Source organism: Cyprinodon tularosa, unplaced genomic scaffold, assembly GCF_016077235.1.
Source record: "Cyprinodon tularosa strain WSP-4 unplaced genomic scaffold, ASM1607723v1 ctg117, whole genome shotgun sequence".
In the NCBI taxonomy this organism is placed as follows: domain Eukaryota; kingdom Metazoa; phylum Chordata; class Actinopteri; order Cyprinodontiformes; family Cyprinodontidae; genus Cyprinodon; species Cyprinodon tularosa.
Genome location: NW_024037970.1, coordinates 2,560,775 through 2,704,953, shown reverse-complemented (window position 1 = coordinate 2,704,953; position 144,179 = coordinate 2,560,775). Strand labels below are relative to the sequence as shown.

Here is a 144,179-nt window from a genome sequence, read left to right as displayed (position 1 = left end):
AGCCATACATCACCAAGTGCAATGCAAAGCGTCGGATGCGGTGGTGTAAAGCACGCCGCCACTGGACTCTAGAGCAGTGGAGACGCGTTCTCTGGAGTGACGAATCGCGCTTCTCCATCTGGCAATCTGATGGACGGGTCTGGGTTTGGCGGTTGCCAGGAGAACGGTACTTGTCTGACTGCATTGTGCCAAGTGTAAAGTTTGGTGGAGGGGGGATTATGGTGTGGGGTTGTTTTTCAGGAGCTGGGCTTGGCCCCTTAGTTCCAGTGAAAGGAACTCTGAATGCTTCAGCATACCAAGACATTTTGGACAATTCCATGCTCCCAACTTTGTGGGAACAGTTTGGAGCTGGCCCCTTCCTCTTCCAACATGACTGTGCACCAGTGCACAAAGCAAGGTCCATAAAGACATGGATGACAGAGTCTGGTGTGGATGAACTTGACTGGCCTGCACAGAGTCCTGACCTCAACCCGATAGAACACCTTTGGGATGAATTAGAGCGGAGACTGAGAGCCAGGCCTTCTCGTCCAACATCAGTGTGCGACCTCACAAATGCGCTTCTGGAAGAATGGTCAAAAATTCCCATAAACACACTCCTAAACCTTGTGGACAGCCTTCCCAGAAGAGTTGAAGCTGTTCTAGCTGCAAAGGGTGGACCGACGTCATATTGAACCCTATGGATTAGGAACGGGATGTCACTTAAGCTCATATGTGAGTCAAGGCAGGTGAGCAAATACTTTTGGCAATATAGTGTACATGCTACATAATGATGTTAGAACAGAATGAGAGGCTGAAAAGACAGAGGGAGGGAGATACATACTCTAATTTGTATATCATCACTTGTCATTAGAGATGTGTATTTCTGTGTGCCAGCAAAAATTCATTCAAAAGACATAGAAAATATGTCATGTTTTTGACCAAACAATGTTGGTTGAAAAATAAAAAAGCCTGAATTTGATTCTTGAAAATACATTTAAAATCCAAATTTCCGGCAACTATTATTAGACTAATTTTAAGCCACATTGGATGGTGTAAACACAACCCTGTTTTCAACAACTATTTCTGAACTAAATCAAGGCTATGAAGGACCAACCAAATTTAGTTCAAAAAACGTCTGAATAACATTTTGTGTTTGGGGCGTGTCCATAATCTCTTCTGCTTTAAAAAGAAAAGTTAAGGTACATTTTAGCAGATTGTTCAATTTGGGGCTTAATGAAAAAAAACCCATCAATGAATCTTGAAAGAATCTAAAAAAAAAAAAAAGAAAAAAGAAAGAAAAAAAAGACCCCCAAAAGTAACTTAAAACGATTGCAGACAGAACTGATAATACCTGCAATTTAGATCATTGTTTTTTTTTAGGTCTAGGTGTTAGTAACACACCTTTGGCATGCTTGTACTGCATCTGCAATCATAACACATCCAAAGAGAGTGGTTTATATGCACATTTTTAAAATAAAAGTGCTTCTATATATAGTTATTATGTGTGTGACCTTTTGGCAGAATTCTGACTTTGTGCAAGAACACAGGCAACATCTAGAGCGGGACAAAAGAGAACTTCAGGAGCTTGAGGTACAGAGAACCCCAGGAGTAGGAACATGAAGGACTTTAAAAGCAAGATCACAAACAACCTCTTGGGCAAGATCCACACCCCTTTTTTGGGGTCTGCATCTGTCTTCTGAGCCTGGTTCTGCTAGAGGTTTCTTCTTGTTCAAAATTAGTTTTTTCTCTCCACTGCTACTGCATGCATGCTCATTGTAAGGGATTGAGAGTCAAGGAGACAATGCAAGAGAAAAACCTATTGACACTGCATGGTCATCCAGCAAGAAGAACTCCTCAAAGTCAATGACTAGATGTAATCAGCTTGGTTTCCAATGGGATAAAAAATATTTTTTTTTTCTCCCTGAACAATGCATATAAATAAGTGCCCAATAAATGTTTAAGCCCCCAAATAATCCCCAACAAACTGCAACCTTTATAAAAGTTATGTATCACTTTACACCCAAAATTTATCAGTTTTCTGAGACAAGTGTATCCTCAATCCATCCATTTTCTGACACGCTTATCTCAAACGGGGTCGCGAGGACTGCTGGTGCCTATCTCCAGCTGTCAATGGGCGAGAGGCGGGGTACACTCTGGACAGGTTGCCAGTCCATCGCAGGGCAACACAGAGACAAACAACCATGCACTCACACACTCACACCTAAGGAGAAATTAGAGAAGCCAATTAACCTAACAGTATGTTTTTGGACTGTGGGAGGAAGCCAGAGTACCCAGAGAGAACCCACACATGCTCTGGGAGAACATGCAAACTCCATGCAGAAAGACCCCAGGCTGGGAATCAAACTTGGAATCTTCTTACGGCAAGGCAAGAAGAATTTGAGCAACCTTACAAGTGTATCCTGACTAATTAAATAATGTTCATTTGTGTAGGAGAAAACTTTTCAGATATGTTTTTGGACAATGATTAAAGGAAATATACAGCTGGAGGACTGTTTGTGACAGTAATTTCAACATATTAAAACTTAAGTTTTAATATGTTTAACACACCCACCAAGTTTGATGCTAATACTAAGATAAATGGCTCAACATAACCTATTTGGTATTCATTAGAATGTCCTGATAAAGCCTCCCTTGACTTAGCAGCATGCTTAATTTATTTGTAATAACTTTAATTGGTTGGAATGAAGTGCTCAGTCACATTTGTATAGTGGCCACATTACCTTGACTTAAAGCTACAGTGTGGAACTTTTAGCGACATCTAGCGGTCAGACTGCAGACTGCAGCAACATGAACATCTCCCCCCACCGCTTCTTCCCCCCAACAGTACGGCGAGCGTTACGGGACAAAATGTCTTCCAACACGTCCGCATCACCTACCTTCTCAAGTGATGAGGTTTGTTTACATAGATAATTTTACAGATAGTATTTTATTAGTCTGTGTAGGGTATAGATTTCATGTAGACTTAAGATAATAAATATACCCGTTATTTTTTCTACATTGTTGTGACGTTTTGGCGATCTCACAATCGCTAGTTTGTTGGCTCTGCGCTGCCGTAGCGCAAAGATGTCTGCCTCCATGGCTGCGAGACCCGCTCCTATGTAATTATAAATAACGAATTCTAAGGCAACGCAAATATTTAGGTTAAGAGGCTGAGCTCGTAGATGATGATACATAACATAGTTATGTATAATATATTACATTTCTGACTGTATATCCCTGTAATTATTACACACTGTAGCTTTAATTGTAGAAACCTACTGGATAAGGTTGTGGGGAAAAAAACGCATGTGGATTTCAGAGTGCGTTTGGAAAAACACTCCAGGGAAACTTCTGAATTCAACCACAGAATCAAATAGGATGCCCTGACCTTCTCTGACATTTGAGGAATAGTAAAGAGGTGTCACTCAGCTCAGCATCTGTTTACAGGGCTGTGAATCGATGTCAGACCAGCAGGTGGCAGGAGCGCACTAATCTGACTACAGCAGACTATGCAGGGATGTTAAGGGCTAAGCTTGGCTGGAAGCTAAGGTATGATCTCACCCCAGTTTGGTTCCATTACAAAGACAGAAGGAAAGAAAGGCTCACAGAGCTCTTGGAGAGAGACTGGTCTACTTTAAAACTTCACTTAGAGGCTGATTACTGATCAGAGGTGTGTTTAGACAAGGTCAGTTTAAAAATAGGTGGGGCTGGGTTCTTTGTTGCATTACCTCAGTAATCATTGTCAAAGAAGTGCTCTGGCTACTGTTGTTCAGTCCATCAGCCTTTCATACCGGATGTTTTCCTTCAGATTTTTTTTTCTAATATTAAATGTCAGAGAAAACAGTCAGGCATTCTTCTCTGTGTGGAGATTTGGATACCAAATGAGGGCGCCAAGGACAGCTGGAGCTGCAGCCAGCCAGTGTGCTCCTGCACATCTGCAGATCTTATGGTTGTCAACAGGAGATAAGAGGAGCTGACTGTGTTTGACATCTTATGGTTAAACAAACCCTCTGAGTCTCCTTGTTTTCTCCTTGTTTCTATGTTTTTCTTACCAAGTTAACCTGACCCAGGCTCAGACTGGTAATCTGTGATACCGGGCATTTGCCCAGTGGGCCGGTCCTAGTTTCAGCATGCAACCTTATATCATACTGGCCCCATCAACTACCCTCTGGCCGAAGCACCTACCTGTGACAGTAAATAACTCAAGGAGCTCAAGAAGTAATACAGTGTTAACAACCTAAATGATGCATGCGGTATTTATAGCCCTTCCCTGTCATGCACATCCTTGTGACGGTTGGCATATGGTGTAATTTTCTATTCCTTAAAACTGTAAAATCCTTGCAACAAACTAAATTATAATAAAACTACACTGCTTTCTTTAAACCAAACTACGATGTTCCTCTTGTATTGGGCAAATTTATGTTAAAATATTTTACAAAAATATGTTGCGTTGCATGATGGGGTTTTGCATCTAAAGGCTTATGATTCTAATGTGAATGAGCAATGCAAACATAATCCATTTCTTGCTTACAGTGTATGTTAAACTCTCTGGATTAGAGTGGAATCTGAAATAAATTGCAACTTGTAAAAAGTCCCAAGATCAAGACAGTGTCAAGGTAGGCCGTTTGGTTTTTAATTTTGCCCAACATGACATATTGACTGGGGCTCACAGGTTTGCTTAATTAGCTTCACTGATGTAGGTTCACCTAATTTGCGCTAAAAGGTAGCCTCGTGAGACCATCCTGATCTCGCAAGCTTTCAAGGTTTCACTCGCAGATCAGTCTGGAGACTCTCCGTTAAAGAAAATTTGGAGCCGTTCACCAAACGAACGTCCAATCAGTGTTGGCTTTGAGGCGGGTTGAGGTGTGATGCAACGAGAAGCGCGACAGTTCAGTCCAAAGAACATGGCGGCTTCAGCCGATGAAACTAGCGTTAGCGTGGCTGTCGAGCAAGTTTTATCAGAATGACGGAGTATTTCTTCACTGAAAGAAGAGCAAAACACTGCTCTGGAGGCTTTTCTTGGAGGAAAAGATGTTTTTGCTCTTCTCCCGACTGGTTTCGGCAAGAGTTTGATCTATCAATTGGCTCCTCTTCGTCGTCACTCTGTTATGTCATATGCTTTGTTGATCTGATTGGTTTATTTGGCCCGTCTATCACCAACATAGGCCAATCAACTAACCAGTATTTTCGCCCCTTCCCAAAATTACTTCAACGGAAGGTCTCCGCCAGATGGATATGCGGAGCAAATCCATCTGGCGGAGTCAGGTTAGCTAAAAAGTGGGTTTCATTCTGCTATGTTGACAGACTTTTATAGTTATATTCCTCTAAAAAACGGTATACTAGTTGGAAAAATGCCAGGGCCAAAAATCGCTCCCAGTCCGAGCCTGCCTGTCCCTTATGCTTGTCTTCAAGGTAACCTCTGTGTGATCCTCCCCCCTGTGCTTACCTGTCTTCCCTTGTCCAATTTCCCTGGGTTCTCTTCATGTCTTGTACTGTAGCTTCCCCTAATCACCAGGGTCCCTCTTTAAGCCCTTACGTGCCCAGTCCCTAACGTTCTCTGCCTCTTCCATGTCTCCTGTCCTCCTGCTCTTAATCTTCATGAATCTCTGGATCGACTACCAACAGCTCTCTATCTCCCTGTGCCTCCCTATCATCCTTCTCCTTCAACTTAATCAGTAAGAGGAATCTTCATCTCCTCAATTATTCAGCCAGTATTCCTTTACTCACCTCCTCAGTCTTACAGTCTCCTCATCTCCAAAACCTTGAACCAGCAACCATCCATATTTCCTTCTATTAACCCTTTACAGGGCAAGTTACCCTTTCTGATCACTTGCATACCCCTTACAAATGTAGTCCCCCTGTCCCTCAGTGAGGTCTAGAAGCACAAGATTATACTACATGGCTGTACATCTTATTTTGGCATTTGACCAATTAGATGATCCCTTGAATGGTATATTACCTGCTGCAAATTAAGTTGAATAAAGAAGACAACCTTAGTTAACAGTTATATTAAGGTTTATAAACTAAAAAAATTAAGTGCCAGTATCAGCAAAAATGCCTGTAAGGTTACATTGTACCAGAAAAACAAATGTGTGTGTGTTTTTTTTTTTTTTATGAATTTCTTATAGAAGCACTTTTGTTATTTTTCTTAATATATTCGGGCAAGTTGGTGTTTCTTGTTATTACATTGACATTCATTTTTGCCATCAAAATATCCACATTTTTTTAATGTTACAAATGTAATAAGGTCTGTAATAAGGTTCCTGGATTCCAATAACACAATTGGCTTGAAATTTTGATTTTCAAAGTATTTCACTGAGTGCTCTATAAAGGGTTGATAAATATTTGCATGTGGATGACAAAGCTACCTTATGACATATTTGATATTCATCTCTATTTACAATGAAGGCCTGCATCTCCTCTTAAGTAACAGCAAGACTGAAGTCTCAATTGAAGCCTCTCTTCAAAAATATCAATAGTACTTGTCTCTCCAGAGTACAGCAGTGAGGAAAAAAAGAAAGATGGCTGGCAAGAGATCAACAGAAACTTATAGGAGCTGTACGACTTTCTGTAAAACCCAGTGAGCATGATTTATACCCATCTAGTGGTGTTCTTAATGAACAGCAAACAACCAAGAACCGTGCACTGGTGCTTTGCTGTTAAACATTTCACGGCTACTACGGAAGAGTGATATAAATGTGAAAATGTCAGCACTCTGTACAAGTTCAAGTGTCCAATCAGGTGATGGGGTACAGAACAACACACTTTTTTTTATTTTGTTGTAGTGTAGGAAAACTTTTGGGTTTAGTGATTAAATCATGATGAGAAACTGATATTTCTATACTTTGGTCCCTTCTTTCTGAACAGAGGGAAGACATCAAACTCCATGACCCTTCAGCTCTAGTGATTAAGTCACTTTGACAAGTGTTTTTCTCTGGTCCATTATTTCTGAGTGGAGGAAAGACAATGACCCCTATATTTCTTGAGAAATCAGCTAAAATAAATGATGAAACACATGGAAAATCTCTTGGAAAATATGGCTGAAAGAAGCATACAGTCGCCTGCTGGTATGACTTCTGTGAAGATTAATAGCAAATGGTAACTATTGCAACAGAGATTGTCCAGTTTAGGCAAACAAAAAACTAGCTGTCTTTGCCAGGAGGACTTCTCTGTTATGAGTTGCCTTCCACTGGTAAAAGATACGCCAATACAGACTCTTGTTTTCTCCCTTTTGTTAAACCTTTTTTTTTTTCTTGGGTACTTTTCTCTTCCCTTTTGTTGGGCAAAGAGTGATGCTGGTCCTCTGTTAAAAAATACATTGGCAAGTCACATGATCTATGGTCATCTCTTCTTGTATACCCTTCCTCTACTGACAACACGTCTTCATATGCAGGGAAAAGTTAGTTCATTTTTACCATAATCAAAGGTGATGATAGAAGCTAGCATTTTTTTATTTGGTGCACCGCCAACAATGTTTTTATACTCATTCTAAGCCATACGGGTTCCTTTATTTTTGATGTGACTTTGGCTAAATATTTACTCATGAATGAACTGGCTTGTTACACACTGCTTGCTTAAGTACTGGCTGTGTAGTACATCTGACAGCAATCCCTTTATTCTTCTAAAGTCAGGGCCGTGGGGTAGTGTGGCAAGACAAGCCTCTACAAAACATCCAATATTTTTAAAAAGCACTTTTAAACTTAAAACATTTGGGAAATTTGTGCATAGTTTAGTTAAACCAAGGCTTTACCTTTTTGGGTATTATTTTAAAATGCATTATTGTCGAAAAACAATGTCAATCACCAAAAGTACCGCATTTCCACAGCGACACATATTGGGCGCTTCTTGATCAATACTCAATACATGCAACAGATTTGTTTGGTTTTTTTTGTCTGTTTTTCAAACTGAAAGTGTAAGTTTTTTCTAAGTTGGTGGGAATTATGAATAGCTCCATATATCAGTGAATGTTTGCACAAAATCCTTAGGATTCTGCTGGAAAGCTGAACATGAAAAAGGATTACATACCTGATACCCTGATATTGATCCGTCAGAATAATTCATGAATGTTTTACACAGGAAAAAAAGTACATTTCAGTAGAAACTTGGGATATTTCTTTTTCAGCAATTGTTGCATTGTAAAAGGGATGTGTGGACTGAAAATGCGTTATCAGTAATCCTCCCTCTAAAATTTACAGCCGAGTGTGAAGCAAAAAACCTCCAAAGCCCTCCAAACCAATAAGACAATAAAAAGCCTTTTGAGCAGTTTCTATCCAGTTCTATAAAAAGACCTCTCATTGTAGCCAACCCTGAAGTTTAATGTGGTCTCATGGGAAAATGTGAATTAGGCAGAAAGGCATCCAGCATGACCTACAAAGTAATGTGGTCAAGTTAGAAATTACTTTAGGGCCAGCTCTACATTTGTGTGGTTTGCAGACGGAGCAGGACTCGTGGCCTGGTAAACCAGTAAATAACAGCTTTGATAGATGTTGAGGAGTTGGAAGTGGGTCAGGTAGTCTGAGGGGTCAGAGATGGGCACCAGCTGCTCCACATCCAAAATAGATGGATGAGAATAATTAATATGATTTCATACCCGGTCCGCCCCGACACCCCCCACCTACCCACACAGACATTCCACAGCCTGTTGCAGCTTTGGCATAGCATTTCTAAAATGTGTGAAATGATAGAGTGGTCTGTAGAGTAGAGGTAAATGAGGTACATACTGTATGTTGTCTGCATGTCCTTCTGCTGCAAAATTCCTTTAGATAATTTCCCCCAGCAAATAATTTATTTTTACAGCAGTAAATCAAATCCAAAATTACTTTCCTCAACCATCCATCATTATAAACCAGCATATATTAGCAGCTTTTCACACTCTTCCTGCAGCTTATATAAAGTGCAGCCTAATAAGAGGTTTCTGGTGCAGAAAACTGACTTTTAGAACCAATTTACTACCTGGCAATCAGAGGAGGGAGTGGGTGGGTGAGTGGGTGGGTGACAGGTCTAATGGCACTGCATTGCATTTAAAGATAAAATAATAAAATAGAAAAGGAGAAAGAACCAAGCAAGGAAAGGAGGATAAAAACAAAGCACATTCTGTGCATGTAAGAGGAAGGTCACTAAAGGCCTCCCATCCTTGAGACAGCTGTGGCAAGAATGCACAATATTATTTGAAACAGATACCATGAGTGGAGTTTTGCTATTCTTGATTCATTTCCCTGTGTCAGGTCCTACATTAATCGCCAGTATTCGTGGATCTTTTACAAGCCAGCATTTAAGCAGCTGCTCCGAAAGACAGAGCCCTGTCAGATCCACAATGTGTGCATGGATGGCTTCCACGCAAGCCTCTAAATCACTGATCCTCTTCAAAACTATGAAAACAGCAGAGATGCAGGGAATCTGAGTTTTGGATTTTACGTAATGGCAAAGGTTTAACAATATGGGCTAATTTAGCTGTGTATGTGAGAGACCATCAGGTTTGAATGTCCAAGCTCTCAAAGTGCTGCAGTCCCTGACTGAAATATCACCCATGACTCACTGCCTCCTATTCCATTTTCTCAGAATAATATTTAAGTGACATCAGAAGGTCGGTTTCAAGATTTCTTCCTGTAGTAATTTCAGTGCCATCAGAGGACTGTGATATATTTTTCTAGGTTTCACCCGTTTACTGTGGAACCATAATGGATGTTGTCATTGGAACTGAGCACCATTCGTATATTGAAGTGAATATTGAACAGGAATGATGGATGACTCAAGTGAAAGCTGGAAAATAATCTATCAAAGTATTTCTTTAAACACCAATTCAGTTAGTGATGAGACCATGTTTGTATCAATTAAGACAGAGCTTGTTTTTGGCAGCGGCCACATAAAAAATTACTAAAGGGTGCCAACAGCTAGAGGGACTGCTGCTGCAACAGAACAAAACTTTAAAATTATATATATATATATATATATATATACATACATGAAAAAAACAATTTGTAGCCTTTATTGACTCTTTATTGAAAGTAAAATTGTAATTGTAGAAAACCATAAAACACCCTTGATTATTTTTCTGATCAACGTCCATCAAATGCAAACAGACCTACTGACATGTAGCAATCCATTGTCCAACAAAAATATGAAGATACACATTTAGAACAACAGTAAAAAACTATAGAATACTCATCTTTGTACAACATTCCTTTAGTTACAGTTAAGCTACAGTACATAACAGAAAAGATTAACTGATGTTAAAACATTCCTAGAGGACTTTACCTAGTTAACAGTTGTGTCAGGCACAGAACAAAAGGACCCAGTTTGAGGCGAAGAGACAGGTTTAACAAAATAGGTATTTAAGAAGGAACTTTAGCGAACAGTATGGGCGTCTAAGGCAGGAACCTCTGCAGGGGGAGAACACAGATTAGTGACCACGTTCATCTGAAGGAGGATTATGATGAACATGTGAACGGGAATCAGAGCTTGGGTATCAAAGATGCAAAGAGGAATCCAGGACGCTGTCGGAAATCAGTTCAAGGTTTGTTACACAGGCAGAAATCCAGCAGGAGTCCGAGGACAGGTCAGGCAAACAGATTAGAATAGGAAGAGGCAGGCTCACAGGTCCAGAGGCAGAAGGGGTCAGGATTAGGCAATCAGAAACACTCAGGTACGTTAAAGAACTCTCACCAAGGGCTTGAATAATCTGGCACTGATGACTGGTCTGAAGGCTGGTTAAATAGAGGTTGAAGCAGGTAGATCAGATAAACTGTATTGAGAACTGGGCGGAGCGAGACATGTGAATGAAATGAGTAATCAGACCTTGTTCAACAATCCATACCGATAGGTGGTTGTAATGCACTTTCAAATTGTTTGCCAACCTTCATTAGACTTCAAAGAAAAAGCAGAAGAGTAATCAGAACATCATCAGCACCAAGATCATGACAGGTTGTTGGATTGCAGTTTAAGTTTTCTGTCATTTAGTTTCAGTTATGTGTTACATAGAAAACAAGGGCTACAGAAATAAGGCATGTAACACTTTATCTCTTTTTTTAAATTATTAGAAAGAGTAGATTCTACAGATGAATCAGTTAAACATATGCCTAATCTGTTTTTATTGTAAGGTTGTATTTCGCTGCGATGGACTGGTGACCTGTCCAAGGTGTATTCCCCCCCCCATAGACTTCTGGAAATAGGCACCAGCACCCATGAGGCGTGGCTGAAAATAGATGGATGGATGTATTAACTCCTCTTTTATATGCCTCCATTTAAATATCCTAGAAAAAACTTGTCAGATTAGTAATTATTTCATGTACAGTACTTAATGTTACAGCTCTGCTATTTCCTGTTAAGGTCTGCTCTGCTCAGATTGGCTTTGAGAAGCACCGTTTAGTTCTTGAACTTAATATGGAAAGCTCTAAAGGCGTTGAAACCCTCAGCTAGTTTGAATTAAGTAAAAAAATGTATTTGCTTACAGAGACCTTTAAATGTGCCATCTAAACATTAATCAAGTTTAAAGTCTAACTTTTATTTGATTCTCTTAATCATTTTATCTTCTTTACTTTTTTAATCTACCTTTTTTATATATATAATCCTTTTTACTTAATATAACCATTTATTTTGCAATGTATTTTTTTTGTTTTTCATGTAGAGAACTTTGAATTGTTTTGTCACTAAATAATAGTAAAAAATAAATAAACTTGCCTTGCCTTTATTGTTTAAAGATAAACAAAGTTGCCTTTCATTGCTACTGTAGACACTGTACCTGTTACAATATGTGTAATACATCCCTTGTCATCATAAAAATCCAAAATTTTATCCAACTTATATGTGTGGAAAACACCACAGAATCTGCTGCCGTGCCGGTTTTACTTCTACTGTTCAGCAGCAGCTTAATCTGATCTACACCTGTCCTAAATAAACCCAGCTAAGGATATTTTTACATCTTTTCTCCCAAGGAGGCTCTAAAAGCCTATTTGTACTGAGAAAATACAAAGGGTGGATCATGGAACCTCTGTGAATCACCATAGAGACAGAAAACAACGTTAACTGAAGCTTCCAAATGAATTCCAATTTTCTTTTTAATATTGTTTTGCCATTTATCAACCTTCTCAAAAGGAAAACAAACAGTAGGCTATCTATTATCAAAAACAATCTTCCTCTTCTATTGTTCTAAATATAGTTAATACAAGAGATACCTATGATTAACATAGAAAACAGCAAACTGCAACCATAAATTATTATTTAGATAATTATTTAGTTGGAGCAAGATCTGGATTAGGATTATGACCATGCAGATACAATTGTGAGTATAGATTTACATGTATGAAAAGACAAATGAATTTTTTTTCTCTCACTTTTGACACTAAATATGGGTTCCTGATTAAGCTCAGTTAATAGTCAGAATAATCTTTGTTTCTTTGGGTTGTAAATAACACCATAGTGAGAGTTTTAAGTTAATTTGTTGCCTTTGAATCAGTTCCTATTCATTGTGTTGAAAAGTGTGTTATATATTTCATTCTACAAACCTTGAATTATGGCTTTATCCGTCTGACATAACAGGAGAAACTGACAGGATTGTTCAAAAACATGCATTAAAAGGTGAAAAAAATCAAAATGGCAAAGACATTATAAGTCTCTCAGAACCAAAAAAGAAATTACGGGCTATTTCTTAAATATCTATGTTTAATCTGAGAGGATTCAACACCAGAATCCCCACAGCAAAAATTGAATAGAGACCTATTTCAAACCCTCATCGCTCTTCTAGTGCTGTCTACATGTCCACAGCATTATTTTGACAGTTAACAGTTGTTGCAGTGCTATTGTGTGTCTAATACTATCCATTTAGGGCCCTCCCCAGGTTTAACAGGCACAGCATCTGATTTTGAATCAGTATAGGTATTGGTTGAAAAGGGATTTTGACCTCACCCAGAAGGATTTCAATCAGGAACTTAGGCTGGAAGCCATTTCGTCTTAGCATGGCTCGGTAGAAAGTTAGGGAGAATCTAGAAACAAACCACCGTTTAATCTACATATAACCTAAACTACTAAGACAGAAACTGAGGATGTTCAGATGCCTTGAAAGGCTTAGCCACACTGCTGTCCTTAGACATCTTTAGATCCAGTGGCTAGAAGTGGTCTTAGGTCTGCTGGTCTCCATCATTACCTCATCCATACTGAAAGCATGATCCGTACTGAAAGCACAACCCGTACCAAAAGCATGATCCGTACTGAAAGCATGATCCGTACCGTTCCATTAGCGCATGTGTATTTGGGCACACTTAACCAGATATATATTAGTAAAAAATACCTAAATTACATTTTTCCCTCCTTAAAAATAGCAACCGCACTAAACTATAATGTGTTAAACGTTAAAAATGTATTTCCTGAGAAAATAAATTCATTAAAATCCTTTCTGTTTTATCACTTGTCTGTTCCGGGAAATGGAATCCTATGCTACTTCCGGGAGCTATCTTCTTCGGCTTTGGATTTAAACATAAATATACATTTTTTTTTGTCCTTTCATGTTAACCTTATGGTATAAAGGGCTTAATCTAAAGAAAAATATAACATATAAAAAAAAGATAAACATGGCTTAATCATATTTTGCCAGACTACTCTGAGCATATCTGATGATGATGTCAGACAAGCAGTTTAACACAGAAAATGTAAAAAGCAAAGAATTGTCTTACAAAAGTCATAAAAAAATAACAAAAAATGGCAAGGTAAAAAAAAATATAAACAATAAAGCAGAGATTGATCGATATAAAAAATTAAATCCATTATCTAAGGAAATCCTGACAAAAGAACTTTAAATATTTTGGATCTAATCAAATCCAAATCATTTAATAGATCCAATAGAGGAATGGTCAGATTGAATTTATCTAGGAAATTTCTCATACAATGCTTAAAAAAGTATTGTTATTTATTTCACTTTGTTCTTTTTCACAAAACGCACACTTCCATCATTTGTCAAGCCTTATTGATTTTACATCCGTTTGCAACCAGCTTAGGATGATGTCTGAAGGGACAAGAAGCGTCACCAACGATCTTTTGACCTCTTTGTGTGGAGGAGAGGTGTCGACCTGTCACTTTGCACCAAGTGCTTGTCATTATGCCTGAGTGGGGAACCGGCACACGTCTGCTGGTCTGACCAGCTCTGCTGAGCTTGAAAGGATTCGGAGAGTAAGTCATTTCAGTCCTCCAAATGGATTTCTATAATCGAAATTTCAAGGACAGTTGGATAGAGAGTAAAGCTGAATGAGTGTTTGATGCTTCCAACTTACAAAAACACAAAACTTCTGAGAGTACTAAAATAGGCTTTGCCTTAAAATATAGATCATAAGATATATGCTCTGTGAATATTAAGCAAGTGAGGGACATTGATTTATGTGCCAATAGAAAAGAGAAGAGGAACAAAACACAGTTGGCTTCTACTTACAGAATACATCCATAGGTTATAAAAATAGAATACATTCAAGTGAGCTTTACTTACACAATATTGTCAATAATTCAATTAAATTAAATTCAGTTCATTTATACAGCACCATATCAATACACATGTCATATCTGTTAGGACTCCAGTCTGTGTTGTCTGTCTTTTTTGTGTGTTTGTCTTCCTTACTCCACCAGGCGGCGCCTGGTTCTGATTCTCACACACCTGCAAGGGGTTACCTCGTTAACGGGGTGTTCTTAAGCTGCTGACTGCCACTATCTCGACGCCAGAGTGTTTGCCAGTTTTGGGTACTCTAGCCAAGCTGAGTTTTGCTGAGTCAAACTGAGTTTTTGTCAACCTGAGTCTTTACAAAAAATTATCCTGCAAACTGGATTTTTCGGACCTTCTCTCCCTGAAAGGATCAACTGAGCTTCAAACTGAGCTGAGGAAACAAACCGGAGGTTTGGATCCACTTTTCCCCGAGGAAACGTTTGAGCTTCACACTGAGCAAGGGATTCATCTGCACAACAGTCTGTTCATGTACAGCAGGAAATCTGAGTGGCAGTCAGTCTTTCTCCGTTCATCTACACCCAACCGCATTCTGGGTAACGCTGTCTGCCCTCCTCCATATTAGACAAACACCGGAACACACATTCCTCACCTACTGGAGTCTAAGAGTCAACCTAATCTCTGAAAATGTGAGTCAGCCAACCTTTTTTCCTCTTAAAGTTCGAGAATCAATTCTCCCACTGAACCTGAACTAACCGCAGTGTCTTCCCCTCACCTTTCAGTTCCGGTTGAGCAGTGTTCAGAGCAACACTGGAATCTCCACAAAACTTCTCAATAAACCTGTTAAACTTTTTCCCTTGTCTCTCTGGTCTGGTTTATCTGAATGTGGGTCCGAGCTCTTGATAAAATCATGACAATATCAAGGCACTTTACAGTTCACTGGATCATACAGTCAAATTGATTCAAAGTTTTCTATCAGTTGATTGCATCGACTCATTGACTGAAATGCAATCCCTCACACTAAACATGCTTGTAGCGACAGTGGAGAGGAAAAACTCCCTTTTAACAGGAGAAAACCCTTAGCAGAATACGGCTCTGTGAGCGGCCATCTGCGGAGGCCGCCTGAGGTTCAAGGTGACAGAAGCAGAGATACAAAAAGCAGCTGCAAAAGGCGGCCCCGTCCAGGAAACACACAGCCAGGCAGAAGAGCTCTGAGCCAGATCCCATGTCAGAGGATAAAGAGAGCACATCCAGTCAGTCACAGTCAGAGAAACAGGACTACACTGAAAAACAGGCCGATCTCCAACATCTAGAAACAAAGGTGTTGATGGCAGCAGCACAGCTGATATTTCTCTCCAGGATGGTGTCACAGCCAAACAGGAACAGACGAGGTGAAGCTACTATGAGAAAAGCAGAGAGAATATAACGTTAGCGATTGAACTAACAGATTCTGCGAATTGGGAGAATAGAGATAGAATGAAGCACAATGATGAAAAAGTGGTCCCTATGTCATTCAGAAGTCTAAGCCTATAGCAGCATAACTATAGAGATAGCTCAGGATAACCTGAGCCACTCTAACTATAAGCTTTATCATATCCTTAAAGGTAGACAGGGTGTCTGCCTCATGGACTAATAATAAACATTAATAAAAAAACTTTAAGAGACATAAAACACTTTACCTCCCTAGACAGAAAATACAAAAAAGAGATTTGATGATGATAAAAAAAAGTTATATGTACATCAAGAGTATCAGTTCAGATAGTCCTTTCTGAGCCCAAATAGAATTCCAGCACTGGGCACAATGAGCAGACATATACAGACTTTGCCCCATCTGCTAGCAATAGCGCATAACTAGATTGATGACAATACGCAGCTACATACAAGAGCTCGAACATCCTGTAATGCTCGAGTAAAGGTGACAGTCCAGCTTGGTCAAAAATATTAATTTAATAAACCAATCTACAGCAACTATATAGTCACCCCTTCACAGAACCTCCTATCAGAATATCAAGGAAGAAGAAATCCTTTTTCTATTAGAAATAAACAAGGAAACTGCATCTAGATTTAAGCAGCTGTGACAGAAAGCATATTCCTTCCTTATTTATCCATTGCATACAAGCATTGTAGATTGTAAATATACAAGAAGGGCTTTATTTACTTAAAAATTGAGCAAAAAAAAAGGCATAAAACACCAAAAAAAAAATAATGCATTAAAAATACATGATACAGATTGATTAAGAAATGTCAATCTAAATGACTATGCTTCTGTAAAAACTAGATATAAACCATCTTAGAATACCAACTTTAATTGTATTTTATTTTAATTAAACAGTTTTACTTCAGTTATCAACCAAATTTTCAACCGTTATGTTTTAGTGTATTGCTTTTAAATTTGTAAAGCTTTTTGATAAAATGAAGAGGAAATTAATAGAAACACTCAAAACCCAAATTTATATCTATTTGTAAATTTTTTAAAGATACTTTTTAAGCCCCATTTACATTGTTTCTGGTTGACTCCTTTAAAATATGCCAAATTACAGTAGTACCACTGATAAACTTGAAGAAACTTTTCTTTTTTTATATGACCCATTGTCGGATAATATTTACCTAAGTAGGCTTGCAGTACATCTAGAGAAGGTAATGGCTTTAAATCATTGGTTGAAATGGGATGCAGTCAATTCAAATGTCCCATTCCAGATCTTAATTTGTTTTAAACAAATCTTTGTTTTCTCATAAATAATCATAATAAAAAACCAGGTGGTTAAAAGTGTTTTTAATATTTTAATTCATCACATGATATCCAAGCTTAATCAAAATCCATTCTAACAGAGCCTATGTGAAAATACTATAAATAGAGATTTTAATCTCTATTAATCCCACAATCAATAAATGTGTTTGTATCGTCTTGTGAAAATTCATTTTAAAGCTGAAGGCTGCTCCCTGTCTCAGGATATAATCTGTCTTCTGAAATCAAACTCCTTTTAATTACCTTAATGTACATCCGGGCAGAAGACAATGCCTCGCTTTGCATTCTCTCCTGGTGTATTTCTGAGTGTAAGACTGTACCAAATGCTGTTATGCAATATGTGTATTGGGCTGTAAGGTTGGACAAGAATGTAGCAATTCATCAGCAATATAAATAAATATTTAGTTTCCAGTTATACCAGTTATAATTAATTGTTTTTCTAATTGGTTTTGCTAAACAATGGACACCTGAGGCATATTTGTAATTAATGTAAACAAAATTCCTTTACTTATGTTTCCTTCAAAACAAAATGACATGGCCAAGTCTGACATTAATCTTAGTAATGCTTTGAAAAGGCGACACTATTCTTGATGGATCTTCAGTGTTGGCTTGAATCATTTCCCTCTCACGCCATTTACTGCTGTTTTCAAATCTGCCCTCCATCTCAGCGCTTGCTAAAGTCTGCTCCATCCTCTCAGGAACAGCACTATTTTTTACCTCTGAGGAATGATGGCAGCGCTCCAGCTTGTGTCAGCTGGAGTTAGGCCTCTGCTGTTGCTGCAGCACCGATGTCTGTTTGGGTTAGCTTTGTCAGTGGACAGGAGCAGAGGACTTGTCTTGCCCCATATATGGTAATGTAAGGTGAATAAGATAAATTGTAAGCTGTTTAACCTTCTGACTGCATGGGTTATCTGACAGTGTTGAGAAACTTTAGTTCTGATGTCTGCCCACCAGGTAGAGACCAGTATGATATACTCACCATGAGAGTATTTTGGGTACTTCTAAGAAGCTAGTCGACAAGTTGGCTTGTTAAACAGTTATGCCCTTCTTTATTTTCTTTCCGAGACAGAGCCACCTAATGAGTTAGATTACCGTTACCTTTTCTAACAGAGAATATATTTACGGATTAGTGCTTTTATTTAACTTTTGTGTGTCTGTTTTTCTTTCCCTGGAACCCCCAGTCTACGTTAGCAGAAGGTCACTTACATTGAGCCTAGTTCTGCTGGAGGTTTCTTCTTGTTTAAAGGGATTTATTCATCTCCACTGTAGCTGCAAGCATGCTTGGTGCCTTGAATTGCTGCAGAGTCAATGACAAAGTGCAAGCCAATGGGTATCACAGACAAATGCTCATCCAGGAGGTTAAAATCCTGCAAAGTCAATGAATGGATGCATCGGGCTGGCCTTTTCATAGAAAGACATTTTTTAACTAATGTGTCTGTATGATTGTCTCTGTAAAGTACCATGAGATGATGTGTTGTGGACAGGCACTATATACATTGAAATCAATTTGATCAAACGTATTGACAGGTATCACTATTAAAACAGTCCCTTAATTGCAGTGACTATTAGTGTTTTCTCTCCTAAACATCCGGATGTGTCCCCAAACCATTCAATGAAGCACTTTCTAGATTTAAACCAGAAGTTCAAAATAATATATATAAAATAATTTGACCTGATTTTGGTTGATTTATGCTCAGTTAGTAGGGTAAAAACATGGTGTAAATAATATGAAATGGTTCATCAGACTTGCTTGAGTCCAATGGCAAATATATAGTATATATTTCTGCTATACTTTAGTCACCCTACAGTGAAGTCAAACTCCAATCCTGGAGCTTTTAGATGTGCCGCTAGCGCTACACACCTGAGTCAAATGGCTAAACTACCTCTGTAGCTCTGCTAATGAGCTCATTTTGGAGTCATGTATGTTGAAGCAAAGCTGCATTTAAAAGTTGCAGGATACTGGCCCTTGAGGACTAGAGTTTGAGACCGTTGCCTTAGTAGCAGTTGAATATTGCCAAAGCCTAGTATTGTTGATCCACTTCATCCATGTTAAGATGCCTACTCCCTATAGAATAATTTACCAAATCATGCTGGTGTCTTGAACATGATTACCAGTTCACTTTATCTCATTAGTGTCCCCAGTCACCAGATTTTTAAACTTATAAAGGAATGTGGACAATAGGGGAACTTTGTTCTCTTATATTCTTAATATAAGCCAACATTTCTGAGGAGTGTAGCCCACACCTTCTTTAATTTATTAGAGTAGAGAATTAAGACAGCTCTCATAGGAACAGCTGGTCATGCCTACTGGCAAGGTTTACCTGACCTAACAAGGTGGCTGACCTATCTACTAAAATTGCATGTCCATCACTATTTCAGCACTTGAGTTAGAAATTAGTTAGGGTATCTCTGTTGGAATTAAACTTTTATGGGTTGAGTAAAGCCAAGTTTGTGCACATCCTATTCAGCGTTTGTATCTTGCGGCCACTGAACTAAAACAGAAAGTGAAAATACAGGAGGGTAAACAGTCTGTTTTAGCCTCAACTCGTGAAATGGACTTCCATTATTAATGGGGAGGTAATTCCTGCTATTATAGTTCAGCAAAACTATAAATCTTAATGACTTTCCTGGCAGTAATGGGCAGCTCCTTCTTGTTATTTTTTATGTGCTCCCTTAAACCAAATATGTCAATGAGGTGTATTAGTATGCTTAGTTAGACGGGCTGCAAGAGTTCAAAGACAAAAGACGCTCAATCCTTCAGCATGCATTTTGCCTGCAGAGGACGTCCAACTCAGCTGGGGATTGTTGATGAATGTTTTATATCACTTTGTAATACAATGAATATTTTGTCCTGTGTGGTCAGGAGAAATGCTGTCACACTGTGGGACTGTGTCTGAGCTGGAATTTAAATGATGAAGTGTTTTCCACCATCTAAAAACATTCATTTTAACATTAGTTGCAACAAGTAAAGACAGGTTTAAAAGTCCCGAGCAGAAGACATGTTTTTTTTAACATTTAACTGGCCTGTTGTTGGTACTGTGTTGTACTGAACTCTCCACTGTCATACGACTTCAACTCAGATGAAAACCATGTCTAATGCAGCTTATTAGGAATAATCCAGTTTAGTTCTTGAGTGTTGCTTTCTGAGGGCTGTTGCTCTTCTCTCTGTTGAAAGGCTCCCTTTGTTACATGGAAGGTTTGGCTCTTTGTGTGATTGTGCCAAACATGGTCCACTCCTACACTTCTCTGCATGCTGACAGAGAATCAAGATGTAATTACACATAAAATATCCGTCATAATTGCTTCCCACAACTTTTATGCACATCCTCTTGAGCTGAATATCCCTGTATTTTAAAGAGAGCTCTGCCTTTGTTGAAGAGCGCTATGCCAGTGTGTGGGATTGGACCGTTGCCATGTGGTAATGGAAAAGGAGAGCCAAAGACCATTCTGGACGTCTGCAAGGTCTTTGTTTCTGCTATTGTCAGCAAATGCCAGTTGATGATGCGGGGGCTGCATGCAGCGCTTGTTTCTATCTCTTAAGGGCATGACATTGCGGTGGGTTCTTTGAATGATGAGAGGTTTGTTTTCATTTTTGTTTTTTTCTTCTACTGGAGTTTTTGCTCTCTCATGTGGAGCTTTGAATATGTGACATAAAAGCCTGGTTTACCTGACTAAAATATGTTGTGTCCAGCTTCAAAAGACTGCTGTGCTATTCAACTTCCTTTTTCCTATTTGATTTTTCCTGTTTGTTCTTACCATTCTGACTTTTATTCCTCGTTTGAAACTAAAGGTAGCAAATTATTCTTTGTCCTTGTGTTTTTATTTTTTGTATTTTTCATTTTTTTTTACAACTGTCCTTAAAACAAACTTTCTTTAAACTTAGCTGTGCCAAACAAATTGGCTCCTTTTAAAAATACAAACTGAGAACATTACATTTTGCTGCAGGTTTCTTAAAAAGGTGATTATTTTTACTCACTTATTTCATTAACCTTGAGCTATATATACTAAATTAGTCTTTTATTTTATTTCAATTTGTAATTTTAATGTAATGTAATTTTAAATGCCAATACTTTCAATGAATTTCTAGCCTTTATTGTACTTGTTTTGTTAAAGTAATGTAAATCACATTTTGTGAACAATTCAAAATGTGATTAATTAATCAACTGAGAGAACCCATGCTTGCACTAGGAGAACATGCAAAATCTATCAATAGTCTAGTTATAGATATTCTAGTTTTCTGCCTATCTCTGGCAGTGTATGGGCGAGAGAGGCAGGATACACACCAGACAGGTCACCATTCTGTTGCACACAAAGGCATACAACCATGCGCACACATACTCACACTATAGGCAATTTATAAAAGCCAAATGACAGTCATGTTTTCTGCCTGTGTTCTTCTGCTTTATCCGGGGCCAGGTCACAAAAGCAACAGTCTATGCAGCGATGCCCAGACTTTCCACACCTCCTCTAGCTGCTCTGTGGGGATCCGGAGGGGAGATTAGGCCATAGTTCCTCCAGCGTGTCCTCGGCCTTCCAAGAGGCCTCCTCCCAAAAGGACTTGCCTGGAATGTCTCCCGATGGAGAGGCACCCGGAACAGATGCCTGAGCCACCTCAGCTGGCTCCTTTAAACATGGAGGAGCAACGACTCTACTCAGAGAAGAGTCCTGCAACGGGTCGAGTACCCGCGGGTCCCCGATGGGTCACCCGCTAAAATGCTCTTTTGCGGATAATTTTTTAGTGCGGGCGGGTAGTTGGTGATTTTTTTTTTATGCGTGTGTGTTGTTATGGACATCAGAAATGTTATATTAATCAGGCACTGGGGTCACCCTTGTAGCAATTAAATATCCTTTGATTAAACCATCTATGTGAACCTTCAGTCCTTGAATGGCTGGTGTAATTTCAAAGTTAAGATGTGTCACTCCTTTAACACATCCGAATCAAATACTTAGGTCATTTATAGGACTCTGAAGAACTTAATCCATGCTAATGCAGGAATATTAACCATTTGAATTTGGGTTGTTGGATATGTAAATATTCCAGGACACTCGAAGGTCCTCGAAGATCAAACTTTGATTCTGTCATGATCGATGAGATCTGACCCACATGCAGAGAACCACTCAGAGAACCAGGGGAAAAGTTTAACAGGTTTATTGAGGAGACTGTACAGGAGTTGAATCAGGAACCTAGAGAACTGGTGAATCGGAACTGGAAAGTCTGGAGAGGAGATCACAGTGAACAATTCATGGGCCGTAGGAAAAACTGATTGAGTCTTTAGCAAAGAGGAAGTGGGACTCACGTTTGAGGGGGTTCTTTTCTTTTCTTGATCCAGTTGGTGTGGGTTTATCCAGAGAAAAGGGAACTCGTTGGAGAGCGGACAGGTAGACAGTCATTGGACCCTGAGGAGCAATGGAGCGGACTTTCACTTGGATTTGTGATGGGGACTTGAAGGACAAGTACGGAAGTTTTCCCCTACTCAGTGTGAACTCAGTTAATCCTTCCAGGGGGAGAAGGCCAGGAATCCAGTTACACAGGAAGACTTCCTGCCATAAAGGCTAAGACAAAAACAAAGTTAGACTCCGAGAAACAAAGGCTCAGATTAGATTCAGCTAAACTCAGCTCGGCTAGAGTACCCAAAACTGGCAAACACTCTGGCGTCGAGGTAGTGACAGTCCACTGCTCAAATACTCTTCAGTGATGAACCAACGAGCCGCAGGTGCGCACGCCAACGAGAACAGGGCACCACCTGGTGGTGGAGAGAGAGAAAAACACACAAGCAACACACACAAACTGGGTTCCTAACAGATTCTCTAAACCCTTTCATTGTAGCTCTGGCTGCACTTTTTTAAATTTTTATTTCATTATCTCAGGTATTTTGCAGCTTTATCAAAAGTATTTTTCCAGGCCTGCATTTTGCTCATTCAACTTTCCAATCATCTTAGAATTAGCATTTTCCTGCCAAATAACAGTATTCCCACAGCATAGTGCTCCCAACATCACTATTTAGCCTCTTTCCCACTGAAAATACCGGGGTTATGCAGGTTTTTCAAACATGAGTCGACACGCTAACAATCTTTATTTGGCTTCCTTCCCACTGATAGAAAAAGCTGGGTCTTAAAGGGCCTGGTTATAATCCCGCAGCATTGTGTCGCAGTAAACTAGTCGCAGGTATGACGCACATATTATTCATTTATGCCCAATTTTGAAGCGTGGTCTGCGCTATGTTATTCCATGCCACACTGCACAAGGGACAATCACAAACTAGCCGTGGGTCTAGACACGGTTGAGGTGGTGAGGAAGTAGAAAAAACCCAAGGGGCAAGTTTGTACAACAATGGAAGGACACAAGGGCGAAAAAGAGCAGGGATCCAGGTGGAAAAAAGGGTTCCAGCGTTCTCGTGCACCTCGCTCTTCTAGCTGCTCCATCTTCACGAGTCGTTTTCCACAACGGGGGTCATACAAACAAAACAAGCTGGTAAGGTACCAAACAGGAAATACACACGGATGTAGATTTAAACAATCAGATGCCTCCTGTCTGCGGCAGCAAATATAGCACAAGAGTGTCTGCAGAAGGGGCGGGGGCGTATTTGCGACGTACACGCAGCCGACCTGACAAGCTGCATTGCCTCTATCCCCCAGTGTCTGTAATGGTGTCACATAATTTAGCGGGTAGTCCCGGCTCTGGTGTTCCCACAGCATACGAGACGGTTTTATTGCAGGTCGCCTGCCGAGACATTTGACCCAGGTAGAAACTCGTCAGTGAGCTGTTCCCACTGCAACTAAACACTGGTTGTCCCCAGGTTTAAACGAGTTTTTCGGCCAGTAGGAAAGAGGTATCTGTTGCTTTACAATGGTGTCTATCTGGCCAGTGTCAAAGATCTTTAAATACTCTAGGTGTGATCACCGATGTTTAAGGTTGAAAAGGGACAAATTTAACTATATGTTAAAATTAGAGATGAATCAGAGAAGCTTCATTCTTTCACTTTTTCTTTAAGTCACTGCAGATATGTAAATCCGGTTGTGAGAGTCTGTTTTATTTGTAGCATCCAAAAGATTAGAACAATTAGTGTTTTATGAAGGTTCGTCAAATGATAAGAAATTAATCTGAAAATGCTTTTATCTAAACCAAGTGGTAAACATACAAATGGTAAAACTAAAGACATTCTGGAAGCCAAGAGAACTATTAGCCAAAATATCTTTTAAAAGGTTACAAGAAAGTCTGTTTGTAATAATAAATAAAGGAAAAAAAGACATTTTACCATACAGTAAATCATTCAATATTTCAAATACACACAGCATTATGGCAGATATAGAAAAGTGATGTAAACAGATATGCATCTTGTGCATCACCTGGTCGTTCTTGGACTATATCAAATGTAGATATCTAGATTTAAGGTTCCCCTACTGCAAACACTGTAAAATCAAATAGAGAAGAGACAAGAAATATCTTTATTGTTCTGTTGTGCGGAAATTGTAAACCAAGTAGAGGCACAAAATAAGGCTGTTTCACAGGACTAATTTAAATAAAATATAAATATATAATTTAAAAGGTTACAGTAAAAGAGATACTAAACTCACAGAGGAAACAATACTGTGCCGTTATTAAAAATAATATATTAAGGTAAAGAATCAAAAACCTTCTAATTAAAAATAAAAAAGAAGATTTTCATATTCCAGACAGAAAAAGTGCACAACATCTGCGCTTCAGGAAAAATGCTACAAGAATCCTGGAAACAAACATTTCCAGAGCAGATAAAAAAAATGGTAAGGCCTTAACATCTATTGTCATTCACATCTGAGCTCTTTAACATCCGTAACACTGAGTAGATTAGAAACAGGGCAAATAATTCTTTAGCAGATCATGATGCTGGGCTCACGCTGACTGCAATGAGGCTGAAGTCCTCATGATGACTTGCAGCAAACGGGAACAGAATTTCACAACTGCTCAATTTATCTGGCTTGTTGGGAGCAGCAAAGATTCTAAAATTGAACTGCAGCTGGTGGAAAGGATCTACAAAACCGTTCCTTTGTGCATCTAGGATCCAATGTTCTGTCGCTGACAGAGTTCTCCAGCTCTGCAGCAGCTTCGTGCCTGAGGTGGAAGACATTGTTCTAGTTATTTCAGCGGTTCTATCTTCCACCACATGTATTGCATCTACAGGTCATTCTGGGACGGGGCTGACCTTCCTAGAGCTTTTCCAACTGATTCTTCTCAGCTTCAGACAAGCTGCTGCTCCGACAATCCAAAAACAGGCCCAGATTTGTTGTTGTATTTTGATCAACTTTAAAGTCGTAGGGAAACGGCTGTTCTAACCGTTGCATTTCCGAATTCCTCTGAGTGGTCCACGACTTTAGACAAGTGAATAAAGTAAATGTGATTGGTTGTTTATCAATCAAGTTTTTCACAAGTTTGATGGCCTGTGTCGCGGAAACATCTTGCTAACCAGTTAGCAACTTAGAGCTAGTAGGTTCCCAAGGGGAACATTGGGATATACATTAGGACCAAGTAGCATTAAATTGGTGACTTAGAAATTACACTGTCAATGAACGCTATGGACAGCAGAAACATGCAAGAGGAGGAGAGTTTTGTGTCAGAGGTCATGGATGAGTCTCCTCCATCATACATTTTTTATTTAGAGGAGGAAAGCGGGGATGAAGATGTTGTGGAAGAGGACGCCAGGGCGGCAGAAGCTTGGTTTGGTGTAGAAGGCTTACAGCCGTACATGTTTGAGCCCTTGCCTCGCAACGCTGCCAGTTCTGTTAGCTCTACGCCTGCTGAAGACACAGACGTCCATCCCTGAGAACACTGGGATGGAACTCAATTGGAAAGTAAATGATTCTGATTCAACCGTTGCGTATATTAGCTGCAACCTATGAATCAAGGTGCTATGACCAAATAAATTTGATTGACAGATGACCATGATATATGATTGGCCGAATTTAGGTGTACAAGCTGACCTATAACTAACTTGCCTGCATAAGAAAACAAAGAAAACACAGATTTTAAGAAAGGATTTTTTTTAAATATAAATTTTCAAAATTTTGGAACAATAGTCTGATAAAGAGTACATTTATATACATGTTTAAGCTAGAATGATTTTACATTTAAATATCACTTCCTTACAACTTTAAACTTACATCTTATGTAGCTAATTCTCTGTTCAAATGCAGAATTTAAATAGGGCTAACAGGCTTTTTTTTAGCAGTGGTCTTTATCTTATAAAGATGTTGTCAGTCACGCTGGACCATATGATATGAATGGCAGATTCATTTATGGAAACATTTGTTCCTTTTTTTTTGTTTGGACAAAAAAGCCAAATTTGCTGCATAAAGTGACAAACTTCTCTTTGGTTATAGCACTTTACCACATTACATGAATGCTTATATGGACATCTTCAGGCTACATACTGTTTAATTAACTTCTCATTCTCAAAGCACAAAGAAATGTATTGATATCAAAGGGCTCATAAAATATTAATTAGCTGCTAATCCTTTTATAATGCAAATGCAAGTCAATGCAATAGGACGCAATCATAACAGTCAAGGTAAAGTTTGGGGGGAAAAAACAAGACACAAAACAATTATTTCTACATTTTGGCAGATCTTTTGAAAATAGACAGTTGATTTATAAAAGATAGCTGGACCGAGACAAATAAGGCGAAACCTGTTTCAGTCAGCACCAAAACCTGTATGCAGGTTTATCTACTAGAATAAACATATAGGCTTAGATAGGAGTGGAGTGGTTAATTAAAATAATATCCATGTTCTAGAATGGCCTAGTCAAAGTTCAAATCTAAATTTATTAGATAAACTGTGGGTAAGTAAAAAATGTATGTTTACAAACCATTGAAATGCAAAGGAAGCAAAATTAAGACTCCAGACTTTAAAGATGAAGCTATAAAACAGATAGACTTCCATCTGCAATCAAATTGAAAACTAGTTTTGCAAGGTACAGACTCAAAACAGTTAAATACACATTTTTAAAAAGCTTTTCCAAGTTTGAATTTGTTAAAAAAAATAAATAAAAATGTTTGTTTTTATTTTCATTATATAAAACATTATGATGGTTTATCTCATATAATTCCAGGCAGTTTGTTGCTCTTACATGAAAAGTGTGGACAAAAAGGTGATAGTATTTAAGGAGTGTTTGTCCTCAGAAGTTGAAGAGGTTAAAATACACAAAGCTGGCAAGAAATGTGGTAAATTTCCTTAGTTTGTTCATTACTGACCAACCTGAGCCAGTAGGAAAGGTAGGAGCCAAAAGCCAGAAAAAAAAACAAAACAAAATCAACATCACCCCAGATTTAATTAGAGGACCTTTTGGCATTTTTCCAAGATGAAACGACAGGGAAACAGGAAACCCATTTACATTTAGAAATGTGTTCCAGCAGGTTCCCAGTCTTCTGTAATGAACAGTTCTGGTTGCCCAAGGCACTGAAGCTGGCTTTTTTTTTTCACAAAAGGTGTGAAGTGAAATCTCTGTGCTGTGAGAGCGAGACAGCAGTGCTCCCCAGGCTTCACAAGAGGAAAATAAACAGTGAAACATCATGCTATCAGTGACAAACCTCACCATCTGCGCCTGCGGCGTGCAGAAGAGGCTGACCACAGATGCATCCAACATTGCTGGGGATCAGCCTTTCTGTTAATATGCCTTTAATTATTGTAAATGTATAATTAGGAAGGCGATGAGAGATATTATCAGCCAATCATGGGGGGGAGGCAGCTTAGACAAAAAAATCACTGTCAGGTCATAGAAAGATCCTTAATAACCTGCTGTGTACATAGTATAACAGTCTCTTATCGTTAAACCACATGTTGCATACTGGGATAATGAGCATCTGCCATTCAGGGGACTTCAATACAAATGTCATAGTGATGAATGAAGGGGACTGGGAGATCATACTGATGCTAATGGGACCTTTTTAACTACAAGTGCTTGTCATTGTTGACTTTTCTGTACAATTAACATACAGCATCGACGGATAAGGCCTTGCATACTAAACAACTAAAACTGTATTAAGAATTGAAACACATATATGTTAAATTAAACTTTTACAGCGTTAGATTATCAGATGTATTTAAGATAAAAAGTTAAATTTAGACACATTACCATGTTATGATTACCATGGCCATCTCAAACTTGTCCTTACTTTGTAAAGTGCAATTCAGGTTGGTGATGTTTTATAATGAGAACAAACACCAAACAAGTGATGCTAATACTTAGTGATATACAGAAACCTTTACAAATTAAATGCATTCAACATAAAGATTAACACGATAAAGAAAAAGGGTGTAACCCCCTTAGAGCAGTGTCTGGCTATACACCCATGCTCCTTGATCTAATCATCAAGAGATTTGTGGTCTGATGGTTATAGACTTGGGCATTTATTTTCAAGAGATCTTTGGTGCATGATCTTGTTCAATCCTTAGACTGTCAACCATAGGTGTGGGAAAAAAAACTATTTGCCGATATATCATGAGTTTTCAGCTGCCCAGTATGATATCGATCTTTTAGTTTCTAATGATATAGTAAAAGACGTGGACTGACATCAAACCCCAAACAACATGGATGTGAAAAAAACTAAGCGATCAACATATAAAGCAATATCTTTTTTACCTATTCAATTATTTTGATAGTTGGGGAAAATATCGCAATATACAGTATAGTGATTGTTGTCATGATCTGGCCTGTTTGCTCCTCCTTAATTAGTAATTCCCTTCACCTGTTGTTTTCCCTCCCTGCCTCAATTTTAATTTATTCCTCTCACCTGTTTCCTCTGGTTTATATTCAGTTCAGCCTGAGCATTCAGTGCCAGATCATTACTTGTCTTTCTGTTAGTCTATCTGTTCAGTTTTTTATTTCATGGTTCATGTCCTGGATCCTAGCAGTCAGCAGAAAGAGGGTTTTGTGTTTGTCTCGTCTCCTGATCTTCCACTGTTCCTCCCCGCGGAGTCCTCTGGGTTTTTGGCTCATTATGGGGGGAGGTTTAGTTTTTATCCAAGTAAGCCTGGCTCCAGGGAGGAGACCAGTTTAAAGTCCTGCTTCAAGTTCTGGTTCCACCTGGACCATAAAATGAGTTCTGCTGCTACATTTGGGTAATATCATTACAATAATGGGTCTAAAATTCAGAAAATATTTTGGTCTCCAAATTAAATACATGATTTCTCTTTTTAATTATAATTGCTTATTCGCCCTATGCTTTCATTTTAGGGTTCAGTGAGACGTTGAGCCAACATTTTCTATTTATTACTTAGAACAAAATCAATATTATATAGTTGAAGGACGGTTCGTTGTGGCAAGTTATGGTTCGATCTGTGTTTAAAATCTGTCCAATTTTGTTTTATCAAATTTATGTTAAATGACTCAAATGAGAATAAGAATTGTTTCTGTTACCTGTTGCACCATAAAGCAGCATAACCCAAATATGCTTGAGCTTAACATTGTAAATCAAAGCCAGGAATTCTCCATCAGGATCTTCAGTTTATTTATCAATTTGTTTGCTTTTACTACTCATGAATGGTCCTACAACAGAGGCCATTTTTTGAGTCCCATGCGTTTTTGGTTCTTGGGGATGATTTAATCCATTTCTACATAATGGATCTCATTGTAGTCTAAAAAAAGAAAAACCTTACTGTAAATAGGCTTTTTTTTTTAGCTCTCTCTACAGGGATTTGTTTTTCTCCCATACACTTCTTTAGCATTTGACATGATTGTGCAATAGCATTTAACATGTTCTGATCTTTTATACAGACAACAATCATGTGTTGGTGAGGCTGGGGAAAATGAAAAAAGAAATGATGGTTGATGACAGCTATTTCATGTTTCAATAAGGCAAATCATATCTTAAGAAAAGGCCAGGGCTGGTTTTAAGCATTTTCTTTAATACGTTCAGTTAATCATTTGAAATCTGCATGTTTAGTAACTTTTCTTTGTCTTACATAAATACAATATTTGCCCATTACTGCAGGAACCTGCTAGAGGTTCAAATTGTTTTTCCCAACATAAATGGTACTGTTAGGACTAAGGTTATGAAGTGTAGCCAGGCTTTTCATATTTTCAGTTTGATTCGAGTTATAAATCAGCCTTATGCATGTAGCCCAGAGAGAAAAAAAAAAAAAACCCTTTCAATAGATACCTCTCCAGTGATTATGGGACCTTTAGTTGTTCATCATTAAAGTGAACCAGGGCCATCCAGATTGGTTCCTCTACAATATGGATGCATCAAAGACATTAAAGGTGTCATCAAATCTAACTTTTTTATGTTATAATGTGTATTTTGGTTTTGTGCCTCAGTTAAAACAGATAACTTGGAGTGTGAACGGTGCTTATTTTATGTGGGCTGTTGGTGCAAAACAGAAAAACACAAGGGCACAGAGTGTGATTTTGGTCTTCCTCCTTAATTTATACAACCCGTTGAAAGGTGCTAATAGGAGCCATTTTTACCATGACCATGCCCATTTCAATTCCAGCAAAAAGGCAGATTCTAACAATCAAGGACTCTCCTGCAGGCACACAGTAAGTCTTTAAGTTTTTATCTATTGTCTAATTCCAAACCATGGTAAAACTGCTAATTTTGCTAATGCTATATGGACATAACCCTGCAAACACACGTCACATTCTAAGGTCCACCATGGTGAAAAAAGGGTCAGAATGAGCTCTATATGATTGTTATTTTCCCCATAAAATGATTAAACATACTCAAATAAAAACTGAAAGGTAGTTGTTATGTCCTCAGTGAATATGTTGCTTACTGAGTTACTTTGTTTAACTGGATGGACATGTGGGCCATAACAGTAGTTCTTTGCTTTATATTGCTCTTTGGAGTGCATGGTTCACTCTGTTTTTAAAATTTTTTTCAGTTTCATGTACCTGTATGCCTAATCTTTATAGCACAAATCTAAAGAAAATGGTTGGAGAGACCTGAGAAACCTGGAGCTTCAGGATGAACTGTAACTTCGCTGCAACAGTTTGTTACAGTGTCTTGCATCAACCAACCCATGTCATTTTCCATCATACATTCACTCGCCAAAAAACAAAACAAACCGCGGATACTTTAGAGTGGCTTCAGATTCACCCCAACCCAGATGGTGGGATATTGTTGTCACAAACTTATACTACCATGAGCATCCTATGATGGTTTAATTTCCTCTGAAAAGTTCATGGTTTTACCCCTTTTATCATAATGCAGTTTTTCCTTTTTCTGGTTCAAACCCATGTCCCAAAATGTTGTCACTTGATTCCCTGTTTTTACAATTTCCTTCTCTTTTCATTACTTTAAAATATGTGGAAATACTTAATCTGTTCAAACTCTCATTTTAAAAGCTCTGGTTATTTTATGTAGATGTGATATAGTGATGTTTCCGCAGGATAAAGCATTGCAATCACTCATGACGTGCAAAAACTCCACTTTCCAGTGCTGGGGCCAGAGGAAAGACCTTTAATACTTTCCAAATGAGTGGAACTTTGTGTGAGGAGGGCAGCAGCTTACAAGGTTGATTCACAGCCTGTGATAAATGTAATCACTGCGCGGATGGATTTACAGGTTACCCAGAGGTCATGGTGCCTCTCTTGCTTTGTTTGACGCAAAAAAAAGGAAAACATCTGGAACAGCCTTCATTGAAACCCCAGTTTCAAACAAGGAACCGTAGGTCATTAAATGAGTCTATCAGGCTTCTGAACAGGGAGTTTGATCAAAGGCGTGTGCAGTCAACTGTCTGGTTTCTTTCCCTGTAGGCTTTTCATCAAATCACAAGGACAAGGAGAAGCCTTGGATGGGTAAGAACCCGACTCAGGTTGATTAAAGCAACAAAGCCACAACACTCCAAGATAGGAAATAGAAAGTGTCTCTAGCACCCTGAAAAATATTCACACCTCTTCAAATTTCTCAGGTTTTTTCATCACATAACCCCAAACAGTGTTTTAAAACAATTATGGTGTTTAGTTGTGAGTACTGAGTAAGAATTTAGCAACTTCAGGTGTAAGGCCTTTGGGCTATGTTAAAGTACAGACTTAAATATTTGTCTATTCTTCTATGCAAATTACCTCAATCTCAACAAGTTTATTGGTCTTGACTAAGTCATGTAAGCTCAGATTCTTTCTCTTGATGTTTCTGATACAGTGCTGTATTTTGTGAGCTGTGTTTTTTTGAATGATGGAAAGACAACCAGATCTTAGTATGTCAGCTAGAAAATGGTGCCAATGATGGGCTGACAGCATTTAAAGGTGTCACTAAGACATATCTGTGACAGCGTAAGTGAAAATTTTTACTCTGTCGGGAAAATTTATTAATTTTATCTTTTTTGGCAGTAGGAGCCTAAATAAGATAAAAATGTCAAATTCCAAGTTGGTTAAGATTGCAATGGATGCCATGATCAGCAGCTGGAGCCAAACCAGCACAGAGCCTCCACCTGCTCAGCGTCAGATTGTTGTCTAAGCCCAGTGGTACCCCTTTCAGGCCATTTCTGTCTGTTAACGTCTAGTTTTGACTAAGCCAAGTTTGACCCTGTTCTAACCTGTCTGTTCTGCTTCTGAATCTCTTCCATCGCCTGCAGCCTTGGGCTCCCCGGTTACGACCTCCTGCCTGCCTGACACCTGATTACGAGGAAAGGCCCTAAACACAGTCTGGTGCCATGGACCTGACCACCACCTGCCTGACTGAGAATAAACTCCATCTAACAGTGCCAACCGCTCAGTCTAGTATAGACAAAAAAATTGTATTAATACAAAACATGCATGCAAGACTGATGTGCTTAATTTGGTAGATTGCCATGATATTGATAAGGGTTTCAAATATAAATGGTCTTATGAGAGCTTAAGACAGTTGAAGGATAAGAAAAAAATGTATATTTTCCTATATGTCGCCATAAAAGCAGAGTTTCAACAGGTAAATAAGCTGTGGCGCCGCCAGACTTGGTGGTTGACCTTCCTTGGCTTTCCGATGCAATTTAATTTTTTAAGCAAGCTTGGAACTTATTTTCTGTTGTTTTAAGTTTTTGCAGCACTTTTTTAATTGCCTCTGTCTTTTTTTCTGACTGCAGCAATTTAAGTTGCTTTTATTTGTATGTTTTGGAGATTTTACACCATTTATATGTTTCCAGACCCTTTAATTTCTTGCTTAGCTGTTTGCAGTATATTACACCTGTCAGCCTATGTACCAGATATTTCACAAGGCAGGTTTAACAAACTCAGACTGAAATCCTCAACAAGAATTTATCTAGCCTAAGGTTGGAAACTTTTATTTTTCTGCTTCATAAAAGCTGTTGTGAATTAGTTTAATCAACTCTGAGTTGAACATGTGAGTGACAAGTATGAAAAGCCATTATCAGTGGAGCCCTGATCCGACTGGTTACCAGATTTTAATGCAGAAATGAAAAAACTAATTGGATAAAGTATTTTAAAGAAAAACATTGTTGCAGTTTCAAAGGAGCAGAAGATGGACAAGATTGCTGTTGGATTTAATGCGTAAGTTGTCTGATATGGCAGACCGTTTTACAATTATTGAAAGCCCTCTCCTCTCTCTTGTTCCATTTGTAAATCTCTAAAATAGGATTCTTCTTGGTCAAAATCACATTTCTGGTCAGAACTGAAATAAAAGATTTTCTAAATCACATCTTTTAAAGCAGAAACTGAATTTCAGTAAGTAAAAAACTAAATTATTATAGTAAGAATTAAGTTTTATATACATAGAGATGTTTACACATTTTAAGGGGTCATTTTGATATTGATCAGCTTGACTAAATATGTGATATCTGAATTACATTTCTTCAGAGTCAAAGTAATGCAAATGACGACCAGTAACAAGAGGAATATGGAGATCTCAAATTAATTTCTAGACATGCAGAATGTTTATTCCTGATGTGAAGATTTCGGAAAAAATGTTTTCTCAGATATCCAAAATATATATTTTATCAAACTAATACATATCAAAACAGCTTGCCGTCTATTGTTACCACAATAACATTATGGGGAAAACAGTTCATTTCTTGAATGCTAGTGAATTAATGTATTTATTAAGGTGAAATTGTGTGGCAGCAGCAGAAAATTAAGTCCAAAAACAAGTTGGACTTGTTCATCATCTCATGGAGTTCCTCCTCTTTTCTTTGTGAAAATGAAAACTCAGGGTTACCCTGATTTCTGCATTAGAAAACTTAATTTTCAGTAAACCTGCTTTGTGAAATGAACCTCTGATGTACACAAAGACAATTTCTCACAGACAAATTAAAGCTAGGAAGAGAAAAAAGAAGTTATAAATGTGACAGAAAAACATTATACACAGTTTAAATTGCTTTGAAATGAAATTTGTAAATTGGCCTTTCACATGGCAGCAATGTATTCAAGGTTCTAGTTTGGTACAGAAAGTTTGCTCTAGTTCAAACAAAGTTCTAGACTACAGCTTTAAGGTGGAGCTATAACAGAAAACAAACTATGCAAAAAGTGATTATGGGCCGGATTTATCAAGATCCAATTTTGCGTGCAGTAATTTGCGCTCGCAAACTGGAATTTTGCGCGAGAGGCTGAACCATGGTTTGCGGGTGATTTAACAAGAGCGATTGCGTAACTGGTGGCAGGTGCAAAACTGTTGGAGACGCCCTATTTAAAGGATTTTGCGCGTTTTGTGGTTTGCGGCAAAGTAGTTTGTAATTTCTACAAACTAGTGCATTAAGAAATTTAAATCTTACAGTGATATATAAAGAAAAAACTTTGGCAACCTTTATTCCCTAAGGTGGTATGTGGCTGAATTTCTACTTCACTGCAGTAAAAAAAAAAAAACAAAAAAAAAAAAAACAGGTGTTTTGTATTGGCCTGTAGAAAAATGCACATACCAAATGGCTCACAAGAAATGACTGTGGATGAGATTACGCATCCCCGCAGCATTGGCATGTTGCTCCACAGGCGCAGGGGGAGAACCCCGACCCCGTCGGACAGCACTTCGGACAGCACTTCTGAAAAACGAGATTGGGAGATCCCAGCTCTCGCTGCAACCGTACGCTGGAATGACCCAGATGCAAAAAAGTGCAATGTTGCAAGGAGTTTTGTGATATCTGGTATTGCGTGGGTCCTCCTTGTGGCTGGCTCCAAATCCATTCGGAGTTCCCCAACCAGCTCCAAAATGGCAATGCTGGATAAACAACATGTTTTGATGATCGTTTATTCGTTGATTCCAAAAATATTCACACGGAGTGGAAAAATGCGTTCTCTGCGTCTCTTTGCTTCATTTCGATGTCTCCTTCTTGCGACAATAACCGCTGCCATGTGTGCGCAATTACGCATACAGACCATTTGCACCTTCTTTTGAAACGTGTTAAATATAGAGTCAGATACCGTTAGCAAAATTGCTTTCAGGTTTGATAAATCACTTTGCGAGTGCTAAATTAATATATTTACATGTTCTCCTCCCACAAGACGCACTTTTGCGTGTAAACGCCCCATATTGCATATTCATTGCAGAAAAAGTACTAAATGGATAAGAGGCGCTATTTAGCACGTTTTAAAGACCAAATCCTTTTAGCACGCTGTTGATAGATCAGTTTGTACATTTTTTAGCGTGCGCAGTGAAATAGCTCAGGTTTTTATACACGCAAACCTTTGATAGATCCGGCCCTATGTGCATTAAACATTAAAATTAATGTTTTTCCTCCATAGAATAGAATGCCCTTTATTATACTATGGTGGGGAAATTCAGGTGTGACATTGGTACAATCACACAAATAAAGGGAAAAATAATAACAACATACTACAAAATTCTTAAATTAAGTTGTATAACTAAATAGAAAAAAATCCTTACAATGAAATATCAGTTTCTAGATGAAAATATTAAGATTTGACATCTCTTATAATCAAAGACATTTATAGAAGCTCTACATTCCTGCATACATGTAGCATAGTGGGTCCTTAGGACACACTTACACTCTTCCCTATAGTTTCCTACCTCCACTGTCTGTTCAGCCTTTTGACAGATGTGGCATTTTGGCAATCACTTCTGGGCTTGTCACCTTGTTTATCTGCAGCCAATGCACTTCAAAGTAGTGCTGATAGCAATACACAGAGCACTCACCTGCAGCTTTGTCTTCAATTTTCTTTATCATCTTCTGTCTTTCAGCTACACAGACAATGAGCATGCTCATCATTTTGGTATTTATTCATTAATACGACTGTAGACATAAAGTGAAAACAATTAATAGGAAAAAACAGGCTTTTTAAACTCCTCCCTAAACATCATTAAAATACGCTTAACCATGCATAAAGATAAATATCTCTCTTCCATGTCTTTTTTTCCCTATTTCCATCTGCCTCTTCACAAGGCCGCTTTAGGTCTTTAGATTGCAGCTTCACTTTAGTGAGACAAGAGGGCTTGAATGCATCACAAGTCAGTCCTCAGTTCTGGCTGGAGGGCTGCCCAAGGGATACCATGGTCCTTGAACAGGAAGACAATGGACTGTGGAGCCTCTTGAGTGTGCCCTGAGGAGACAAGCGGTAAATTATTTAATAGGGAAAGCTTTATTAGTTCTCTTTGTGTGATTTCTGTCTTAAAGACACCTTTAACAAAGCAATAAAGCAATAAAATGAAAGATTTTTAAAGCGATACAATAAGAAAGATTTCACTTAACATTATGCAAATTCTTAGATCAAGAATTCATGGTTAAGTTCTTAAAGCTACAGTGTGTAATAATTACAGGGATATAAAGTCAGAAATGTAATATATTATACATAACTATGTTATTTATCATCACCTATGAACTCAGCCTTTTAACCATAATATTTGCGTTGCCTTAGAATTCGTTATTTATAATTACATAGGAGCGGGTCTCGCAGCCATGGAGGCAGACATCTTTGCACTACGGCAAGCGCAGAGGCAACAAACTAGCGATTGCGAGATCTCCCATTACGCTCGAAAATAACTACGGCAAGTTGAGAGAGATGAACTGAGACAGTACTGAACAGTAGATGGCAGTATTATGCCTGAGAAGCATTTAGTCTGCCTGAAACCAAAGAAGAAGAAGAAGCAGGTATACTGCGCCTCAGTAACAAGAAAGGTGAACAAGGCGGCAGGCGTGAGTGACTTTGCAAACTGTTTGGCACTGTGTGGCCAAACATCAGACGAATGGAGGATCATGCCTACTCTGTATCACAACGAAAAGCGGCGGACACCGAACCCCCGTCATCTAAGAAGCGGAAACACGACGAGAATAAACGCAAGCGTGACAAGAAACGACAAAAAACACGGATCAACATTGGCACGGCATTTACACGATGGAAGTCACTGATGGAGGAAAAAGGTTTTCAAAGTGACGCTCAAGTTGCCAGTTTTCTGTTGGACAGGTAATTAATCCTACACACACAATTGTCTAATATCACTGCAGTTTTTGGAGTACAGGATGCTCAGACCTGTCTAAAACAATAACATGCTGCGTGATGATGCTGTTACTCTCCAGTATACTTATTCAGCAACGTCCCTGACGTTTCACAGGTAATGATTCAGTAATTTTCTGTAAAATAATTTTCTGGATATATACCTCGGTTACTTCTCTCCGGCTCCTTTGGAGATCTTCAAGCCTTTCCTCCTCTGCTCTAGTCACCCCGCTGGCTCCCCTCTTTCGCCTGGCCCTAGCTGCATGCCCTCGCCCTCTTCCTCTCCCTCTTCCTCGCCTTGTAACCCCCGTGTCACAAACAAGACTTGGACTCTGTAAACGGGGAATATATATTCTTCCTGCGAACACAATCTCGCTGTTAAACTAATGACTACAATTACTTCGTTTGTTTATATCACCATGCAAAGCAGCTCACCAAAACGTCACAACGACGTAGCAAAATTAACGGGTATATTTATTATCTTAAGTCTACATGAAATCTATACCCTACACAGACTAATGAAATACTATCTGTAAAATTATCTATGTAAACAAACCTCATCACTTGAGAGGGTAGGTGATTCCGACGTCGTGGAAGACATTTTGTCCCGTAACGCTCGCTGTACTGTTGGGGGGGTGAAGCGGTGGGGGGGGAGACGTTCATGTTGCTGCAGTCTGCAGTCTGGACGTTAGATGTCGCTGAAAATTACACACTGTAGCTTTAAAGCCTCAGTTCAACTCCTCCAGATATACTTCCTGTCAGTGTTTTTAGATATTCATCCTCATTTTATCTGACAATAAAATATTTCTCCAAAGACCTAAAACTTCTGTTGATGATGTCTGGGCTGATTACTCGTTTCACTGACCTACTTATCTCTGCCCAGTTCTCATTGCCAGTCATCTGATCCACCTGATTCAGTCTCTATTTAACCAGTCTTCAGACCAGTCATCAGTGCCAGATCATTTCAAACCTGTGATGAGATTTCTCTAACGTACCTATATTTCTGACTGCCTGATCCTGACCCTTTCTGCCTCTAGACCTCCTGTCCCCATTCCGATCTATACCCCGTGACCTGTCTTCTAACTCCTGCCACATCTCTTCCTGTCTGTGCACTGAACTTGGAGCCAATTCAACTCTGTTCTGGATTCTCCCTTGGCACCTCTTTGGATTTATGATCTCCTGGCTCTAACTACTAAGAGCATTTTCGACATTTTCTACCTTTGTCTCCTCGGTTTTGATCTCCCTCCTTTCCTCCAACCACCGATACATCTTGTATGCGACTCTCTGGACTCTGGTTGGAGCCAACCTCATTCTCTAAGCTCATACTAAACTATAAGATCAGGCTAGTGACTCACACATTCATTATTATCCAACTCCATATAGACGTGGTCACTAACCTGTTGTCTCCTCCTGCAGAGGTTCCTGCCTTATATGCAGATGCTGTTAGCTGCAGTTCCATTTACTATAAACATTCTGAGAAATCTAACCTTGAATACTGTCTGAGTCTTGAGAGCTTTGCAGTTGGGCTGCACAAATATTAGCACCATTACCCTGCAGCAGGAAGGTTAGCACCAGAAAGGGTTTAAATCACATTCTAAGCTCTTCTTCAAGGAGCGTGCATGTGTAATGCTACAGCACTGATATTAATTTTGAATATTGGTGGAACAGGATGCAGAGTTTTCAGGAGAAAACCACATTGGTGAGATATCTTATGCAGGTTGGAGACTACACCCTTTAGGCTGTTCACGTTAAATAGACCTGCAAGCAAAGTACAGGACTGGATTGCTGCAAAAAAGACCTTCTGCAATATTCTGTCTGAGTTTACAAGAATAACTTGGAGCCAAAGGTATCTGAGACTGGAGAACCACAAGAGCTAACAAAGCACACGTCTTGCCATCTGGCAAGGCCATCCACTTACAACGGACACAGCCTGGATGTGCTAAGCTTTCTTGAACACTGGAGAATAAGCTTTTCAAAACAGAGATAAACAGAGCCATCAGATCTGACAAAAAGCAGGGGAAAAACTTCCAGCTAATTTTTTTAAATTATTTTTTTAATTATTATATAATTATTTAAAGTGTTTTATTGTGTTTCAAATGCAATCTAGAAGAAGCTATTGGATTTTAGCTAACCAGATGCTAATATGTTCTTTATAAGGTATAACAACCTTTATTTCAATAAAGTTTAAACACTAAAGGGTTCTTATTCAATTTTATTCCATCAGAAACAATCGCAGAAGAAAAAGATTATTAAAAGATTATGTACAAGAATATCAGTTAAACAAATCATTTAATAAAATATATTTAAACCAAACTGTTTTATTTGCCTCGTGGAATTTGAAATTTGAATTGGTTTTTGCAGATCTTATTTACTCTACATGTGTTAAAAGTTGACTTTTTCATGATAAACTTGCATAATTGAAATGAAAAGCTGCATTGTTTTATTAATGGTGGTTTTAAACCACTTTAATTTATTTTTCTGTGTGTATAGTAGCTCAGTTTAGTTAAGTGTAATGTGCTTAACAAAGAGTGTTTAAGTGAAATATGTTTGACTTGGAGTTGAATGCTTTTCATTAACACACTGCCAAAATGATTTAGAAACAAGTAAAAAAAAATCTTAAATTAAGTGTTTTTACCCCTAATTTGAGTAGTTAAATAAGATGATTTGCCAATATAATGAGTATTTTTACTCTTAAAATAAGATAATCAGATAATATGCACTTGAAAAAAAACAATGCAATTCTTTCCCCCCCTTTTTCCACTGGCAAAGTGTCTCATTTACCTTCTCAAATCAAGAGGAAAGGGCACTAAACAAAGACTTAATTTAGATTTCGATTTTTGCAGTGTAATTTCTTTGACCCTAATTTGAGCTGGAGACATACGGTACTTTCATCGCTTGTCTTTGTGTTAACAGTGACAGTCTGAAGGTTATTTGATCAAATTCTGAATAACGAAAGTCAAAGTACATGCTTGCTGTTGCTTCCATCCAAATTCCAGATGCAACTCTGGGTCACACATGGGAGGGAGCATGTGTGGTTTGTGTTGCCCTGTATGTCTCTGTGTTGGACTGGCAACTTTCCCTGGGTGTACTTCCCCTCCTGTTCAATGAATGCAACGCAGGGCATTGTAATCAACCCCAACCATCCTGTTAAAACTACCCGCATTAATCCTGGCAAGAAAAGTGGTAAGAATGATGATGATTGTTATATTCTTGGATCTCTGTCAAATGTTTAAATGTGTTTGATAAGCTGAAACATTTCAAAGAGACTAAAAGAGTTAAATTAAGGGAATCAACATGTATGTGTACTTGGACCAACAGGCCTCATAATATGGCGGACCCCCTTTTTAACATCAGAAAGTCAGTTTAATGGTGTGTTATGAATTAACTTTAGGTTAGTATCCTGTTAGGGTTAGAAATATACTGGTACTATGGTTAAGGTAAATGTCAGGGTTAGTAACTGCAGAATCTGAAATGAATGTTAGTCAATTTAAATTTGTAATATGGATAGAAATAATAATAAAAAATATATATATTTAAAAACAATCCACTTGATTTTGTTTCCCAGTTTGGATAGAAATCAAGATGTCTGTGTCTCTTTGGGGGTCTTTTTCACCTTGCTGTAAATTTGATGAGGAGTGAAAACGATCTTGGTGATCTCTGGATGTTTTTATGAGAAAAAAAAAAAAAAAAAAAAGAAAATTTACCCCACGTTTGCAAGTGTTTGCTAGAAGGTTGCTCTGCTGTTCCTTACAACGAAATGCAAATTTTTGCAATTCCCCTCTGGCAGTGTTTCCATTTTTGCAGTCGAGACTTGAATAAAGGTGTATTTGCATGAATAATTAAATTGGTATTGTTTTCCCATTGTATGGGAGAACTGTTTGTTTTTCTTCGTCAGGCACATGCTGCTAATACGTTTTTGCAGGAAGTATCATGTTAATGATGGACAATCCTTTTAAAAGCCCCCCCCCAGTAAATTTAAACTCTACACTGCAAACATATCTATGTTGCATTGCTCAACACACCGACTTCCAGTGAATGCCTCATTGTTTGCCTTCTCAATATGTTATCTAGTCTTGTTAAATTTGGTGGATTTATTACTGGGTTCTGCTTTAGCCAAACAAGAAATGGCGACGACTAGAGCTGGTTCTGAGACATATGCATCTGCAAAACAGACACACAGGCCAATGTACACCTCACTTGTGTTAATCAGCCCATGCAGAATGCTATGTCTAACAGCTGCTGGTGTGTTTATTTTTTGTCTATGTGAGGACTAGTACCGTCTTTTCCCACGAAGCCTTGGCAGCATTCAGCCAGGTGTCATTATTACTGTAACACTTCATTCTCACATACTTATACAATCAGTTAATGGATGAACAGATTCACAATTAAAAGGTATCAATTGCAGATGAAAACAGCTTCATAAATAGACTGGAGACCATGATCCACCAGGAAAGAATCAACAGCTAGGCTCTGGAATTTCTGGCATCCTAATGTCCCGTGTGGAAGTATTTATACTCCCTAAACCTTAAAAAAGTAGGCTTTTCCACATGTTTTCAAATAAAATCTAGAAATTGATCCCAGCCCTTAAAAAAATACAATACTTAGAACCAGCTGTCCCTGAAAGTACAACTGCAAGCCTTTTAGTGTATTTACAAGCCTTGCACATCATGAGAGTTATATTCTAAGGGCCTGGTCTTCAAAGATTCAAACCAGGGGAGCTAAATTGCATATACAATATTTTTTCTAGGATGTACAACAAATGGGTAATTGCAGAGGATTTACAAGGATTGCAGTGAAAGAGGTCACAACATGCAACCTGCTTTGGTTTAGTCCATTAAAATGAGCAGATCGACTGATCTGTACAATCTGGCAACATTTTAAATATTGCCAAAGTTACACAGAGAGCCTCACAATCATCTGGCATGTTATCTTGTCTTTCCTTTTTTGCATAACGACTGCCCTACCAGGTTTTGGGTACAGCGGTTCTGTATTTTCAGGTTTTTGCTTACTGACTGATCTCATAGCAACATAACATAGGTAATGGGCAACAAAAAAGTGTAAACACTGGATGAAAAATAAATTCAGAATAACAATGGGAATATGGCATACCAGCAGGTAGTTAGTAAAGGTCAAAAAAGACACAAAGGCATGTTGGAGGAGAAGAGTCTTTTGTCTCCTTTGTCATTCCTCCATCATGTTGGCCTTTCCTTTGTAGCTGCCACCATTGATGATGCCGTAAACAGCTTCATTATGGCTGGAGTGCTCTGTTGCTGCTGTAACACGGAGGCCTGCTTTTTATGGCTGAGTGTAAAACACTCTAATGAGCCTATCTGTGCATCCAAGCTGTTCAAAGTGTAATTTGAAATTTCATCACTGTCCTAAATTAAACTAATGAAAGAGAATTCTTCAGAACAGTTTCCTCCTAGAAAACATTTGGAAGTTTTTTGACCCCAAAGACCTACTGTAATCACCTAGTTTGCATTTAAGTTTGCGTAGGAACAAACCAGAGGAACAAACATTTGGCTGTAGTTAGCATTACTAAAATACTCTTCTGTATTGTTTCAATCTTACCTTCTTATTTCACAGTTTAGTTTTGTAGTTCCTGTTCTCAAGAAAATTGCTCAGCGCTCTTTCAACCTTAATGTATGTTCAAATGAACGTGAAACTAGTGAGAGAATTTGCAGGGTCCTATTGTTTGCCTGAAATTTTGCCAGATATTCGCTTAGTGAATGAAAGCCTTAATCACTGCGAGGGGAAAGGCTCCTATACATCATTGAGTGTGCTGGTTGGTTCTTCAACTCAACAAGGCGGACCTTGATTTTCTGAAATAATTGGCAGTGATTTATTGACTAAAGTAAGGGAAACGAAGCTGCCACATCTCTGGGTCCCAAATTCTAACGAAATGGTGCCATTTTGGAGACTCCAAGAGCTATGGTTGAATCCTGGTCCATTCCATGGAGCTTCTCTGTCTTGCTTTTGGGACAGATCGCTCTGACATTAGAGGTAAGATGAGATGGCCTTCTGAAGCTCAGACTGGAGGAGCAGGAATTAAGAGCAAGAACAACGACAAAGAGAGCTCTTGGAATAGCACCAGAAAGAGCGGCTGGCGTAGCATCCTTCAGAAACAACAGCATGATTGGAGACAGCTGGGAGAGGCGACGGCTGGCCGTGGTCTGCCACCCACAAACCCCTTAAGAGCATTTCTTGTTTCATCCTTTGTCATCATTATTTATTCTCTCTTTCGTTTTGTTTCTTTATCTACACAGTGCTCCCTCCTCTTACATCACAGCCACATCTTGTTCCCGATTGGCTGTTACAAAAACACAAACAATTCCGATCCTTTAACTCCTGTAACTTTGATTTGCTTTTATCAAGCTTTTATTTGCTTTGAGTCTGCTTTTAGTTTTTCTTCTGTTTAACTATTTTATTCATGTAAAGCACTTTGAGTAGTTCTTGTATGGAATTGTGCTATAAAAATAAAATGGCCTTGCCTTTAATAACTCTTCAAAGATAACAGTGTTGCTACACAGATATACCTCCTACTTTTCAAAAATTATCTGTTGAATAGCAGAAATGGCAGCAGATATTAAACATTTGCTTTTTAATCTGAGTTTTGCCTTAAAGAAAATCTTACAATACCCTCCTAGAGAGATAGCAATCTATTGGCATCACTGACTGGTTTTCATTATCTCTCTCTGACTGTAACCAGTTTGTATAGTTAAAACACATGAAGACTAGTTTAATCACTTGTCAGAGGTGTTCTACAAGCTTCTGTCTTTGTCCCCATCTATTTACTACCTGTATTTAGGAAACATTTTAGGCAGATGTGGTAGTCTTCTGCCAATGACATACAGCTTTACATACTATATCTGCAAAATGTATTTCTACTCTCCAACTCTTTGGAATGAAATCATAATTGCTTCCATTTCCTGTCTTACTCTATTAGGGGACAGTTTAAAACAATTTACATTAATTGGGTACTTATATACTTAGTTATTTCTGTTACCACCTCCTATTTAAAAAAGAGATGTTCCTACTACCAATTAGACAACATAAGTAGATCTCACCCATGTTGTTATTTTTTATTTATTCTTTCTATGTTATGTCATTATATTTCGTGTTTTATTTACAAATACTGTATGCACTGGTTGCATACAGTCATGTTGCATTGACTGCTGGAAATGTGTCCTCTATGGGAGTAGTTCCTAACCCTGCCCTGCATGTTTAAGATGGTTCTCTGATTCAAACGATTGCTCCTCTTCTGCAGGCCATCAAGTGCTGTAGAAGCCTGTTAATCATCGGTTCATTTAGGTCAGGTGTGTGGCAGCAAGGAGACGTATAAAACATGCAGGAAGGAGTTCTTAAAGAGCAGAGTTAGGAACCACTGCTCTATGGTTTACCACTTGAGATTTTGCACAGACTTCTGCTGGTATAAAACACAGCTAACATTTGTAAATGTACCCTTGAGGCATTTTGCCCTGGCTGCGAAAGCACCAACTGGGCCTGGGGTCACAATGGGCTTCTTGTATGGGACATACTTGGGTTATTAACCAGCTATGACCCATTTCAGTGAAAAACAATCAGGCTCTCTCTTTGGGGCCTCAGATTGGTATGATGAAAATTTTTTAATGTTTTGTAAAACATTTGGGAGTCTTATGGTTTCCACCTTTTCATCAAGAGTTGACATGGATCAAACCTTTATGAGCAATTAGCTATTGACAAAATATTACCTCTGCACAGTAACCTGTGGGCCCCATAATTACAGAACATTTCTGACTAATATTGGCTCTTTATGTGGGTGGTAGCTTCTTCTCTTCAGTATATTTCTCCAGTCTTCTGATATATTCATTGGAGAACTGAATCCCAATCTTACGGAAGAGGATTAGGGCCACTGAAAAAAATAAAAAATAAAATTAACTGATTTTAAAATTTAATCTCAGAATTCTGACTTTAATCTCAGAATTCTGACTTTTATCTCAGAATTCTAACTGTTCTATGAATTTTGACTTTAATCTCAGAATTCTGACTTTAATCTCAGAATTCTGACTTTAATCTCACAATTCTGACTTTTATCTCAGAATTCCGACTATTCTCAGAATTCTGACTTTAATCTCAGAACTCTGACTTTAATCTCAGTATTTTGGATCTAAATGTAGATGGGCACCATGAAGGAAGATATGTGGGAGCACTCAGCTTCACTGACAAAGATGTGAGTTATTTGAGAGGGCCAGTAACACATTGGTGGAAAATGATGGAATTAGGCGAATTTTACGTGCCTGAGGGGTCCCCGGTGATGCTTTTTGATTAATGGAAGAGCAGAAGCCCATACCTATGTCTGTCTCTAAAACAGACATAGGTATGGCTTGATGTTAACATGTTTGTTAGCTGTCAGAATTCAGTCAGAATTCTGAGATAAAAGACAGAATTCTGACTTTAATCTCAGAATTCTGAGAAAAAAGTCAGAATTCTGACTTTTTTCTCATGTTAAACTGAAATAAAATGTAAGAATCAGTTAACTTTTTTTTTTCCCCCAGTGGCCCTAATCCTCTTCCGTAGAATCTTTCTCCCCAACAGCAGCCAAGTGGTGAGAATAAGGAAACTCACACTGATCCTCAAAGCTGACACTCAACCCTCTTCACAAGTTACTGCAATGTAATTTATAAAACAAACATGGTTGTTAAGTTTCTCTACTCAGTTGCTCATGAACTTTTACAGGGCAACGAATTAAATTATCCCGTAGCCCAGCGTGACAGTGTGGTATGGGAACTGTGGTGAGGACTGCACAAAGAATTGTGGGATACCTGGGTGCTGTCTCAACAAAACTGCATGATCAAAAATTATTCTCGGTTCTGATTGACTTACTGTAAAATTCCGAATTGATTGTGATGTTTTTCTTCTAATGTTCAAGTCCCCTTTACTTCTATATCTCTGTGATCTTATGCACACTATCCCCAGCTAAAGGTCCACTTCCTCTTCTAACTGTTGCTTCTGCTTACATGCAGCTACCATGCAGGGGTTCTAGAGATTTCAGCACCTTTTTCTTGCAACCCTCCTTTTACATCTCATTCATAGCAATACTTCTCTCTCCACGGTGTGCATCCTTTTCCCATATATTCTGAAGATGTACTCTAATATATAAAACTTTTAATTAGTTTTCTTAAAGAAAAGGGGAATTTGAATAAATGCCACTTCACTGGTGAATTTCTCTTCTACAATAATCAGTTACTTTCAGGAAGCATCAAACCAGTGTTTGGTTTGTTTTGCTTGATAATTCATTTCACAGCAGCAAATGTAAATCTGTGTTGGAAAAAAAATTAAATTCTTTTCTCTCTCAAAAATCTTACTTAGAACTGTTCCTTTAACATCAAAGAAAAGGAGAAGTTTTAAAGTTCAATGCACCCTCTTTAGACCCATTCAACTGCACCTCGTCTGAACGCTAAAGGCCCAACATTTCAAGTTTAAGAATTAACAAATTCTTGCATCAAACTTTCTTATCGGGAACAGATAAAGGATTTAGGGAGGAGGATTTAAGAAGTCTCCTTACAGGTTGAGAAAATACTTTGATCTGTTTGATCAGGACACATTCAGAGCTTAGCTTTTAAGCTGAGAGATTTTTTTTTTTTACTAATGCCTCAGTTTGAAATCTGCAACAAGATAAAACGTTTCAAATGCAGGCTTCAAGCGTTGCCAATTATCTTCTCTGCAATGACGGCTTCTCTCTGTGTCCTTGTGTCTAGGACTGCCATCTGTGCTTCTATTTATCTATTCTCTGCTGTGTAACAAAATCAGAGGAACATTCAGATGTGAAATGGAACCCAATCTAATTAAGTTAGTGCAGATGCTTAATTAAAAAAACAAAACTTTAAAGAGAAACAAATTTAAAATCGATTCTGACAGGCAACAATGGTTGTTTATTATAAACGTAATGAGAATATAAAGCAAACAGCTTCGGGCCAACACCTTTTCAACACTTACTTATAACCATTAGTGCACATTCCCTGCACCCTCAAACCAAACTTACACAAGATGATTTATGTTTATATTTGACAAATTTATAGGAAACAATATAATGGAAAATAGTAACTGGGAAAGAGCTAAACATGGTTAAAATAATATATAAATAATAGATTGACATATAGATTTCTTCTTTAATATTAAGTTCCTTTTATGTATCTTTATGTATCTTTATGTATCTTTTATCAAAACTCACATATTTGAAGCCCCTTGTTCAATACAAATGGATGTTATTTCACAACAAATGGCATTTTTAAGTCTCTTTGCGAGACAAACTGGTCAAATTATTTCTTATTCTGTCATTTGATCCAGTTTAGTTAAAACAAAGTTCAGATAAATCAAATCCTTCTATCTCTTATTAGATTTATGTAAAATGACCTAGTTTAAATAAACATAATGTAATACTGTTAGAACTCTTTCATCATCTATCATCAGTTTGTCTAGTGCTATATGTTATGGAAGCCAAGCTTCATGCGCTGAGTTTTGGGATTATTATTATTATTTTTTTTTACAGTCATCCTGCAAACCAGGGCAAGTGTGCATTTTCATCAGAAACATGGTCTGAAGAGGACAAGAATGAGACATTAACAGTTACTATTTTTCCATATAGCTCCAAAGTCGCAGATAGGAACATCAGGAGGTCTCAATGCTAAATGAACTATTGAAAACAAGCATCCTACTTTCTTTTCAAACCTTTCTTACTGCAACCCTGATTCAGATTGCACTTATCATGGTGACCGCTGCAGCTTTGGCATAAAAGTTCTTTCTGATCTGCAGTATTTGGATGGACTTATCCATTTTATTAAGTCAGATATGGTCAGAGGTGTGAAATAACTGGTAAATATTTTAAGTTACTGTACTTAGGTAGCTTTTTTAGTGTCTGTACTCAATTTTATTATTTATTTCTCTGAGGAGATTTTACTTTTACCTTTACTCACTAAACCAAACCTTGTCATGTATGAGTGCTACGAGAACAAGCAGAAAAGTGTTGCAGTTCTGTATTGTGGGCACAGGGTATCATTAGAAAACTCTGCAATGTCCATATAAGCTCTAATGCTTCCTGCATGGATTATAATAAAGCTATTTACATGCATAAATCAAGCGGAGCACTATGGCAATAGCCGTACTGCTCCACTTGTGAAAGTAAAATTTGTTGGGCTCTTTTTGGCATCAAGACAATTATTCTTATTGCCACATTGCCAGACAGGACACTGTTAAAAAAAAAAAAATCATTGTAAATCTATTTATCAAATACATCAGATATAGCCAGTTTGCTTTAAGGACATGCTTTTTCTTGTATCTCATGTAATTAAAATCAGTTGAACTCCAGAGATGTCGTAGTGCATTTACTTTCCTTTTGAAAAGCAGATAATCACGTTCTGTTTTCTTTATAAAAACAAAGAAACTCTTTCGTGTATTTTAAGGAAAAAGCAATGCAACAACTTACATTCATACAGGTATGCTTAGGCTTTTCTATACCTTCTAAAACCCGCAGATGTGGTGACTCAAAACCTAATCAGGAACCCAAAAAAAAAACAGCCCCCATCACTGAAGCACCACACCCTCCTGCTCTGACCGATGCAGGCTGCTAACAAGTCATACATCCCTTTCATCTTCAGGCCCTGGGCTGTGGGGATGGGGAAAGCTTTTGGATTTTGGGAGGAAAACACCTTCTGTGTGTGTCAGTGTGTGTGTATGGATCGTCGGAGGCTCAGGCACATTGACTTTCCTCTGCTGACAGTCATGAAATATGTATAGACACCATGACTCCTGCACCCATAATTGATCAGGGTTAGCGTTAACCATCCCAGTTCGGCTGCACCTGCGAACCCTATCCCCACCCCCATTCACCATCCCAGCCCCCACCTTTAACGAGCTGTAACGATCACACAGACAGAGAAAGGGGGAAGGAGATGAAGGGGGGCAGACACACCCAACAGTTCAGTGACAGCCACAGTAATTATTTTCCTGTCAGCTGTACACTTCTGTCATTAGCATACGGTTTGGGCTGATTTTCTAGCAGCCTGAATGCACAAGTAAATATTAAGTACGCTATTAACTTCATGACAGCATCGATGATGCTAAAAATAAATGAATGTTGGTTTATTTCTGCAGCTGTACTATTCTTCAGCTCAGGTTTTTGTTTAGGAGCTTTGAGGCAAACAGTGAGAACTGACACAAAAATTTTTTTAATTCTGGATAAATGTTAATCACCTTACAGTTTTTACTCTTGACTGATTTTAAATTAAACAGAGATTAATCCAGAAAAGCATAGAATATTTACAGCCACATAAAAGAGGGTAAGGAAAAAAAAAAAAAACGCAATATAAAGCAACAAACCCCAACTCCTATTGTGCTTCTTAAAGTGAGTCAAACAATGACAGATTTTTTTAATTTAAATGTTAACTTGAAGAATCTCTGACTGTAGTTCAGATAAATTTCCCTGTACAGAAACCAAGCAGTTTTGCACACCAAGAAAGATTCTGCAAAAGAAAAATAAATGATCAGTGAAGTTCGCATATCAGTAATTTCTCTTTGACTTAACCTGCATGCTCATCAAATGTGTGTGCAGGAACGGTTAGTGCGGGCTGCACACTGTCGGGATCAGGTGGGGGTTGCGGTTGTCCAAACAGGAGGATCCAGTCCGGTTTTTCCATAAATTTTTAAACCGACTTTTCATATTTGCAGCAGAAGCAAAATAAGTATTTAACGTGTCTTATGTGTAGGATGTGAAACAAAAGGTAATGAATTGAGTTGCCTTTAATGTTCAAAAAACATCATGGCTAGAGAGCTAGAAAATATTCAGAAGTCCAATCGAATCGTGATCTGTTTATTCTGTAAATAAGCAATTCCTCATGTTTGTGGAGTGTGTATTCATTTATATTCAGCTGAATCAGGGAGTTGCCTCTAATGTAGCAGTGTGTGGAGAGGTGTAGGGATAGGGCAGCGGGGGATGGTATCAAAAGCTTTGAGTGCAACACGTTTGGACAGCTGCTGAAAGAACATTGATTAAGGGAGGAATTATTAAACCCAAAAGAGTCAGAAAAATCGGTTTGTCTCAATTTTTAAAGCTTTTATTAGGTTTTAACAATTATAACTGTATTGAAACAGTGGAAAGCCGTACCTGTCAACATTAAATACATTTTCATTTCAATAAATTATTAATGAATATTTCTTCATAAAATAAATGCTCTCCATGAGCCCAAACACTGACATAGGAATAAAATAACTGAAATATAATGCACTAATTCCTCCACAAAGTACTTTTTTGTGGCTACAAATAGTCATGATGGACGACCGACCCCAAAAATAATCTTTCCAAATAGGTCACCTTGTCACACAGTTAAAGCAACAGAGAAATGATGAGCTGCAACTAAAGTAAGACAACCCTGGCATTGCAAGGAATTCCCATGTAAATAGAAAGGATTTTAAATTGAATAAAGAGAAAAACGCAGAGTGACAAGATGTTAGTGCAAGACTGTGGTAGATTTTTCACTTCCAGCCCAGTGTGCCTCAAATACATAAAACAAAAGTATCCCAAATATCCCCAGCTGCAGGCATGCTCGAACTGAGGGCTTGCTGTAGAGCCAATTAAAAATTAGCGGGGACCGAATAAAGAAAATCGACAACCAGTAAAGGTCCGGAGACACTTTTAAATATAATCTGTTTCTTTAAACAGAATTTAACACTGAAATAAAATGAGGTGTTTATGCATCCATGTTATACATTGTATATATATATATATATATATATATATATATATATAAATAAAAAGTTTTTCCATTTTAAAATCTAAAGTGTTTTTTGAAGTAGAGAACAACAATCATTCAGTTTGGTACATAGACAATTTCCTGATTCACATATTTTATCTGATAGTTTTTTTTTTCTTCTATTCTCTGGCTTAATGACTGCAACACTTTAAACCTGGGTTTGAATGGAGACAAAGCCATTCTCATGCAATGAGTGCAGGTGCTCATTGGTGAGCCTGGGTTGATATTTTTTTTTGATTATGGTCATGGTGGAGAATCCCACTTCACAGCAGGAGGTTGAGCCAAAATGTGCAGGGTCATCTTTGAGCACGCCATTGCACATTTCTGTCACCAGTTCACCACAGCTCTTCCAGCAGTCCACACTTTTTTTCACGTTTTCTCACCATCGTTACCCACCACCCAGCTAGCGGCAACAGCCCTGACTGACACAACGCAGTGGCTAATATGCATCACTTGTAGCCTGGTCCCGGAGGGCTTTACTGTACAAACAGGAGAAGCAGCGCAAGTGAAATTAGACACTGCTGTCGGACAACATGAGGTAATTTATAAATGTTTTAAATCAGGTTGGGTCTGGTTTAGCCAGCAGGTGGGTCCAGATCCGGACCACTGTCCACTAATCCATGACCTCTAATATAGAGTCATCGACACAATGCAAACGGATACTTTCTCCACATGCTCATCCAGGAGGAGTGATTCCTGAAAAGTCAATGAGTTTTTGCAATCAGTTGATTTTTTATAAATGCAGTTTTGAACCACTGGATGATCTGACTGAACTGATTCTGTAAAGTGCATTGGGGGAAAACAAGTGTGTTGTTAAATCGCATTGTATAGATAAACTGGTTCTAAATGAAATTATATTTAAATATGTAAAGTTTCAAAATTAGAGTCAGTTTTGGAAGCAGATGATACATTTTTTTTCTGCACAGGATGTGCTTTTTAAAATAATATCACTCCAGAAATGATAAAACTAAAACAACTGTTTTGACAAAAAAAAAAGGTCATTGAATCCGGAGAAAACTTAGCTCATGTTATTTGAAAAACGATGAAGGCAGTATAGAAATGAAAGTCAAAATAAATGGGGTAGATGTGGAACGAGTAAATGAGGTGTGATTATTGATTAGGAGATCTGCTGGAAGCCTCACATCAGACGTGTTTAGCCTAAACTATCTGGAATCATGGCAATGCTTAGTAAAACAAAACCATTTCTGATATTCTAAAGTTTTACAAATTCTCTGCTGTTTGCTGATTTTAAACTTTCCTTACCTGTTGCATATAAATCTGGAGGAATACCTACAGGAAATTACGACCAATGAGGATCATTCATAAGACTGGCTATTATCACCAAACTAAGTTAATATTATTTCATTATTGCTTGCTTAAAACCTAGTAAAGATTAAAACCTTACGATTAATAAATTGTATAATAAATAAACAGCTAATAAAAGGCATTCAACATTTTGTTTTCTTGCTGACAGAGAGAGAGGGTATAATTACAGAGATAATCAAAATGTCAAAATCTTTTGCATCCGAACATGAAAAGAATGTGCATTTCAATAAGTGGTTTGAAAGTATGAAACAATTGTTGAACTAAATCAATGGCCAAGCATGAGGCGCTTTAGGAAAAAAGCTCAAACTGTCAAGCTCAGAACTGTAGGATCCAGTATTCAAAGCAGACAGATAGATTTCTCAAAACGTTTATTAGAAACAGAACTGCAGTGAGCAGCGTTGACGTCTAAGGCAGGAACTTCTGCAGGAGGAGACGACAGATTAGTGACCAAATCTTTCTGGATGTGGATGATAATGAACGTGCGAGTCACTAACCTGGTCTTATAGTTCAGTCCGAGCCCAGAAGGTGAGGTTGGTTCCAGCCGGTTGGGGGCCAACACAACACAGCGGGGGCCGCCCAGAGAGTCCCAGATGCTGATGTTTTGTGGTCAGAGGACAGACAGGTCAGAGGACAGACAGGACTCCCAAGAATGTCTTAGACATTCTTGGGAGTCAGAGCCAGGAGATCAGACGTCTGAAGAGGTGTTGAGGGGGAATCCAAAACGGAGTCAGGAAACAGTTCTAGGTTCTGTACACAGACAGGCAGAGATTCAACAGGAGTCAGAGGAGAGGTCAGGCAAACAGATCAGAACAAGGACAGGCAGGCTCAAAGGTCCAGAGGCAGAAGGGGCCAGTTTCAGGCATTCAGAAACACAGGAATGCTCCAAAACTTCTCACCACTGGCTTGAAATATTCTGGCCCTGATGACTGGTCTGAGAGGGCTGGTTAAATAGAGACTGAAGCAGGTGGATCACATGAGTGGTAATGAGAATTGGGAGCTAAACAGGTGTGTGAAGTGAGTAATCCGACCAGACATCAGTACGAAGACACATCGCTTGGGAAGGGAGGCTAGGGCACACCCAGAGGACATCTTAACCAGGGGAAACACTTCAGGAATCACAATAAAACAAATTAAAATAAACCTGTATAAGCAGTGAATAATGGATAGATAAACAAAAGTAGATGAAATCTAACCATTAAGCTATCAAATTTGACCCAATATGTGGTACCAAATCAACATTTATCGAGTCAGGAAAAACTTTAGAAAAGCATTAGAGGTCCAAAGGTTTCGCCAAAGACCAGTCACTGTGAAACCTCTTGCTCTTCATAATGGTAAATGGCAGTTATCTGTAGAGCCCTTTAAAACAACATCAATCAGTTTTCAGCCCCAATACAAGTCTCCTCTGGCACTGAACCATCTGCTCTCTGACAATGCAGCACTCGGTTGTGTGTTTAGCAAAGTAATCTACTGAGTGAGTCTTTCAGATGTTGTGCTGCACTTCAGTGCTGTCTGATTGCAAACTGATTACTTGCTCAGTTTTTCCGACTCCTTTTGTTTATTAGTATTCCAGAGATTAGAGGCCATCTCCATGTGCATCCAGTCTTCTCATTTGAGCACTTCAGCCGTGAAATAGAAATTATTAAAAGACTGATGGCTGCATACAAATTGCGGGCTTTTTGATGACAAATGGGGTAAAGCTATTAGAGATAAGTTCAGTTTTATCCTCATGAAGAAGGTGATGCTGAAAATAATTAGGTGGCAAAATATGAGCAGCAGATAAATTGAATTTAAAATGGCGGTGTCCCTTTCCTTTTTGTGTGTAGGTGCAAAACCATGCAGGAAAGGCACGTAGACTTCCAGTGGCAGAGAAGTGACGAAAATACTGGGTAACTGGAGGCTAGATATGCTTAAGTCTGCCAATATAGTGATGAAATAATAAAAAACAACAACAAAAACACTTCTATAATGATAAAGGATGCATCCCGAACTGGAGTAGCACACAGTTTTCACGGCCTAATCACCAGCAGTAAGAGATGCAGCACATTACAAACTTTAGATTTCTCGAACTGCACACCTCAGAGGACCTGGACTGGACTGTAAACATCACTGAAATTATACAAAGAAAAAATGCCCACCAGCATTTTTTCTTCCTGAAAAACTGAGGAGAAAAAAATCTCAAACACCTCTGCTGAAAATATTTGCCTTGGCAAAATAGAGCAAAATAGAGACTATCCGGGCCTATCCATCAAAAAGCATCTGCATTGGGTCATCAGGATTGCTCATTGGCTCCCAACTACCAAGCCTAGAGGGGATCTACTGTGGGCATTGGTATTAAAGAGTCACTAAGACCCAATGGCGTAACGACACAACTATAGGCCCGTAAGCAACATTATCTGGGTGGGCCCACACCCGGAAAAATAGTGACCGATAACCTTGAATGGAACCATTGGTGACAGCGCACCACCACATGTGACAGACATCCCTAGTGCTCATCTCCAGGTCACAGTCTTTCCTCACTGTAGCAGCAACGTCCTCCTCTCCCTCTTCGGTTCTTTGAAAGAACGTGTTTATTTTGGGATGTTTTTTTCTGTTCTTCCTGCAGCTCTTCTTTCTTTTTTCTTTTCTGGAATCCGCCTAAGTACCTCTTTTTGGTATCCATCTTTACTTACACATACTGTAGTACGTAACGGTTATGGTTTTAATCTACGCAGTGGATTACCCATAATTCCAAGTCATAGTGTAAAAAACAAAATAATCAAATACATCGTTCTTTAAAGATCTTTATTGCACTTTGAAACATATGAGTGTATTTTTTACCAACCGTCTAATGAACTATACACAGTTATTAACGTATTAAAAGTACCACCGTCTGCTTTTCTATTGTGTCATGTTTAAACGGCTCACCATCATGTTGAAATCTGCCATGTGTTGAGATACAAATACGGTCAGTGCAGTCAGTCTCTTCAGTATCAGGTGGGTTTAAGAGGAATTTTTCGTACCATTACGTCTGCAAAGAGACGTCCTAGTAGACAATTGCATAGGGGGCCAACCAGATGTCAGTGATGGGGCCCCTAAGAGATTGTTGGCCCGTAAGCAATTGCTGTCTCTACTTACCGATATTTACACCATTGCTAAGATCCAGGATGACTCAGAACCAACCAGGACTCTTTTCATCAGCCTCCCTTCTGGCAGTCTTAGCATCTCTAAAACCACACCACCCGGCTGTACTGTACTCATATTAAACAAATTAATTATTTCACAGTTAATTTAGTGAACAGTTATTTTTAACTCTACCTAACTGGCATTTGGCGTTTGAAAGGAGATGGTGAAAAAAAAATGTCATTGTATTCTTTATTTGAATGAAAATCCTCTGAGTTGGTCCGTGTTAACATTGTAACAGTAAAAATAAACAAGCAGAATGGGAATATAGGCAGAAGCAGAAACTCTTTATATCTGATATTGATTTCTGGAACTTTGCCATGAACTGCAGTGCTTAGTTTTAAACAAAATTAAAGCAAAATCAAAACTTCAGAGATATAAAGGCCCTAAATGACAGGTCATTGTTTTGCATTAATTAAACAATAAAACAGAGAGAGAATATATGCAGAATAAAAGCTAGAAAAAAAAAACAAGATAAAAGCATGTAAAACAGTTGGATCACAACCTTAAACTAATAACACCTCAGTGAAGAGTTTAACTCCAACAGTCAGAGGCAGCTCTAAACAAACAAGATTTAAACTTTAACTTCAAAGAGATAAGTAAATATGTTTACAACTTTAATACCGTCTTACATTTAAGCTTTGATAGAGCTCACTTTTATCTCTCTATGTTTTTGTTTTACAGGTACTTTTTAGGCAACTTTAATTCCTCATCAGAGTTTTTCCAAATGCTTCTTTGTTTGTTTATTCTTCTTGACCATTTCTTTTTTCTGCTGTGTAACAATTTTTAAATCTCTTCTATCTACTTGTCAGTACTGATTTTCCCCATTCTGGGACAATAGATTGATTTTCTTATCTTCTTTAAACAAACTATTTATTTATATTTAGTAAACATGTAGCGCAGTACTGAGTTTCATTGAATTGCAAAACATTTGGAAGTTCAATTTTATTTGTATTTCATAAATTGGACCATGGGTTTCTGAAACCCTTTACAATTCTTCAGATGTCTGGTTTGCATATAAACCATATTAGTTGCGTGTTACGCAAAACTTAATCAGCTATCACGGCACCTTGGCAAAACGAAAAAATAAACCCAGAGAAGTTCTTGAGTGGGAGGTTTCCTAAGCACTAAACATAAAAATGCACTTGTAGATTTTAAACAACTTTCAATCAAATAATTTAACTTTAGTTAAAGAAACATTGTGTAACATTTTATCCAAATATTAGCTCATTTTAAAGGATTTTTTCAGGTCAATTTCCAGCACTTAATGTCTATTGATGCTCCATGCGGACTACCCTTCTCAAAAACTCACCTAAGTAACTGAAAAGGGTTCGAGAAATCATAATAGACCCAAAGCGGCGCTTTATGGCAGTCTGAGCCCAACTTTAAACACAACAGATAACTAAACTAAAAGATGTTGTTGGTAACAAAACAGATATGAAACATACCTGATAAGATTTTTTTGGTGGTTCTCTGATGTAAGATATGATCTTGAGAGATGAATGTTTCCTGGCCTTTGTCAGTATCTCCATGATGTTTCAGTCTGCTGGTGCAAAGTGGTGTGATATCAGGTTCCAAAACACAGGGTAAATGCAGCGTTGCTAGATGCTTTAAGGGTGCCTAAATCTGAAACTTAAAGGTCTAACATTCCTGCATATATGAATTAGCATTGCCAAAATAAAAATGAAAACATCTCCTCCCGGTTGATTTCTAACAGATTTCATATACAAATGTTGTCTAGTCGAAAACCATGTTCACTCCTTCAACACAAAGCACTTATATATAACCCAGCTCTATCCATCGATCTATTTCCCAGCTGTCAATGGGCGAGAATCGGGGTACACCCTGAACAGGTGACCAGTCTGTCACAGGGCAATAACTGGGCTCCCTCTTCTTTTATTCATAATAGGTTGCTGGTCTGATGAGGAGGGTCTTAAGCCAAAAATCATATCAGCACATCATCCAAGGTTATTACCATTACTTGATATCCATAATATACTAGTTGCAAATAATTGAGCTGTAAAATAAAAAAAATCTGCTGTCTCCAACAACATCATAATAACTCATTTATAACACTGTAGGCAGCAACATCTTAATGTATAAAGTCTTTTATTAGAGAATTTCTTTGATTTTATATAGTATTTGAAATGTTTTGTTTGATTTTTTTTGTAATATATCATTAGTTTTTTGTCTAAGTAAACATTATTTATGTTAAGACTGACCATATCTTTTATTGGCCTAATTTCTAAGAACTTTTAGCCACTAGGGGCGCTACATCTGTAATGTTCACGTCTAGCGCCCGTACTGTAGTAGCTTTACTTGTAGTCGTCTAGCTTTCTCTGTCTCAATGTTTCTACTAAACATTGAAAATAATAAAGATGTATGACTGTATACTAGGAGCAAAGTGTTAACTTGCCAGTCTGATAATAAAGTTGAGAAAAGAGAATCAGTTTTACATCCAGCTTCTTCTTTCAGCCTGCAAACTCCTTTCCAAGATCGATTCTTGTTTTTCCTCAGGCACATCTCTTTCTCGTTTTCTCTTTTTAGCCTCCTCAGAAGATTTAAACATTATCCTTTTCTTAGCCATGACCAGTAGTCGAACAGGCAGAAAAATAGTAGAGCAAAAGCCTTAGCAGCATGCTTATATAAGAGCCTGTGGCCATAAAGTGATACGTTCTTTCAGGTCATATGACCTGGCCAATGACGGTGCATCATTTCCCAACTGACATAGGTGGTATTTCAGGAGGGGAGTCCTGCTCTTAGCATTGATAGTGTCAAGGGCTGTATATTGGCCTTTAAAATAACTCATATGCATCAACTCTTTAGGTCACAAAGTGTAGGTTTAAAACATGCTTTTTATTTTAATTTTCTCACACAATTTCTGTACATACCATTTCCCAAAATGAGATGAACAAACTACCCAAAACAACAGATTCTGGAACAAATTTGAAGTGGGAATGTCTCTTGATGAATCTTTTCAGGATGTCTGAACCGACTGAGCTCTTTAAAAAATGGCTGAATGTTATTTTGTTACAAATGATTGACCAGTTTTGCTTTGTCAATACTGGCTTTTTTATGCCTTGAAGAACCTGCTGTTGGGGAAAAAGGAGTATTTGAGCCACCTTATCTTGTAAGTTTGCTTAAATAAACCAAACCTCAACTTGTTGATATTAAAAACTTAATGTTGAAATATTGTATGAAGCTTGTTGGTCCTTGACAGAAAACATCCACCCTCTATGGTTTCAACACTCATCCATTAAGGAGTAAAAAAAAAGAAGAAAATACATTAGAAAAGTGAGAGATCACCGCAAAACTACATGGAAGGATCACCTTGATGTGTTATGCATTAAGTCTACAGCCAACTTAAACTTAGTACACTGGACCAGATTTAAACCTAACTAAACCCTGGTATAAAAAAAGACAAATACACACAATGATCGCATTGACCTCAAGAACAACATCCGCACGATCAAGCATAGGGGTGGAAGCATTATGCTGTGGGGGTTTATATTTGTTCATTATTCTGTAAAAGGGTTTCAAGTTGGCTGAGGCCAAATTCTGCAAAAGCACATGTTATTGATAAAGACTTTGTCTGTTTGTTGCCACATTAATAACCATTGAGCAATACTTCCTTCTCAGTTCTAAACATTTTCATTAGCATCAAAGTTAGAGTTTATTTTCATCCTATGATATCTGTCAATATTCCCTGCTAGTTACTGATGCAGAAGAAAAACCTTCCCTCCTTGTTGCAAAATCTTATAAGACTGTTGTCCCCCTGCCAGGTGTCCAACTGAGCAGCCTGCTTGGACGGCACACTGATAAGACTTTTTTCTATGGTACCCTGTTGTAAATTCAACTCAGAGAGCCTCTGGATGAGGTTCTCCTTTCTTCTTTGTCTGTGGAAAACAGCAATTAGCAGGTGGATTAACATGCCACCGCTCTTTTAAAATGTAATGTCACTTGACAGGAAAAAGGCACAGACGCTTGCGGCCATCAGTGCATAAACACACAGACAGGCCCATTGTGTTCCATAATGACTTGGTGTCCCACAGCAACACCAGCTGAATGTCATTGTCTCAAGATGTCGGGCAAACCTGCTCATCAATGCATTGTGTGAAAGACGTACAGTAAGGCTGCTGGAAAGATCGCTGCCGTAAAACCAAAGAACCACAGAAATGAGTGGTTCTGGTCAGGTGGGAATTATGAAAGTGATGAAATGATTGTGGGAATATTCAGTAAGTTATCAACAAATGAAAGGATCAACAAATATTGAATATTAAAGTAAACCTGTTGAAAGGAAATGAATCCAAATCCAGAAAGCTTGTTTTCCCTAAATCCCAGCTATATTCCTTTGTCATCATTGTCCAGGTTTAACATTACATTGACCCGTGTCTCATTAACAACTCGCTGTCTTTCACCATTTTTCCTCCTACCATGGAGGCTGAGCAGCGAATTTGCCACAGGGGCGTTGAAGAGTCGGCGTGTCTTAATGGGGGACGTGAGTGGGTGGTCTGCACTCTGAGAGCCTTCTGCAGCCGCTTACCTTTCTGTAATGAGTCACTCAGCTCAGCTCAGTGATTTTTCTGCTCTTTGGTGGATTTTAAGGCCTAAAAGTGAACAATGGTGGAGAAAAAGGCAGAATGGGGCTTTTAGCTTACTCTCTTTATATTTCATATTTAAAACTTCTGTATTGAACATGAACCAGTATTCTTCTCTGTGGAAATGTTCTAATAGCTTTCAATAGCTAAATCTTTTAAAAGAAGGAAATAATTTTTTATGTTTATAATGAGAGCTTCTGAATTAAGTCAGAATAGGAGAAACAGGTATTTCTGTACCTTAGAGGTATAGAGGAAATTTTTTGAAGGAAATGTATGTAAGAATCAACCAAGTCACTTTTTGAATAGTTACAAATATACAAGAGAATCCTAAGGGGGGGGGGGGGGGGGGGGGGGGGGGGCACCTATCAAATGTGTGTTAGCGAGCGTGCAAAACCCCTGATTGACTGTTCCTTAAAGACAGTGACGTAGCAAAAATAAGATATTTGGTTTACACGCCATGTCAGATTAACTTCTAGTAAGACTTTACTAAAGTTCTCTGGCCACATAATTACTATACGTATGAAAATGTTGAAAGAAGGAACTAGTAAGGAACAAGGATAAAAAATCTCATTAACTGAGCATGTTACTAAGATTGTAAATAGGAACATTAATAGATAAGCCCATCTGATCAGTACTCTGGAGGCTCATCCACTGTACCTTTAAACAACTTTAATTATATATATATATGTTTGGAAACATCAATATTTACATAAAATAATGATAAAAAAAATCAAATGATCAAAACAATCAAATGATAATGATTCAAATATATAATTTGATAACAAAACCATTCAGTATCGAGTAAGGCTGTGAAATCAAATTGATTTAGGACCAAATTCTGTCTGACTCTCTAAATATTGTTATCAATAGCAAAATATTTTCTGTGTAAATAAAATCCTTTATTCACACAGCTACCAGAGGATGTGTAGGTGGGTGCAAGCTGCTGGCATGCATCAAGTAATGGCATAAATAGGGCAGTTAACAGGATCCACATTTCTGAAGTGGAACCAGTTGTCAATAGGTTTTCACAATTATTTCCAAGAAGCCATTATGTAACCACATATACTGTAAGAAGATGACACTTCAATTTAGTTTACTTATAAGGCGCTAATTCCCAACACGTCCTCTTAAGTCACTTTACAGACACAATACAGTTAGATTGGTTAAAAGTTTCCAGCAAGTAAAACCAGTTGATTGCATCTAGTCATCGACCTGCAAGACATGCTGCATCTGAATGAACCTTTGGCAACTGTTTTGCATTTGGATTTTGTTGTTGACTCCTCAGCAATCTGTCACATCAAGCATGCTTGTAGCGACAGTGGAGAAGAAAACTCCTTTTTAACAGGAAGAAACCTCCAGCAGAACCAGGCTTAATGTTAGCGGCCATATGCCGAAGCTGACTGGGGTTCAAGGAGACAGAAGCAGAGATACAAAAGGCAACTGTCAACCAGCTCCACAGGCGGCCCTGTCCAGGAAACACAGAGCCAGGCAGATGAGCTCTGAGCCAGCTCCCATGTCAGAGGATGAAAGAGAGCACATAGAGTTATTCACATTCAGAGAAACAGGACTACACTGAAAAGCATGCAGAGCTTTTTACTCTTTTTTACTCTTTTCCCCCAACCCCTATTTTTAACAGATTAAACAAACAAAACAAAAAAAATCAATAATAATTTATATCAACCTATATGTAAGACTTAATTAATCCAGCAAATGTATTCCTCAGCTGTAGAAATTAACTGCTTGCTTGAAAAGAGCTCCTGGATTAAAAGTGACTTTTCCTATAGAAAACAGTTTTTAGCAGGATCCTCTATATTCTGAATTTGTGATGTAAGCAGAACAAACTAGTTTGTCCAATTCAGTTCAATTTAGCTTATTTATATAGCACAAATCATGTCATCTCAAAGGCATTTACAGAAACAGTTCAATCACATCATACAGTCAGATTGGTTCAATGTTTTCTAAGGAAAACCAGTCGATTGCATCGACTCATTCACCCAACAGCAATCCCTCACACTAAGCATGCATGCAGCAGAAATTCAATGTTGTAATTGAAGTAAAAACTCAGCCTATCTTTTTCTTATTGTTTTTTCTAGGTAACTCTACAAGGACGGCTAAAGATATTGATAGTATTGGTAGTTTATACCTATTATAAGTTCAAATTGGATAACATTAGCACAGAGAAATTCATATCCTGTAGAGTTTTTTTTCTATTTCCATCCATTTTCTCTAGTATATAATTATCATGGCTGTGATTGGGTCTGGAGAGAACCTAGGTGGTTCAAGATTTGTTGAAAGAGGTATCAACAGAACAAGCTTTTTGTCATTTTGGCTCAACTGTTTAAAATAATAATTTTCAAAGAAATTATGACATTAGGATGAAAAAATGATGTACTTTATAATTTTGCAACCAACCTGCAGTGCATTTATTCCACTGGTTGGTCCAGAAAGCTAAAGGACGAAAGGGCATGCTAAAAAATCAGTGTGGGTGGGTTATATTAATTTGGATGAGTGAGGTTTATTTTCTCCATAGTGATATTAAAGACTCTTTAACAGTTATCAGAAAATGCACAACCAGTTATCAGGTTTAGTGGTTAGTTCGTTTTAAAATAGAGCCAGGTGTGTTGGAATAGTTTTGTAAGGGGTTTCCAATAAGAAATTACACCATAATTTCAAAAATGCCTTTTGTATTTAATCAGGTTATATTTTTACTGGCATTAAAATGTGTTTGACCAAAATAAGTGTTAAAAGTAGAAACAAATAAAATGTGTTGTTTTTCACTGGACTATTTTTTAATTAATGTGGCGATGATAGAGAATTATCCGTCACAGACCCTGTGTTTTACTTAATACATAACACATCCCTTTTATTCTCTATGAATGTGTTAAACACTGTTTACTTCCACAAGTGTGCTGATGAAAATAGCAACAGCTCATTTCAAGCTAACATGCAATTATGCAGCGATTTGGTTGGATAAGCTGGTTGTTTACTGCACTCCGTAGGGTTCAGGAAGGCTGCAGAGAGAAGTGGCCTCATATAAAAGTTTGGTTTTAATTTAAAACAGCTACTTTTGAGGCAAAGAGATTGCACTTTATTTGCATAAGAAAGCCACATACAACACAGCTGAAATCTAATAAACTGCTGCTGATACTGTCTAATATTTCAGTTAGGGTCTTTTTATAAGAACTAATAATGCATGTCAGATACCCTCTAATACAAGATTAGTTATTTTAAGGCTTTTTATTTCTGGTATTTTTATATCTTTTATGGAAAACTTAAAGTTTGAACCATTTCGGAAACCTTTTATCTCATCCTACAGCCTCTTCTGGTTCAGATCAACGACATGAGCGTGCTGGAAACGAGGTACGGGTTGTTTCTGTAGTTCCATTTATATGGTAATCTGTCGGTAGACCTTGGCTTTGGATTTGAGTAATTCCAGCATAAGGTTTGGTGATGTATTCTGCTCGACATTTCCCGACAGCACTTGAAAAGCCTATACATCCTCCTGGTGTCAAAGCAATCCATCATTTGCGAGGTTTGGCACCATGTCGGGCCTCTTGAATCCATACCTGTTCTATTTAGTTCAAAGTCTAACAGTGAAATATCGGTTGAATGCAGAGCAGCCAGGCACCTGAGGTACCTTTCATCATAAATCCTGAGGACAAAGTAGGAATCTGACTTTGTATGACCGACACTGCTTTTATTCCATGACTGCTCGCAAAAAAAAAAAAAAAAAAAAAAAATGGTGGTAAATGTTCAGAGAAGACGAAACAAGAGATTTTTCATAGTTGGATGATGAACCTGCAAGTCTCTTAAAACTAACAGGGGGACTGATTATTGGATGAAAGCTAATGTCCTTGTTTTTGCAAAATTAAATAAATAAAAAAGGTTTCTATTAGACAACAGCTAAGATTGGTATAATCAAGGGCTTCATAAAAACCTTAATAACAAATTGTCTTAAAAACTATGCGATTTTGCCATTTAAAATCACTGCGTAGACCAATTCAAAGTATCACTAGATAATAAAGGAAAGACAACAATATCTGGCTGTCATCTCTTTTATTTTGAAGCCTTCAAGCTGCCGTGTATCCAAACTAGGTCGGACAGCTGCATGCTTGATGGTCTGAATCAGAAGTACATGTATCTTGGGTGTAACGTACGGACAGAAGAGTAGCAAACAAACCCTCCAAGTCTGTAAGGAGATCCAACATGGATGAAAAAACTGTGTAAAAACTCTTTGTGCAGGGTGGGTCCTTTTTGTGCCTTTCACATTTAGAAGAGTCCTTTTAAAAAAAATGTCATGCACTGATTGTGCTGAATAGAAGTTACTTTCAAGGTCTTGTGTCACACACAAAGGCTTGGCCTCTGCTGTGAATGGCGTTAAGTTTAAGTCCAGAGCCAGGAGCCTTGCAGACACTTGCTATTACTGTAGCAGCTGGGAGGCAGCTTAGAGGCATACACATTTGTCTCCAGAGCAACAAAAATGTTTTTCTTACAAGGGCGTAGGTTTGATTTGAACTTTGGTGGGGACACTATTGGTCGGGTGTCATTGGTGCTGCAATATGCGTGCCCTTTTTTATGCTCGATGTGGGCATCCGTACTGATAAGACGAATTCATTGTTAAAAGAGAAAAGTATAATTTTGCTACATTAATAAAAATTTTATAAGCACTACACTCATTAGATGCTGTTTATCAATGTTTGAAGTATCACTGGCTCTGATGAATGTGGAATTAGGACTGTTTTCCACTTTGTAAATGGTTTCATTTGCATGACTAATAGAGAAGGTAAATACAATATTTTCTTTTGAAGATATACAATTGTGCAGAGTTAAACCCCACTCTTATATTTTACCTACTATGCTCTCTCTGTATCCAGCAAAATAATACATTCATTAAAATATTAACTTCACTATAAAAGTTGAACATCTGGGCTGTAGTTACTCTGTATAGCCCATTTCATGTATTTTATCTAGGGCTGAAAAAATGAATCGTATTAATTGATTATTTCAATAATCGTCAACTAATTTAGTATGTGATTAATCATTAACTGGTGAATGGAGACTATAAAACATAATATAAATGTAAAATAAATGTCCCTTTCCCCTATAGAGCAATCAACTTAGATCAGTAATTATACCAAAATTGTAAAAATACTATATATATATATATATATATATATATATATATATATATATATATATATATATATATATATATATATATATATATATATATAATATATAAGATAAAAAAAAAAATTTGTCTGTCAATATTCTCCATCCAGAACTCCTCATGTGGAAATACTTTAATTTCAGTTTATTTAGACATCACCTGAAGCACTGAAGGGCAGCTGCTTCACCTACAAGCTGCCCTGCATCATTATTACTGGATATCTGTGTTTCCTACAATCATTTAATGTATAAGTGCAATTTTAATAGTAAAGGATTAAATGTAACACAACCTTTTATCATTGTCCTATATTGCTTACTGTCTGACTGTTTAAATAGCTTCTTACTGTATGTCTATTTTCTTTTTTAGTGGAATCATCTACAAACACAACACTAAGAATGAGCCTAATTGTACCGTATTCAACTATAAAATAATTTTTAACAATTATAAAAGACAATATAACACTATCTTATCTGTAATTTAACATTATCCAAAATAAACAGCCAAATTCAAGCATTTTTACCAGACATTAATGTTTGTACTAATTTACTTATAGACTGTGTGGAAATCTATGTAAGATAAAATCAATGTTTATATTCTTCCTTTGTTTGTTATTGTCTTTATCCTATTTCTAGAAGTATAAATAGTCAATAAAATAGAACTATTATTATGTGGAACCCTAATTATGCTTTTTAAATGAAAAACAGCAGATGTTTAGGCCCCATTTCTTGTTGTTGTACTCTATAAGAGAAATAACACCTGCTAATAATTATACCTTATAACTTTCTCAAAGAGTCATAAAAAAATGAAAACAGTAATAGCAACTAAATATTGGTAAAAAGGAAACCCTCACATTTTCTTTTTTAGTTGGCTGTGGATAAGAATCAGAAATGTTGATGGCTTACAGCCTTTATTTGCCCATTTTCTGTCTTCAGAACTCCTGGCTGACTCAGAATATTTCGCTTTATAAAAGAAAAAAAAAGGTTTTTGTTTTTTAGTGTACATGATATTCATTTTTTTTTAATTGGGACTAGTTTTGTAGCCTAATATTTATTGTAGTAACCGCAGCATTCTAGTGTGAATAAATTTTCAATTTTGTGCTCCAAGCACGCCAGGACTAGAAAACAGCCAATCAGAGAGAGAGAAGGCGGAACTTAAGGCAGAACAACCAATGAGAGTGGAGTTAAACAGCGCAGCACAGTTCCATGCGCTGCTAGGTGAAAGGGACAGGAGAGACCAGGCAGAGGAGCTGCGAGAGGAAAAGAAGCCACTGCTGCAACAACTACTGCTGTAAATTATAAACATGTTGCTCACATCCAATTATTGGTCGGGACAATTAGGTCGGTTCAAAATTTTGGTAGGGACATGTCCCTATGGTCCCTATGCAAACCTACGCCCATGTTTTCTTACATGAACCAAAACCATGCAGCAGATGCTGAACTTTAGAAATGTTCCTTGGAAACACTGCAGACCTTCTTTCCACCTGAAATGTCTAAAATCGTTTGCTGCTCTTGATCACATGGCATTTTGAAGCCGGTTGCAGCGACATCTGTCAGTTTTTCTTCCTCTTTCACTAAGGATGTTATAAAAGAGCTCAGCGTGTTCATGAGGATATTTTGAATCTGCAGGTAAAAATAGTTTTTGGTTTTCATCTGTAGCCAAAGTAAAGATGACAATTTGTCTTTTATAAAGTCTGAGTAAGCAAATTAATCAAATTTATAACAGCCCACACATTTGGTTGGGTCACCAGTGAAGTTGGTACAAGTGTCTATTGCTCTATGTCAATTAGGGATTTCTCCAACAGAGTACATAATCCACCCTATGCTCACTGACTGCGGTCGTTATGTTAATTAGCACTTGTCTGTCTCTCCTCCTGTCTGTCATTCTGTCTGTTGTATCTCTTTTTCTCCTTTTTTTATCTCCCTCTCTTTGCTTGTCTGAATTTCGAAATGTGAAAAGTTTAAGGATTACACAATGGCAAGTCAATGCAGATCCATCTATTGTAAGTTATGTTTTTTATATGTTGTTCAGTCCCCCACCCCAAAAAAATCACATGATTAATTATAAAAAAAGTTGTGATACCGATGAACAAATCATCAACAAAAGGGATGTCATTCATTTGGCTCAATTTGCTGCTGCAGCCAATTTTAGTAGTTAAATTTCAGCAATCCTATGGAGATTATTTGTTTATTAAACTAGATCATCACCAAATTTAGTGTTTAGTTTAAATATATATAAAACACAACCTTTAAAAGAAAACACCCTGGGTTTAGTCAGTGCTGTTTTGGCTGTTGATGAAATAGTATTAGCTAGGATCTTTTTCAATTCTCAGTTTTGTTTTATTCCCTTTAAACTTTCTGAATCAAGACCAGCTGTTAAAATGTAAAAAAAAAAAAGCCTAAATGTAAGCTGATGCCTGATGAGGTGTCACACTTAGAAGCACCAGAGCCACATAGCATTAAACTTTGAGAAAGGTTTGATTCATGTTGTCAAGGCTCAGAACAGAGGACCCAGTATTCAAAGCAGACAGTTTTCTCAAAACGCTTATTCAAAATGTACCAGAGTAAGCAGCATTGGCGTCTCGGGCAGTAACTTTTGCGGGTGGAAACAACAGGTTAGTGAACATGTCTTTCCGGAAGTGGATGATAATGAACGCGTGAGTCACTAACCTGATCTTATAGTTTGGTCTCGAGCCCAGAGGGAGAGGTTGGTTCCAGCCGTTTGGTTACTTAGAGATTAACTTCCATACAGAAAGCCTACAGTATATTCTCATCTTCAGCTACCCCAGAATACATGTCAGGTTAAATAATACTATTTATACTTCAGCGATAGTATCAAGGTGTTAGTTTATTGTATATATTATACTATATCCGTTGGTTGTGCTGTTCTTTTTACATCTCTTTGCAGGTGAGGAAGCAGACTGAAGATGTTTTATCGTTATTTCCCTTTTATCTACTCTTTCTTTCATATTTTTTTCTTTTTCCAGTTTTTTCTTTTCATTGCAGTGTCCATATAATCTGTAATACTCCCTGCATAATTATGATAAAGCTATTTACATGCATAAGTCAAGCAGAACACTATGGCAATAGCCGTACTACTCCACTTGTGAAAGCAAAACCTGTTGGGCTCTTTTTGGCATCAAGACAATTATTCTTATTGCCACATTGCCAGACAGGACACTGTTAAAAAAAAAAAAGCAGAGGTTCGTTCCAGCTGGTTGGTTGCCAACTTGGCTGAGTGTCCCAGGAGCTGATGAATTGGTGGCTGGAGGACAGGCAGGAGATCAGAACCAAGCAGAAGAGTATAGGCAGGATAATCCAGAGGGTGAAGCCAAAGCCGATGTCGGTAACGTGCTTGGTAGTCAGAGATCCAGTGAGGTGCCGACCCAGAATCCAGGATGGAGTCGGATCACAGTTCCAGGTATGGTACACAAACAGGCAGATATCCGGCAGGAGTCAGGGTCAGGTAATCAGAATACAGGAATGCTAGAATAGTTCTCACCAACGGCTTAAAAATAATCTGGCACTGATGACTGGTATGAAGGCTGGTTAAATACAGACTAATTCAGTCGGATCAGATGAGCAGGTAATGAGAACTGGGTGGCCCTAAACGGTTTCATGAAATGAGTAATCAGACCACACATCAGTGCCAAGAACACAACGGTGTTTCATGTGTCAAATTCACAAGTGAAAACTCTCCTGTTGTGCATTTAAATGAATAAATAGTTTCCCTATTAATCCTGTTGTACTGTAAGACAAACTCATATGTTGTTCTAAAATATAATTTCCTCAATCAGACAACAACCACAGTTTGTATAGTTAATTTGTAATGTAATGTGACTGTTCGCGTCCCGCTCTGGTGACCTATGCCGCATGCCTTCCCCCTCTGTCTAAACCTACTAAAGAATAGCAACAAAAATAAAGGCCATTGGTGCTTAAAAATAATCTTGTAATGGATGTGATTTAGCAACTGTGAGGCAAACTGAGCGAGTCAATGAATGAGCTGTGTTGTAGATAAAGAGGCTGATGCCTAGCAGACATGACGGAACACATTTCAAATGACTATTGGTTCATTTAGAATTAATTGTAATCTGGGGACAATAAAATAAATATTAACAGTATTAGTTTTCAGATTTTTATTGAAATACATGTTGTCATATTTTTATAAATAGTGTATTTATAAATGTTGGCATCCAGTTCAAGAACGCTTGCATGGACCACATTAAGTGAACCGCAGGATGAAGAGACTTTGCCTCTGCGGACAAGTTTTATATGGAGGGTTTCCTAGGAGGCTCCTCAGCTACCAAGTCTGAATCACAAAATTTACCGGTCTAACAATCTTGTACAGTCCATCAAATAGGTGTGAGGAGCAAGAGTTTCTACATAAATAGCAATAGAAAAGAGCAAAGATATTGCATCTATTTGTTCTGTCAACAGGAGAATAAGCTACTGTTCTTATCCACGTGAGAAACATGTGACTATGGCGTTTATAACACTGGTGGGGAAAACTGGGCTGCAGCTTCTCCGAAACTCCTAGACGTCCAATTTTGTGGAATTCCCAAAATACTTGATACAAAGAAAAAAACAATTCTGAAAACACTGAGTGGCTTCTGGTCTAATTTCCTTTTAAAAATGTGCTGGGGGGGAAAATTCAGCTGTAACACCTGCTGAAAGTGCTTGCATATTCTTTCAAAGAGCATCCATTAATAAATGCATAATGTATCATGCTGTGTAATGTAGCTTCAAGGTGTAAACACAGAGCTTTCTTTTACAATAGTTCACACATTTTCACAGATGTTTGTTAAGTTTTATGGAGAAAAAGAGATACTGGAAGAGGTCATTATTTTGATTAACTGAAGAAGCAAAAAAAAAGCACAAAGATTTAGCAAGAGAATGTTAATTAGCTTTCTGATAGAGAGTTTAAAATAAATAAACAAATATATAATATTTTAGAATATAGAGGATCCTGCTAAAAGCTCTATTTTGTGTAAGAAAATTCATTTCAAGGAAGTTTTTTTCAAGGAAGCAGTTATATTTCAACAGCTGAGGAATGAATTTATTGGTTTAATTGCATCACGATAAAAGTCGTACATATCAGTCTATATCAGTAATTATTGTCATGATGGGTTCATCAAGAATGCAGAACACCACTGACGGACACAAGGATGAAAGTTTAACAGTTTTATTTATGTACAAGCACACTGAATATACTGGTTCAGGTTCGGGGCCTGGGTTCTGGTTCACCGGAGTCTTGAGGGTTCTTGAGGTTAGCTTTGGGAGAGTCACTGTTGGTTCTGGAGAAGAGTTCATCAGCAGAGTCCGTTAGCTGCTTCAGCGTCTCACGTCTAATTAGAACAGACCTTGGCTTTGGGTTTCCCAGCTCAAGTCCAGAGCTGCTTGAGGGTTCTCTGTGAATCTTCAGGTTTGGCTCTGAGGGTCGGCTCGGCAGGTTAGCTCTTCCAGAGCTTTCACAGAGGAGGCACAGGTTTCCTGGAAAACAGACACAGGGGTTAGAATCCAAGCTGGATTCAAAAGTCATCAAATTACTCTGAGGATCTAGGCTTAAGCGCTGACCAACTGGAACAACACTGCGGCGTTGAGGCAAGGTCTGAAGACAGCTTAAGTAGTGGATCCTCTGATGATCTGATGAGCTGCAGCTGTGCAGGAGGCTCCCTCAGAGGATCCACGGCGGACTCTGCTGGAGAAAGGTGGGATTTCTCCAGCTACCAACAGTACCCCCCCCTCAACGACCGCCCCTTGGCGGTCCGGAAGAGGTAGATGGGCAGGAACGCTCGTACTCCTCGATAAGGGCTGGATCGAGGATGTACGAGCCTGGAACCCACTGGCGATCCTCCGGTCCGTAGCCCTCCCAGTCGACGAGGTACTGCCATCCGCGACCTCGTCGACGGGAGTCCACGATGCGGCGAACCGTGAAGGCCGGATGTCCATCGACCTCCAGGGCGGGTGGTGGGGAGTCGGACGGTGGGCACAGAGGGCTCGAGGAGACAGGCTTGATCTGAGACACGTGGAAGGTGGGGTGGATCCGGAGGGACTGAGGTAATTGGAGACGGACGGCTGAAGGGTTGATGACTCGAGTGATCCTGTAGGGTCCGATGAATCTAGGGGAGAGTTTTCGAGACATCCCCTTGAGGGGGATGTCTCGAGTGGACAGCCATACTTCCTGGTCTTCGGTGTACTCGGGGGCGGGACGTCTCCTGGCGTCGGCGAAGCGCTTTGTAGATTCTAGTGACTGGTTGAGAGAGGCGATGGTTTCCCTCCAGATCCTTTGGCAACGGCGGATGTGATGGTTGACGGACTGCACCGAAATCTCTCTCTCGTCTGCGGGAAAAAGAGGTGGTTGATAGCCGAGACTGACCTGAAATGGGGATTGTCCAGTGGATGCAGATCTGAGGGAGTTATGGGCGTATTCTATCCATGGAAGAAATTGGCTCCAGTCCAAGGGGTTGTTAGACGTGAGGCAGCGAAGGGTGGATTCCAATTGTTGATTCATACGCTTGGTCTGACCATTCGATTGGGGGTGGTAACCAGAGGTGAGAGAGGGTTTGCAGCCGAGAGCAGAACAGAAAGCCCTCCAAACCTGGGAGATGAATTGCGGACCTCTGTCCGAGAGGATCTGTTGGGGGATGCCATGTAATCGGAAAACATGCTTGATGAGAAGCTGGGCTGTCTGGAAGGCCGTGGGAAGTTTTCTGAGGGGAATAAGATGGCAGGACTTCGAGAAGCGGTCAACAATAGTGAAAATGGTGGACATACCTCGAGAGACAGGGAGACCGGTGACAAAATCAATGGCGATATGGGACCAGGGACGTGAGGGAACAGGAAGTGGTTGAAGCAGGCCAGAAGGAGGTTGGTGTGAAGCTTTGTTACGGGCACATGTGGGGCAAGCCAACACATACTCCTTTACGTCCCTGTGGAGAGTGGGCCACCAGAAGCGTCTGGAGATGAGAGCTACTGTTCTACTGACTCCTGGATGAGCAGAGAATTTGGCGGCATGCATCCACTGGACCTGACAGAAGACGGAACATAGGTACGATTAGAGGGACCGTTACCTGGATCGGGTTCAGTGGCCAGGGCTGAGTTGATGAGGTCAGTTATTTCCCAATTGACCACTCCCACTGTACAGGAAGCCGGAAGAACAGGTTCAGGTGTCTCGGGATGATCGACGGAGTAGAGACGAGAGAGAGAATCGGGCTTCACGTTCTTGGATCCGGGTCTGTAGGAGATGATTAGATTGAACCGAGAAAAGAAGATTGACCACCTAGATTGGCGGGGATTAGCTTGTTTGGTTGACTGGATGTAAGCCAGGTTCTTGTGGTCTGTCCATACAAGAACCGGGTGCTCAGCTCCCTCCAGCCAATGCCTCCATTCCTCCAGCGCCAGTTTGATGGCCAGAAGTTCTCGGTCACCCACATCATAATTTTGCTCAGCGGAGGAAAGCCTACGGGAGAAGAAAGCACAGGGGTGTATTTTCTGATCTGAGTCTAGTCTCTGGGATAGGACTGCTCCAACACCGGAATCTGAAACATCCACCTCAAGGATAAATTGCTTAGCTGGATCAGGTTGCATGAGGACTGGTGCTCTGGAAAACAATGACTTTAATTTTTCAAATGCTGCTTGAGCCTCGGGAGTCCACTGAAAACTGCGTTTGACAGAGGTCAAAGAAGTTAATGGAAGGGCGGTCTGGCTGTAGTTTCTGATAAACCGACGATAGAAGTTAGCAAAACCCAAAAACCTTTGTAGTTGTTTGCGGTTCTCTGGAACTGGCCAGTCTAAGACTGCCTTAATCTTGTCCTCAGATGGTTTAACCTGGCCGCCCTCGAGCACAAACCCCAAAAAGGTGACTGAAGGTTGATGAAATTCGCACTTCTCGGCTTTCACGAACAGTTTGTTCTCCAGCAGTCTCTGTAAAACAAGACGGACATGTTTCTTATGTTCATCGAGGTCTTTGGAGTAAATGAGAATGTCATCAATGTACACGAAAACAAATACGTTGAGAAAGTCTCTTAGAACATCGTTAACGAGGGCCTGGAAGCAGGCTGGAGCGTTGGTTAGACCAAAGGGCATAACAAGGTATTCGAATTGGCCCAAGGGTGTTTTGAAGGCAGTTTTCCATTCGTCGCCTTCACGGATCCTAAGGAGATGATAAGCGTTTCTTAAATCCAGTGTAGAAAATACAGTAGCTCCCTGTACAGGCTCAAAAGCAGAGGCAACAAGAGGCAGAGGGTATTTGTTTTTAATAGTGATCTGGTTCAAACCTCGATAGTCAATACAAGGTCTCAGGGAACCATCCTTTTTTCCCACGAAGAAGAACCCGGTGCCCAATGGAGAAGATGAAGGGCGAATTATTCCAGCAGCTAATGATTCGTTGATGTATTTTTCCATTGTTTCTCTCTCGGGCTTAGAAATGTTATACAATCTACTGCTAGGTAAAGGAGCACCAGGTAAAAGTTCAATGGCGCAATCGTATGGTCTGTGTGGAGGTAGGGACGTCGCACTGACCTTACTGAAGACAGGGGCTAGATCATGGTACTCAGAGGGAACTGAAGAAAGGTCAGGAGAATCCATCTCCCCCCCACCTCTAGGAGACCCCACCAAGGGGGCAGCAGAACGAAGGCATGTCTCGTGGCAAGAGATGGACCATGATTCCAGGTGACGTTTGGTCCAGTTAATGTGAGGATTGTGCTTCTCCAACCATTCGAAACCGAGCACCAGCGGGGAACATGCAGAGGGAAAAACAAAAAATGTTATAGTCTCTCGGTGGTTACCTGACAGAAGTAGCTCGAGGGGCTGAGTTTGGTGGGTAACTTGATGGAGTCTTCTTCCGTCAATAGCGGATACACTGAGAGGCTGAGTCAGAGGAATAGTTTCAATTTGGAGTTGCTGGACGAGGTTAGAATCGATTAGGTTACATTCACAGCCTGAGTCGATGAATGCAGAGAAGGAGAGGCTCTGGTTAGCACAGAAAAGTGTGGCAGGCAGCAACAGTCGAGGAGATTTCTTAGTGTTTATTTGGCCCGCCAGACTCCTCAGATCCTCTGGCGGGCCCAGGCTTTTGATTTAGCCGGGCAGGAAGCAATGAAGTGTCCACTCTCACCACAGTAGATACATAGTTTGCTTAGAATACGCCTTTGTCTCTCCTCTGGAGTGAGCCTGGTGTGTCCCACCTGCATGGGTTCGACATCCCCTTCGCCCGAATGAGAGGCCTGAACAGGCAACGGTAGAGACTGGGGCTTAGGCCTCTGAATGGGCAGCTGCTCTGTAAAGGGAGAACAAACAGTCACGTTATGTGAGGCAGAAGAAAGTGTAGCCTGCTTCTTAGAACTGTTTCTGGCTCGAATTCTATTATCTAATCTGATGGAGAGGCGAATTAAATCTTCGAGGGTAGCAGGTTCGTCGAGGGTTGCGAGTTCATCTTTAATGTGCTTGTTTAATGCCATGAAAAAGGCTCCTTTTAAGGCGCTCTGGTTCCATCCGGAAGCTGCCGCTTTAACCCGGAAGTTAATAGAAAATTCAGCCACCGAAGAGTTTCCCTGTTTAAGATTGAAAAGAGCTCTAGAATCAATAGTTTGGTCTGTTTCTTGGTTGAATACCTGGGTAAATTCTGAGATGAAATCAGAGTAATAGCAGTTTAAGCTATCGTCGGCGGCAAATCTTGCCTGAGCCCATTCCAAGGCTTTTCCTGTTAACTGAGAGAGAATGAAAGTTATCTTCTTGTGATCCGTGGAAAAACAGCCAGGGGAGTTCTGAAAAATCAACCGACATTGAAATAAAAATCCTTTGCAATCTTTCATGTTACCAGAAAATCTTTCTGGGAGACTAGGACGGAACTCTGATGACGTCACTGCTGGTGACCTCTGAGGTGGAACTGGACCCGGAAATGGTTGAGGTACAGCATTAGCGCTGTTCAGATAATTAGCACAGCTCTGTAGCATGTGGTTATGAGTGTCAACTAGACGGTATAACTCACGGAGCGTTTGGGTTTGTCCCTGAATTTGGGCATCCTGCTCCTCCAGTCGACGGGTGAGGTGATCTGCTGGGCCTTGAGTTTGGCCGCAGTGTTCTGTCATGATGGGTTCACTGAAAGTGACCCAAGAATGCAGAACACCACTGACGGACACAAGGATGAAAGTTTAACAGTTTTATTTATGCACAAGCACACTGAATATACTGGTTCAGGTTCGGGGCCTGGGTTCTGGTTCACCGGAGTCTTGAGGGTTCTTGAGGTTAGCTTTGGGAGAGTCACTGTTGGTTCTGGAGAAGAGTTCATCAGCAGAGTCCGTTAGCTGCTTCAGCGTCTCACGTCTAATTAGAACAGACCTTAGCTTTGGGTTTCCCAGCTCAAGTCCAGAGCTGCTTGAGGGTTCTCTGTGAATCTTCAGGTTTGGCTCTGAGGGTCGGCTTGGCAGGTTAGCTCTTCCAGAGCTTTCACAGAGGAGGCACAGGTTTCCTGGAAAACAGACACAGGGGTTAGAATCCAAGCTGGATTCAAAAGTCATCAAATTACTCTTAGGATCTAGGCTTAAGCGCTGACCAACTGGAACAACACTGCGGCGTTGAGGCAAGGTCTGAAGACAGCTTAAGTAGTGGATCCTCTGATGATCTGATGAGCTGCAGCTGTGCAGGAGGCTCCCTCAGAGGATCCACGGCGGACTCTGCTGGAGAAAGGTGGGATTTCTCCAGCTCCCAACAATTATTGATTCTTTGTTTTGTATAATCTATCAAAAATGGGGACCAGGGGCAAAAGAGTAAAGTTAAATTGTAACTCCAACCCTATTTAAACATAACCTTTGAAAGGAGGTCACCACTGCGCTCAGCTGGGTTAACCTGGCCATGAGAGGCTCAGACGCTAAATCCTTTCCTCCGTTTACATCCCCATGAATGTGGTTTGGTTCTAGATTGGAGTTCAGTTCAATCATAAAGTAGGACATTTTATTTTGAATGATTTTAGTCAGGTCTTGGTCCCATAAAATAAATGTTTATTGTTGTAATGCCCTAATCTTTGGCATGATTCTCCCATCATTAAATCAAAGGTTACCTAAGTGTATCTTGGATAAACTCAAACAAAATATGGGGCTTTACAATTAACCAATATCTTTTTAACGACACACTAAATGAACAGATTCAACAGATTCTCTATTTCAAAATGAAACAGTGATTGTGAGTAGAAAGACACATTTTATTCATTTCTGTTAATGTATTGCCGCACACCGACAGCTGATTGGACTGTCCAATGAATGTTTTATGAAAACCTACCAAATGTCATGGAGAGGAGTCTAAACTTTCAGAAATAAGCCAAAGCTAAATTTTTCTACTCCAATTAAACAGAAACCCACCCAGTCTGATGACCCTGCAGAGCACTACACAGCCAACCCCAATCCCATGAGCAAAACACTAAACAGCAAGAACAGTACAAACGCTGGAGTGATATTGTTTGCAGACCTGCTCATAAACGTGTGGCTAAAATAAGCTCTGGTCTGAATTATATTTCAATCTGATAATAACTGCCTTAAAGAGAGAAACTCTGATTTTGGTGAGAAGAGCTCTGACTTCTATTTATCAAGTGTGTCAAATGTTTCCTGTGTTCCTTTTACCAAGAAGAACATTAAATATATTTCCTTAGAAAGGTCTTCTTGTTCTCATTTCTGTGAACAATGAACAGGCGTTTGCAATCACCTGTTTATACACTATAGTACATATTTGTGTTTTTTTTTTTTTTTATGTAATAATAGAACAAATTAATTTTATTTGGAAAACTAAAAGTGTGGTTGCCTCTCATTTAGGCCTGTTTTGTAGTATTGAATAAAGTCAAAGTGATGTTTCTTCTTAGAAAAACACAATATCGCTCACTAGAGAATAATAAAGATTTCTAAATCTTGAGGGAGCATGAAAAATTGCTACACCAGGAGCTCACTCTGGTTGCATTTTTACTTCTTTTTGTTTTTTTTATCTTTTATTTTAATCTTTACACTCTGCTTATGTACCATTTGTTGGTAAACAAAGCACTCCTGTGTAAGTTTAACATAAAAAGAGGACATGATGTGGGTCATGTGGGCAACTATTAAACAAATAGAAGGTATGAAGATTAATTGTGCCTTTAGGAGAATAAGTGGATCGGTGTGAGTCAGTAAAGTGAGCTGAAGTGTGAAAATAATAATGGAAAAATGGTTGATCAAGTGTGAAAAGCATTCAAATATATTTATACCAAGAAAGTTAAGAAACAAGTACTGCTCGTGATAGATTATGAACAACGATGCTCTCTGACACGAAGCTAAAGGCACAGAAACATTCTGAATTTAGTTGTTTTTTCTAAGCTTCCGCACAGCTATTTTATCTACTGTTCACACCCATTGCATAAAGTCTTTTAAGGCTTAAAAAGGACTAACTAAAAACATTTAGGATGAAAGTTTAGCGTATGTTGTTTTATTTTAAGATTCACATAATTTTCTTCTCTGTTTTTTTCACATAAAAAAAAAAAATCCACATTTGACATTCTAATTTAATGCGTTTCTGAAATGAGCAGGAATCCCATGGAAATTCCACAGAGAATGTTGAATGACTGCAAAAGTCAGATCAGGTCAACTTTGTTAAGCACTCGTGACAAAACACATGCAGATACAGATGGTGACAAGATCAAGAAAGCATATGACAAACTCAAGCCTGGAGGTCTTTATTGTGTAAAACACAGTTGGCTGCTTCCATGTGGCATTAAATTCTTAAAGTGGCATGCAATTTGAACATTTCTCCCCCTGCTGTGTGTGGCAGCAAAACTCAAAGGATATCTTTGTTCTCCGTCTTTCCCCGGGCTCCGTTTCACCCATGCTTTGGACTCTGTCGACAAACGATGTGTGTGTAACAACAACAGCAGCGGCAGCAGGAGGAGCAGAGTGGGGCTTTGTCCTGAGGTGAACCCTGCTGCAGCCGCTGAGAGAACTGCTGGCAGCTGACTGAGCAAAGAAACTAGGGAGAGAGAGCAAGAGGCGGGAAAACAACCAACACGGTGGAAAAAGGGAACAACACACCGACAAGATGGACAAATCCAGAATAAACAGCACAGGATTAAGAGAGACATGGAAAATTCAGATGAAGCAATTAAAAAAATAATGGAATAAATGAGCAAAACAAAGTGATTTAGTGAAACTACGACAAGAAGGAAAATTAACCAAGCTAAAAACTAAATCCATGTAATGAAGTCCAAAAAAGAAAACCTTTGGAAGCAATGACTTTTTCTTACCTCCCTGAAATTATAGTTGTGCATAATAAGGCGATTTAGTCGCCCCCTTCTAATAAAACAACCAGGTGGTGCTCATTTTCACATCACATTTCAGGCAAATCTGCTTCCCATCATTCTGTTTATGCTGCACTCATGATGTTCAGCTACAGTTAAACTTTGGCAGAAGATAGCATGGTGCTAATGCATTTCTTAGCTTAGAGGAGCTGAACACTGCTAGTCTGTAGGTATGATGTAGTGTGACAAATCACAAAAGGGGAATTTAATGGGCTTAATATAAAAAAAAAACCAGAAGGTCATTGGGAGAAGAGAAAAATGGAACAACTCCACAAAAAAAAAAGCTATCCAAGTAAGAATATTTCTTAAAATAAGTGTTTTGTCTTTTTTGGGACTGGTAAGTATCTTTGCTAATGAAATAAGATAATTTGGAATAACACAAGAGCACCACCTGGGATTAAATGACTCCCCTCCCAGCGCAGGACACATCATCGTTGATCCCTCACAGCCATGGACTGTTCACCCTGCTGCCTTCTGGGAAGAGGCTTTGCAGCATTCGATGCAGGTTCCAGCAGGCTCTGAAACAGCGTTTTCCCCACTGCCATAAGACTGTTGAACTGCTGAAACACCAATCAAGACACAATTGAGACTGTGCATCACATTGTAAACATAATACTTGCACTAAATGGTGAATCTTCAAATCCCTTTTACTGCATTCTGCAAATACTGCATTTTGCACCGTATCTACTTATTTATTTTTGCGCTGCTCTGAACCTTCCACATCAGTGCCTTTTGCACCATTCCTCTTCTACACTGTTTATATTTTAATCACTGCTACACTTTATAAATGTGAATGTTCATTCCACTGCTAAGCTGCTGCTCACTCACTGTCAAAAAAGCTGTATGTATTGAAATGTTGTTTTGTATACAGTCTGTGATTAAAAAAATTAAAAATTAAAAACAATCCACTGGACTTGGTTTCCAACTTTGAAGATGTTTCGCTTCCCATCCAGGAAGCTTTTTCAATTCAAAATGTCAGGAACAGTGTTGAGTTCTAGGTTTTATAAAGCTTCCTGGATGGGAAGCGAAACGTCTTCAAACTTGAAAATAAAGTTCATTGCATTGTTTTTAATTTTCTTTTTTTTGGAATGACTATGACCTTCATGACTGAGAGCCTTTACCAGCATATACACTCTGTGTTTTCTTTTAGCAGATCCATTGAAAGGACTTTCCTTCCTCGTAAGAAATATTTAACTATTACCTGTCTTTCCTACTTCACGTTTATGATTCCATCCTTTTGTACTAAATCATATCCTACTACAAGAATTGTTCCCGTCCTTTTAGCTCGCATTAAGGGGTTGCCACAGTAAGTCAATAGGACTCGTTCACAGACTTGGCAAAGTGTTTGCACATGATTCACTGATGAGACCTGAGAATGAGCCTGCAGGATAATCAAGTCAGATTAGACTGAATCAGTTTTTATTCTTAATACTGTATATTGCTTTATCCTTTGCAAACCTTTGGGATAAAAACACCTTAAGTAAAATGGCATAAGTGGTGTATATATATATACCGCTGGTTTTGGTTGTATATTCTACACTTTAATAAGAGATTGAATTACAGCACATTACCTTCATCCAGCAGTCAGTATTATACCCTGGACATCCAAGGTCAACTGTTGGTGTACTAAAAGTGGAATGGGAGGCAGATCTTTTAGTTATCAGGCTCCTCTCCTGTGGAAACAATTACCAATTTTAGTCTGTGAGGCAGAAATGCTGTCTACTTTTAAAGCCAGGCTGAAAACTTTTCTTTTTTTGATAAAATTTCTAGTTACGGTGGCTCAGGTTATCCTGAGCTATCGCTACAGTTATGCTGCTATAGGCTTAATCTGATGGAGGACATAGGGACCACTTTTAATCACTCTGCTTCATTGTAATTCTTATATGTATCTATTTGTTCAACCCCTAACTTTATGTTCTCTTTGCTTTCTCTTTTCATAGTAGCTTAATCTTGTGTGGTGGGTAATAATTTATAATTGTACTTTATTGATCTCACATTGGAGAAATGTACCTCTGCATTTAACCTTTGGGGGCAGTGGGTTTCCATTGTGTGGTACCCGGGGAGCCACACAAGGGGTCTTGGTCAGGATTGCAGGCTGTGGGGATCGAACTGGGTACTTGCAACCTTCTCAGAGCACAAGCGCACTGCTCTAACCACTAGCCCAACACTCCCCCAGTCCCCCAACCCACCTTATGGGTGGTTTGGTGCTGTCAAGACCTTAGCTCATAGATGATATAGTTGGGCCTGTTTATCTCCTAGATATAGCAATGGGATTATTTATTTACTGTGACTAAAGGTATGTGCTCTCTTTAATCCCTTTTGATATGAAGATCTGCTCAGAGCTACTTCAATATCATTATTACAATATTGGTACTCTATATGCAAAATTTCAATCACAAAGGACTTCTTCGATCCAAATAATAGTAGGTCAATATATTATGGATGCTATTTTGTCATCTCAAATACCCTGGACACAGTTTCACTGCTTGTGATTTTCACATATGATCTATGATTCTTTGGCTGTGATGTAAAGTTCAGACAGAAGTGAGGGTATCATGGTGATCTTAATAGCCAATAAGAGTAGGCGGGTTAAAGTTTAAAAGCATAAGTCTACATAGTAGCTTTATATAATTTACTAGCATCATGCAGTCCTAGGTTGAGGTTTCACAAAGCAGCGATGCCAAACAGTGATAACAAAGTTGAAAACAAAAGTGACACACCAGTTAGCACTAACGTGGTGTCACAGCCAAGCTGCCCAAATGTAATCTCTTAGAAGAATCCTGCAGCAACAACCTGCTCAAAGAATAGGGGAATAAACAGATACTGGAGACTGACACTGACCTCTCAGCTGGCTGTTATCTGATAATCCATACATGCCCATAATGGTCCAAAATGTGGTGTAATTTCCACCTGAGCTCTTGTTCAGCTGCAGTTACCTCTTTTTCTGAAATAAAGATAGCAGGTTTGACCTATGTAACGTTAGGAGATTATTAGTTTCACCAGTAAGTTCAAACTTAAACTATTTTGTTCAATAAAAACCTGAATACAGACTGCTTTGACCAGAATATGAAAAAGTAGTTAGCTTCTATTTTATTGAAAACTGGTGGGATGATATGGCTCAAGGCTTGGAAATAAAGGTTTGATTTTTGATTATCATTATTAGAGTTTAATAGTTCTGAATGTGAATCTTTCTTTATACCTCAAAGGTAGTCAGATCATCTGACTTTTTTATTTATTTACACTCACTCTGGTTGCAAAGCTTTCCTGAAAGTAATTCCTGAAATATTATTTCTTGTCTTTTTGTTTCACTTTTTGTTTGCTCAGGTTGTATATATATATATATATATATATATATATATATATATATATATATGGGGTTAACGTCCAACTAGTAATAGCAACTAAGTACAAATGACAGACAGATAGACAGACAGACAGATATTGTGTTTGTTACCCTGAAGCTGTTTTTGTTTGTTAGAAATGGCTATTTTCTTTTTCCTTGATGTTCTGATAGGAGGCTCTTGGCTGGATTTATTAATATGTATAGAGTAGCTTTAGTTTGTTTTATATAATTGTATCGGCTTGCTTTTGGCCACACCAAGCTGTCACTTTATGATGAGGCATTACAGGATGGTGGGGCTCTATGTGACAGTTGTCCCTATCTGGTTTTCTCGAAGTTCCTTGGTACTACCAGTAGATGGCATCACATCTGTTTATGTCTTCTCTTCTTGTCCGATGCTAGAAATCTATTTAGGCTGGAAAAGGGCACTCAACATCATGAGGATGGATTCTCAGTGTATATAACCTTATTTTTTCATGATAAAATGGTTTTTGGTGTTTTTATGTAATGTTTATGTAATATAACATGACCATCCTCCTTTAAAAATGACAGTTTTCGCTCTTCCTCATAAGCCAGAAACAGAGAAAAGAGCAAAGCTTTCTGGTTTACAGGCAGCTGTCCAAGTTTCATAGCAGAAATGTCCAGCTTGTGGAGCAACAATCCCTTTATTGTGCAGAGCATGAGTCCATTTATTGTCCTTGGCTTCAAGCGTAGTGATTAATGATGTGTACTGTGACGTTTCTCAAACCCTTTAAAGACAGCAAGTCTTTAGTCTTTGTGTTGTGTTACAAATCCTGGTCAGTGTTCAGTAAAAATGCCCACCTGCATATATTCTGGCCTCCTTGGTTGATTTTCATAAAGAAATCAGGCTTTCAAAATGTGAGCTGATGAAAGCTCTTCATCCATGCTTCTTGATGAAGGGAGCACAGGGATTATGTAAACAGGCAACAAAGAGAAGTAAAGTATGTCAGTAATCTCTCATCTTCCAGCTTTGTTGGCAGTGAGGTGCTACATTTTTGTTGAGTGGAGGCTGCTTTCAATGCTGTGGGCCCTTTTCCAGAATTTGAATTCAACTGTATTAGAGTTGCACTGTGATAGAAAAAAGCTTTAGAAATAAATAACACTGATTGTGCAGCTTTCTAACCCTAGCCTCTAAATAGTTTGTAAATGCCAAGCCGTATCGCAGCACAGTGATACAAATCCAAAGCAACATAGCTCCCTGAAGGAGGGCAAGTATCAACTACTAACATTGTGATCACAGCTCTCCGGCATGGCAAGACTAAAAACATTATAGAGGAGGTAACTAAGATTTATGTTAGAGATCTGCACAAAGTGATCATGTACCTGGAGGAGGGAGATAATGCAGATCAATATACCACTGGAGTTCAAACATAATCATGCAGCGGTTGCTACTTTAGCTGAATAACAGTTACAACCAAAAATACCGCAAGTAATGAAGTAGAAGATCCAGCAATAAATGTTCTAAATGTTAATAGAAATGAAAGAAGATCAGACTATCAATGCATTTGCCTTCTCACTGATTTTGATGTGTTATTGTTAACAGGATATTTTAGTCTTCCAAACAACACGCACACAGAAATCTTACACATAAAATAGGCCTGCCCGCCTGTTTGGTTGATGTCTATGCAGATGTAGCCTTGTTTTCTCCCTTTAAGAATTTTTTTTTTCTTGTTTAACTTCCTCCTGCTGCGTAAAGATTACGGATGGTCCTCCATGTAAACAGAAGATGGCAAGTAGAATGAGTTAAAGCTGCCATTACTTGTTTATACTCCTTTTCCACCTTCATGTACAGCTAAAATGCCGAGGGGTAAAAAGTTTGTCTCCTTACAGCTACTATTATCCAGTTATGTCAAAAGTACACACATTTGTTACTTAAGTAGAAGTATAGATAGTGCATTTTAAAAACACTCTGGTAAAAGTTGAAGTATCAACTTGACCTCTTTACTCAAGTAAAAGTAAAAAGGTATGTGCTCTAAATACTACTTAAAGTATAAAAGTATAAAGTACCCTTTAAAAAAACAGCCAGATTCCACTATGCGAATTGAAAGCTCAATTTTTCGACTATTTCGAAAAATTCTGAGATAGGGCCAAGGATGAGGGAGGTCTTGTAGGTCTCCATCTCCCGATACGCTCTTGCCTGTGTCTGACCTTTCAGACATTTCAACATCTTTTTCTGAATCCATCATTGTAGCATGGCATAGACAATTCACGTTTGCAGTTTGAAGAACACCTGCTTGCTTCTGATGATTTCTGTCTGTATGCTGCGTTATATGACTCATCCAACTCCACTAGTTTTCACTAGATGTGGATGGTGCCAATGATCTGCATTAGATAGCTCACATGGATTTGAAATAAATATTTATAAACATTAAACCAAAGCCAAGAGTTATGAGTAATTTTTTTTTAAATGTAAGGAATAGAAAGTACAGGTAGAAAATGTAATTAGTAAAAGTCTAAAGTAGAAAGAAAAATAAGTAGTGGAGTAAAGTATAGATACCTAAAAAGTGTACTTAAGTACAGTAACGAAGTATTTGCACTTTGTTACTTGACACTTCTGCTATTATCAGAGATGGAGACACAGCTCCCATGGAGTTTTTTTATTAGATGCATTGCCATCTTTTCATTTCTTAACTCATTCCAAGCCAATGGAAGGCTTCAAACGGCTTGAAATGATTATTATTAGATTTTGGGAGAATATGAATTTAAGAATGCAATACATGAGTTTTGCTAATAAAAAGCTAAATTTGTTACACACCTTCTACTTTGCTGCTTTTATTATTAGATAATTAGGGTTTTACTGAAAATGGAAAAGACTTGTTAAAAGTACACAACTCCATTAAGGTCATAGCACTGGAGAATGGAGGTTAGTGGGAGCATTGATTATTTATGGAGTACCACAGGGTTCAATACATGGGCCATTTCTGTTTATTAGGTTGACTTAGGGTAGCTGATATTTTCTTTTGTTATGCTAGGGCTTCTTAAGGTCCTGCAAAACAATTCAGCTGGATTAGGTTATGATTTCATCATTGTCATTGCAACAACTGGACTATTTCTATTTTTGGTTTTTACGGTTATGGATTAGCTGCTGAGTGTATGAGTTGCCTTGATGATCTGACCCTGACCATGCTTCAGGTGTCAGACAGATCACATCTGCTCTGAGATTGTCTGACTTAAGAGAGTTTGGTTCATATGATGAGAGGTCAGATCCTCAGGCTGTGGAACGGAATATTTCTCATTGTCCTGTCATGAACTATTCCATTTAACAAGCAGACCGAGGTACTGTTGAATCCAAGGTGGGATTATTTATTTATTATTATTTATTTCAGGATAACCTTTTTGCAATTCCTCTAAGCATTTCTCAAAAGCAGACTTTGAGAGAAACCTGGTTTGAAGCTTCTTTCTTGGGAAGATTGGGCAAATATTTTCAAGGTCTCTCTTGTGAATAATATTTCTTTCTACAGTGAATCTCTAAAAGTTTGGAAACTGTTATATAACTTTCTTCACAAGTAGCAGATGCTCCTTCAAGTCTAAGCATTGCGACACACATGAAGAGAGGCTTTATTTTTGCTGATTAATGATCTACATTTTTCTGCTGGAGAAGTCCACCTTAATGAAAAACCAAGGTCTTGTTTTGTACTTGTTTGTTTAGAAAATGAAGTGCTAAATCCCCAATTACACCTAATACAATTCAAATACTTAGAATGGTCTTTTTAATTGTATAAACTGATTCTTGCAGCTTGATTGCTTGTGTTTAACTTTTGACGGATTGTTATTGGAGAATTTGCGATTGGTTGTTTTTCTTTCTTCTGAGGTTTCAGGTTAAGGTAATTCATCCACAATAATCAGAGGTGTAAAAAGTGAACACGTTCATTTCTTGGGTAAAAAATACAGAAACCTGTGTAAAAAAAGAGAGAAAGACACTGATTAAACGATATTAGTTATTTAAATGTAAAATAAACATTTTCTAAATTCTACCTAAGTACCAAAAGTAAAATGAAATATTTGAATTAAAGCAGCCAATCACATGGCGGCAACTCAGTGCATTTAGGCATGTAGACATGGTCAAGACAATCTCCTGCAGTTCAAACCGAGCATCAGTATGGGGAAGAAAGGTGATTTGAGTGACTTTGAACGTGGCGTGATTGTTGGTGCCAGAAGGGCTGGTCTGAGTATTTCAGAAACTGCTCATCTACTGGGATTTTCACGCACAACCATCTCTAGGGTTTACAGAGAATGGTCCGAAAAAGAAAAAACATCCAGTGAGCGGCAGTTCTGTGGGCGGAAATGCCTTGTTGATGCCAGAGGTCAGAGGAGAATGGCCAGACTGGTTCGAGCTGATAGAAGGGCAACAGTGACTCAAATAACCACCCGTTACAACCAAGGTGGGCAGAAGAGCATCTCTGAACGCACAGTACGTCGAACTTTGAGGCAGATGGGCTACAGCAGCAGAAGACCACACCGGGTGCCACTCCTTTCAGCTAAGAACAGGAAACTGAGGCTACAATTTGCACAAGCTCTTCGAAATTGGACAATAGAAGATTGGAAAAACGTTGCCTGGTCTGATGAGTCTCGATTTCTGCTGCGACATTCGGATGGTAGGGTCAGAATTTGGCGTCTACAACATGAAAGCATGGATCCATCCTGCCTTGTATCAACGGTTCAGGCTGGTGGTGGTGGTGTCATGGTGTGGGGAATATTTTCTTGGCACTCTTTGGGCCCCTTGGTACCAATTGAGCATCGTTGCAACGCCACAGCCTGCCTGAGTATTGTTGCTGACCATGTCCATCCCTTTATGACCACAATGTACCCAACTTCTGATGGCTACTTTCAGCAGGATAATGCGCCATGTCATAAAGCTGGAATCATCTCAGACTGGTTTCTTGAACATGACAATGAGTTCACTGTACTCAAATGGCCTCCACAGTCACCAGATCTCAATCCAATAGAGCATCTTTGGGATGTGGTGGAATGGGAGATTCGCATCATGGATGTGCAGCCGACAAATCTGCGGCAACTGTGTGATGCCATCATGTCAATATGGACCAAACTCCCTGAGGAATGCTTCCAGCACCTTGTTGAATCTATGCCACAAAGAATTGAGGCAGTTCTGAAGGCAAAAGGGGGTCCAACCCGTTACTAGCATGGGATACCTAATAAAGTGGCCGGTGAGTGTATCTATTTCATGTAAACGGAAATTAGTTAATTTTTCTCTTTTGTTCACTGCTTTGATAGAGAAAACATAAAACATATTGATATCGGTTTAGTTTACCTCTAAAATCACATTTCTGACAGGATAATATAGATTGAACTTAAGAAAAGTTTAGCATAAGCAACTGAATACTTCTACAGCTCTGATTTTTATTGCAACATTAAGGTTACAGATAGCATTAGAATTCATATAGAACTTGAAATGCAATTAACAGTATATTTAACATCTAACAAAGGCCTAATGCCTTGCATGTCAGAATTTGATCCACTATCAGCTGATGCTCATGTTTCCCAGCCGCCTGTCTTCATCAAAGCCATTAGTGTTTTTCTAACTGGACAAATTCTCGTCTTGATTTTCCCTTCATTTGTTTGCAGCTTTTACATCATGCCGTCATCAGTATGTATGGAAGAAAAAATCCAGTTTAGACAGGGACAAAAAGTACAAATATTTGTTATAAATGCAGTAATTGAAAGTAAAATGTCTTCTGAACAATAAATACCAAGGTACAGATACAGAAACAGTTAATTAAGTGAAGTAACTAAGTATCAATATTTAGTTACTTGAGAAATAATATACATAACAAGTATCTGTTTCTGCAAAACTACTGAGTTAACTCACTATAAGTAGTCATCTTTCTCTGGAACCTTTTTTAAATGTTAATTATTTTTAATGTATCACTGAATGCAGAACATTACTTCTAAGAAAAGTGCCTTTGCTTTTAAAAGTTGGATATGTATGTTTTTATTTTGCTTATTCCAGATGAACATTAAAATTTTTAATAAGTAAACTGGAAGTTGGTTATTTCCCAACCCTTCAGTCTCAAAGTTGGGTAAAGTCTTTAGCTTTGGCCATAGGTAGAATCCAGCATATTTACAATACAGCTATATATATATATATATATATATATATATATATATATATATATATATATATATATATATATATATATATATATATATATATATATATATATATATATATCTCAAATGGATATAATGGTCTGCTTGTGAAAAAATGAGAGTAAATCTGCTGGGCTTCTCCTTGGCCTGAAAGGACACATGGAAATAATAAGTAAAAGCTTCCTAAGGGGAAAAGAGAAAGAAACAAAACTTTGCTGGAAAGGTCAAAATTAATGTAAGTGCTCCATAAACTAACATTTGCTTTTTGTTTTCTGCTCAGCTTTGCTAGAATTAGTTTATTTTTATTTTTATAAAAAGGTCCATATTTGCATCATCTCAGGCTGCAACAATGTTCTCTTGAACATATTTTTGAATTCTACCCTTATTTTTAAAAATCAACATCTAAATGAAAGCAAATGAAGCTAAAGGATGGAACCAGGCATACAGATGCTTCACAAATGCAGAGACTAAAGCCAATGAGTTTGAATTAAAATAATGTGTCTGGAACAAGTTGACCTCAACACTGTCGCCAAGTTATGCATTTTGCGTGGGAGATTGTTAGCACTGTATCCAAAACAAGGGCATGGGTGGAGAAGAACCAGATGTGGACATTGGCAGTTGGTCTGTGAGGAGCCCCTCCAAGCTCGGACAGTGAGAACTGCCTGACGTCAGCAGCAGATGGTTTACTTATTAACATCCACCCTGGAAACATGCAGGGAAATGCTGTGCTAATAGTTGACAAAACAAAACGCCACTGAAACCTCTCTGCAGTGCTTCTTTGATGAAATATTGGAGGGAAATCAGCCGACTGAACTTTAATTAAGGTCGGAGGAATAAATCGGAGGTTAAATATCTCTGCAGGTTTTATTTGGGTAAAGTGTTGCTTGAACTCATTAAATCATGGAGCTTTGTCTTTGCTCAATCTCTGTTTCAGCTGCAACGAACTGACTGAACTCTGGGATAAAGTTGGGGGGGCAGTGATAGTACTTTGGCACGTTCGTCTGTTGTTCCATTTCAGTTTGATCCATGTGTTTGGATGCCTGCGGCGTCCTGGTTTGGCCCCCTGCATATCGAATGACCAACAGCAAAGTAAAGTATTAACTTAACCATTGGCCTGGGTTTCGCAGGCTCAACACAACGGAAAAAAGGATCTCCACAGGGAAGAAAGAAAAGCTTTAAAGCAAGGAATAGATATTAACAGATTTGGGGAGAAATAGGAAAAAAATGTAAAGTAGCTTTGGCTGTAAAAAATGGTTTGTGTTGCAGATAGTCTGTTTTTTCTGTCCTAAATATAGAGAACTTTGCAAATCTCAGGCATTTTAAACTTGATGAGAGATTCTTTTTACCAGATTTGACCTTTAACACACTTTTAAAAGCTCCAGGTATGAACTTCCAATACACATTGGTCTCTCAAGGGTAAGAAAGAAAAAAACAAAAATGTCATGGCATTTTTTTTTATTTTTATCCTTCTTCACCTTACAGGTTGATCCTTCCATTGCGACAAAACCCAGAATATTCAGTAAGAAATTAGAATCCATCTAAAAGCCTCGTCAGAGAGCAGTGATCAAAATGCATTTTAATTTGCATAGTAAACCGCATTTATGTCAATCTGGGTCTGAACCAACAGCTGCAAGACAGACACTCAAACCAGAATAGAACAAAACACAAGGGAGGATGGGAGGAAGGGGGCAAGAAATTGGGTAGTAAATAGTTGGATTAGCAGACAAGGAAGGACCAAAGCAAGGTAAAAAAGGATGAAAGATAAAAGCAAGGGAATATACAGACAAATAGGAACAGAGGAGACCAAAAGTACAAAAAGAGAACGACACAAGGGTGGAAAGACTTAAGCAAAACGAAAGAAAAAGGACACAGAGGAAGGAAAAATGAAAAAAAAAAGGGACAAACAATATAAGGAAATGAAAAAAAGGACAAGGAAACATGCAAAAGGACAAATTTTTCTAAAGAAAAAGGAGAAAAGTCTGTACTTTTCCTACTCCCTTCGTTCTTCCATATTAATCCTGACCTGCAGAAGTCCGATCTTCCATTTTCCAGACTAAAGGATCCCTGAATAGTGAATACTGCAAATATCTAAAACGAAAAAAAAAAAAGAGCCAGGACTCATTTTTCAGCAGTAAAGCAAATATGTTTATTAAGCACTTTAATATACATCAGAAAATTGAGCTTCATATAATACAGAAATTATTTTAAATGAAAGATAAATGTACACAATAAGCTATTTACAATCCAATCACTGAGTCAAACCAAAGTTGACAAACAAAACAGTTTCGAGACCAACGAGAGAACTGTTGAGTAAGACTATACACCATGTTTTCCTGCCTTCGATTCATCCATTTACCCTTCATGGCACGCTGAGCTAGTGAAGAGCAGAGAGCTTTTACCGGGGGCTTCTAGGTGTTTGTGCATGCGATACGTCTTCTACTCCCCCAAAATCCCAGCTCTTGGGAAAACATAGCTCGCTGTTAAAATTTGTGAAAAGCCTGCAAAAATATGACAGCCCGTAAACGCTAATGCAGCTCCACTCGGTTCATAAGAAACAGATGTTTTACTTCTGAGAGTCATGGCTGACCAAGCTCCACCTCCTCTTCCTCCTCCTCCTCCCATAGGGTTTAGGTCCCAGTGAGCAGCGTAAAAGCGTCTCACAGAGGAGGTGGGACAGTGTATGCCGTTTCAACTTTGGCTTTACAAGTCTGCATTTCAAACAATATCACTAACAGCTAGGGGTCGTTTTAATGGCTGAACCCTTTTTGTGTCATGCCCCTGAAAAATCCAGCAGAAGATATAACTGAAAATGATATGGAAAACATATGCTGAGCTGCTGAGAAATGCAAAATTTTAACAAAACCGCTGCATTTAGCACCAAAACCTTGCTGACGATACACAACTGTTACTTAAATACTCTTGCACATAAAACCATAACACACAAACACACAATATAAAAACAGAACAATCCCATAGGGACAAAATCAAATTGGTTTTACTTTATAAATGAATCTCCCTCTTGCTTAGATAATTAAAAGCCAAAAAAAGAAAATAAAAATAAGTCCCAAAATGTCTGTTGGCAATTTTTAAAACACAGCACCATGGTAGGATGCGACCTAACACAAATAAAAATGCAACAAAAGTGGCTTGTTTTCCTAAAAAATAAATACGCTTTATATCCCAGTAAACTGCTTTTTGACATGTTACACAGAAGAAAAAAAAAGGTTTTAGCACTCTGATCAAAGGTAACACAGATTATGTGGGGTCTCTAGAAAGGCAATGAATGACAACCAGTACTGTTCAGTCCTCTGGACTGGGACAATGTACCTGCTGGAACAACAAAGTACAATGTCATGCAAAATAATAACAAAAGAATTGCCATTTGTTTCTATAAAACAGTAAAAAAAAAACATGGATGGGATATAAACTGAGGGAGGAAACATGTATGTCTGTCAGTTTATTCTTTTAAAAGTGCATACAATGTTTATTAAATAGCATAACATTAAATTAAAATGATTTTTTTATATGAAAACAGAAGGCTGTAACAGATGTGGACACAACAAAGTATCAGTTTACATACACCGTAGGCTGTTTGATGGCGTCCCACAGGGCGGGAAAATGAAAGTACTTCTGTAATACAGTTGGAAACTGTTGCTTTGGCACATTCTCTCCAATGTCAGCGTGACGGATGGCGGTCAGAGCATCTGCAACAGAGGAAGGAATACAGTTAATTCTATTTGGAAGGAACACTTCTTTATTTTTTGCCATTTCCAATTACCAGAAAAAGTTGAGAAATGAATTGGCACCACTGGAAATATAGGTGTGAAAATCCTTGGACTAAATTAATCTTCTATCTCAGCAGTCTCGTAAGCTCTCATTACAGACTGGAGAACATTTAATAAGGAAGCAAAATAGCTCAACTGATAATTATTTTTGACAAATTAAGAGTTGGAGCATTTATTGTAATATCTATAAATAATACAATGAAAGTAAGTGGAGCAGTACAATAACAAATTAATATTTTAGTTTTTAAATAATTTAGCTAATTTCTAATAGCTTATTCATTTTCTCATTGTGAATCTGCAAATCTAAAATAAATATAAATGTACTTTAATCAAATGTTTGCCAATTGAAAAAAATTGTGGTTAGAAAATCAGTTCCATATTGTTCTGCAACTAGAAATGATGTATGTTTTCTTATTTTTATAAAGGCAACACATCTTCACATGACTTCTATCTGAGCCCACATGCTGAGGCGTGGCTTACCAGCTATAAAGGAGTCTCCTTTTTGTAGTTGAACCCAGGGTCTGATCCTTCAATTTGCAGCTTCAGGGCTTGTTTAAGGCTCAGCTCTGTTTCCCCAATGGGATAGTTCTCTAAGACATCCTGGTGGCCCTGGTTCTGAACCGTCCGTGGAACTGACACTCGACCCAAGAAGACCTGATTGCCCTGTAGATGATATTTGGGGTTGGTCATGATCCCGTTCCTTTTTTTCTCGGAGCAGCTCTGTGGCTGGATGAAATACGGGTCTTGGTACGGCCCTCTTTCCTGCTGCACCGAACTGCCAATCATGATCTTACAGTGAGGATCCTTCACTGCGATGTTGGCGACGGTCTGGTTGAAAGCCATTCTCTTGTCGAATTGGGTCATTTCGTATTCCAGAACCTGACCTTGGCTGGTTCCACTGTTTTTAGATTTCTTCTTATCTCCCAGAGCTGCTTTGCTATTTTGAGTGCCGTTCCCCGTTTTGGTTCCCTTTGCAGACTTTAGACCCGACTTCAGCTGAGGCCATTCAAATTCATTGGATGGAGAGGACGGCTGCTGATTGACAGACTTTGTCGTGGAGCAAGGGGATACAATCGACTGTCTGCTCCGGCTCCGAGGCAGTGAGTGCTGCTGAATCTGCTCTGTAAACGTCATTCCATGAAAGCTGTCGATCGGTACGGTTTGAGCTGTGGCGGTAGACGACGTGGTTCTTAAAGAAGAGTTTTTTGAACTCTTGAGGGAATTATTAGACAGGGACGATTTCTGTCTGTCCACGGTGGAATCTGGAGACTCGGAAGGTGAGCTGAAAGCGTGGACGGGTCCGTTGGGAAGACCGCGTCCAGAGGACTGCATGTCCCCTGCGCCGATGCTGCCAGAACTACTGGATTTAATGGTGAGGGAATGCATTTTGCCGGTCACTGTCAAAGGGGTTTTCTCCTCCATGGTATGCACTGGCGAGGGGTTACACCCGTTTAATGTTGTAGCTCCGTATTTTTCCAGGATTTTAATGATCATCGAATGGCCACCCTTTGCTGCAACCCTCATGGCCGTGCGGCCAAATTGGTCAGCATGGTTGGGATCTGCGCCGTTTTCCAACAGTATCTGCACAACGTCGATGTGACCCTCCTGGGCGGCTATACCTAGAGCTGTTGCTCCCTGGTTGCATGTATGATCCACGTGTGCTCCGTTCTCTATTAAAAACTGAACCACTTTGGTGTGGCCCTGCCATGCAGCAGACTGGAGAGCTGATCGCTTCTCGTTGTCACAGGCGTTAACATCAGCATTGTAGTTGATGAGCAGCCTCACCATCTCAACATGCCCCTGCCAGCAGGATACGTGGAGGGCTGTCCTGCCCTCTGTGTCACAAGCTTCAACGTTCGCCCCGTTTTCGAGGAAATACTCAGTCATGGCCAACTGGTTCTCCAGCGCCATTATGTATAGCGTTGGACGTCCGTCTGCGTCTTTACAATCGATATCAGCGCCGTGGCTCAGCAGCAGTTCAACAATGTCCCTGTGACCCTCAAGCGCAGCTACCCTGAGTGCGTTCCTTCCATCGTACCCTCTCTGGTCGATGTTTGACTTGTTCTCCAGGAGAATTTGCACGCAGTCATAATGTCCCTCTTGTGCAGCCAGTATCAGTGGTATTCTACCATCATTATCCACCTCCGAACAGCGAGCCCCTTGTTCAATCAGAGCATCGCACACTTGGCGGTGGCCCTCAAATGAAGCCATGTGTAGCGGGGTCCAGCCTGCGTCGTCCCTGTGGTTTTCGTCCAGACCTCTGTCCAGCAGAGTTCTGACAACCTCCACGTTTCCCTGAGCAGAGGCGATGCTCAGCACTGTCCTCCCTTCACTGTCGATGCTATCAACAGCCGCTCCCCAGAAAAGAAGCGTGTTGACCACAGACGCGTGGCCCATAGATGCTGCTGCTAGGAGAGGGGTGCGGCCATTTTTGTCCGTGTGATCCACATCAGCTCCACCCTCCAAGAGCAAATCAACTACATCCACATGTCCTTCATAGCCAGCCACCAGCAGAGGAGTCATGCAGTCTTTGTCACAGTGGTCGACCTCTGCTCCCCGTTCAATCAGAAGGCTAACTACAGATGCGTGGCCTTTACTAGCAGGAATACAGAGCGCAGCCACAGAAAGTGCAGTCCTTCCATCCACATCTTCATGATTTACTTCAGCTCCGTGATCCAGCAGGTGTTCCACAATTTCTCTGTGCCCCATATATGCTGCAGCAATGAGAGCCGTTCTTCCTTCATTGTCTGCTTTGTTGACTTCAGCTCCATGCTGAAGAAGATTCAATACAATATCTTCATGGCCTCCCCAAGCTGCCGCTCTTAGTGCGGTTCTACCATCTGCGTCTGCGCAGTCCACTTTGGCTCCAGCATAAAGAAGAGCGGACACGACCTCAGAGTGTCCGCCCCATGCTGCTGAGCGGAGAGCAGTCCATCCGTCATGATCTGTGTGGTTTATATCGGCTTCACAACCAATAAGGCAGTTGACCACTTTGGTATGACCCTGCCTGGCAGCAAGAGTCAGAGCTGTTTGTCCGTGGTTGTCTTCCAACTCCATGTTTGCCCCTCTGGATATGAGCAAGTTGACCACATCAAGATTACCACTGTAGGCAGCATTGGCCAGAAGAGTTCTTCCATTAGAGTCACACTGGTTCACAGAAGCCCCATTGTCAAGTAATGTTCTTATCGAGTCCTCTCTCTCTAGGGCTTGTTGCACAATGCACGAAGCGTGATCATCCTCATTGTTCACATGAGCACCTGCCTTGACTAGAAGCTGCAGGACCTCCTGCTCTCTTGGTATGGAGGTGCTCAGAGAGTCTTTTGTTGGAGTTCCATTCCAGACCATCCAAAGAGCGAGATTACAAGGCTCCATCTGCAGGTTAGAGTTGACAAGGTGCAGAGCAAATTCTTGCACTTCCAGAGGTTTCAGCTGCTTTGCTCTGCAGGTGTAACTCATGGCCAACATTCGATGTCCCTCCGCTGCATTGCATAGGTACTTCTGGGTGCAGTGTTTCACATCCAGCAACCATTCTGCAAAACTGTAGTGGAAAAGGATTTTGGTAGACCCAAGGCCATCAACTAACAACTTGGAGAGAATGTCCATCTTTTTCTGAAACTCCTCCATGGTCAGTGTCATGTTCTTAGTCCAGACTGCATGGTACAGTTCTTTGACTGTAAGTGACCTGCAAGTTGCCAAGATGACATTAAGAATGGGCTGAACTTTGGCAAATTGTTTCCTGACAAACAGCCTTTGGCAGAGCCACAGGTAGAGCCCATTGAGAGTTCCTGGGATGTCACGGATCTCACGAAGCATGATGAAGTTCTCCACCACACCGTCCAGAACACGTTCTAGGTAGAGGAAACAGCCGCTGCTTTTGATGTGAAGCTGGTTGAGCATCTCAGCGGTCTCCTTGGTTAGGTGCTGCCTCAAGGCCTCCTCCTGGTCCAGCCGGTGAAGGATGTACTGCTGCACATCTTTGACGATGTAAGCCTTCCGTAGATCATCAAGGCTGATTTTACGGAATCCTAAAAAAGAAAAAAGAAAAAAAAAGAAGGTAATATGAGTTGGTTGATAAATAGAGAAATCAGACAGACATTAGCCTGAATCAACAAACAGCCACTAAAGAATACACAGATAAATCACCACCACACTGGGTCCGATTAATCTTGAGTTCATATTTAAAATCAACCCACCCAACCATTAGGTATTAAATACAGATGACAATTAAACATTGGCAACTGTTGCAAACATTTGGTTCTATTGCAGAAATGATTTCATCTCTGATTAGTTGCCTTTATACCCCTAAGGACTGCTGAAAATTCCTTTTAGAATAAAATAAAATTGGAGCCAAAGCATTAACGCCAGCACTGAAGCTTTACTCTTATATGGATCTTTAAAATCCTACTGTAAAAAAAAAAAAAATAAAAAAAAAAAGGTCATTATCACAGCATGTTCATATGAATGATTTTATTGTAGGACATGGGAAAATTGTCTCATAATGGTCTTGGCTAATGGGCCTAGGGTGAACTCTCCATATTAAACCCATCAACAGTCTGTCCGGCACGTAGCCCTCCCGCATACTTTTATTTACAGTTCCCATGGTCCTTGAGGCTCCAGGGAAAACGAAAACAAGTTACCAGGCCCCCTCTCCTCTTCAAGGGTAGCTATTTATAGAAAAAAAAAACCCGAAAAACTCTATATATTCTAATACCTTACTTCAAGTTCAGTTTGCATTTCAATATTATAAGAACCAACACTATAGGATTACACTCTAGTAAGTTTTTGGCCACATAGGGCGGAAGGAAACCACACAGCTGCAAGCATGATAACGCTGATGTGCTTTAGTCCAATTCCCAAACAGCAACAGTCCGTTTACTAAGCAAGTCCTGGTAAACAGCAGGAGGACAGGGTTGTCGTTATCACCTGCTTCTGGGTTTGTTTAAGATAAGCACACACCCTGCAACAGATACTCTCAGTAACCTTGCTTCACTTAGTCCTTGAAATACATTTTTATTTTGTTTCCCTTTAGGATTAATGAAGTATTTTGGAATTCAAAGTTTTCCAAAGTTTTCCAAAAACATAGAAGTTATGCCTATAAATATTAATATCAATTTAATTTTCAAGTTGAATCCAAAGTCAAAACCTCTAGTTTTAAACATCCATTCTAAAATGTCAGGATTATAAAATTGATGCTGTTTAGGACAAGGCAAGGAAATTAATTTCCAAAATAATCAAAATGTTCAAATCACAGAGGGACTAAATTTTTGACATAGATCTACATGTTTATGGTATGCAAATTTTTTTACACCATTCACTCCTAGCACTGATTGTAAATAGCTTTGTGTTTGACCCAAAAATAAATAGTAAAGCTGAAAAAATTAATTGTCAATCAATTATTGAAATAATCGTCAATTAATTTAATATTCAATTAATCCTTAACTGGAGTATAAAGACCGTAAAAAAATTCCTTTAGCTGACAGAGCAACCCATTTAGAGCTGTAATTATATCAACATTGATTTCGCATTTAAGATTTAAAAAAAAAAAAAAATCTTTCGTCCTTCAATATGCTCTATTCAGAACTCCTTAAGGGGAAAAGTTTTAGATTAATCTGGTTTAATTTAATAAAAGAAATCTTAAAGGATTCTTTGGCTCTCTATTGTTAGTCAATCAATCAAAAAATTAATCAACAGATTTATCGATTTTCAAAATAATAGCCTATTACAGCCCTAATAAATAGATAAGCTTAGTAGAAAAAGACTTTCTAAAATATGGATTTAGCATTCCTGGTCTACATTGTGGACGAATATAAGGTTGCTTGGCTCAATTAATACATAACATTAGAAAAACAAACATTTTAACAAAATTTGATCTAATTACAGAAGACTGGGTTACTACTGACTGGTTTGGGCTTTTTTATTTTTATTTTGCACTTCTGATCATCTGTTAAAGGACCTTAACATTAAAAAGGTATTATTTATCGGTGAGCCCTGACTCAGAGAATAGGATCCTGGAATAACTGTTAGAATATATCAGGTACTTTTGACTCAAAAGCCTCATCCAAGTGAAATTCTTTGCCTTTGGGATCATCAAGCAATGTCTATTTTTTTTTTTTCCTAATACAGACAAAATAACCACACTTGCACCATTAGATATCTCACAGAGTTTCTAAATCCAAACAAGACATGAGCACTAGCTGAGATGTTGCATTTTAAAATAAGGGACTATATAGATTACACATTGTCATAATGTCTACCTATATCTGACTGGGTTCTGATGTGTAGTGATTAGGTTTAACTGGTCAGCAGCTTTCTCCCATGACAAAACGTCCAAACTGTTTGAACAATGAAGAGAAAGCAGAGATTTACAGGGTCGGACTTCCAAAGGAATTAGTTTTGCTGCTTCATGCTGAGTATTTTCAGTTGATCCGAGACAAATAATTGATGCAATTATGTACATAACAATGAACAAAAGCAAAAAAGGAGATTTTTACGTTACTGAAGCTAGTGTTTGTCAGTCTTAAATACCAATAAGACATGGGCTGAGAGTTAACAAGTTGTTTTTTTTCCCTGCAATACAAGAAAACTAATTATGTACAAATACTTTGAATTCATTAACCTTTAAGTGCTTCTTCCCTGAAATGTTCTGCACCGTGTATCAGCGATAGAACACCACAGGTGCTTTAAGACGCAAACCTGCTTTCAGTCTTGTGTTTTTATTTATTTACGTTCTACACACTGCTTCTGACTCTTTGACCTCCGGTGCCGGTTCCCACTGCAGTCCTGGAACAGGATTCATGGAAAGCATGCAAAGTATCTCAGCGTAGCAAAGCAGCCTGAAGCAATCCTCACTTTGTCTCAGAGAACAACAGACAATTTTTCCAAACTACTATTTAGAAATCTCATCTTATCTCTCATTTTGACATCTTTTTAAAAACTGAAACGTAAAATCGTGACTTGGGTAGGAAGACAGGTGTCTTCAGTCAAAATAGATCAAATCTAAAGCCGTGAGTTTATCGAAAGATTTTACACGCTTCCTTCACTATCCTTTGGTTCAACTTTTAATGCTAAACCAGCCGAGTAATTTTCCCCTTTTCGCTGGAAGGTTTATTTTTCAGTTTTTAGGCTAAATAAGAATCTCAGTCAACCCAAGGTCAAAAATGTAAATGACATGTTATTCTCATCTTGCAAAGGTGTGGAAATCTCATACTACTTTCTCACAAACTCATTCTAGGGTCAAATTAGCTGTGTCAGTAAACTTGCTGAGGAAAGTGAAGGGAAACAAATGGTTAAAAAAAAAAAAAACAGCCCAGACCTAAAGCATTGAGATGAAGGACTGCAATGATTATGTTCTTTACTAAAGAGAATGAAAAACTCTTCAGTTTAAGATCCAGAATTTCACCCCATGTCTTAGATTTAATAATATAATAAACTTTATTAAACTTACACTAGATAATTTTACCCCTGCATTTACAGTAACCCATCCCCTTGGGGAGCAGTGGGAGGATAAGGGACTTGCTCAGGGACCCAGAGTGCCAGCTGTGGGGATCGAACCAGATACTTGAAACCTTCTCAGAGAAAAAGCGCACTTCTCTAACCACAGGCCATCATCACCCCAATTCAAGGGCACAGAAAATCAGGAGGAGATAAAATGCAACAGCAATTTTTTACTGAAAGATATTCAAGCTTCCATTTTGCTGGACATCAGCTGTAGCAGCTGGGTTCAATTTTCCTTTTTCGCACCAAGATCAGAGAAAAAAAGCAAAAAAAAAAAGAGAAAACTTTTCAAACACTTAATTTCTAAAGCTCAAAGCTAGAAACTTTTCCAAATTGCTCCAACATACTAGATTTTATTTGCTTCAACCACAAAGGTTCCTTTCCAAGTAACGTTACACGTACGAGGAATTTGTGTTGGCTATAAGGTGCTACACACACAGACACGTAAAGATACTTCATTTACTATTAAAAACTGCAAGTAGTAGGGATATTATTAGAGAAGATAATTGAAAAGTTTTAGACAGGAAGATCACCTTGGCAGATATTAAAAATTAATCGTATTAAATAGTATTTATATGCGGTAAGATTTTATTTTTATTTTTTTTAAAGGCCATCCCAGTTAATACAGTCTCGTTAAGTAAATTCAGTTTAAAGATGGGCATATTCACAGCATTTATTACTGCTTACAGATACCAAAATAAAGTTATTTGCAAAACTAGATTTCTACATAAAACTAGATAAATTATTTTTTTTTTATTTAAAGCAGATGCCATTACAGATTATTTTGACATCAGTCCAACAGATCCCTGGTGTGTGCTGCCACTTATTTTGGGGCCTGTTCTTCATTCTGATATTGTTTGCTTTTCCTGTACATGATAATGAAAGTGATAAAATTGTTATACAAGTCTCAATGTAAATAAAGTTAAACATTAATTAAAACATTTGATGAAACATTAACTATGGATAGTAATTAGAGGAAGCAGAAATGAATGGGTTTCAAGGGTTCTCAAGGTATGGCTGCTGAATGCATTGATCAGTGTATTGGTTGATACTGCTACAAAAGAAACATCAGCAGCCGATGTATCGCTCTCTCTACAGGTGACCTTCGGAAGAAGCATTTTTTCAGTACAGAAATGGAAGGATGGATAGGCCTAAGTACTTTGTATGTTTTAGAGCAATTTATCCACAATTCTCCATTAGGAATGAGGTGGAAATTCGAAAATGTGCACAACATTTGTACATTGGTAATGTTAAAAGAATTGTGAGGTGAAGCCCATTTAATATGTAGGGGAAAGATATAATTAGAGGCAGATTTCAGTTAAACCTTGAAACTCAAATAGTGCAGACAGAAAAATCCAGGTTGATTTTAATCAAACACCTCAACAGAACCACAGGTTGATCATCTTCAAATCAGCCTCTAATGATGCAGGAAACTGAACCAAGTAATGACCATAAACTGTTCAGTAAATGGACTCACTTTTCTATACTCAATTATTTGGTATTTTGTAAAAATCTCCGGTTTTCTTCAGCCATAACCGTATTTGAAAAATAAAATGCTGAGTGAAGGAAAAAAAAAAAAACTTTCTAACTTGACAAAATAAATAATCTTGATGAAATTCTAATTTCTGCAAAGCTGGCTCAGTAATTTCAATTCCAATTTAGTTTATTTATATAACGCCGATTCACAACACATCTCAAGGCACTTTACAGAGAGAATTAAACCACGTCATATAGTCAGATTGATTCAAAGTTTTCCATCTGAAGTATATAGAGGATGAAGCTGTTATTATAATCTGGATAAGTGACCTTTAAAAGCATCATTGAACTGTAATTTCAACCAAATCTTCCAAGTGGCTCTAAATTGCGCCCGATTTTCTATTGCAAGAAAGCTGTTGGTGATGCGCAGCTACTGCTTTTCTGATGAATAGACTGAAGTCATGGCATTAGTATGGGTCAATAAGTCATAGCATAAAGCTCTAAATCCACCAAGAGGGAAAGTTATGAAACTTGTCACTTGCAAGGTTGCAAGAGAGAAAAGGATGCGAGATAAGAATGCAATTTGTCTCAATGGTAGTAAACCTTCAGATTTGGGGTATAGTTCAGCTTTTTTTTTTTTTAAACAGGAGATCTGGGAAGAAAATGTCTCAAAAACTTTGTTGTTCTGTTTTGAAAGCCTAAATGCAAAAATGAAGTATTGAAGTATTAAAAATAATGAAAAAAAAAAAAAAAAATCTACCTTGTTTTTTTTTTTAGATATGCTATATAAAGGTTCACACCGAATGCAATTAGGGCATCAAAGCATCTGATTTGCATGCAAAGTCTATGTTAGGGAATTTGAACTTTTGCAGCTGGAAACCAAAGCGTCAACCAATAAGAAAAGTTGATCCACAAGCTTTGTCTTGCATATACAGGTGCTGGTCATAAAATTAGAATATCATGAAAAAGTAGATTGATTTCAGTAATTCCATTTAAAAAAGTGAAACTTGTATATTATATTCATACATTACATACAAACTCATATATTTCAGATGTTTATTTTGTTTAATTTTGATGATTACAAATGACAACAAATGAAAATCTCAAATTCATCATATCAGAAAATTAGAATATTGTGAAAAGGTTCAAAATTGATGGCCCCTGGTGCCACACTCTAATCAGCTAATTAACTCAAACCACCTGCAAAAGCCTTTAAATGGTCTTTCAGTCTAGTTCTATAGGCTACACAATCATGGGGAAGACTGCTGACTTGACAGTTGTCCAAAAGACGACCATCGACACCTTGCACAAGGAGGGCAAGACACAAAAGGTCATCGCTAAAGAGGCTGGCTGTTCACAGAGCTCAGTGTCCAAGCACATTAATAGAGAGGCGAAGGGAAGGAAAAGATGTGGTCGAAAAAAGTGTACAAGCAAGAGAGATAACCGCACCCTGGAGAGGATTGTGAAACAAAACCCCTTCAAAAATGTGGGGGAGATTCACAAAGAGTGGACTGCAGCTGGAGTGAGTGCTTCAAGAACCACCACACACAGACGTATGAAAGACATGGGTTTCTGCTGTCGCATTCCTTGTGTCAAGCCACTCTTGAACCACAGACAGCGTCAGAAGCGTCTTGCCTGGGCTAAAGAGAAACAGGACTGGACTGCTGGTGAGTGGTCCAAAGTCATGTTCTCTGATGAAAGTAAATTTTGCATTTCCTTTGGAAATCAAGGTCCCAGAGTCTGGAGGAAAAGAAGAGAGGCACTTCATCCACGTTGCTTGAAGTCCAGTGTAAAGTTTCCACAGTCAGTGATGGTTTGGGGTGCCATGTCATCTGCTGGTGTTGGTCCATTGTGTTTTCTGAGGTCCAGGGTCAACGCAGCCACATACCAGGAAGTTTTAGAGCACTTCATGCTTCCTGCAGCTGACCAACTTTTTGGAGATGCAGATTTCATTTTCCAACAGGACTTGGCACCTGCACACAGTGCCAAAGCTACCAGTACCTGGTTGAAGGACCATGGTATCCCTGTTCTTAATTGGCCAGCAAACTCTCCTGACCTTAACCCCATAGAAAATCTATGGGGTATTGTGAAGAAGAAGATGCAATACACCAGACCCAACAATTCAGAAGAGCTAAAAGCCACTATTAGAGCAACCTGGGCTATCATAACACCTGAGCAGTGCCACAGACTGATCGACTCCATGCCACGCCGCATTGCTGCAGTAATACAGGCCAAAGGAGGCCCAACTAAATACTGAGTGCTGTACATGCTCATACTTTTCATGTTCATACTTTTCAGTTGGCCAACATTTCTATAAATCCTTTGTTTTTATTGGTCTTCAGTAATATTCTAATTTTCTGATATGATGAATTTGGGATTTTCATTTGTTGTCATTTGTAATCATCAAAATTAAACAAAATAAACATCTGAAATATATGAGTTTGTATGTAATGTATGAATATAATATACAAGTTTCACTTTTTAAATGGAATTACTGAAATCAATCTACTTTTTCATGATATTCTAATTTTATGACCAGCACCTGTAGTCTCTGGGGAGACAGAGACGACATGCTACCTTAAAGCAAGAGGTCTGAAATTTTCTGCATTTGTGGTTGACATGATGTAGAACACATAATACAATGAAACCTGCCTTTTCTCAAGAATGTCTTTATTACTGCTGTTCAAAACAGACCCATTATTTCTGAGAATTAAAAAAACAACAAAACAACAACTCTGAGTCATGTTTGAACTGATGCACGTTGGTCTGTGTTCTACTCACCCAATTTTTATACCAGTTATTTGCTTTTCCATTTGGGTTTGCAAAATAGGCAAGAATTACCCAAAATGAGGTGGATGTTAAGAGGTTAAACTATTTTATCGACTTACCAAAGTAAATAATGCCAAGTTGCTCTCTACCGTGTAGCTCCAGAACAGATCAGATAAACAACCAGAGTGCCAAACAGCCAGAGCGTTGAAGCATTAATGCAACTTGACCAGCATCCAAATTTAGCCTTTTAATTGATTTTGATGCCCAGAATGCAACTTAACAGCATAGCCTACATGTAGTTTTAAACATACTTTCTAGGACATCATGAATGTTGCTTCAGATAGAAGACCACACAAATTCCTTAAAGCTACAGTGTGTAATAATTACAGGGATATACAGTCAGAAATGTAATATATTATACATAACTATGTTATTTATCATCATCTACGAGCTCAGCCTCTTAACCTTAATATTTGCGTTGCCTTAGAATTCGTTATTTATAATTACATAGGAGCGGGTCTTGCAGCCATGGAGGCAGACATCTTTGCGCTACGGCAGCGCAGAGCCAACAAACTAGCGATTGCGAGATCGCCCATTACAATAACATGCTGCGTGATGATGCTGTTACTCTCCAGTATACTTATTCAGCAACGTCCCTGACGTTTCACAGGTAATGATTCAGTAATTTTCTGTAAAATAATTTTCTGGATATATACCTCGGTTACTTCTCTCCGGCTCCTTTGGAGATCTTCAAGCCTTTCCTCCTCTGCTCTAGTCACCCCGCTGGCACCTCTCCCTCGCCTGGCCCTGGCTGCACGCCCACCCCGGCCTCTCTGCCCTCTTCCTCTCCCTCTTCCTCTCCCTCTTCCTCGCCTTGTAACCCCCGTGCCACAAACAAGACTTGGACTCTGTAAACGGGGAATATATATTCTTCCAGCGAACACAATCTCGCTGTTAAACTAATGACTACAATTACTTCGTCTGTTTATATCACCATGCAAAGCGGCTCATCAAAACGTCACAACGATGTAGAAAAAATAACGGGTATATTTATTATCTTAAGTCTACATGAAATCTATACCCTACACAGACTAATGAAATACTATCTGTAAAATTATCTATGTAAACAAACCTCATCACTTGAGAAGGTAGGTGATGCGGACGTCGTGGAAGACATTTTGTCCCGTAACGCTCACAGTACTGTTGGGGGGGGGGAAGCGGTGGGGGGGAGATGTTCATGTTGCTGCAGTCTGCAGTCTGACCGCTAGATGTCGCTGAAAATTACACACTGTAGCTTTAAGACACAATGGCTGCATTCAAACAATATTCTACAATGAGAACATGACGTTTTGAGAGTTGGAAAACCCACTCTGATGTTTACAACTATAATGTCCAGGTATATCATTTACAACAATTCATGTATACTTTGAAATCTAGGTGCTGGGGATAGACAGGAAATTGTAAACTGTTGTCGGTTGTAACGGCAGCTGGAACCCCAGAGAAAGCAGATTTTATAGCAGTGAATTTGTCCAGTTTAACATTGAAGTAGACTAAATATTGCAGTACACCATTAGTCACAACATCCTCTGAATAAGACAAACATGCCCGCGGTGAGATGTTCGCCGATCTGGTGCTGTTTACAAAAGCATTGCGACCGATCGTGTTTTCTAGTTCTGCCAGAAAGTCAGAAATGGAACAAAATAGAAACATGTCTTTATTTTAACAATTAAGTTAACATTAAAATAATACTTCCTTACTTTGGGAGTTTTTGTTTTCCAAATTTAACTTAAAAAAATCATGTTTTGAGCCTCTTATGGGCTTTGTCTGACAGAAAGATTTTCTGAACAAAGCTGAAACAAATTACACATTGATCAGGGTCAGAGATGCGGCTCCTGAGCGATGGGCCTCTGAGCCAGCTGCTGCTCGTTACAAGACTGGATACCAGCCGCCAGTAAAGAGCCCCACACATAACACAGCCCCTATTCTTTGGAGGTTAATGTTTTCAGATGATAAATGAGACGACGGGAATGTGTGCAAAGAAACCAGAAGTATGTGCTCAACACAGAGGATTTCAGAGTGACAGCTTCTCAGATACGACGTGTCCTTTTTCGGGAAATCTCTTTAGTCACTGGATCCACAAAGAAAACAGAAAAACGAAGCCCCCGTTGCCCTCTCCTCAGACTCTCCAGTAAACCTGTGCTCAACAAACGTCTGTTCGACAGCTGCAGATTCCCGCGCTCAGAAAAAGCACCAGAGCGCCAACCTCCTAAACACAAGTATGTGGGTGAGAGTCAGTTCCAACAGTCTGCAAACAGCAGAAAGCATGATGCTATTTAGGTTTCCAGTGCTACTAAAAAGGATAGAATATTTTCACTTGAACTAAGAAGCTTCACAAAATTAATTGCTGAAAAGTATTATCTTATATCAGTATCCTTTTGGATTAGACTTTGAGAAATAATTAATGTGAAAGTTGAGAGAAAAGGATAGGATAGCATTCCTGCCCAAACACGCCTTTTGCTGTGTTTTTTTGTGGGAACCGAACGGATTTCCAGTCAAACCTGTTATATGGCAACAAAAGCTGATAAGGTGGTGGGGAGGGAGGGTCAACAGGTTTGCATCTTCTATCTGTGCAGCACAGCTTACTTAGTTTTCAAACACACCTGCCTTAAAGTCTAAAGCATAAATTACATCATGTGCTTCATTTCCTCATCAGTTTTTCTTTTGATTGATCGAATCCCATTAAGTTCATGACAAGAGGCTGAGTCAAAGGGAAGCGCACCTGGTTACATGCGGGCACCTTAGCTCTCTTTCCTCCATGATGGATACAGACTCTTGGAGTTGTCACTATACATCAGAGCTCCATGCACAGCTACAGATGGCAAAAAAAAAAAAAAAAAAAAAACTCCTAAAGAGGAGTGATGGAGAGAGAACACGCCAATAAAGCACATACCGGTAACTAAAAAAGACCATCTCTAAAGCTAGCCATTTCTCAGACCACATAGACAAAGATGGATCATTTTCTTATTTATATTTTCACATTTTAATATGCATCTTTTTTTAAATAAAACCTATTTAAGATTTAAGGTTTCATCTTCCCAATACACAATTCTTTGTCCCACAAAGGATCTAATTTCCTTAATCTGTACTCCTGCTTGTGTTCATCAGTACACTGGCTGACCTCCAAGTGACCTCATTTAGCTCCATCGATTTAGGTTTCCATCCACCTGCAACGAATAAAATCTCCGTCCAGCTCATCCGGAGTCTTTTTGTTTGCCATTAGGTCCACAACATCTCGTTATCTGCCACCCAAACGCTTTGTAAGGAGGGTCTGAAAGCGTTTCAGAAAGATTTCACATCCCCAGACTGTAGATTGAGTGTTCAGAAATACTGAAAAAATGTGCGGTGAATCTCAGGTAGTTGCAAAGTCATTCTTGGCATGCAGGCTGTGTGGTATGAAAAATTTCTAAAGGAAGTTTCCCCCTGGCAGCCAAACCAGCAGAGAAATGGCCCAGGAATTCCGATTCCTGCTAAGGTCAAATTAAAACTTAATAACAGCCTTCATGTGTATGAAAAACTAGCAAGTCTGCACCACAGTCTTAAAAAGAAAAATCATTAGCTCATAGAAGTGGCACAGGCTTGCCACATACCAAAGGGCATCACCTTAGAAGAGGAGGAGACCAACTACTTTGTTCACCAAGCACCACGTCGAGTTGCTGCAGGGAGGGATCCGAGGTGTTACACATGCAGACATGGTACACCTGTAATTAGCTTGGCTGTCAGACTGCATGGTGGTAAATTACAGTATTCAACAGGGATTACGGTGTTCAAGCCATCCAAAGTGATGCTCAGCATGCAGCCTTGCAGACGACAACTCATACAAGAATATGGACATAATTCATCTTGTTAAAGAAAGGGAGGGAAAGGGAATTAAAGGTGTTGTCCTTGGTCCTGTAACCTGAAATCGTGACTAAAGAGAGGACAACAAAGGCCTTGTGGTGAAGCGTCTGTCAGACGTCTTCTTTGGGTTAGTTCTGTGAACCCAATGTGTCTCTGGTGAGGCCCAAGGAACGGCCAAAACATGTTGGATTCAGTTTGAAAGTCTTTTTGGTCTTTTGTTAAAGAGCGCCTTGGAGCTTTTCTCCCACAGAAGGAGCATTATTGCTGGCATCTAACCTCTTAAAATCATTCATACCGCTTAACATACAGCTCTCCAGAATGATGCCACAGAATGTCATTTCCTACGGAATCATTAAGCTGAGCCCTCTTTGTATCTCTTCAGGGAGCATTCCCCAGCCCAGAAGAAATAAACCGCCCTTGCTGTTTTACAGCGGTGTTTGAGTTGTCAGGCAGCCAGAACATCTTATGGTCCCTCCTGTAAGCGCTCATCAAAAAGAAAGTATTAAAAAAAAGAAACCAAGGGAAACAACACACATCAAGTTGAGAGTTATGTTGACCTTTCTGCAGAGGGATTGCTTATACTCGTGTCAGATTCACCCGCAGGGCTAAAGTCAGAGGTGGAGGAGGCCGAACAGTAAAACTCTTTATGATTTTTGATGGTATATCACTCCCAGTTGAGAACATAAAGCTCCATTCATGGAGGGCAGAGAAGTGGTAGATGTGGGTCTCTTCTAGGGTGGCTAACATCTCCCCAAACAGACATCAACACAGGAAAACATGCCACTTCACGTTCCTTTTTAAAAGAAATCAAAGTTGTGAAATTGGCAATACGTATAGGGTTCCTCAGGGTCACTGGTCCTGCATCTTTTAGATGCATCTCCATTTCCACACTCCTGACTCCTGCTAATAAACCGAGTAACTGGGTTTTATTTAAGAAGAGACACATCTAAAACTGTACTGGACGGCAGAGCAAGAGCACCGTATTTGAGGAACCATGATATAGGTCATAAAATAAGTAAGAGGGCTTGCCAAACCACTAAAGAAGAAGAATGAAACGATCAAAATCCTGACATCATAATTCCTCACAGGATTTATGTTATTAGAACAAATTTGTGGTGGGACAACTTCACTAAGACTTAGGCTGGAAATAAAACCCTTTTTTTCCAAAGCTGTGATTAATCACCAAACAAGGAGCCCATCCTCATCTTAAGCCTAGCCTCTTTATGCAGGCCTGACAGATATGACTGGAAGAACAATCTGATAGAGTTAAAATGAGATTTCTGATCACAATTGAGTGCAGCAACTACCTTAAGTTGCTCTAACTCTGAAGAGGAAGTTTTTCAAGTAGTTGCCATTAACTTCCAGAGCTTCAGCAGAGTCCATTTAGGAATTAAAATAACTTCTGATTATTTTTGTGCTTGGCTGCTCAAAAATGTCTTTAGTGATGACAAAGCTCCAGCTAACTCAGAAAGTAGAGCTAGAGCAAAGGTCATTGCAGCCCTTACTTTAAAGGATCCACCACCTTCAAGGTTTTTTTTTTAAATCTCAGTATTTGGGCTGTGGAGCCTTCTTTGGATAGAAAATCTAACCACAAAGATATTTCACTTAAAGCGAGATAGTACTTTGGACAGTACTTTTTTTCTACTTGTGTGTTGCTAGTTATATTAGCAAAAAGTCTTCAGGCTAATCGCTGTTGTGCTGCTGTCCATCAGCAACTGACAGCTTTACAAACACAATGCTGGACTTAATGCTTTACAGTAGATGCAAACTGACTGTAAATGTTAAAGTCGTAGGGAAGTGGCTGTTCCAATGGTTGCAGTTCCGAATTCTCCCAAGTGGTGCCTGACTTTACACGAGTGAATAAAGTGAATGGGATTGGTCGATTATCAAGGGGGCGGGATTGTTGTGGTGGCAGGTTCGCGAGAAAAAGTTTAGTTATGGCTGGTGTCTCAAAAGCATCTTGCTAACGAGTTAGCAACTTAATGCTGGTAGGTTCCCAAATGGAAATTACATTGGGACCAAGCAACACTTCGCAACGACACTGTCAAGGAACGCTATGGACAGCGGAAACATGCAAGAGGAGGAGAGTTTGTGTTGGAGGTCGTGGATCAGTCTCCTCCATCATACATTTTTTATTTAGAGGAGGAAAGCAGGACGAAGCTGTTGTGGAAGAGGACCCCAGGGCGGCAGAAGCTTGGTTGGGTATAGCAGGCTTACAGCCGTACATGTTTGAGCCCTTGCCTCACAACGCTGCCAGTTCTGTTAGCTCTACGCCTGCTGAAGACACAGACGTCCATCCTCTGAACACTGGGATGGAACTCAATGGCAAAGTAAATGATTTTTATTTCTTATTTAAACCGTTGCATATATTAGCTGCTCTTATAAATCAAGATGCTATGACCGAAAAAATTTGATTGACAGATGGCCATTGATATATTATTGCTTGAATTTAGGTGTACAGGCTGACATAACGAACTGGCCTGCATAAAAAAAAACACAGATTTTCATGACAGAAAAAAAAAAAAAAGCTTTTCTAACTTTTGGAACAATATGGGCTGATAAAAAGTACATTTATATTCATTTACACTACACTTTTAAAACTGTGCAGAGATCGGTCGGAGCACGGTAGCTGAGATAACTGTTGAGAGTAAATGGCACGCACAACTGAACTGGGCTGCCCCACACAAACCACTAGGGCTAACACGGTACTAGTTCAGTAGGGCTTGCAAGGTTCAATTCTGGCTCAGTTCTCAGATAAATAGCGCATGAGCAGACCACATCATCTTCCTACAGTCAGCCTCCGTAATCAGCTAAAAACTCCCAAAAGCTGACTGTCACGTAAATTCACCAAGGGCTGGCTTCTTTGCCCGACTCTCTGCAAACAACAAAATATCACAATGATAACAAAACATAACCTCCAGAGAGCAGTAGTACCATAGATCGCCACTGGGAGGCGAGGGACCATGCTAGCGTGGTGTGTAAATGGTCGTGAGGAACTGAGCTAAGAACGGTTAACTGATCCAAGCTTGGCACTAATGGGTTTTCAGAGGTAGTGTAAATGGGGCTTTTAGTGAAACAAATTCCCAAATTTGAGGTTAAACATGATTTTAACTAATCTGGTTACTGCTGTTAGAACACAAGTTACAACTAAGTTACAACTAAGTTGTTTAATGATGACAGCCATTGTTTTAAGTCTGTAAGAGAAAAGCAATTAGCCTAAAGATGCGTTGCTAAAGTATTAGCCACAACCAGGAGAAACTGCTGACAAGAGCCGAGATTTCCTAAAAAGTAGCGTCACACCTGATATACTTTCTGCCTAAGTGGCAGAAGTTGACATGATCATGGAGAAACAGATCTATATGAGAATAGAAAAGAAGCTATGGGTCTGTGGAAAGCAAGCCATGAGTGTACAGAGAAAAAGCATGCACTCATTTGGAATACTGGAGTCCTAAAAAATACTTAGTCTGCACATGTAAAATCTTCTAAAATGCGTGAGGAGAGTGGTTTACGTTTGTGTCTTAAAAAGGATTACTGATATGAATATGTATAGCACATGTGCCCTTTTGGCAGAATTCTGACTTCCTAACATTTTACCATAAAAAAAATAAAACTGCATCACAACAAAGGTAAAAATCCACCTTTAACTGCTTAGCGTATCCGAGAATATAATCCAAACTCTTTAGTATGACTAAGCTTTTATGCAGTATTGGGATCAGTACGTTTCAGCATGGAAAAATCTAATACTGGAGGCACAACAAAATTAAATGAGCTCCCTCTGACCAACACGCACCACAGAAATAAAATATTTTTTGTCAATAAAAAAAGATATAAACATAAAATGTTTAGAATTTACAAGTGAACAAGTTGAAAACAATCAAGGTGGTTGTAGACTTTGCAGAGATGAAAAGTCCTTAAAGGTGTGAGAAGAGGTAGATTGTAGGTTGCTGTTTGGGCTGTAACAGAAATCTATTTGTGTGTAAAATGGCCTGAATAAATGCCAATACATAGACTATTTGCCCAATAAACAAATGTAATTAGTATACTTTTTCTTGTGGGGTTTACCTATAAAAGATGTGTTTTGCAGAGATCATGCTTTATGAGCCATGAATGAACTACATGGGGAGTAGTGGTTACGGCATTGTGCTGAGAATCCTGAGGTTCTGAGTTCAAGCCCCACTCCCACAGACTGCCACTCTGGGTGACTAAGCAAGATCCTTAACCCAACACTGCTCCCCAGGCGCCTTGCAGTGGCAGCCCACTGCTCCCCAAACAGATGGGTTAAACGCAGAGGTGTGAGATTAATAAAGTTAAATTATTAGTAACTTTAAATCAAACAACCAAATTCCAGCAACACTAGCTTTCTATGCTGGCTTCAGTTTTTTAGGATTATAGTTTTACCTTATCTGCTTTCTGGCATTCAAAAACTTACCAGGCAATTAAAGGTTTTTCATGTTATTGCCGCTAACCCTGTCCTCTGTGTCCTCTGTTTCAGTATAAAAGCAGCTGTTCATTGCTGATTAGCTCCATATCTCATCATAAAACCAGAGGTACAAAGAGCAGATTTCTTTTGCTTTTTAGTGGGATGTAACGGCTGCATCAGAAACCTGGCTGTCAAACAGTGGTCAACACTTAAAGAATAAACATGATGTGCACTACTGCGGATTCAATGAGGATTTGATGATGGATCATGCAAAGCAAACGTCATGGTTGGGGTGGTTTTCATTCATCTGTTAACAAATGGCATAACAACCACAAATGTTCTGCTTTTCATGTCATGTTTCACAAAGTTTGAGAGATTGGGGTGCTCTCATTTTGATATAGACCAAAAACAAAAACTCAATTTGCAGGAAGCTGGCACATCTAGACTAGGGTGACCAGACGTCCTCTTTTTACCGGACATGTCCTACTTTTCATACCTAAAAAATGCCCGTGGGGAATTATGGTCAACTACAGTGCAGCAGAACTGAGCCATGAGCTCCGGAGCGACCAAACCCGACCTGGAGACGGTAGCCTAAACAATGGCAGGCAGGGGGAAGTATACCATCACCGGGTCGGATTCCGTCACTCCGTCCCCGTCTCGAATGCCCAAATCTGGTTACCATAATGTAGTTCCAAACCAGAGAGCACAAGAGTAGGGAACACAAGTGTTGTGCTATTAAGCAGTTTTACAGTCAGGTCCAACAGTTAAGCAACACAAATGATACTTTCTGTTATACTACATGCAATACCCCTTTGTTGACCTAAAAAGAGTATCTGCATGTTCTGCTTGAGGGATACTGACGATGACAGGCATGAGTTGGGCAGATGGTAGCTATTACAGTTCAGTGATGTTTCGACACGAAAGAGATTTTATATACACTAGGGCGGATCAAACATTGAAAAGCCTGTGATTAAAATTCGGTGGTAACTATTTCGATGAGACTAAAAGAGACATGATTATTTTGAAATGTGCAGGAAAAAGAGTTTTTGTCAGAAAATGAAATTAACTTCAAATTTAAGGCAAGAGTATCATATTCCCAGATCTGAAATAGCATTAACTATCTTTATAGTGATAAATAATTATGACAAAGCTTTGAGAATTTAAAAGACATATGAGAAGCTTTTTCTATTTAAATACTCCCCCTCACTTTCCCTTGCTCTCTCCAAGCCAGAGGCCTTGTTCAATTGGCACAGATTCATCCCAGCTCCAAAACAAAATTGCTGCCTAAGTGTTTCCACTCTGCTACCCCATCATGCCCTTACAGTAGCTTGGCCTAAGGAGGGGGGGTTATAAGGACAGGAAAAGCAAGCGTTTGCCATATCACTGCAAAAAATATAAATCTCAATAAGTTATTTTTTCTTAAAATAAGTGTGTTTTTCCTTGATTTGAGGAGGTAAGTAAGACACTTTGCCAATGGAACAAGACAATTTCCTTTTAAAATAAGAAAAAACTATTTTATCGTCTTATTTCAAGTAAATATTATCTAACTATCTTATTTTAAGAGTGAAAATACTCATTCCATTGGCAAATCATCTTATTTACCTGCTCAAATTAAGGCTAAATATACTTAATTTAAGCCATTTTTTACTTATTTCTGGATTGTTTTTGCAGTCTGTTACATGGGATAGAAGAACAACCACCACTATAGAACAACTGATCTTCATATCCAAGTATGACTTATGTCTCAGGAATAAAAATGTATCCCCCTCAAATGATACCAGAGGAAGCTTTAGACCTAATTAAACTGGAATGGTCATACAGTATTAGTCAGCCAGAGGATACCGTGTTAAATTCTTGTTCTGCTCCTCATAGACAGACCGCTCTTTGTTTGTGGGGCATTAGCAGAGCGGATACGAGTGAGGCATTCTGCTGCAGAAGCCAGTATGCCTCCGTCTTCCTGCTCGGTCTCAGAGGTGTTGAAAGCTTCCCAAAGCACATTCCAGTCACAGACAGACACAAGGAATAACAGTTCAGCAAGGATTAAGGAATTTGCAGAGCTTCTCTTTGGAATTTTTTTTTTTTTTTTTTTTACCTTTCTAAAGAAATAATCATATTATGATATATATATATATATATATATATTTTTTTTTTTTTTTTTATTCAAAAATCCCTATCCCTAAACAACCCCTAACACAATCTTCTAATCCTGAAAGTATTCATAAAATAAGTTTGGAATATTGGGAAACCCACACAACGTTCCACCCGAGAAAACATAGGCCACATATACTGAAAAAAAGAAGAAAAAAAAGCTGGATTTGCAGAGAGCATGAAAGATTTTTTGGCAGACCACCACTGTCTCTGACTGTAAACACTGCAAAGAGTATTTTTAGGGGACTATTGCACTCAGGTTGACACCAAGAGGCTTTTTCTCTGGTTTAGTACTGGATAAACAAGGAAAAGTCAGTAGATATTCACAGAAAGGAACAAATGAAGACCTAAGCAAAGTCTTTATGCGCTTGTTTTTTTAGCCTGAAGCAGTTTATGTGTGATAAAGAGGCAAGAAAATGGAAATCTGAAGACTAGATTGGGAGAAAGAGGCTGATAATAGCAACAGGGAAAGGATGAAAGTTGTAAATAAGTAACATGTTTAAAAAAGAATGAGAAACGGTGATGATGCCAAGGCTTAAAAAGTTAAAGAAAAAGAAATGGAAAGAAAGGAATACTTTCTTAACTGAGGCCTTAAAATTCAATATGTGGATCAGCCCCTTTTCCTCTTGTCTACAGGAGACCATTACTTTTAAAAGCACTTGCTGGTCATTTACAATAAAAGCCCGACAAAAGCTTGGCAATCAAAAAGAGAACGGAAAATCTTTAGATAATGACAATTTATCTGATAGTTTTGAAATGAAGTTCACACAAAAAAGTCACTTGGCTCTAAACGTATAAGAATCAAAAATCAAGCCATCTATCAGAACCTCAGAGCTTCAGAGCAACTTCTGTTAAACACTTTCTAAAAGCGTTCAAAGCCACATCATGGAGGACTGCATTTATATATTCTCCTTCCAACTCCTCTGTCTGCTTTATTCCTAATCAAAATCCAATTTTAGATACAAATCTTTTATCTTTACCACACAGAGCTACAGCAGTATATAAACTGGATGAAGCAAAAAAAAAAAAAATACAGATGAATGCAAACTGTTACTGAAATGAAGTCAATTTTATCCCACAGAACAACTTTTCAATACGGATCCAGAGAAAAAATGAACAATGCACAATAAACCGAATCACTGTGGCAATTTCAATTAAAGCACTTTAATGACACCAGTATGAAACTAAACAAACAAACAAAAAAAAAATGGTTGGATGGCAAATTAGTTAAGATACTATATATAACAGGCCAGAAATCAGAGGTGTCAAGTAACAAAGTAAAGCTACTTTGTTACCTTACTTAAGGAGAAATTTTGGCCATTTGTACTTTGAAAAAAGTAAGAAGTAGAAGTAAAAAGTTGCATAGAAATAATTAATCCGGCAAATCGTCTATACTTTCTACACTGAAGACATGAGATCACATAGAGCTCTGATTTTAAGTAGCTTTTGGAAGATAGAAGAGGTACCCACAGCAATGTGAGCCTGCAGAAAAAACAACAACATCCTCCTACACAGAAAGCTTCTTGATTAATGTTATGCCAGCTCATCTCCGCAGAGTAAACTGCTGCTGGACTGACAAGGAGCTAATACCAGCTGGTATGGCACAGCCTCATTAGAGCACAGAACACTAAGAGGCCTGGTATGGTGATCCCGATGCACACAAACAAAGAGATGGTGGAAAGTTGTGCACATGTGCACAGATTAAAAGATAGAAACAAACAAATCATTGACATGTTCAAATAAAATAAAATCTAACATATTCATCTTCATGCTGTTGTCTTATAAGGGTCGTAAGCATCTGGAAGAAACAGGTGATTTACCTGTGAAGAGTTTGGTGATGGCTTTGTTCTGCCTCCGTGCAGAGCAGATGAGCAGCAGCCAAGGAGGCAGGAACTCATGGTGACTGGCGAGGAGCTCAGCGATTGTCCTGGGAGACCCTGGCGAGGACCTCTGCTCCCCCTCGCCGAGCTGAGAGCCTTCGTCAATAGAGTCCACAAGCAGGAAGAGTGACTGCTGAGGTGGCTTAACGCTCAGCAGAGGCAAAAGGACACACCTAAGGTGGGGGCAGGAAAAGATCAAAATGTTAATACATTTAGGGTTCTGCATTATGGTTTGTTCTACAAGTTAATTTCCAATGATCAGCTTGTAAAACATACATTGTTAAAACCATGTGGAGCTCGGTTTCTTATAGTTTTCAAACTTTTTCTGTTTTTTAGTCCTACTTGATCTTAAATGTTCTATTTGTTTTTTGTTTTTTTTTATCCAGTTTTCTCTGAAAACACTTTAGAAACCTTTACATAAAAGTTTGAATCATACAGAAAATGAAATATTCCCAGCTAGACTTCATTAATTACACAGGACTTTGGTAGGAAGCAAATTGCACTGGGATTTATTTATGAGCATCAGGGTACAGGAGGCTTAAGCTCCAGCACACCTTTCACATGTCTGCAAAACAAAAAGTATTATTTTCTTTCCACTTCATAGTTAGAACACTACCACGTGTCGGTCAACATAAATCCTGACAAGTCAACTCAGGTTTGTGGTTCACAAAACATAAATCTGGCTCTTTTTGCAGGTGCAGGGCACTAAAATAGATACGCAGTTTCTTAATCCATACCAATATTAGTCCAGGGTTTTCGCTATATGTGGTCAAGCTTCTCAGTGGGTACAGTGATCTTCCCTGCTCTTAGTAGTGAAAGAAAACGGGAGAAGACATTCCAGCGATTTTAATCTTTTTTAGAAAAGTGATTAGACAAATCAACTTCAGATCGTTCCACCGTTACAGTTTCATAACAGAAAAACGACGGAGAGTCTCTCCCTGCTTCCCTAAGTGCTGTCTCACAGGCAGCTGCCCCGTCCTGAAACTCTTGCATGGAGTCAGAGCAAAGAGAGCAGAGATTAGTTTTCCCACAGCTAATGTATAACACAAACATAAAGCTGTTAGTGATTCTGCATAGGTTACAAAGCAGGATATAAATGTAAATATAGTTTTTAATCTGGTCTCACTTCTTTTTCCCCCTGAAACTGTTGCAATAAAATAATTACCTGATTACAACACAGCTGGAATTTCTTATTCACCTGATGCTTCTTATTAAATGTATGCAGAGTGGAGGCACAGCCTAAACATTCATGCATTATTCAATAAAGTTAGGTTAATGAATATTGCATTTCCATGGTTTTTTTTAAGGGCAGTGGCAGTGTTAGTCAATCATAGCTATAAAAAAACTAATCTTGGAGGAAACCCGGTCGGTAATGCATAGAGATCAAAAGGAAATAAAATGCACTAGTAAATACATTTGTTTCCAATCTGAAATGGGTCTTTTGACTGGATCACAGCCAACAATTTGAGCTCAGAAGAAACCTTTACAATCAGAAACAATCTCTGGGACTGCATGAACTATGACTAAGAGCTACACAACATGAAAAAGTTCTATGTATCAAAGCTCCACTATGCTCCCTGCAACATTACTACTGACGCCAGACGATTTTTAGCCATTAAAAACACAGCCTTGTGAAATCCAGTGATAAAGCAAACACGACATGAGGCTTTCTGCCTCATCTCCACATCAATACCAATATGAGCACAACTAAACGCTGCATTATGCCGTTATCAGCAGAAAAGTACAAACCAGACGTGTAATCCGCCTGCTTCAGAGCCAACATGGAAGTTCACACAGAAATGCTGAGTGAACCAAGAGGTTCTGTTTCATATTTTACACCCGATCCACTGCGACGCCACAAGGTACCCTTTTAGAAGGTGTCGCTTGCCAAGAATCATAAAATCACTTCCAGCTCGACTGGCTGAGAAGAAGGATCGGATGATTTCCTTTTACTGACATTTGAATCTACTTCTGGGTTAATTAGACATTTAAGAAGAGGCTGAACAAATGAATCTATCCACATTAAAGCTTGACTCAGGCGCAGACGCAGCTGCAGGGCATTCGCTGTTCTTCAGTGTGTCAGAAAGTAAAAAAATCTGTCACTTTGCTGGCGATAGGACTTGGCTTCTTTTCTTTTTAAACTACCTCCCTCTTCTAATGGAAAACATGCTGTTTATAAGATTTTTTACATAAAATGCTCAAATACTGATCTATGAAGACTTATGCGGTATGCTCAACAAACTGTAACCAACAGTGTGGTTCAAAGGTAAAATCACTTTAAAAGCCCTATAGTGCTCGTTACGACAAAGCTTTTTGTTACCTGATAAGTGATTTAATAACAAAATGAAAACCTTGTAAAAATAAAATGTAAAGATTCATTTTTGTAGATATTTAAAAAGATGTGTCAACGTCACATAAACAGATTTCTTGGTATCGACAAACAGACTAATTATTCTTACTAGAGATTAGCTGATTACTTTGACATTGGTCTAACTGATCCCAGATAAAGTGATTACCGTATTTTCACGACTATAAGGCGCACTTAAACGTCTTTTTTTCCCTCAAAATGTGCGGTGCGCCCTTTGGTGCGGTGCGCCCTATGTGTGTTGTAACTGCGACTTTTGAGACCACCTCATTGAGGAGATGATGAAAGAGTGGTAGGTAAAGGGGTAAGCTTTTTTTTAAGTCGATTTACTTAGTTTATTCAAGGTGTCATTTTTATTATGTAAATGCATGAATAAAGAACCAAAACTGCTATGTTAATAACAATTTAGGCAAACATTAATAGATAGCAAATTGAGACAGCAGAAATGCATGCGCTTCATGTGATCAAGGCATGGCTGCTGAATGCTCTAAAAAATTGGATATTAGGCCTGGGAAATAAATCGGAATGTAACCTTTACCGTCATTCACTGCGATAACCGCAGACAATTTTCCTAATTTTTTTCAAAAAGAAATCAACTTTATTCTGCCATTTTCCTGTGCGCGAGGGTGACTGGTATTTCCTTCCCCTTAAAGACACGGCAGCGCGTGTGTGTAATCACGTGTCTCCACCAATCCCGAATGCCGTATGAGGCCAGTGAAGAAGTGTGCAGAAATGAAGCTGAGCGCCGTTGCAATTTTAAAATCTGTCTAGTCCCATTTAGCCTTAATTTTTATCCTAGTTGGGCATTCAGCTTAATAAAAATGAACAAACATGCTACAGAGTAATTTGACATAAGAACACTGAATGTAGACAAAAGAGGGAAAATGCGAGTCCTGTTTGAGAATCTAAAACAAAAAATCCTTAAGATATCTTTTCCAAAGATAAAAGTAATAAGACCATATGAGACTTATATAAGAGCTGCACAGTGTATCAAATTGTCAAATCAGTTTCCCACAATTTTTCCAATTTGACATTAATCTATTTGCGATGATTAAGCCCATGAAGAGTGGACTGAACATTACATTATGATCGAGTCCCAATTATCAAGCAGCTAAGTATTGCAGCAACAACTGCCAATATTGTTAAGAGTTATTATTTTCTGTAGCTAGACTCTCAGGGATTTTCAACCCTAGGGTCATGAGTCAGGAAAAAAATCCAGGGTAACACTTTAACGTTCAAGAGTTTACCTGTGGCAACAGCCCAGATGGACAAGCCATCATCCTCTACCAGCATCAATGATTTTGCGTTAAAACTTCCATCCGTCCTTTTTTGATAGATACCAACTACTGCACAAATAAAAAAACACAATACGCTTTCTCTTTTGCTCATAGGCCAACTGATGAATTTAATGTTGTGTAATGGTTGCAAACGGTGCTGCCTTCTGCAACAATCACAAAGTATTACATTTCTGTGATGTTATTGTTTTTCTTAGGGGTTCGATTCTGAAATGGTACCAATTAATGTCCGCATCTGTAAATACTTAAAGTACATAATCATAGTACAAGGGGTGTTATTTTTTAAAAGCAAAAGCAAGCAAGAGGACCATTTCTTTTTTAGTTTAAAACAATAGAGATCTCTAAATAGCCCCAGTTCTATCTGAATAAAGACAGCACATCTGCAAAATATGTTATTCTAAACAGGTCCAGCAGCATTCAATGTGTGACATAAAAGGTTTTTAACCAAGATGGAATCTCCACCAAATCTAGAAAAAGAATAACTTAAATTCCAAAAGATATTGAAATATGCAGCACATACCCTCGGTAAAGTACTTCTCATTTGTGGCTTTTTAAGATACCCCCCACATATCAGCTGTAAAAAAGTGAGATGCAATTATTAGTTTAAAGATTTAAATCTTAACATTCAAAATCTCTCAAAGCAGTTTTAACCATGGGCTGAAACAAAAAGCACTGTTAATGCCTTTTAATGGTCTTGTTGCACCTCAGTGCTGCTCAGCCTTTTTAGCAGTGCAGTCAATCATTCAGTCTTATTGTCGCAGCCCACACAGAACCTCCACCGCCATCTGTGAATCCTGCCAAAGGGAATGTCCATCCGCAGGCTTGACTTGTGCGTCAGTATGTGAATGGTTGTGTATGAGGCCACGTTGCCTGCCGAGAATCAAATCCAGTGACAGCAAGTGGGTAAAACAAAGAGGCATTCTTCTCTCACAATCCAGTTACTCTTAGGCTGTCAAGGGTCAAAAGAGAGCGACCGAAGACAAAGGAAAACTCAGCAGGATGCGGAGAAGAGTAAGCCCAGGAAAGCCGATTTCATTTGTAAGAGGAACATGCTGAATACCTGAAAAACTAAAAGCCATTCAGCCACAGATGCATGCTATGGTCAGGGACCCAACACAACTATTCTGGTTCTACACTAAAACCTGAATCAATTCCTAATGCAATTCAAAGTAAAGAAAATGGGGGGAAGGGGCATCCTAAATGCATCAAATGCACTCCATCTGTCATGATGAGGACTGCAGCCTCCATCACTGCAATAATAATGTGCAAAGTGAAGCTTTCAGTATGAGGTTTGTAGAAGACGTCTGGGCTGAAAGAGTTGCATTAGGAAGCATTGAGAACTGTGCACATTAGAAATACTTATCTTTATGAAACTGAATATCAACATGCTCATAGGAAAAACAGCAAGAGTGTCTAAATAAGTTCTTCAACTTTAAGCATGTTAAATTGTTCTAAATAAGCAACAAAGTGAAAGTGACAAAGCTTTGCTCTCCATTCATTAAAATAACCACTTTTTTTTGGGCCACTAACTTCTGCTGAGAGTCTTTGCCCAGTCAGGGAGAGCTCAGCGCCACACAGCTGAACCACAGCTGAGTCATGCCCTGACTCACCCAAATCCAAACAAACTACAATCAGACTGGTCCTTTCTTCATGCCTGTGTCTTACATGATGCATAACAGCCCTGCTATGTTCCCTTAAAGTAATCACAGGGATGAGAGCAGTAGGGCAGACTCTTTCTGAGTCTACAGTTGTTGACTCTTAAGCCCATTTTAACAGGTCTGACCATATTCTGTAATTGATCATTTAATGCAGGTTACTGCACAATGTGATGAAACCAACAGAAGCTAAAATTCAGTTCAAGACAGCAGTCCATGCTTTTGAGGCCCAGAATAGTCCTCTACCGTACTTTAGGGCTATGTATCCCCCATCTTTTTGTTTCTCATTCACAGAAACACTGTCACTATTTCTTCCACCTTAGCTATATTTGATGTTGTCTAAAATGTACCTTTCTGATGCTGACACAGTTCAGACCTCTGGTTGTAAATGTGTCTAACCACCATACTGACTAAATAAAAACTGAAGCGTGAAGGCAGCAATGTTTCAATCTGCATTCATATTTATGTACATGGGGGGGGGTGAGACCCTTAATGGTTGAGCAATGGAAGTTAAGTGGAGATGAAGACCTTTTAGGTTCAATCAGTAACTAAAGTTGCTCTTCTTAGACCAAGTGGAGCCATTACTACAGAGTTTCATCACCACAATAGAGAAATGTAGATCCACCAGATTCCAGAACAGTTTCTTTTCCACTGCCATTAGACTGCTGAATGTTGTATAAGATGGGGTTAATAAAAAAAACCCTAAATGTTAAAAACTGTAAATCATATACAGTCGTATGTTTACATTCATCACTGCTGCTTACCTTTTTTATCAATGCTGCACTTAAAAAAAATGAAAATGTCTTGAGAGCAGTACTGAACGAAATTTCTTTTTGTATACACTCTGTGTACAAACTGACAAAGTCTGTCTAAGTGTAGGACTAAAGGCCAATTCATGCTTCTGACACATAGACTCTGCAACCATCAAATCTGTCTCTGTGCGTGACCACGCTGCCCATCAAGAGGCTCTGCAACCATCATCGGGCACCTTTAAAAAAAAACCCTGACTACACATCGAATGGTCGCAAACCCGCGCAGACCTCAAGCGGAAGTACGCAGACAAAAAGCAGCGCTTTGGTCATTGGTATGCCTTTCCGACTGTCTGTGTGGTTGTCCTTCTCGATTTGGTGCCAGGGCAAGTCGTTTTTAAAAACCGAGGAACAATGGACAACTACAACGAAAGGTTAATCGAGGAGGTTCGGAAGTACAACCACTTTTACGATGCCTTAGACGAGCTTTACAAATAAATATATCGTCTTCGATGTCTGGCAACTCTAGCTCCATCTCCGTGACCGTAATATCTTGCACATATGCCATTGTTGTTTCATCATTTACCCAAATATGTATTTAAAGGCTTTAGTTATCAGTCACTTTGCTGATGGTACATCTGAATTAACAACTGAATATGAAATAAAAGGATATTTAAATTTCATTCCTTTTTCCTTTAACAAGACTATTATCATGCAATTATTAGTTAGAGTTTTGAAAAATAAAGACTATTGAGATATTTATTTATGCTTTCTATTTTGGGTTCATCCCAGTCAAATTATGTCCTTTTAACCCCATAAAACCAGCAGCTAGTTATTCAAGTAGTCTTGCAGCTAAAGCTGTGAAAATGTAATCTCCTTGAAAAAGATTAAAGTCTAGGTTTTCATAACCTCCAAACCCTAAGCTTTTAAACCCCAATTGAGAAAATCCCAAGTATAATGACAGATTCCTAGACCTGGATTAAACCTACAAGTCCAAGAAAATAATTTTTTTTCTAATTTGGACAGGCTGTATTGACTCATCAATGTAATCCATCTATGCTGACTCAGAAGTTGGTGGAGGTGTCTTAGCATGCAGGAAGCCCAACCCTGACCTCTGCCTTATGTTCCTTCTTATGAATTTTAACGGCATTTATGATTTTTGCAAACCTTTAAAGCATCTCCAGATTTGGAGTTCACATTAGTTACATAATTGAATTCCTTCATTATAGATAATGTGGCACAGATGCCCCAACTTCTTAAAAATGAGGATAAAACATATGCCTCTAATCCCAGTTTCCCAAGGATTTTTACTCCCTGCAGTCACATATAAATAAAAATGGTAAAGTCTCATATTATTCTTAATTAGAAGCCTTAAGTGCAATATTTGAGACATATAGGTAGATTTTGATGCTGATCTCCTTTACCTCAGATCTAACCAATCTTGGAAAAGGCACCTCATCTAAACAAAAACGTTTGCTGCTTCTACAAAAAAGCATTTGTGATACCATTTCTAAACTGGCCTTAATAGTTTATAACAGATGGAGAAAGAAAAAAAAAACCAAAGTCTTAGAACATTGGGATGCAGAAATAACCACTACGCAATCAGGGGGTATTTTGAAAGAGCTCTGAATGCAGTCTGCCTCCAACTCTTCAAAGAGGCAAGTAGATGCATTTCCATTCATGTTTTTAAGCACATTTTGAAGTACTGCATTAGAAAAGCTTTATTGAGACAGAAGAATTTAATCAACTGATTAAAGTTAGCAAAAAACTTGAGGTAGTTTTAGACTTTTCCAAAAAAGCACACCTTCATTAGAGAAGAGATCGAAACAATTTTGCCAAAAATGAAAATTGCTTTAATTTTCAACCAATATGGGATTTTATTTGATTTTCTCTTGCACCAACCACAGTCAGGTAAATGTTTTACTAAAGAGTTTAGGAGTTTCCCATACCTTAGAAGCTTGCTTGTTCAAACTCAATTGTTGCAGGACTTTACTGTAACCTTTGTGTAAAAAAGGGCTAAGTTCTACTTACAAGCATGAATCTGCAAGCTAGCTGCATCTTTCTCTTCTGGATGTTTGCAAACCTACCTTAAAAGTATTACTGCCTCCTAAAGGGCTGGAATAAGAAATGTAGGTACTTAATTGAGTTTAGGTAAATGCAATATGACGTAGCAAACATTTGCTTCACACGACTGATCAGCCGTTTCAGGACGGCTTCCAGAATGAAAGCAGTGGAATTGTACCTTTCTTTTGATGTCTTTCAACACTATGCACTATTAATAATACTTTACAAAATGTTCGAATAAATACAACCTGCAGGATTGTAACACATCCATTACCATTGTTCTCCATTACTGTGGTCAATGCTAGCTTGCTACCTCTACTTTGTTCAGTGTCCGAATGTCTAGTGGATGAAAAAGTAGTGGACTCGAAATTTCCCAAAGCACCTTGAAAAGTAGTGATCATCTATGATCAAGCAGATATATCCCGGAATGCTTTGTGTGGAGAGCTCTCTTCGCAAAGCATCATGGGATTTTTGTATCATGTGGCCCACTGTCACCATAGGCTATTGCTACCTGACAGTGGGAACTGACAAAGATTGCGGTGGAGACAGAGTTAAGTGACCAATGGGGAGCCAAAAGTAGTGATCATCTGTCTGAACAGTCGGTGAACTTAGTTCACTATAAAGTCCACTATATAGTCCGTGCTCTAATGTAAACAGTGGTTGAGGGATCTACAGGTTAGGGCGGATGTTTGGACACAAAAGGCCTGCATCGCCTGGTTAATTTGAGTCAATGGATTGAAACCCTTCAAATCTTCTATTTTCAGGTTTGCTTAAAATGGGCCAGACATTTGAATAGAAACAATGCTGCTGGCAGCTAAAGACAAAGACTCTTAACGGACAAAAAGTCTGGTAGCACTCTGACAATTTCTCAACAGCTGTTTCTATGATGTCCCTGGCACGTATAAACATGTTAGCAAAGTGAAGCATTTTATTCTGGTCACCTTTTAGCAGTAGCTGTGGTAACAAGCCATCAAGAAGCACTCAGGAATTGAAGGTGATAAAACTCACAAGCATTCATCTGATTCAGGTGGACAAAGGCAATTCACACAAAATATAGACTAACATTTTCTATGAATAGAAGTTGAAATTTGAATAGCGCACAAGTTTGTATGATTTAAACCGGTCTATGTTGCTGTGGACCACTGTATTTTCTATAATGTTTTCTATTACATTGCAAGTAAATTAACAGAGGAGCTGTTGGGTGAAATAATTCTTGACTTATTTGAAACACAAAGGCTCCTTGAATGAAAAGCACAGACAATATTGTTTTTCAAACTATCCAAGAGAGGATTAATGCGCTCTAGCAACACCAGCATTAAAAAGCTTAAAAGATTCAAAAATCAATCTATGAGCCGGAGGAATCAAGCAATACCCACAAATCACGTCTTACAGCAAAATAAAACATCAGCAAAGACCCCTCATTACACTCACAAATGGTTCAAAAAGCAATATGTTGTTTTTAAATTGCTTGTTTCTGCTCTTCTTTAAAAGGCAGACAATGCAACAAATTGATTGGCCCTAATCAATCTGCAAAGTCAATTCTAAGCTACATACCTAAGCAAACCAAAGCCTCTAGTCTCCTGGAAATAATTTATGTCTAGCAGATGACTTTGCACAAGTAATAAAAAAACAGTTGAAAGCCCCCCCGCCAATGCAAACAAATGCTAGTAGAAATCTTATGGTTAGCATCAGATCAGTTTTGAATCATGCAAGGTTATAAAGACTGTATTGGGATGAGTCATGTTGAAATTTCCATGTTAAAGTCCTTTCAGTGTGGTCTTCTGCTAAATATCATACGTGCTTTTCTTTATAATATTTCCCATTAATGATTTACCAAGCTATAAACACTTTGAAACCAACACACATACCTCTCATAACTAAATAATTCCACATCAACCCCCCGTAAGCTTTTCCAAACCCAGACGAGGTGTGCATTCTTTTCCGGCTATCCAATACTGTGAAAGGAATCTGAAATTTCATCCTTCAAGTCCTTTTCATTCCAGCACTCTGCTCCTGTTCTGCTCAAACATAAGAGTGCATTAGTCTGAACACAAGTGGAGCGTTTGGAGAGGAATTCAACTCTCAACAACCTCCCAGGACTGAGACAGACTAGCTTCTTTAAGAAACTAGTTTTGTTTGTTTTTGTATTCTGGGCAGCGAATTAAATTCTCTGGCACATAATACAGTGATATAAAAAACTTTGGGCAGCCCTATTAATCTTAATTATTTTTATTTCTTAATATTTGGTTGTTTGCAAAGGAGTGAGTAACTCTGATTTAATGCTTTTTAACGCTCTTAGAAATACTTTTAATGACATCAACAAGTACCCATGACGAAGGATTTATAGGAAGGAGCCAGTTAAATCTGATGAAATTGTTTTTATAAACATCTTTTTTAAATAAAGATTTTAAATGCCAAGATGCTAATTAAGGCCTTCATTTAAAAAAAATTATAATTTAATGACTCGCAGAAACCCTGCTGCAACCACTATTTCAATTTGATATATCCAATAACTGATTATAACAGTAATATTTCAGTATTGAATTAAGGTTTATTGGACTAACAGATAATGTGGATATCCATATTATGGTTCCTTGATACTGCATACTATGTGATAGTCCATCAGAAAATACAAGATTTTATTTTTTTTGAAGTTGTGGTATTCAAAACCAATGAGACTCACAGACTGACTTAAAAAAAACACTGTAGGTTTGGTCCTACGGTGTGTGGGTAGGCGTACAGCCACACGGAAGGCACGCCACACCAACAGATCAGGCGGGAAGGTTCACAAAACCTCTGGAGATCAAAAGTTCAAGGAGCCATGGTGATACTTTGTTTTAAGAATTTCATTAAGTACAGAAAAGTGAAGGCAGCATTAACAGGGGCTCTAGTTGTGTTGAAATGCTTCTGGGATTGCAACACGCAAGGATATCAGAGGTCCTAAAACTTCATGATAATCAAGGCATCATAGAAAGGGAAGAACTGGGAGAAAATTTGGTACCAGTATCTTCCAAACCAGGCAGTAGCATCTAAAATTGTTTTATGAGAAACTGTATTTGAATCTAGACTAGACTATTGTGGGAGGTGATTTGCTTATGCTGTCAATCCTGTCGATCATGCAGGACAAAAAAGAAAAAACACCCACCTTACCCTGAGGAGCCAGGAAGCTCAGATTTAGATTGTTAAGCTCCCACGATAACAAATCTCAGAATAAACAACAATTCTTCATAAAGTCTGTCTTTTGTTGAGTTTCAAAGTAAACTGAGAAGTTTGAGGTTTCATACTGTTGGAGTAATCCAAACGGTGGCCATTGGTCTTACACACGATGGTCGGTTTTTACAATTTCCTATAACCGCAGACATTCCTTGATTTCATGAGCAAATTCTCAGCTTCCCTTGCTGTGGTCTTATGCGTTTAAAAGTTGGACAGCAATTACATGAATGACTTATGAATGCCCACCCGGACACGTAGGCAGAAATGCTCCACACGCGGTGCTTGTGGTGTGGAGAGACGCTGACATCTGATTGCCGAGTCATCACTGCAGCTGCACCAGTGCTGCCGTTTCTCCTCATCTGCTCTAACAGAGTTGATGCTTCGCACTGGGAGGTTTTTTCCCTTTTGTTTCTGAAAAGCAGCCCTAATCTCCAGCACATTTTCCACAGCAGCGGACCGCATGAAAGCAGAGAGGCCGCATTCATTTTACGTCTTTCAGTCCCGACTAGATGGGCCAGCCTGACAGGAATCAGCAAGAAAGTCACAAATGGGAACAACTTAAAAACGCTGCATACTGTTTACTAGAGGCACGAATTCTGAGAGAAATGTTTATATTTCAGATAAGAAAATCCAAATTAGGCAACTTTCCATCCATTGGAGCAAATTAACCAGGCGACACAAACCATAGTGGCATCATACATTTAGGTTATACTTGGCCAAACGGTGAGAAATTAAGTCAGTTAATTTTAAGTTTTCAGTTCTCTTAATACATTATATTTTGCATTAAATAAAAACATTGATGGAAAAACATCTATTAACATGTATCCCCATCTGAGCACAAATCTGTTCAACTTATCAAGCTTCTTGGAATAAACAGACTTAGAAAAAAAAAAAAAAAAAAAGAGAACATTTTTATTCTAACAAGTGGAAAGCCAGTTACTTCCATACACTGAAAAAAAAATTTAATCTCACTTAGTTTTTTCTTAAAATAAGTGCATCTTTTTATATTTAGGAGGTAAGTGAGACAGTTTGACAATGGAATAAGACAATTTACATTTGAAATAAGAAAAAAGTAACTGCATTGTCTTATTTCAAATGAACATTATCTAATTTTCTTATTTGAAGAATAAAAATACTCATTCCATTGGCAAACTATCTCATTTACATACTCAAATTAAAGCTAAATACACTTAATTTAAGATTTTTTTTACTTCTTTCTAGATCGTTTTTGCAGTGCATCAGTCTTGAGATACTACATCAGCCAGGGACTCTTTTTTTTTTCTCTAGTAAAGATGCTTGTCTCACAGGCCTGTGTCCTCAAGGACATCAAAATCAAGTTACTTTATCTTTGAAAAAACGCAGCCTGAAAACAGACCTAGAAACTGTAGTAAAACAGTTGCTCCATGGTAACTTGCATTGGTTAAATCCATCTATTCTTTTGTCTGCTCTGGCCTAAAATTGAAAGCAAAAAAAAAAAATTGCTAGCTGTGTGATTGAGTTTCAAACCAGTGATATGAAAGTTAAGAGTCAAATGCTGATGTGAATGAGATTCTAAGTGACTGATCTAAGTGTTAAACTCTTGATGTAAGGTATCACTGATGACAATGATGTCGATCAATAAGAAGTGGAATAAAAATATAGTTTACTGTCTGAACAAGACAGCCAGCGCTGGCTTATTTGGATCAGAAGAAAGACACGCTGAAAGGTGAAACTGCCTTTTATCCTGAGATCTGTGGCAGCTGCTGGCAGGCATTTGACCTGCTAATGCATCACATTACTTTCAGGACGTGTGAATTCAAAGAGATCTTAAAAAAAAAAAAAAGCCAGCTGGTGGTAGTATTTCAAGGCTACAAAGGATATTTTGTTTCCCAGCTATTAATTATTATTTCCTCAGAAAGACCTCTTTTTTCCCTTGGAAATTTTATTTCGGCTTTAAATTGTAATAAAAAAATAAATAAAAAATGAGTTCTTGAGAACATACGATGCGACAAAAGGCGAAATGTGTAAATATTTCTAAGCTCTTCACCACACTTGAACATTTGCGATACAAAAAGCTTTTTCTTTAACCTTTTAAAGCCAAGTGTATCATATTTGTTACATGAGTTTTTGAGAGTTCTGCATCATCAGTGGGATGTTTTTGTTCTTGAAACACTCACTTAAATACTCACACATGTAGTAAATAGAAAATGTATAAAAGATTATACAGAATTGCCTAATGTATCAAATTTGACACAAATAAATGATGTAATGTAAAAGCTAAATTCCAGCCATTAAGCTAAATTCCAGCCATTTTCATCTCCGTTCCACCAGGTGGCGCTCTTACCAGGTTCCAATGGTTTTTACTGAGCTGGGGAAGAAATCCTTCTCTTACTTTGCTCCATGGTCCTGGAATAATTTGCAAAACTTGCTCCATTTAAATGATCTAGTCCCAATGAATGAATTTAAGGCCATGTTAAAATGTCATGTCATTCAAAAATGTAACTGCCCTATGTGACCTGTCTTTTCCTCTATGTGAGTTTTTGTCTATGTTGTATTTCTGTTTGTATTTTAACTGGTGTGCCGTCTTGGCCAGGTCTCCCTCGAAAAAGAGATTTCAATCTCAAGGGACTTCCTGGTTAAATAAAAAAATGTAACTCATACAATATTTTTCAGAAAGTTTTTCAAAAAATGTGAATGTTCTTTTGATTATTTCATGGTTCTGGCTTTAAAGGGTTAAGCAATAAAAATAAAACATCCAGGCCTGCTTGATAGCTTGACCATTAAAATCTTTTCAAGCACATTTGAAGAAAAAAAAAATTACAACAAATAGGAATGTTAGCCCCTAAAAAAAGCAACAGTCAAGTGTTTAAATGTCAAAAGCTAAAAAGATTTGGCTTCTAAACTAATAAAGGCCAGAATCAGATTGCGCAGGTGGACATCAACTCATGTCAAAGCCGTTTTATTGTATTAACACAAGAGTGCAGATTACTACCAACAATGTGGCTTGTTTGTCTTTGACTAGGCTAAAGAATTTGGCAGGGCCCCTTGCGCTCACTCACTTGCAATGTTTAAAAATCACAGCTGGAAAAGGGGTTGGAGAGGGCGGGTCATAAGCTCACACTGCAAAAAAAAAAAAACTGCAAAAAAAACAATAGTGCATTGAGGCATTTCATAAATAAAACCTCTATTTACTGAGAAATGTGCAAACTTCAATGGATTCAACTGAAAAAAAAAAAAAAAAAAAAAAAAAAAAAAAAAAAAAAGAGTAGACAGCTCTCAGTGAATTTTCCTCCCTGGGGAAAACTGAACAGTCATAACGCTGCACTGACAGTAAAGTTTTATGCTTATCCGTGTCGTGCGCTGCTTTTATTTCTTTATGCTTCTCTGCCAGACATCATTCCTGGCTTCTTGAAAGCAGATAGCATCTGGAGCAGAAAGCCAGAACAGAGGCCATTCAAAATAGTGGGGAATCTTTTACACTAGAAATGAAGATAAGGTGCTCAAAACGTATTCCTCTTGTCGCCAGACATAAGAAGAGATAATAAGGTTGGGAATGAAGACTGTTGGGTTAATAATGGTTTCATGAGGAAAGGGGGCTGGCCGAGAATGGCTGTTTTGACATCCAGCATGATAGAGAGCGGATCCAAAGCAAGGCGTCTGTCCTTGCAGAGTTCATTCCCTTTTTATTTCCCAACAATAACCTGCATTTTATTTAAGCGGAGGTCAAACTAGAGTCGGAGCCATCAGAACGGGCCGCATGATTACGAGCAGATGACAAGAGGAGTGCAGGCTTTCTCAGGAAAGGCTGTGTTTACATGAAAGGTGGCTACGGTTGTAGAGCATAAAAATGGTTTACCTTACCCCCACCCCCACGCTTTATGTGTGATGTTGAGACGGTGCGGTAAGCGTCACCAGATGGCCACAAAAGCACGTGTGTATGTGTGCGTTCTGTGAACCAATGCAGCCTGTGTCACATAGACAGCCCGACCTATGCTGTGCAGACAACTCATCCAAGTCCACCGCATACACTCACTCTCACATGCAGCTCCTCTTAAAGCCTCTGCTTGCAATAACAGTCCATCTCGATCTTTTACGTGCCTAGGCAGGGTGCTGCAAGCCTACAAAACCTACTGTACTTTGGTTTAACAATTGCACTTCATCCTTTTACCGCTCAGTCTTCAGGTTTGTGAATTAGTCACAGTTTAAAGCTCTTTTCTCTGTAGTGTCTGCTACATAAAAATGTCTGACCTGTCTTGAATCAGAGAAATGAGTGGGGACAGACCCACCCAGCTTGCTACATGGAGGGGGGAGACCAACAAAACCATGACAGCAAATATGAGGGGGGAGATGAGGCGGGGCTTAGCAATAAAAAAAAGAGGGGTAGGCAGATAGGAAGAGGGGAAACTGCTAAATAAGGATTTTACATTTCAAGAAAACCTAAAACTTTACTTTAAGTGTAAAAATGCATGTTGGGAAAATTGTGTTTGGTTTATTGTGATAGAAATTAAAGTAAATATTCTGTGATTCTTTAGTGCTGCTTTTAAACAAATTATTCTGTTACTTTTCTGTGTTGATTCATTCAAATATCAATATTTAAAATTATAACGAAGGGTATATAATCCTCAGTTTAGAAATTGATTATGTAAACATAAAAAGCCTGACATGATTGAAAGTCGTTGGGACAAGTCCCGAGTGGTGCCCGACTTTACAGGTTCGCAAGCAGGTTTGGTTGTAGATGGTTTCTCGGAAGCATCTTCCTAACCAGTTAGCAACTTAGTGCTAGCAGGTTCCCAATGGGAAATTCCATTGGGACCAAGTAGCACTAAATTGGTGACTTAGTAACGACACTGTCAAGGAACGCTATGGACAGAGGAAACATGCAAGAGGAGGAGAGTTTTTTGTCAGAGGTCGTGGATGAGTCTCCATCATACATTTTTTATTTAGAGGAGGAAAGCGGGTTGAAGTTGTTGTGGAAGAGGACGCCAGGGCGGCAGAAGCTTGGTTTGGTGTAGAAGGCTTCCAGCCGTACATGTTTGAGCACTTGCCTCGCAACAATGCCAGTTCTGTTAGCTCTACGCCTGCTGAAGACACAGACGCCCATCCCTGTTAACACTGGGACGGAACTCAATAGTCAAGTAAATGATTCTTATTTATTTCAACCATTGCGTATATTAGCTGCAACATATGAATAAGGTTGCTATGACCCAAACAATTTGACAGATGACCGTTGATATATGATTGGCCGAATTTAGGTGTACAAGCCGACATATAACTAACTGGGCTCCATAAAATAACGAAAAAAACCCCCACAGATTTTAAGACAGGATTTTTTTTTTTTTTTTATAGAAATTTTCTACATTTTGGAACAATATTGTCTGAAAAAGAATACATGAATATACACGTTTAAGCCAGAATGATTTGACATTTAAATACGACTTACCTACAACTTTCAATATAAAACAGTGAAGGATGTTGATGTTCTTACTTTTTGAAAGCTTCTGAAGGGTTCCTTTCACACTCCCCTGGCTGCAGAGCACTCTGAACAGACGGGTCGTGGACCTTTTCCTCAAATCCCGGCAGCAGCCCACCTCTGCATATCTGCGCCACCAGACCTCGGATGAATCCGCCGACACACAACGTGTCCGAGTCGTCCGCCCGGCAGAAATGGAAGGCCAGGCTGTGCTTGTGCAGGCTGCGGTGGGTTCCCTGGACAGACGTGGGCCACAGCAGCTCCGTGCACAGGGCCGTCTTCCCACTCCCAGGTCCTCCCACTAGTAGCACACCCCAGGAGCTACCGGACTTTGAAGATCCAGTCGTGATCCCACCAGGGAGGGGTACACCCCCACTGGGCACAGGTAGGGGCTGTTTACTGGGAGTGCTGCTCACCCCACTGAGGTTGTTGGTTTTCTCCTGGAGGCAATGCTGGATCTTGTGGAAGACCCATTCTCGGCAGTAAAAGCGCTTCCCCTGCAGCAAGCTGGTCTGAGCCATTTTGAAGTAATGCTGCTGTTCCACCTCTTCCTCCTGAGCATAGGGGTCCTTTTATTTTTCCCCATGCATTTTGAATTTCAACAGAAGCCAAAAATGTGAAAATCCATTTTCTAAGCAGCAAACTTTGTCCCCTGAAATCTTACCGTCACTTGATTTGAAGCTGAACACAGCAAACAAGCCTTCCTTTGAACGGCTGGAATATGTTAAGAGATGATCTAGATTGAAATAAAAAGAAAACACTCAAACTGTAGATTTTCCACCAACTTTTTCCACAGCTTCCCTACTGGTTGAACTGAGCGCTTCTTGTTATTGTCCATATGTTGTCTTAGCATGACGCTGGGCTGGGAAGGGCAGGGCACCCGGCTCTTGAGAGGCAAACCAAAGCCAGCACCACCCGAAATGATTAGCCATGGGGGTTCCTGATATATTTCCACTGATGCATTTCAGATGCTGTGGACCAAAAGCACGTTTCCATTACATTAACATGGATGAGGCTGCCAGTGCAAAGTCACTCTCTGCAATAACAGTCTGAATCCATCTCCTTTCCTGGAAAAAAGGAGAGAGAGTATGCAGATTAAAGCCAAAATCCAGTTCCACTGTGATCAAAATCCACAAGTAAGCACAGGCTGGTCACAGCTGTACATCCATACCAAAGCTTTTTACACTCACAAGTCCCCCCCCCCCCCCCCCCCCCCTATTAAGTATATTATAACAAAATGGTGGATGGCTACAACTAACCACTAATTTACTGATCGATGAATCTGCAGATTCTTTTTCTATTATTCCATTAATATTCTGATGGAAAAAGGTTCCTTAAAGACTAGAATATTTTACACAGAATTTAAACCAAGTGAAGCTAAAACTGTTCCCTTACGACTTCTGGATGGGGCACATCAATGGGATAAAAGAACAGATTTCCTCTTGAAGACAAAATGTTTACATATGTTTTAGGGCTGTAACTAATTATTTTGCAAATCGATAAATCTGTTGATTATTTTTTGGATTAATTGATTAATAATCGGATAGCCAAAGGTTCCTTAAAAATGTTTTCATGAATTTAAACCAGGTGAAACTAAAACTTTTACACTTGAGGGTTTCTGAATAGAGCATGTTGACAGGCAAAAACATTTTTTAAATGTTAAAGTATCTTTTTAAAATTTTGATACAATTACTGCTCTAAATGTGTTGTTCTGCATGTTTTACAGTCTCTATTCTCCAGTTAACGATTATTAGATTACTAAATTAGGTGATGATTATTTCAATAATCGATTAATCATGATTATTGCTATTAATTTTTTCAGCACCAATAAGTTTTACGATTTCGGTAGAGCAACTGCTTTGAGTGGGCTCCTCTTTCAGCTAAAGACATGTTTGAGAGTCTTTGTACTAAAGTTAACAATAACTAAATCAGTTGAAAATGATTTCAAGAATCGCTTAACCTAGCCTGATAAACCAGACTAAATGTGAGATTAAATGTGTAATTTAGTCTGGCCCCAGATGAATGAGACATCGGAAGTTTGTTGATGTGAACAACTGCTGTTTTTCAAACCATGTCTGTGCCTATTGGCCAACGCTCTGACCAATGAGCGCAACTGACTGTGACGTAGTAAGCATGACAGAAAGCTGGTGAGGGAGTGTAAACAAACAGCATGTTTGTAAAACGGCCAATACATCCTTCTTAACAATGAATGAGCGTAGAGCCTGTTCCTGCACACGTTTCAACGAAAACCCCAAGGCTAATCCTTCCAAAACTGATTCCAAAGCTGAGTCAAACGAGAACTCTTCATCATTTGTTGCCATATTCCTTGTACTTTCTCCAGCATCACGCAGCTTTGTCATCATGCCCTCAAAACCCCGCTCGCTTTGCATCCAGAAATTCAAAACACATCTCTGCGTTGTGATTGGCCCGCCAGTTCTAGGGCCTGGGACATTGATCGAGGCTAGACCACTCACAGGCAAAAATGATTTTGGCCACTGGCAGGTGGGGCTAGTTTATCAGGCTACGATTAACCATGATGAATACAATTAATTGCTTCAGCCCTAGAGTGGTGCACATCCTTCACCTGTTGCTGCACACTGCTAGTAAGATGGCTGAAAGCAGGCTTCTACACTTTTACCTGCCTTACCATAAAAACAAATGAATAAAGAAAAGAGCTAGTCAAAGATGCTGCCAATCAGTTCCATGCAGATTCTGCTAAAAACTAAAAACCATGTTTTTTAGGCTTGCGGCTGCAGCTGAAAGATCAACAATCTTACAACTATTGCTTTAAATGAGGCAGAACCAAACAGAACCTGCTAAACAGCCACTATTGAAGCAAAAACAATCCACGATTTAGTTAGAAACATACCACAACTCAAAACATGCACATGTTTTTAATAATATATAATAATATTATAATAATATATTACAAGTTTTTCAGTGCTTTCATCCCACATCTCTGCCTGCATGCCTGAACTGAAATTCTTGGCAGCTTTTTTTTGGGTCCAGTTTCTCCAGCCTATCCACTGATCCCCTCTTCCTTCCTATGTGGCTTTAAATCCCAAACAGTCCACATCCGTCCTAAACTGAGGGGAAAAGTCCCCATTTTCTCCCTCCCTGCACCTACAAGTGTGTGTGTGTGTGTGTGTGTGTGTGTGTGTGTGTGTGTGGCGCAGGGGAGGCACTCAGCACTAAAATGCATTTAAATGCACCCTAAAAAAGAATACATACAGTTAAAAAAAATAGAATGATTTTAAGCTAAAAACAAACATGCACACCTTATAGCCACTTTGTAAGGTTTCCAGACTGTCATAGCTTTGCACCTTTCTGTGAGGCGCTGAATGCATCCTACAAACAACAAAGGTTTCAATAAATGCTTAAAACGTGAGGGGCCAGCTACTTTAACAACAAAAAAACAATAATATCATTTATCTCAGCTAAGGGAGACAATACAAATCCCTCCCAACTGATAATGTTGAAAAAAGCCTGACAAACCTCATCCTAATAGGACTAATAACAACCAAAATAGCCGCACTAACTAAATGCCTCTGTAGGTTGAATGTAGCCTAGCTTGTCAGTGAACCAATTGTGGAGCGTTTGGCTGTTTTTCGGTTCAGTTTCTGCCGTCTGTAACAACCCACCAACGGGTTTCCTCTCACCTCTCTCGCAGTATTCTCTTTTTTCTTTAGGGGGGGTGTAGCTTCTTTCAGGCTCCCTTAATTCCGCATTCAAACCAAACCTTTTTATATACAACCCTCCTGTTTTCGTCGCTGTTTAAATCCTAGTCTTGAGCATCAGGGTATCGTCCGGGTCTTTCTTTGATTCGGTCTTTCTTGCCGGCGGTCGGCTCCTCCTGCCGCCCGACACAGCTCCACAGCGAGCTGACTGATTCTCCGCCTCCGAGCGCCCTAAATAAATGCGCTGCGTGCACGTGCCAACTGTCGCCGCAAGGCTCCATGGGAAATGTAGTCTTAAAGTCCAGATGTCTTTGTTTAGGTTCAAACAGGGTTAGAAATTGCTAAAATAACCTGAAAAGTGCTTGCTTGCTTTCTTTCTTTCTTTCTTTCTTTCTTTCTTTCTTTCTTTCTTTCTTTCTTTCTTTCTTTCTTTCTTTCTTTCTTTCTTTCTTTCTTTCTTTCTTTCTTTCTTTCTTTCTTTCTTTCTTTCTTCCTTTCTTTCTTTCTTTCTTTCTTTCTTTCTTTGATATGTGCTCTGGATCAGAGGCAGAATAGTTTGCAAATTCAACTTGGACACACTGTAGTTATAAGGACCGTCATAATATTCAACCCTACAGTCCTTGGATTAAATGCATTAATTAATGCATAAGTACTACATGGCTGCAACAAACTAAAGTTACATCCCCTCTTTGAATATCTCATGTTAATGTTTGGATTCACTCATGTCTTGGGCTTTTAGTTGTGAAATCTTTGTAAACTGACTAAGCATTAAATAAAATGATTGGTCCCATAAACTTGAAAACATCATAGGAGCAATTTCCAGAGACCTCCAGGTGTAATGTTAGAGGAAGGAGCTGTAATGTGCAAGCTTATGTTTTCACAAATGGCACCTCTTCTGGAAAAAAAACTGTACTCCTAAACATGTTTCCACATGTATGAAATAAAAGCTTACCTTTCCTATTGTTCTCTCTCAGCACAACCACTGCCTTTTCCCAAAGCAATCCGATGTGTAATGCTGAACCATGAAATTGGGCTCCTACAGGAAATCAGATCTGAAGTGGAACCTGTCTTCAGCACCAGATTGAATTATCTCTGCAAGCACAGTCAGCATCAGCCGGAAACATACTGCCGGTTATTACAACCTACGGCTGTGACACCTTAAAGTTACATCCCTGGAGAAACTTCTTTAGAGAATGTTCAACAAGATGTCGGATCAGCAGCTTTGGATTAGATCAAAACACATCAGTCAGAAACGCCTTGGGTTTAGTTGAAAGGTTGAGAAAAAACAATTTCTCACGTTCCTTATTTGCAACAGGACTAAAAACTAATTTATTCATCTTTAACTGTAACAAACAAATTCTTGTAACATCACTAAAATTCACAAGCATTTAAAAATTCTGCAAGATCATTAATTGCATTTGTGTGCTTAACTACTGCCAAGGCAAGGCAAGGCAAATTTATTTGTATAGCACAATTCAGTACAAAGACAATGCAAAGTGCTTCACATTAAATAAAATATAGGAAAATAAAACAGAATCAAAGCAAGTAGGAAAAAAATGCTGAAAAAAAAACATTAAAAATAGTTGGACTAAAGAAAATAAAAAAGTTGAATTAATTATGTTTCAGTTGAACTGTTTGACTAGAACAGTCGAAGGCAATCCTAAACAAATGTGTTTTTTGTCTTGATTTAAAGGAACTCAGGCTTTCCACACTTTTACTGCCAACGTTGCAGATCACAAAACGTAAAGAATATGACATATTGCATGGTAGAGACTCTGATGTCAACTTAAATTGTGCTTTCTGCAGAATTATCCATGGGAATTGTTCTGACATCGATTGGCAAAAACTCCTTCCACATTAAGTTCAAAAGTTAATTTTCAAAACACACTCCAGGCTTCTGCTCGCCATCAACAACAACATCTGGTATGTCATCTGCAAGGTTTGAAGCACATCACAATTTGTGGCACAATCATTAAGCAAACCACCTGGGATGGATTTCATCTCCTGTTAAAACTTGGTTCATTAATTTCTAGCGGTTCAATAAACATACACACAAACAGCTGCTGTGATTTCATTTAATTGGAAATGCATCAAGGGATAAAAACAGAAACGAAGCCATCTCCAAAAAAAGGGATGCAGTTCAATTTAACGTTGCTTTATTTGTTTTTTTTTTGACCAGTGCAATTCAAATAACAAGAATGAGATGGGAAAATTAGGTTAAGACCTGTTTCTGATACAGGAAAAGAAGTTGTCCAGGCAATAGCAACAAATGAAATGCTGGGAGCTTTATAAGTGTATATGAAAAACAGCTTTTACACATAATAGTAACCTTATTCTAAAATAAAACAACAACAAAAAAAAAAAAAAAAAAAAACACAAAAAACTGATAAACAGATCCAAAGCCTTTATACAGGGGTTCCTTAGTGGGGTGCTGTTACTTAATATAATTGGAATCAAATGAATAAATATCCAATTTTGGAAGATTATGTAAAAAAAAAATCTGTTATGCAGAAAAAAAAAAAACATTTTTAATTTAAAATAGCTTTACTTTAAAAGAAAAGTTTTAGGATTTTAATGGGTTCCTGGTTTATCTTTGAATTGATTTGTTATAAGTTCAATTAAGTGCATGACAAATCCCTTCTTGTTTACAATTTCTCCCAGTTGAGCTCTGTATATCTGCAGCTCCTGTACGTCATTGTGGGCTTCTTCTAATCCAAATGATGCTATCCTTGTCGAGTCTATAAACTGAGAAAGACAGTCAGACCATGGATTACAGAGAGCTCTATGAGATGTTCAAAGCTTTGAATATTGTTTTATAGTCTAACCCTGCTTGTGTAAAAGTGACTGATTTTAAATCTCATTAAAGACAATAATTTTTCATTTAGTTTTTAATTATAGTAAAGCAGTAGGACCAGACTGTGTTTATTAATAGTTTTTTATGTTCTCAGCTCTTATTATTATCTGCTCTTATTCAATTAGTTTTATTGTATAATTTTTCAGAATTGTTTTGTTTTTGTTGTAAAGCACTTTGGTCAATAAGGTAAGGCGTACTACTAAAAGTTTGACTGACTGGTTGAATGCAGGGGCAGATCTAGATGAATTGACAGTGGGGCCATGGCCACCTTTAACCAGTCACTGCCCACCTCTGTGGCTATTCCTATCAGCTAATGGGCTATATGCCCCGCTCCACTACAGTACTTCCTGAACTTCAGCCATTCCTTTGTTTTCTTTCTTTCATAACTGGACAGATTAATCCAGGTGTGTCTGGCATATGTCATATTGGTAACTGAGGTCATTCTGTCCGGTCATGAAAAAAGTAAAAAAAAAAGGAACTTGTAGGAAGTTCAGGAAGTAGTGGAGTTGGTTATATAGCCCATATGTCGTTACCACTGGAACATAATTCACCACCTCTGAAACAAGCAGGTCTCTGCCTAACCAGAGGGTGGCAGCAGTGATACCATCATGTGGAATGTTCTTCTAAAGGGTGGATTATACTTCTGCAACCGCACACATCAAATGTCCCTTGGGTCTTGTCGCCAACCAGTTTTGCTGGTATGCTCCTTTAACGTCGATCTGGAATTTCTAGGGACGCACAGCAGTCTCCCACCAAAACGCTAGGGGGAGCCTATCCGAGAACTCACACGAACTTCTTCGGCAGCACCGGCGGGAGTGTTTAGTTTCCAAAACAACAGGTCAGTAAGTATTTGTACTTCCGAATCTCCGTGATTAACCTTTCGTCTTAATTGTCCATTGTAGTTGCTTTTAAAAGTGGCGCTTCCTCGCACGAATCAAGAAGGACGACCACACAGACAGCCGGAAAGGCATACCAAGGACCAATCACAGCTGCTTTTTTTCTGCGCGCTTTCGGTTGAGGTCTGCGCGGTTTTGAGACCGTTCAACGCGTAGTCAGGATTTTTTTTGTGCTGCATGACGACGATTGCAGAACCTCTGTGTGGGGGCGGTGGTAGAGACAGATTTGACAGTTGCAGAGGCTATGCGTCAGAAGTATAAATTGGCCTTTAAAGTTAGCATATTAACCAACATATGACAACAAAATAGGGCATTCGATATTTTCCACAGTTAAAGATGAGTCATACAGAATTCATGTTCTTATAAGAATTAGTTTTTATGTTTTATGGAAAAGAGTTTGTCTCTGCAGTTATCAAGGAGTCTTTTACGTAATGAAATATAAAGAATAACTTCTCAACCACTTTAATGTATATACTATGTAGAAACATAGGTACTTGTAGACAGCAGAAATTTATAGAATATGTGTGTTGCTTTATTAGCAAATGTCTCATAAAAATCTAGTCTGTGTTAGATTATTTTTTGTAAAATTTGGATACTGGGCTCATTCATTTTCCTGTTGGTCCTGAACTGGTTTTGGCACTTATCAGTCCTCGACCACCTCTATGAACATTTTCTGGAACCACTACTAATTAAATACATGACTTTGTTGGTTTATTACATATAACTCCGACAACATCATTTGAAGTTTTTGATCATAGCAAATCAAAATGTGGAAATTTTCCTGGGTTGTGAATACGTAGCAGGCATAAATATGGTTTAAGTTGTCACATAGCTGCCATTTTAAAATAGCAGGAGATATGAGTCATCAGTGGAGGAACTTCTATTGTGGTGACCACGTTCAACAACACTAATATTAAAAATGACTGAACAAAACCACTTTAACAATTATCTTCAAGAACGATTGCATCATGGAGAAATAAATTTAAAGAAAATATCCCAAAAAACCAAGTGATTTTAAATGCAGTTTTTCATTAGAGTGATTTCACTTTTCTAACTTCCTGTAACAACCAAGTAAATGCTACCTGCCATTATACAACATACAGTATATGTCTATAGTTCCCTTCTATTCCTGACCCTTAATACTACAGGTGCTGGTCATAAAATTAGAATATCATGAAAAAGTAGATTGATTTCAGTAATTCCATTTAAAAAGTGAAACTTGTATATTATATTCATACATTACATACAAACTCATATATTTCAGATGTTTATTTTGTTTAATTTTGTTGATTACAAATGACAACAAATGAAAATCTCAAATTCATCATATCAGAAAATTAGAATATTACTGAAGACCAATAAAAACAAAGGATTTATAGAAATGTTGGCCAACTGAAAAGTATGAACATGAAAAGTATGAGCATGTACAGCACTCAGTATTTAGTTGGGCCTCCTTTGGCCTGTATTACTGCAGCAATGCGGCGTGGCATGGAGTCGATCAGTCTGTGGCACTGCTCAGGTGTTATGATAGCCCAGGTTGCTCTAATAGTGGCTTTTAGCTCTTCTGAATTGTTGGGTCTGGTGTATTGCATCTTCTTCTTCACAATACCCCATAGATTTTCTATGGGGTTAAGGTCAGGAGAGTTTGCTGGCCAATTAAGAACAGGGATACCATGGTCCTTCAACCAGGTACTGGTAGCTTTGGCACTGTGTGCAGGTGCCAAGTCCTGTTGGAAAATGAAATCTGCATCTCCAAAAAGTTGGTCAGCTGCAGGAAGCATGAAGTGCTCTAAAACTTCCTGGTATGTGGCTGCGTTGACCCTGGACCTCAGAAAACACAATGGACCAACACCAGCAGATGACATGGCACCCCAAACCATCACTGACTGTGGAAACTTTACACTGGACTTCAAGCAACGTGGATGAAGTGCCTCTCTTCTTTTCCTCCAGACTCTGGGACCTTGATTTCCAAAGGAAATGCAAAATTTACTTTCATCAGAGAACATGACTTTGGACCACTCACCAGCAGTCCAGTCCTGTTTCTCTTTAGCCCAGGCAAGACGCTTCTGACGCTCTCTGTGGTTCAAGAGTGGCTTGACACAAGGAATGCGACAGCAGAAACCCATGTCTTTCATACGTCTGTGTGTGGTGGTTCTTGAAGCACTCACTCCAGCTGCAGTCCACTCTTTGTGAATCTCCCCCACATTTTTGAAGGGGTTTTGTTTCACAATCCTCTCCAGGGTGCGGTTATCTCTCTTGCTTGTACACTTTTTTCGACCACATCTTTTCCTTCCCTTCGCCTCTCTATTAATGTGCTTGGACACTGAGCTCTGTGAACAGCCAGCCTCTTTAGCGATGACCTTTTGTGTCTTGCCCTCCTTGTGCAAGGTGTCGATGGTCGTCTTTTGGACAACTGTCAAGTCAGCAGTCTTCCCCATGATTGTGTAGCCTATAGAACTAGACTGAAAGACCATTTAAAGGCTTTTGCAGGTGGTTTGAGTTAATTAGCTGATTAGAGTGTGGCACCAGGGGCCATCAATTTTGAACCTTTTCACAATATTCTAATTTTCTGATATGATGAATTTGAGATTTTCATTTGTTGTCATTTGTAATCATCAAAATTAAACAAAATAAACATCTGAAATATATGAGTTTTTATGTAATGTATGAATAAAATATACAAGTTTCACTTTTTAAATGGAATTACTGAAATCAATCTACTTTTTCATGATATTCTAATTTTATGACCAGCACCTGCATATTGATAACCACTCTGTTTGTAACATGCCCTCCTCCTCTCCCATAATCATTTTCAGTTATGAAACACCTTTAAGTAACAGTAAACAAATTAAAATGAGAAGTAGGAGGACTCTGACTGATGGCTTTTTGTGGTAATGACTCATTTTACAATTAGCTTGTAGAGCTTTGTTGGCAGGGGCGAAATTCCTAGTAGATTTTACTTTTTTAACTTTCAAAAAACCTTGTTTCCAAGGTTATGGAAAGTGCTGGGGACAATACACATGTAAAAGAACGGAAAGCCACAGTTTTAAAGAGTACAAATGCAAAACATCAAAATATATAATGGTTTTGGTTGGGATTTTGTTCATATTTAAAAATGACCCTCCAGAGATAAGGATGGGGAAAAAGCTATAAATGTAGAAAATGATGGCAACAAAATAAAATATTAGGTCAATAAACCAAAGAAGCTGTAAATACAGAGAATATAAGACAGGTGGTCGATTAGGGAGCTACAAGGGGGTTAAACTAATCAATGAAGGGAAATTAATAGATGAAAAGCAATAACAGATGGTGGAAATTGGACTAAAAGCCTGAAAATATGATGAGAGTTCAAAATAAAACAGACAGCTAACAACAAATATATAAAGTATTTATAGTATACTATAAACCACAAAATAATAGACTGGAATAAATCTTTGTAGATCCTCCATTTATACAAAACTGGTTTAGAGCCACATAAAACAAAAGTTTTATAAAATCCCCTTTGGAACTTTGTTTTAATTTGGAAAATAATGATAAATATAATAGTAATCCTATTTATTGTTTTATGGTTTAAAAATAAGAAGTCATTAAATTTTCAAAGAAAAAAGGCAAGGCAAGGCAAGGCAGGTTGATTTGTATAGCACAATTCAGTGCAAGGACAATTCAAAGTACTTTACATGAATTACACAATAAAATAGAAGAAAAATAAAAGGAGGATAAAAGCAAATGAAGATAAATCAATGTTAAAAGCATGGTTTGAAACGAAAAATAAAACAGTTGGACCACAACCTTCAACT

The 144,179-nt window shown here is 38.8% G+C and overlaps 1 protein-coding gene and 1 long non-coding RNA gene across 2 annotated transcripts; both read right to left on the bottom strand.

Moving 5' to 3' along the window:
- Nucleotides 1-52,946: 52,946 nt before the first annotated feature.
- Nucleotides 52,947-57,300, bottom strand: LOC119798450. The gene is made up of 3 exons (XR_005282722.1): nucleotides 57,206-57,300; nucleotides 53,093-53,345; nucleotides 52,947-53,018 (listed from the first exon to the last, which is right to left on the bottom strand). It is a non-coding gene; the product is annotated as an uncharacterized LOC119798450 (long non-coding RNA).
- A 33,117-nt stretch (nucleotides 57,301-90,417) lies between these two features.
- On the bottom strand, nucleotides 90,418-136,856 carry LOC119798830 (ankyrin repeat domain-containing protein 50-like). Its single transcript, XM_038308464.1, has 5 exons — nucleotides 136,615-136,856; nucleotides 132,971-134,022; nucleotides 116,106-116,338; nucleotides 92,562-96,106; nucleotides 90,418-92,000 (listed from the first exon to the last, which is right to left on the bottom strand). The coding sequence occupies exons 2-4, from the start codon at nucleotides 133,474-133,476 to the stop codon at nucleotides 92,565-92,567; spliced, it is 4,281 nt and encodes a 1,426-aa protein (XP_038164392.1). The 5' UTR covers nucleotides 133,477-134,022; nucleotides 136,615-136,856; the 3' UTR covers nucleotides 90,418-92,000; nucleotides 92,562-92,564.
- Nucleotides 136,857-144,179: the final 7,323 nt, after the last annotated feature.

Bases quoted from the DNA above. Each gene is read 5' to 3' on its own strand.
- LOC119798830 (XM_038308464.1), bottom strand. From the start codon at position 133,476: ATGGCTCAGACCAGCTTGCTGCAGGGGAAGCGCTTTTACTGCCGAGAA. The intron at 116,339-132,970 runs GTAAGAACATCA...CCCCCACCTTAG, and splicing joins CCTTCAGAAGCTTTCAAAAA to GTGTGTCCTTTTGCCTCTGC. The intron at 96,107-116,105 runs GTAAATCACCTG...TTTCTTTTTTAG, and splicing joins CATCACCAAACTCTTCACAG to GATTCCGTAAAATCAGCCTT.